This window comes from Talpa occidentalis, unplaced genomic scaffold, assembly GCF_014898055.3.
Source record: "Talpa occidentalis isolate TD23 unplaced genomic scaffold, MPIMG_talOcc4v2.1 talOcc4.5, whole genome shotgun sequence".
NCBI lineage: Eukaryota > Metazoa > Chordata > Mammalia > Eulipotyphla > Talpidae > Talpa > Talpa occidentalis.
In genome coordinates, this window is record NW_023604861.1 from 70005204 (window position 1) to 70149382 (window position 144179).

The 144179-nt window shown below is 37.5% G+C and overlaps 1 protein-coding gene, 1 non-coding gene and 1 pseudogene across 3 annotated transcripts; 1 reads left to right on the forward strand and 2 right to left on the reverse strand.

Annotated features, from left to right (window-relative positions):
• The window catches only part of LOC119259824 (60S ribosomal protein L36a-like), a 339-nt pseudogene extending 310 nt beyond the window's left edge, over nucleotides 1–29 (forward strand).
• A 10362-nt stretch (nucleotides 30–10391) lies between these two features.
• EFEMP1 (EGF containing fibulin extracellular matrix protein 1) lies at nucleotides 10392–73391 on the reverse strand. 2 transcript variants are annotated; one of them, XM_037527428.2, is made up of 11 exons: nucleotides 73334–73391; nucleotides 71932–72019; nucleotides 68235–68283; nucleotides 67655–68068; nucleotides 25231–25353; nucleotides 23406–23525; nucleotides 22313–22432; nucleotides 20952–21071; nucleotides 15032–15155; nucleotides 14757–14952; nucleotides 10392–11021 (listed from the first exon to the last, which is right to left on the reverse strand). In XM_037527428.2, exons 2-11 carry the CDS (start codon nucleotides 72010–72012, stop codon nucleotides 10860–10862), a joined length of 1509 nt encoding a protein of 502 aa, XP_037383325.1. In that variant the 5' UTR covers nucleotides 72013–72019; nucleotides 73334–73391; the 3' UTR covers nucleotides 10392–10859. The 2 variants fall into 2 exon arrangements, with proteins under 2 accessions (XP_037383325.1, XP_054557567.1); XM_054701592.1 differs by lacking the exons at nucleotides 20952–21071; nucleotides 22313–22432.
• Nucleotides 73392–77085: 3694 nt separating this feature from the next.
• On the reverse strand, nucleotides 77086–77249 carry LOC119260038 (U1 spliceosomal RNA). Its single transcript, XR_005128678.1, has one exon. It is a non-coding gene; the product is annotated as a U1 spliceosomal RNA (small nuclear RNA).
• Nucleotides 77250–144179: the final 66930 nt, after the last annotated feature.

The window sequence follows — 144179 nt, forward strand, 5'->3', positions numbered from 1 at the left end:
CCAGGTGATCCAGTTCTAAGCTTCATCTTTTATTATAAATAAAATCTTGAGAATTACATTTACTTAAAAAAAAAATAAAGATTCATTCTCATTCTTCCATTTGTTGATTATGTTTCTCATAATTCTGTTCCTTTTCTGCTTCTTTTAGTTTTTTAATTAAGGTGATTCTGAATTCTTTGTTTGTTAGGCAGAGAAATTCTTTATGTCAGTGTCATTAGGTTCCAGAAGCTGATTTTCTTTCTGTGGTGTATTGTTCCCAGTATGGCTTGCTTGGCCATTTGCATTTTTCATTCTTCACATCATTTGCTTTCAGGTTGGTTGTATGCATTGGGCCACTATTCCAATTGTGCTGGCAGGCGTAACTTCTGGGTGCTCTTACTGGGGTGTGGATGTATCTTCCTTGTGCCTGGGCTGCTGTGGTGGGGCATGTGGCTTCTGGATGTCTGGTGCTAATGGGAGAGGTTTCAGGTGCTCCTGATGGTGCTGGAGATTGCCACTGCTGGCAGTGCTTGAGTGTGAGGGTTTTGCTCCTCTCCACCCTGGACATAGCTTCCTCATGGCTGGAGTCGAAGGGCAGGGTTTCCCAGTACTCCTGGTAAGTACTGGAGGTTGCCCCTACAGAGGGTTTGGGCACAGGGATTTCACTCTTCCCCCACCTGGTCTCAGAGCTTTGAGGTGGCTGGGGATGCAGGGCAGGGCTCACAGGTCACTGGTGATTCCTTTCTAAACCTAAAACAACTCCTCGCTGTATTTGCACATGGGCTAATACTTCATGGGACAAGTCTCTGGGCCTCAGCTTTCTTACCTCGAAGCCAAGTAGTAGTGCTGCTGAGTCTGTGGCAAGAGTGGCACAAAGCAGGTGATGACTCTGATTTTATGTTCTTTTGTGTTTTCTTTCTATATAGAAGATCTTTCAACAGTTCTTTTTGGGTAGTTCTAGTGGTGGTAAAATTGATTAGCTTTTGTTTGTTTGGAAAAAACCTATTTCTTTATCATATTTGAATGATTATTTTACAGAATAGAATATTCTTGACTGACAATTTTTATCTTTTGGGATTGTGAATATGTCAATCTATTCTCTTTTAGCCTTGATGCATCTGTTAAAAAATATGCTGAGAGTGTAATTGAGGTGTCTTTACATATTATTCTTTTTTCCTAATGGAATTTAATATTTTTCTTTACCATTTACTTTTGAAAATTTAACACTCATGTTTCTTGGTGAAGATGGTCTTGCATTTAGAAATTAAGGTGTTCTTCTGGCTTCATGAACACCTGTGTTTCTTTCTTTCTTAAGATTTAGGAAGTTCTCAGCTATTATTTTTTGAATCGGGTTTCTGCTCTCTTTCCTTACTTCACCTTCCAGAATACCCATTATTCTTATTTTTCCTCTCTTAATGGAGTCTGATATTTCTCATTGAGTTTCTTCATTTTCCCTAATTATTATTTCTCTCTCTTCTTTCACTTGGGTTATTTGTACATTTGTATCTTCAGTTTCTGAAATTTTCTATTCTCTCAGGTTAAGTGTACTTAAATATGTTTCCTATAGTTTCCTTCAATTCATTTAGCATCTCTGCTTGTGTTTTTAAAATATTTTCAATCTATTATTCATTCCTGGATCTCTTTTCTATGATTCTGTACCTGCCTTTGTATATTTTAATTGCTATGTCATGCTGAGTTTCTACAAAATTATTTTCTGGCTTTTATATATGTATATATATTTATTACCTCATCCTTCATTTTTGTACAATGTATGATTTCCCCATGAAATTCCCACCATCAATTCATCTGTGCACCATTACCATAGTCCCTTGTGCTTTTCCCACTCCTGATCCTTCTCCCTTCTCATCCCCTACAGAATGTCTCCCTTCTCATCCCCTACAGAATTTCTATGGTTGCCTGTTGATTTTGATTTTTACTTTATTATAGTTAATTTTTCCTGATGCCTTATTTGGTTCCTCTACATTCCTCTTACAAGTGAAACCATCCTATATTTTTCTTTTTCTTTTTCTTTCTGGCTTATTTCGCTGAGCACAATCCCTTCCAACTCCAGCCATGTTGCTGCAAATGGCATGAGTTTATCCTTTTTGATTGTTGAGTAATATTCCATTGTATGTATATATACCACATTGTCTTGATCCAGTCATCTATTCTTGGGCATTTAGGTTGTTTCCATAGCTTACCTATTGTAAATAGTACTGCAATAAACATAGGAGTGCAGGTGTCCTTTTGAAGTAATGTTTTTGTGTCCTTTGGATAGATACCTACGAGTGGAATTGCTGGATAATATGGATTTAGTAGACTGAGGAACAGATAGACAGCTTTCCATAGTGGTTACACCAGTTTGCATTTCCACCAGCAGTTTAGGAGAGTTCCTTTTTCTCCACATCCTCACCAACATTTGTTGGTGCTAGTTTTTTGATATATGCTACTCTCATTGGTGTAAAATTGTGTAAAATGGTGTCTAATTGTGGTTTTTATTTGCATTTCCCTGATTATGAGAGATGTTGAACATTTTTTTCATATGCCTGTTGGCCATTTGCATTTCCTCTTTGGAGAAGTGTTTTTTTAGCTTTTCTGCCCATTTTTTGACTGGGTTGTTTACTTTGTTTTTGTTGAGTTTCCTCAGCTCTTTGTAGATCTTTGTGATCAGCCCCTTATCATTAGTATTGTGTGCAAAATTTTTCTCACAATCAGTGGGGTGTCTCTTTGTTTTGATTAATGTCTCTTTTGCTGTACAGAAGCTCTTTAATTTGATGCAGTCCCAGCTGCTTATCCTTTCCTTCACTGCCTTTGCTTTGGGTGATGTGTCTCTAAAGATGTTATTGAGGTATATGTCATGTTGTTTCTATAAAATTTTTCAAAAATCTTTGTCTATTCAGTCCTCAAAGTCTGTGTCCTTTATATACATCTCTGGAGTTCTATTCTCCTTTTACAACTTTTCTACCTTGTGTTCAGATGCCCTTGTCTCCTAGGCATGTGTGTTACCTTATTTGCATTTTCAATTGGGAAACTGTGTCTTTAATTAAGTTTGCTTATCTTCTTTGTTTAACTCTGAAACAGATGAGGAAGTGGGGGATGCTAGAGCCCAAAGACTTGGTTTCAGTCTTGGTGGAAAGGGAGGGTTATTTCAGGCAGAGAAATTATCATTTTCTCTTTCCCCCTTGCTCTGAAGAACAAAAATTCTAGGACCCCACCTTCTTGCTGCTCCTCTCTGTGGCACAGGGCATGGAGAATGAGACAGTTCTGTCTCTGAGATATCCCAGTGGGGAAGGGGATAGGATCTTCACTTCCATACTGCCTCCAGCCAGTTTCTCCATGACTGGATCAACAATTGTTCCAGTGCCCCTATGCAGTAGGTCTGTATACCCCACTCCTGGAAAAACATTCCCTGAGCACAATCTGTTTGCCCACACTTTCTGTGTCCATTCATTAGGTTGTTTGGTTGACTGTTGTGGCTGCTGCCTGGCCACAACTCCCTGACCATCTCCTTGTTCTGACCCTACAACAAGCTAACAACCTCAGAGCAAGATATCTGTGGCTCAGTCTCCCATTGCTGGTTGTGAACTCATGAAATATCCAGAGAGTAAAGTATAATTTTTTAAATTTGCATTTTAAGGAAAGGTTTATCAGAACCTCCCTGTTCTGCCGTGCTGTGGTGGAGTGTCCAGAATATTTTTGGTGTTGTTACAATTCACTTCTCAGGGGCCTCCCTGGTGGCACAAGGGGTTAAGCACAGCACTATTAAGCAATTGCAGCCTCTACACATGAGTTTGATCCCCAGCCAAGCAGGGAGCAACCCACATGGTGCAGCAGATCTCTTCTGCTTCGCCCGCTGCTCCCCTTTGCAGTGTATGTCACCCAGTCTGCCTGTTATGTACCCCACTCTGTCTCTGGTGAATCCTCTCACCCCCCCACACCTCTGGCCTGTACCCCAGCTCTTGTATGCATAAATAAATAAATCTTTAGGATAAAAAAAATTCACTTTTCATTGTCAGAGTAATTTCTGCTGAGTTACATAAAAACATATGAAAATATTTTCATGGTATGGCTAATTTATAGTTGTATATGCATATATTATTTATATGCATAAATAAGCATAATCCTTTATAGGTATTGATTAAAAACCAAATCTTAGTATTTTATATCGCTGGTGAATTGAAGATTTTCAATTGATTAGCTTCTGGCAGTGCATATTAGAAAGCTTGGTACTGGATGCTGTAGGACTAATAGGACATATTATATTGGAAAGGACCCCTGGACTTGAACATTTTTTCATGATCTCAGATGAAGTCAACACAGAGAGTGGTAGGAATATTTATGGGAGTTATTCCTACACCAGTCAGGAATTGAAATTAGTTACATGTAGAAGTAACTGTTATCTATAGAAATATGTTCCACTAAATTCAAACTTAATATACCCTCCTAACTCAATTTCCATGGGTTGTATTAAAAAAAAAAGTTTATAACTCTAGTATCATAGTGTGACTATGGGTATATCTAAGAGGAATGAGCAATCTTAATTAAAATAGTATGAAATACATTACTTTTGCAAATTTTACAAATAACTTTACAAAAATAAACATGATTATGTAAACACATTGCTAGTGTTTTCAGCACCTTAAAAAAGAATTATGCAAGGGGAGGGCTCAGAAGCTCTAGCTCCACTAGCTTTGAAAATTCACTTTTGAAAAGCAACTAATTTTATATGGTACTTGCTAGCTGGTCTTGTGATATGCTCTAAAATCAGATGTGCTCTGAAATCAGATAGGCATGTAATAACTTATGTGTCTTTGCATGTAATTCAGTACCATGTGTTTTGGACATGACTTGTGCCTAACTTGCTGAGTGGGCAAAACTCATAGGAAAAGTAAACTAGAGTAGAAGTAAGAATGAAGAAGTGAGAAAAAAGATAGAGAACCAACAGGAGAAAGGTCAAGGAAGAGGTTCATGTGCTTCATTCTTCAGACTTACCTAGCATTTCACTGACCATAATAGATGTTGATGCTGTTCTATATCCCCTCAGCCACATGAGTTTGTTGGGGGCTACAGTAGAATTTCTGGGTAACTGACAGCATCCCATGTTAAGCCTCTGCCTGAAGAATTTTCCAGTGCAGGGAAACTTGACCTGCTGGCAGAGTAAGTGGGTGTGGTACTAGTACTCTTGGGGACAGTCCTCAGCATTGGGGTGGGTGTGGTCTCAGCCTAGGCATCTTTTCATGGGGTGCTTTTGTGTTAGTTCTACACAGTTTCTCAGAGGATCCCCGGGAAAACTGAGTGTCATTCGCCCACAGTGAGTGATCCACTCATTAACTCACTCATTTATTGGTCTTTCCCTATTTTGACTCAATTTCCTTGCTTCCTTGCCTGTGTTTTCTCAGTCCATCTCTCTAACTACTGACTCTCAATTCTTGTGTTAGGGTCTCTTTTGGGGTAACATAAGCCAGGACATCTAGTTGAAGTCAAATGAAAGTAACTGTACCATTTAAAGAAGTAAAATCTAAATATTAAAATAGAAAAACATGGGACAGTTTTTAAAGGAAATAAATAATTTGGACATCCCAAACAACTCAACAAAATTATTTACTTGTGTTACATGTGACTGTTTAAAAATAATGCTGATTCTGTAGAAACTAATTTAGTTTCTATGGGCAGATAAAAAAGAACCGAAATATTGTATTCAGGTCCTTAAAATTCCCTTGCATTTATATTCCATCTCTGGCTTATTAAATGGGTCTGTGCTCTGTTAACATACACATGCACTCACAATATAAACAGCTTAACTAGACATCTGTGTTGACTATATATAAAAGGAAGTTAACATTTTTTTGCCTTGTTTCTGTTAAAAAATCTTGGTATTTTAGTCTGCTGGCCAGATGAAAGGAGATTGGATTTTTGGTACCAGATGTGTCACAGTTTGCATTTGTATTTTGCAGGTGCTCCCCCCAGCTGGGAAAATGGAAACTTGCCATCTTTCTGAGATGATGATTCAGGATAGAAATATAGTGTGTTAAAAATAATTCGACATATTAATGGAGGGTTTTGTCCCTTGTGGGCTTTTTATGCATAACATATGAACAGACCAGCAGCTGTTCTGTATTTTTAAAGAGTTTGAAAGTTAGAAGCATACATGACTTCTTAAGACATAAGCAACTGCTTAGAGTCACCATTTGTGAAAATCTCAAAAAATAATCCCACTGGGATGTGTTCAGGTGGTTTTAGGGTATTGAACAATGTTTCAATTTCCATCATTTGGATTTCCCTGTAGAGGCAGAATGGTATATATGAATACACTTGTTACATATGGGAATTGGTTTTCTAGCTGATAGCCAATATGTATATTTCTAAATCACAATAAAAAAAACTCCTACTTATTGGCTTATCTTCACTTAAACACATTATGAAAGAACTGAAAGTCCCATGAAGGGCTAAATTCTTAATAAGATATAGTATTTTATCTTATTTAAGACCACTAATATGAGATTTATTTAGGCGATAATGTTCATTGTTTGCCCCTTCAAAATCACCTAGTGATTACTAGCCAATGCCAAGGAATGGCAGTAATCTCTACATTAACCCCTCACCTTACACCAAGGACTCTCTAAGCCAGTTTCTGCACCAGGAGTGTTAGCCCCATTCCATTGTTATCACTGTTGCTCTTACAATATATTTTTTCACTGCTTTAGCTAGGTTTAACTTACATACAGAAAGCTGCACATGCTTGCTTTATACAATTTAGTGAGCTTGGACATATGCATACATCAGTGATACTATCACCACAATCGAGGTTATAAACATGTCCATCATCTCCAAAAATTGCTTCCTTGTGTTTCTTTTTTTTTTTTGATATTGTTATGGTAAGAACATATAACATGAGACCTACCTTCTTTTTTAAGTTAAATAATAGTTTATTCTTTTAATTGTGATAACATTGGGATTTGCTCTGTCAGTTATTGCCACAGCAGGGTACCCACCACCAAATCACCCACAGTCCACCATAGTAGTCCATTGTGCTTCCTTCCCTCTTTGTTCTTATTCCTTCCCTACTCCCTCCCCCTTTGGATACTTCAGTTCTATAGTCGGTTTTCAAGGGTTAGTTTTTAAGGTGAAATCTAGCCTCTTAACAATATTTATGTATTTTTAAATTTATTTATATATATATATATATATTTTACACCATTGCTCATTTTTATACAATGTTTGCTTTCTCCTCTCAGGTGTAGTCCCCATGAAATTCCCACCACAGTTCACCTGTGCATCATCACCATAGACCCTTGTGCTCTTCCCTCCCCTGTGCCTCTTAACAATTTTTATGTGTACAGTTTTAATTTAAGCGATAGCTATGTTGTACAGTAAGCAGATCTCTAGAATTCATTCATCGTATATAATTCTAACATTTTGCCCTTTGAACATATCCTTATTTTTAATCTCTATGATATTTTTCCCCAGGTTTAACCATAAAAGTGATATAACATAGCTCTCTATTTGTGGGTTTATTCATTCTATAAAATTCCACTTATCCTCATTATTTTGTTGATACTATTTTATTGCTATTCTTGTATGTTATACATTTCAAGTGCTATAAATCTATTTTCTGAGTTGTTTCTTGGAATCTCAGTGAAATCCACATAGGCAGGTACCATTATTCTTATTTTGTCCCCCTATAGAGATTTCCATTTGGATATTTAGTAATAGACTTTTTTATTTTGGAATTTGCTGTCCTTTCAAGTTTGGTAAAATCTTTGTGATTGGTTGGTCCTTGATTTCCAGCTTCTATCGTTCAGGGGTATTTTATGTAGCACAATTATTACTTGACTCTCTGATATTTTTTAAAGTGAACAAATCAGCTAAAGCTTTAAAGGGTAAATCAGAATCAGTGTATATCTGTTATTTCAGTGTGACTCCATGAGGTGCCAACTGGCTGTGGTAAGTAGCAAGGTTGGTTGACTATGTGGTGTGGGTATTTTGTAGGAAGCAGCTAGAGAGGACAGAGATTGCTTGTTGGTGATGAAATTTGGAGTAAAGCCAATGAAAAGAGCCTTGGTCTAAGTCATAAGACCTGCACTCTAGGCACAGAGCTCTTGCTTAACAAACAGCGATCTTGAGCAAGCCTTAAAAATAAGATGGTTTGACTAGGTGGCATCTAAATTTAGAATCCTATTATATTTAATAGAAGATTTTATGTTTGGAGAGGATGGAGATTACAAGTTCAAAAAGAAACCAAGTTAAGAGGAAAACTTGGCGGTTTAAGGGAAGTTGTTCTCCTTTTGCGAAGTCGTAATAATCAAGAGGCCTTTCCTAACTACTGTCAGAAAGTAACTGTCTAGTCAGGGCCCAGTTTCAGGCATCAGAATGGTGAAATGATAGAAATGACTAATTTAGTCCTCAGTACTGATGCTTACAGAGGAAGTCATATGTATTTTCCTGGCAGCATGTTCAGAAGTGAGAGAGCCCATGACCGTACCTTTTTCACAAGTAAAACAACTTTCAGTTTAACATGAGTAATCATATTTCAATTAGTATCAGTAAAAAGGAGCAAAAAATGCATTATTTAACAAAATACTAAAAAAATTTAGCGGGTTAAGGCCTATATGTAAATATTTTAGAGCAATTCCTATTTCTTACACAATCTCCTGTGGAGTTACAGATGAGATTTGCTTTCTTATATGAGTGAGAAATCTATAGGCTTTTTTTGACTCTACCACTTCTAACTCTGACATGTGAACTGTGTCCATATGTAGAAAAAGCACCAGATTGATTAACACTAGAAAAGTTTAGGTAAAGTTTTAATTTATCAGGTCTGTGAATGATCATGTAGATGGGATGCAGGAACGCACTCAAGTATACTGGTATTGTGGCTGGTTGTGTGCTCTGCTTTTTTTTCTGGCCCTGTCATCACTGTCTATATTCCTTTTTAACTTTTAAAAAGTCCATCATCTGTTCTATTTACACAAGAAGTTTGTATTTTGTTCATTGTTTCTCTTGGTGAACTTTGTGATAATTACTGCATATTTATTCAACTCTCTGAGAAATGTTTGTTCAGTGTGAAGGCTCCCTGATACGAGGTTATTCATATATGCTTTGAAATTGGATGTAAGAGAAAACTGACTGCATCCTTTTTTTTTTTTGGTGGCATGATTTTATGTCTTTTTGTTTTTTGTCTCCAAGATTACCTTTTAAAAAAATCAAATGGCTGCTTATGCTCTGTTATTTCAGTGTGACTCCATGAGGTGCCAACTGGCTGTGGTAAGTAACCTGTAATTAAGGTTTTCTTAGATGCAAAAATTGTATTGGCTGTCACTGGCTACATTAAAAACCAAACTCTTAATATTGAGTGATCCTCTAAAGAAATTATTTTAAAAAAATACATCAAAGTGAAGCAGTTACATTTTAAACAAATAAGAGCACATAAAACCTTTTCATGGAATTTGGAGGGAGAGTGATTTGCTTTAGTTCACTGTCCCTCTGGATGCCAGGAAGAAGAACCAGCACAATTTCTTTCTCTGTGAATATTGATTACAAATATAAGAAATTTAGTTACAAGTTAGTAAAGTTTTTTAAATTTTATTGAGAAGTTAAAATTTCCTTAGTAAAATACGCTTTCTTCATTTTGTTCCACATCTTGTGGAAGTCCTGAACTGAGGGATACTATCACATTTACTGAATATTATGAAATTCTTATATTGCAATCCTAACTCCCAGTGTGATGGTAGAGCTGGCTCTCACCAGAACCTGGCCATCCTGGCACCCTAATCTTAGATTGCCAGTCTCTAAATTAGTCAATCTAAAGTATTTGTTTTAGCAGCTCAAACTGACTAAGACACTGAGTTTGCAATTTGGTTCAACTCCAGTGTGGTTTAGAAAGAATTTGTTTTCTCATCTCTTCCCTGTAGGTTTCAGAATATAATAATTTCCAAGGGGATAGCTTATTCATTTTGGGAATTTCTCTTTTTTTTTTAATAATAAATTTTAGTTTTATATTCCCCATACAATTTCAACCCCCCCATTTTGACCCCAATCCCTCCCCTCCCTCCACTCCCCCCCAAAAGTGTCTCTGGTTCATAGATTTTTGTTGATTTTGATTTTCACTTTCTTATAGTTATTCATTTTCCTGGTCCCTTATTTAAGTTTTCTAGATTCCTGCTATGAGTGAGACCATCCGGTATTTTTCTTTTTCTTTCTGGCTTATTTTGCTGAGCATGATCCCTTCCAGCGCCATCCATGTTGCTGCAAATTGCATGTGTTTCTTAACTGTTCTTACATGACAATGAAAATTTCTGACAAAGCTGAAAATATCCTACAGAAACCAGTGTATTATAAAATGATTTATTACTATGTAATAAACAACCACATTTAGATTGCGCATTAAAATAAAAACCAACACAAATATGGGAGCTCCTCATTTTCTAAGAAATATATATTTATTGACTTTTTCCATTTTCTTACAAAGCACTTAAAAAACACTTTTATGAAACTTGCATGCTATTCAATACTATAATCACTGACTCATGACACTTTCAGTGGAGCTGCAGTAAGTTTCCTTAAGCGCCACAGAAGTAATCATTGCTTGGTCCCACTTTTACAGAAAAGAATCCAAGTTCCACCAGACAGAGTATGCTTAACTCTCTTGAAGAAGACCAGTTTAGTGTATTAATGTCTAAATTTACATATGGTTAGAAAGAAAAACTTTGAATCTTTACAGATTAAATACCCACTGTATACTGTGGTGTAAATGTTTGATTAATTGGTGAGTGTACAGTATATAGATGTAGATGTACTAGATATATCTATAAATAAAATAGTAGTTTAAGGTAACAATATTCTTTGGCTGATTTAAATGCCTGTAGTGGACTCTTAAAAGACTAAAATGAGAATGGTCCCACTATTATTGTCAATCTTAACACTGAGCTTGTGCGGAAGGTCCCTATGCTGTTGACTGTTAACATCTCCAGGTCCACGATGTATTCTCTTGGTCCTGTTAGTGACTTCACCAGCACAAGCATTGCACTTACAGGACTTGTTTGCTAAAATAAAAGGAAAAAGAAGAAGAAAATAATTTTTCTTGGATGAGAGTTTTTATTATATGTGAATACACTTTCTGTATTTTGTGGGTGGGCTAGCAGTCACTAGTTAGTCCATTCTTGGCTTCAACACTTTTTGGGTCTTATTCCTTGTTCACACATAGTTATTAATTGCAACTTACAAGAACCTGTTTTTTTTTTTTTTTAATAATTCTTTGCTTTCTCTCTGTTAATATTTCCCTTTTACTGTTATGGAGTATTTCCAATCTTTATAGAAACTGTAGTTCATGTGAGATAACTTTTGAATTGGTAAACAGTTGTCACCTTTCACTTTTCAATATTGTACATATGTTCGCATTCTCTAGTAGGTGAAGATACTTGTAAATAATAATAATACTTGTAAATAATACTTGTAATAAATAGTAGTTCTTCCTGAACTACTAACCAGTCTTTTCATTTCCATTCTTGCTCATCCCAATCCAGGCTCTATTGTGTACCCTTTCATCTATTTAACATGAAAATCTGTTAGCAACTCCTTCTACTTGAAACCTTAATAAGGTTTGTGAGGTACTGCATGATCTAGGCATGGCAGTTTCTCTCAAGGCACTTCACCGCTAGCATTTAGAATTTGAGAACAATTTATTTGCTTTATTTTCCTTCCATTTGCTATTCTGTGGTTTGTCCTTTGGTTTAAATCCACTTCTTCCAGGAGGCTTCCAGATCACGCCTGTCTTACTTAGGTTAACTTGTTATGCATTCATGAGCAACTTGCCATGCTCGGTGGTAATGCTCAGCATTCTTGTGAGAACTTATTCAATGACTTGATTATAAGCTTCACTGGGGCTGGGATTAATAATTGTTGTATCTCTGGGCTCTAATATGGTGCTTGTCCCATTAGCAATGGTTGTAGGTAACAGTAATACCTTGAAGGCACTGAATAAATAAATTAATTCATTCAAAATATTCTTTGAACATCTGCTTGTGTCAGGTACCATTTGATGGTTGTGGATAGAACAGACAGGTAAAGCATCTGCTCTTATTACACTTATGGTCCAGTGGGCAACACAGACCAGAGAAATCTATGCAAGGTGAAGCTAAGGACTGTGAAGAAAAATAAGACTCAGTAATGGAGGCTAGATCCTGGAAGGGGAATAGGAGCATGGTATTCTACCTTCAATTTCAGGTACTACTTCTTTACAATAAGTTCCCTTTTCTTTTTTTTTTTTTTTAAAGATTTATTTATTTATGCATACAAGAACTGGGGTACAGGCCAGAGTTGTGGGGGCAAAGGTGAGAGGATTCACCAGAGACAGAGCGGGGAACAGAACAGGCAGACTGACTGAAATACACTGCTGAGGGGAACAGCGGGCGAGACAGTAGAGGTCTGCTGCACCATGTGGGTCACCTCCCTGGCTGGGGATTGAACTTGTGCTGCAGTGGCTGCAGATAGCTTCATAGTGCTGTGTCTTAACCCCTTGTGCCACCAGGGCGGCCCCATGTTCCCTTTTCTAAGGAAGATGATTTTCTCAGTCTTCTCCCAAAAGGAAAATAAATAGAATCCTATATTCCACAGATCTTTTGAAAAATCAGGCTCAGTCTCATGGCCACCAAGAAACAATCCTTACTATTTCAGTCCACATTAATTCTTTGATCTCTTGGATCATGAAATTAAACACAAAATAATCTTTCTTATTTTTTCATAAATGTTAACTTCTGTCACATAGTAATATTTAAAACTTCTTGAAATAAGGAGCTGTGCATTACATACACTTAGAAAAGAGCTAAGCATATTGTAAGTGCTTAATTAAGAACTGCTGTTTGATTCTTTTGCCTTAAATGACATCTGCACAATTGGAATTTCAGTGAAGAAATGTAGGTTTTATCCTACTGTTTTTGAGTTATGAGATAAGACATAGTTAAAATATCTACTCATTTTAAATAGTTTTGTTTTAAATAATTTAATATTTAACTTTGGGATTATCAAAAATCAATAATTTTTAAATATAATTCATGATAAAAGAATATTTCATTTGAGAAAAATACTGTATTTATATATGAAAATATCAAGTTAATAAAATTGCACTGATATGAATCATGAAACTTTTAATGTGTCATGTTTATTAGAAAGAAAAAAACATTCTGGAGTTTTGTTTAACTATTTGTGAAATTCTGCTGGAAAATTTTATTTTCTTAAGGATTCAAAATGGAAATTATTTTTAAAGAAGATTTTGAGGTGAACTTAGTTTATTGCCATGGATTACAAATAATGTTTGGGATAGAATTACTACATTGGTATTATCGGAATGGTGTGAGCGAACTTCTGACAAGAATCTAGTACACCTCAAATTTAAAGTATCAAATGTTAAAGAAGTTTATTCTTAGTTATTAGAAAAAAGAGTGGTAGTAGATTTTATTTTGGGTTGGGTTCCTCTCTTTAGAAGTTGGTCATGAGAAATTAATCATTTCTAATTTACTGGCAAAGAAACAGCATCACATAACTCTGGAGTTGGAATGGAACTTAATCTATCAAAGAACAGAATAAATGTGTAAACATTAAAGATCTGTAAACTTTACCACAGGATGAATTTCCCAATTTACTTTTCATATTTCTCAAAATGAAATATTGACTTTAAAATCTGATTAAAAGTGAAGAGTGCCCAAAGGAGTTTTGAGAAAACTGTAACTGGATGAATAACATCCTTAGTGTGAAACAGTTACCGTAACCCTGCAAAATGTTTGGTGGAGTGCCATCACTTTCACATGAAGTGGTGAGCCGTATTTAAAATATGTTAGAATTTTAACCTAAAATGACCTTTCTGAGATTTTGCAAGGAGGGACTGGAAGGCTGTAGTCAGGGATATTTGCTTAGAAGCTCTGAAGGAACAAGGAAGGTGCTAAGAACCAGTTTAAAAGTGAGGCAGGGGCATGAGGAAGCAAAAAGAACTCAGGAGACACTGTGAAGAAACAAAACCAGAGGAAGGTTTCATAAAGCCATTGAAAGCAAGGGAAAACACACCCAAAAGTGACCTTACATTATTTAGAAGTTTGCAAGAATGGCACTATTATTGACAAATGGTACAGGGGATTGGGATCATGGCTCATGGACTTCCAGGTTTCAGTTTTGGTGTGAATGTAACCAATCTTGTGAATGTAGCAATAAGGAATTCACAGTAACTTGAAAATTTTTCCAGTAATTATCTTTTAAAATTTTTTTTAAATTGAAGTAACACTGCATCATAACATAAATTTCAGGTGTGCATTGAGATCAGCATGTGTATTTATTACATTATGTTCACTGCTAATCTTTCCTATGTACAATGAAATAACTTACTGATTTGTAGTATCTATTTGGGGTGTGTGTGTGTGTGTGTGCACGCGCACATGTGCACAGGCAGGTGTGAACACATATAGGTTTGTGTTTTGATGGTCACATACAACACTGTAACTCTGTAACCTAGTATCTGAGTGACTTTAGAGACTTAATCTGCATCTCTTCCATAAAAATGTATATAATAATATTATCTATCGGATAGTGTTACCAAGAGGATTAAATGACAAGATGCATACACTGTCTACACATAAAAACTCTTTGAATATTAGCTTTCCCATTCCCATTGCTTCTTAGCCTTTTGGCCAAGATCAAGTGTAAATATAGCTTTCCATATGAATACTACCGAATATCAACAATAACCAGCTTGTATCTTTCTCGACAGCTAAGGCTGCTCTAAGGATACTTACTCTTAGGTAGAACTCTCCATTTTCATTTCCAGACTTAATCCGAAAAGTATTGATAGTGTTGGCATAAATGGTTGTGGCCTGTATCTGGAAGATGTCTGATGGCACTGACCTATCAGATCGGATGCTCATGTACTTGTACACTATGGACTGGGGAAGTTCTCGGCACACAGCATTTGAGACTGGGCAAACACATCGGCTGCAGAAACAAAAGTATTCACCAGTTTAGTTTGGCAAGACCAAAAATTTCTCATTTTCAAAAGTTCTGGTTTCCTTACTTCTCTGATGTTAGGACGTAGGGCTCTTGACAAGGATTTCTTGGATAGCAACGGAAGCCGCCATGGTAATTCCAACACATTTCATCATCTCGGCATTCATTTGTGGTCTCACATTCATTTATGTCTGTAAAGATGTATGGGTGAAGAGTTTACTGATCTAAGTAAATTGTGAAAGTGGCAGATTCAGGTTGGCAAGGAAGGAGGTGCATGGGAATCTGGAGTATTCAATTTGCCTTTAGATACAAGACTGGGTGGGACCTGAGTTCACTGCATTTAATTCAGTACAGATGTAGCTGAGCTATTCTAGAAAGATTAATATGTGCCATTTCATATTTAATTAAGCATATATTGTTCATGTGTTGAATTCAAAACCAAATGCTAGCCACTGAACCTGCCTATATAAACCACTTCTTGTCTCCAGGGAGAATATAATTTAGTTAGGAATATAGATATGATAATCAATAATTATAAAACAAAATGGATTTCAAAAAGAGATAGATTAGTGGACTGTAACATTAGAAGTAGGACTGATTAATTATGCTAGGGCGATTAGGAAAGGCTGAAGGAAGGAAAGGAGGCATCACAAATTGACCTTGAAGGTGATGGTTAGATGGGGTTTTTTTCTTGGTTGGGATAAGGAGGGCCTTCCAGGCTGAGAAAGCAGCAGAAAAACTATGGAGAGGGTAGTTTATTGCCTTGCTCAGGAGCTTGGGAGATATGTAAAGTTCAGAAGTGATTTCAATAAGCAGTAGCTTGTTGGTGGATAGTTGATACTCTGGGATTGGCTTATACTCTCCAGAGGAAACACAAGACAAGAGGTGAAGTTATAAAGCATTCAACCTTGTAACATATAGTTATTTAAAGACTGTGGAAGAAGCACACTTAAGGAAGGAGCTGTCAGTGGTGAGAAGTAATCCAGGAAAAGACAGAACAAGGAAGTCAAAGGAGGAGAGCGTCTCAAGAAAAGAGGACTGTTGATTAACCAGGCTAGACAAAGGCTGATTTTAGACTTGAAAACTAGGAGCTCCAAGATGACATCTGATAGAACAGCTTCACTAAAGCCATTGCATTTACAATAACAATAACAAAATTTATGTTAATATCCAGATCCCTATCTATGTGTAGCTTCCGCATTTGAATAGTGATTTAGATTTTATTTAATATAGGCCTTTTCTCAATAGTTCTATTTCCCAACACAAATCTGATCTTTTCATTCATTAATTTACTCATTCCATAAGTAATTTATTGAATCCTTGCTACAAGTCAGGCATGATCTAGTTGGGATATAATCTTTCCCACTGAATTCTCATATCTCACGCTCCTCTTCTTGGGCCTTTATTACTTTCTGCTTTGCTTTATTGAAATCTCTGTGTCTTTATTCTTCTATTAGCTTAAAGACTCCTTGGGGCAAAGACTAGAATACCCATCTTTTTTTTTAATCTCTTCACCACCTACCATTAATGCACTGGGGGCACCTGGCCTTTAAGAAATGTTAAATTGAACTAAGTTCTTCCTTACACAAACCATGTAGAGGTAGGTGAGAAAGATCTTATCTCTATTTGACTTGGATGAAAAGCAAACAAAGGTTAAGTAGCCGGCCCAAGTTCATATAGTTAATGATAGGCATCTTTCCACTTCAAGGTACTACATCCTCTCAGTGAAGTAATTTCAGGCCTTGTATTTGGAGGGAAAAAAAAATTCTCTTAGCTTCTAACCTGATTAAAGCTATCTGTAACTCAAGAGGAGACTAGAAAATATCTAGTTTCCAAGACACAAGAAGAGTCTTCTTTTGGACTGATTATAATTCAAGAAAGAGCTTAAGAATCTTCAGAAGAGTCACAACTGACTTATGCTTTCAATATTTTCACTTTTTTTTTTTTTAAATAAAGATGCTATTTAGTTTCAAGGAAAAATAAGATTGGCTTGTTATATGCAGGCTAACAGCAGCAAAAAGAAATTTTATATAATAATTTAATTTTTTACTTTCAATAATTTCAAGCCTAGCAAAATCAGCATCATAATCATTCTGGAAGGTTTTACAGAAATTAATAGTTTTAAAATATCTCATGATTTAGTGTATATTCTCTGACTCTGTTTCTTACCCCCAGAATTTTAATTTTTTAGAACTGTGGAAATGAGAATGGTTATTTCATCCCCAAAATAAGCTTTTTGGAGGAATGCAAGAATCCAAACTGTTTTTTTTTTTAAAGATTTATTTATTTATTTATACAAGCACTGGGTACAGTCAGAAGTGTGGGAGGGTGAGAGAATTCACCAGAGCCAGAGCAGGGAGCAGAGCAGGCAGAAGGACCGAAGTACACTGCTGAGGGGAGCAGTGGGCGGCAGGAGAAGTCTGTGCACCATGCGGGACCCTCCTCTGGTGGCCGGGGAGCAGCCGGGGATTGAACTGGTGCCGCAGAGGCTGTGGGCAGCTTCGCAACCCAGCGCTCAACTGCTGCGACACCAGGGAGGCCCAAGAGTCCAAACTCTTTTGGGTTTATTTTAGCTTATAGACAAGGTTGGGAGGGATGATTTATATGGGAGAAACCAATTTCTTTGTGCCTTAAAAGAATGTTTCTTTCACAGAAAAGTTTTGACTTAAAGAGCCATTCTGAAGTTGTGTTATATTTATGAATCACCTATTTACAATTCCAATGCATTTCTACCTTTAATTATAACAGATATAGTTGCTTCTAGATATAAAGACTAGGCAGATAAGATGCCACTGTTTGTTAATTTGCTTCTGTCTTTTGACAAATATCAAATTAATTTATGATAAGAAATGCATAGACTATTTTCTTTCTTTTTTTTTTTAAGACTTCAGGGAAACTTGTTAAGATATCCCCTTGGCTAACATTTTCCTACATGTAATGTTCATGTTGAAAGTCTCAATTAGGGTTCAGAGTAAAACCATTGGAATGTAGTGCTTTTCAGCAATTAACATTACAGAGTCTCTAGTAACCTTGAAAGGGGTATCAAGATTGAGCATAAACATTCTGATTATGTTCATTTTTGTGACTGCAGTCTAGTTAAATGATCACATGCATACTATAAATCCTAGGTCACGGATGATCCTCTGAGTTAATATTTTCCCATAAAATCATTAGCCTGAGAATCCCCAATGTTGCCTTTCCTTGCTCCTTTCTTTTCTTAATAGACTTTTACTGTCTATTCTATTAATTGTCTTTTCTCAATGCTTATTCATAAGGACTCTTACAGAAGATTTGCTACTCATCATTTACATTGCTAGGCATATTCCATAAAAAATCTTGAACTGTACAGGTTTTATAGTTTACAAGTCATTATGGGGTATATTATTTTATTCCCATAATTCCCTTTTCTAAGTGCTAAGTCTCAGATAAGTTTGATAATTAGTCAAGATTGTACATTTAAAATACTGCATAAAACTTCAAACTATATTACAAAGCCATAATAATCAAAACTGCATGGTATTATAACAAGAACAGACACATGGACCAATGGAACCAAATAGAAAATCCAGAAGTAAACCCTCAGATTTATGGTCAACTACTCTTTAACAAAGGAGTAAAGAATATGCAATGGAGCAAAGAAAGTTTGTTCAGTAAATGGTTCTGGGAACACTGGGTCACTACATGCAAAAGAATAAAACTTGAGTATCACCTCACACCATGCACAAAAAACAACTCAAAATGGATTAAAGAACTAGACATAAGACCTGAAACCATAAAATATATAGAAGAAAATATAGGCAAAACACTACATGACATACACCTTAGTAACATCTTTTTTTTTTTTAAAGATTTATTTTATTTATACAAGAGCCAGGGTACAGGCCAGATGTGCGGGAGGGTGAGTGGATTTACCAGAGACAGAGCAGGAATTGGAACAGGCAGAATGACGAAATACACTTTGAGGGGAGCAGTGGGTGAGACAGGAGAGGTCTGCTCACCATGTGGGTTGCTCCGAGGCCAGCAGGGATCGAACCAGCACTGCAGAGGCTGCAGACAGCCTCTGCAGTGCTGTGCTCAACCACCTGCGCCACCAGGGAGGCCCTCAGTAATATCTTTTAAGACACATCACCCAAAGCAGTGAGAGTGAAGGCAAAGATAAACAGCTGGGACTACATCAAATTAAAGCGCTTCTGTACAGCAAAAGAGACAATAACAAAACAAAGAGAAACCCTACCAACTGGGAGAAAATTTTTGCACACAACACTAATGATAAAGGACTGATCACAAAAATTTACAAAGCACTGACAAGACCAACAAAAACAAATAACCCAGTCAAAAAATGGGCAGGAGAGCTAAAAGGAAACTTCTCCAAAGAGGAAATGCAAATGGCCAACAGGCATATCAAAAAATGTTCAACATCACTTGTAATCAGAGAAATGTAACTCAAAACTACAATGAGATACCATCTTACACCAGTGAGAATGGTACATGTTAAAACAGCTAGCAACAACAAATGTTGTCGAGGATGTGGAGAAAAAGGAACTATCCTGTACTGCTGGTGGGAGTGCAAACTGGTCCAACCACTATGGAAAGCTGTGTGGAGATTCCTCAACCTGTTAAAGATGGAGCTTCCATATGATCCAGCAATTCCACTCCTAGGTATTTACCCAAAGGACACAGAAATTAATTCAAAAGGGCACCTGCAACCTTATGTTCATAGAAGCACTATTTACAATAGTTAAGCTATGGAAACAACCCAAATGCCCAAAAATAGATGACTGGATCAAGACGATGTGGTATATATACACAATGGAATATTACTCAGCAATCAAAAAAGATAAACTCATGCAATTTGCAGCAACATGGATGGAGCTGGAAGAGATCATGCTCAGCGAAATAAGCCAGAAAGAAAAAGAAAAATACCAGATTGTCTCACTCATAGCAGGAATTTAGAAGACCTAAATAAGGGACCAGGAAAAAGACTAATTATAATAAAGTAAAAATCAAAAGCAACAAGCAACGATAAACCAGAGACACACTACAGGGAGGGGGAGAGAAGGGAGTAGGATCAAAACAAAGGGGTGGGAATTGTATGGGGACTATAACCAAGATGAAAATGCATACATTGTGCAAAAATGAAAAATGATGTAAAAAATATATAAATTTAAAAAATTAAAAAAAATAGAATACAGCATATTTAGGACTCGAACAGAGTCGCTATTGTCAAGTTCAGTGATTTTTTTTCATTCTCTCACTGATTTATGTAAATGAAAATGTTTGTACAATTTTTCCAGGATTACCTACATTTTTTTTTTGTTTTAACAAAGCACTCTTTTTCTTGTTAAAGAAATTTTAAGTTACATGCAGGGAAGAGAGAGTACATGTTTTCAAATCTTTGGACAGACTCTGTAACCATACATACCATGTGGAGAGCTGCTTCATCAACCTATGTAGAGGTGTGAAGATCACCTGAATGTTGTTTTTAAAACTGGACCCAAGGACAGCTATTTTTGGGTTGATACTTTGGTCAGATTTTCTCAGCACCTAAGTTATTATTCACCTTAAAATTTTGGTATTTTAGAGAATTAAGATTGGTTAAAAATAGGTCTAACTTACATATTAAACTATGGTCCACACCTAAACACATAGTGAAATATTTTAATAACTGAATCTTTTCTAGTAGATGATTAAAAATTATATTTTTATAAAGATTATTTTGACTATATAGAAGAGATATCAATATTTTATTAAAGTGACACTTATATTTTAAGAAAGAAAAATCATTTTTTTAAATATAAAGGAAAGTCACTGTTTGAAAATACCTTCTTATGAGATGAGCACATCTCATGAAGAACAGGAAAAATAGAGCTCACTTTACATATTTCAGGTGGAAAACTGAAAGTCTGTGGTAGAAAGTTCTATAATTTCCTCCTTGCTCTTCCTGGTTAAAATGGAACACTTAACAGGTAAGAAAACAACAAACTTACCCTGACATGTTCTACTTCTCACCACTTGATATCCTTGCGGGCACACACATGAGAATTTCCCAGGTTCATTGACACATTGATATTGACAAAGGTAGCTAGAGGTTCTGCATTCATCAATATCTGTTGAATCAGACAAGGACACAGAGGTGAAAAACTTGTATATCACTGCTCTGGTAATGTTATTTTGGAGGAGAGAGAGTAAAAACACTTCAAACTCTGAAGCAGAAATACAGTACTTTATAAGAATCTCAGGGCAAACCTTTATAGTATCAGTTTACTTTTTCTAGAACTTCATAGCACAAAGAGTTTTTCTTGCCATCAGCTTTACTCAATTATTGCTGACCGTTTGGCAAATCCTGAGCCTAATCACACAAGCTGAGCAGGCAGAATGAATTGGTTTGTGGTTGATGCTCTTCACACTGGGATCTGCAAACCCACCCATGATGAAGATTCATATTTGCCTCTTCATAAATTGGGTGGCTGTTACCAAATTCACCCAATTTTGAACTCCAAGTTCCATGATGTGCTAGCTTCCAGAGGTAGTATCCTGGCAAAGTCTGACTTTCAGATGAAAACTTCTCTGCTCAGAAGGACAGAAGCAGCTGTCCAGAGTCAGCCCCATTTGGTTCTGAGCTGAGTGTCATGATGTCAGGCTGCTCTGGGTAGGGTATAAGCTTTGAAGCTCCAGGTATTAGCCGGGAGGACCCAGGAGGAAGAAAGGGACTTTGGTGTCAGTGGTGTCCTCCTTGGGATGTTTTTTGTAGTTTTAATTAACACAGTGGAATGTGTACATGGAATGGACTCTGAAGATCATCCCTCCAGTTAAACGACCCTCTTTTTATTTATGTGGAAAGTGAAACTGAGGCAACTTAAGAAATGTACCAAAGTCAAACGTGGCGTGAACAAAGTTAGGGACCAGCTTTCTTAGGTTCTGTTCTAATGTTTTGACATGCAATCACCTCTTTTTAATTTGAATGTACATGCCAGTCAATGGACTTCTCGTTAGATGCAGAACCTGACTCAGTAGATCTGGACTGGGGACTGAGGTTCTGCATTTCTCACAAACCTCCAGGAGGTGCCCATGCTATTGGCCATTGAATATAATGATAAGCAAGACACCAGAGCACCCTTTCTAATAATTAGAGCCAGACTTTATCTAACACTTCAGTTATTTTGTTTCCTGACCTTTCTCTTGATAATACACTAAAAAGTCATTTTTTACCACTGAACTAAATTAACTGAATTTCAGAACAGAATTTCTATATATGAAAATTTATTTTATAAACAGCTAAATAATCAGATAAAGCAGCAGAAATCATGTGAATTGGCTCTTATTACAAACTAATTGGAAAATATTTTACCTTCACAATTGATCCTGTCACTGCTTAGCTCATATCCTTGATTACACTGACAGATGAATGAACCAAGAATGTTGTAGCATTGCTGAGCACATTGATTGCTGGCATCACATTCATTTATGTCTAAAAAGAAAGGTTATATACATTTATATCTATATCTTTAAAATATCCTTACTCTTTTCTAACTATGTCATCTGATGATATGTGAGTAATTCCTTAGCTGGATACTTTGCTCTGCAGAAGCTCTTTGGAGACCATCCATTCAGGTTTCATATTTGTTGGAAGAACTTCAAATGTTTGCCATATACTTCTTTTTAAAATACCAAAATTTTTTTTCCTGTGAGTTATGGTTAGTTTGGTGTTTGGTGAATCTCTCTAAAAGAATTTAATGGTTTTAATAAATACACAACTCGATATCTGTTTCTTTTGTTGTCACTCAGATGCAAAATGCCAAGTCTATAAATAATTGATATGAGATACTCATACTGATATGGTCTCTCAGCATGCTGTAACAAAGATTTATCTGTGCTATTTATTACTTTTTAAATGGGTTCTGTTAAATTCCATTACAATTATAACATAAGCCTTTGAGACCCATACAGAGTTTTGCAATGCTCTAAGGCACTGAAAATATTGTATAAAGGTATTTTCCTTGCACTAGATTCTTTCCATGTTATGCCAATCTTACAATTGTGTACCATGACATCGTAGTCTGAAAGAGGAGAAACAGCATGTAAAAATCAGATGCGCTTTCAGTGGAAAGTTTATGTATTTGAACATGCAGTAACCCTTTTGGCACCTTCAGCATTTATATCACACACTGTTGACTAACTGGTTCAGTTGATCTATAGTTTTTAAATTTTTGATATGCCACAGAGGAGAACTATAACCACAGTTTAAAAAGTTTTCCATTCACATCTTGATATATTTTAAGAAACAGATTGGTTATTGTCTTTTCAGTTTTATACGGGAAGTTAATGGAAACCAGTTCACTCAAGAACCTAGAAAACGAGATACTGTACCATGGCTTGGAGTTTGCTTTTTTTTTTTAAAGACAGAAATCAGTAGCCAGAATGGCAGTTCACAAAAGGCTTACCTACACAGGTATAGTTGTTTGCTGCCAACTGAAACCCAGGACTGCACTGGCAATAAAACGATCCTTGTGTGTTCACACATCTTTGGTGACAATATGGAGGCACGGTGCATTCATCTATATCTGGGTTATCAGGCAGACACACAAAGAGAATCAAATTATTGAATCTTTTCACAACTGTTTGCTCTCAATTTTCAGCAGAGCATTAGTAAAAACCTATCTGGAGAAAAACTGATTTTAAAAGTAGTTTTTTAAAAATTAAAATGAAGGTTTATATGTTTTAAATTTACTTTGATCTGCATGCTACAGTTAACTGAGATGTTAAGAATCAAGACATCATAAATCTGGTTGGTGAGTTGAGATTTAAAGAGAGAAAAGTATTTAAGCCTATTTCGCATATAAATGAGAATGTCAAGTCTTTTTGGTAATGACAGAAGTGGGAGAATTGAGTGGTGCAATATAAAACGAAGAGAAAGGAGGAGTGGACTGCTGCTCAGCTGGTGGCCTTAGTGAAGTCCCTCACACATTCAGTATCATTTTTTCTTCAGTAAAATATGGATAATAATGTTGCTATGCATATCTTAGGGAGTTTCTGTGAGAATTAAATGAGAGAAAGCTATGGAGGGAGTAGGATGCTGAACAAATTACCTCTAGGGAGTGTTCTTCTGACCCACTGATGAAGTATTCCAACCTGTCTTACTCATATTAATATTCCCACCTATGAAATGCTCAACTGAGAACTTTTAGAAACATAATACAATTAATTCACGAGTCTGTGCTTTGTGACAGCTCCACCATGGCATGTGTACTGCAAACAATTATGCATGTTATGCGCTAACATGTCATAGTGACACTATCTTATGGTATAAAACCAAACCAAACCAACTTATGCTGAGCTCTCCTGGTACTTTACTAACTAAAAGTGTGGGAGGCAGTGTGTTTCATGGGAATCTGAGAGTGACTCTTCCTTCTGGCAATTACTAATGTGGTCTTAACCTCGTGAGCTTCCATTTCATCTTTTATAAGTAATAACGTAGCAATGGGGTAGAATTTTCAGGCAGATCACATATAAGAAAACTTCTTCACGCAAAATTGGTTACAAATAAATGAGTTACTATTAATAAGCTGCAACATATATTTGATTTAATTTGAATATTGAAATGATTGATAATGATAATAATTGTTAATGATATTCACATGGCTTACCCCCTCATTATTTAGGTGGTTTGCTCAAATGTCATCTACACTACACCCACTTGAACACAAAGAATGTTCGGTGTAAGTCTGTTAACTCATTGTGTAACAAGAACATACAACTGTTCAGCCCAAGATCAGGACTGTTTCTCCCACACATGCACTCCCGAAGCGGCAGTGAGTATTAAGGGAAAGAGTGAGATGCAGAGAATGTAACCTTCCCAAGGCCTCCAGGTACACCAGGGGCGGAACTGGGATTTGAACCTCACATCTGCCTTATAAGTTATGCTATCCAATGAACCAGTGAATGAACCTCATACTCAATGTTTTACTTCTATGACCCTCAAAGAACTAATCAAAAATTATTTTCTTGGTTGTATTTGTGGCCACATTTATACACCAAATTTCTGCATCTGCTTCACCTAACATGTAAATAATACTTGGGTATCCAGACTGTGCTCAACCTTTAAGGTTCATTATTTCTTATTCATTTGGAAAACAAACTGGTAGTCTGTAAGAATAAGCAGTTGCTGGCAATTATTTTCCAAATAAATGAGTGCTTTGTTTTGAATGCGTGAAGCTTAAACATTAAAATGCTCAAAAGAAGTTCTCACTCACTACTTGCTGTACTTACCCACACACTGCTCTCCTCTCTTCTGATACCCGGGAGGGCACTGACAAGTGAAGGAGCCCCGTAAATTGATGCACACTTGATCGGCTCTGCAGTTGTGTGTCCCCGCAGTGCACTCATCGATGTCTGTAAGAAACATGCCAGGTAGAGTTTGAGTTTGTTGTGAAGATGTTTTTCCACTATTTTGTCGTCATACTTTCCTGAAAGAAACTAAGTTTCCATTTTATCCTTACAACATTAAAATACTGTTATATTATAAATGTTTTTATTTCAAATTTCAGAAAATAACTATAGATTCCAGTGCGTACCACTTAGGTTTAACAAATGCTGCCATTTTGTCATCCTCGCTCAGCTATCTTTATCTTGTTAAGCAATGGAACATTTCAGATATAGCTCAGGCCTCATTTTATCATCATCCCTGCCCTAGCAGTCATGAATCCTTCCCTGAGTATTGTAAATAAAATGTAAATAAATTGTATGATACTTCTTTTTTCCACCTGATGTATTATATTTGAGATAATTTCTATTTACAAATCTCTGAAAGTCTGTCCAAAACACAATATGAATCAGACCTTAGTATATTATGCATTCCACTATAGGGTAACATGAATGTATAAACCTGTCACTGAAAATTTCAAAGCACAATGGCTTCAATGTGATTCGATTTTTCTAGGAGAGATAGGCTGGTTCAAAATGTAAATAAGGGACCAGGAAAAAGACTAATTGCAATAAAGTAAAAGACTAATTGCAATAAAGTAAAAAATCAAAATCAACAAGCAACTATAGTCTACTGTGGGGGGCCGGGGGAGGAGAAGAGGGATTAGGGTCAGAATAAGGGGGTGGGAATTTGTATGAGGAATATAACCAAAATGAAAATGCATACATTATGCAAAAATGAAAAATGATGTAAGAATTAATAAATGATGTAAGAATAAAAATAAATGCAAAAAAAAAAACCCAAAAAAAAAAGTAGTTCAAAATACAAGTTTTTCTAAAGCATTTCTCTTCTGGAGTTAATTTACTAAATGTGCCTTAAGGAGTTTGAAGATTATATTGTAGTTCTAGAAAAGTAAAAATGTTATGATAATATAGTGAACTTGTTACAAAGAATTCAGTTGGAACCCAAATGTGAAATGTAATGTCATCATGTATATGTGCATATTACAGTATTTATAAATGAAATTTTACTTTGTTTTGACTATATTATTTTTGCCTTTATTCAAATCATTCATCTAATAAGTTAGATAACACAGATGAAAACGTTAGGCAATTTTGACATTCTTCAACGACTTGTTCTGAACTTCATTAAAAAATATGATACTCCTAATTCCTAGATGACAATTTTGTATAAAAATAGAGACAAGCTTTGAAGGTCTGAGATCATCTGTGCAATTTACAGGGTGGTGCTTTGGAATACACAGAGGGCTAAGAATCAATTAAAAAAAAGATAGAGCCACCAGTAATTAGAATTTATTCCTCAAATCTTGCTTTCCCTTGTAAGAAGCTTGGAGAGTGGTCTCTAGTGTATTACTTTTCATCTTTCCATATTTCCAAGGAGAACTGCTATACTTTCTCTACACAGTGTAATAATTTAGGAAGTTCAGGTTACAAGAGGATTGTCCTCAGATATCAGCTTTGATTAGCTGGGTGTGGAAATGATAAGATTCTTTCCAAAAGAAAGAGGGAGTGGTGATGAAAAATACTCAAGGGATATAAGGCTGTTTATTGGGTAATAACCTATAAAAGCATCTACTTACATAATTCTTTGAACCTGCTTTTATGTTTTGGCAAATACATTTTTGTTCTTGATTTTTAAACATTAAATTAAAATTTGAAATCATGTTTATAGAGGTAACACTGACTTACAATAGCATATATGTTTTAGGGGTATAGGTTCACACATCTACAAAGGTATATTATCACACTGAGCCTTTCATCAAAGCCCCAATAATCTACCACTTTGGTCCACTGGGTTCCCTCCCCCACTGCTCTCACCTCTTCACTCTCCCCTACTGGTGGCCTGACTTCTATAGTTGGATTTCAAGGGTTTTTATTTGTTTGTTTGATCTGTTCCTTGTTTTGTTTCTTAGTATTCTACATATGAGTAAAATCATTTCTCTTCCTGACTTATTACCCTTAGCATAATGCCTCCAGTTCCATCCATGTTGTCACAAATGGTAAGATTTCATCTTTTTTTTTTTTTATTTTGATAGCTGAATAGTATTTCACTGTATGTATGCCACATCTGCTTAATCTATTCATCTGTCCTTGGGCACTTACATTGTTTCCATAGGTTAACCATTGTAAATACTGCTGAAATGAACATAGGAGTGCATATCTTCCTTCTCATTACTGCTTTTGTATTCTTCTGGTAGATACATATGAGAGGAATACAGCAGTGGATCCATTTTTAATGTTTTGAGAAACCTTTGTACTGTTTTCCATAAAGACAGGGCTACTCTACATTTCCACTAATATCAATGGGGATTCATTTTTCCTACACTCTTGCCAATGATTTTTGTTCCTGGTCTTTTTGATATGGACCATTCTCACAGGCATGAGGTGGTATCTCATTGTGGTTCTGTTTTGCATTTCCCTGATAATAAGTAATGATGAGCATTTTTCATGTTGGTCAGCTGTATGTATTTTTTTGGAGAAGTGTCTTAAATACTCTTCAGTCCATTTTTTAATGTTTTTTTTAAAATTCTTTTTTAAATTTTATTTTATATAATTTTTACATCATTTTTCATTTTTGCACAATGCATGCATTTTCATCTTGGTTATATTCCCTATACAATTCCCACCCCCCCCCTTATTTTGACCCTAATGCCTCCCTGCCGCGCCCGTAGTGTATCTCTAGTTTATAGTTGCTTGTTGATTTTGCTTTTTACTTTATTATAATTAGTCTTTTTCCTGGTCCCTTATTTAGGTTTTCTAAATTCCTGCTATGAGTGAGACCATCCAGTATTTTTCTTTTTCTTTCTGGCTTATTTCACTGAGCATGGAGCTTCCATATGATTCAGCAATTCCACTCCTAGGTATTTACCCAAAGGTCACAGAAACATTAATTCAAAAGGGCACCTGCACCCCTATGTTCATAGCAGCACTATTTACAATAGCTAAGCTTTGGAAACAACCCAAATGCCCAAAAATAGATGACTGGATCAAGAAGATGTGGTACATATACACAATGGAATATTACTCAGCAATCAAAAAAGATAAATTCATGCAACTTGCAGCAACATGGATGGAGCTGGAAGGGATCATTATTTGATTGGGTTGTTTTCTTTGTTTTGAATTTTTGTTTTGAAATTTACTACTAATACTGCCACCATGGTCCTTACTACTATCACTACTGCTGCTACTACTATTTTCAAATCACTGATTACAGCTCTTTCATTTTTAGGTAATATGAATATGGGCATGAATCTTGCTTTGAAATTATCTGCTCTTTATTGTGTCTTATTTTCTCATATGCACTTTATGAAAACACATCTACTAGGGTCTCTTTACAGCTTTCTGACTCGCTAATGCAGAAATGACAGCAGAATTCCTATTGTTTTATGTCAGGAACATTTGCCAGCATTTGCAGTGATAACAGCCCTGAGAGATACAGCAATCTGAGAGTCAGATGTGGCAAGTTTCCTTAGTACATGTTGGCAGAAGATCAAGGACTTGAGCTGGCTGCTACATTTTCTAAAGGAGGCCTCACCAGTGACTGCAGCTTTTCTTTCTGAGATATCTCTTATGAAAACCACCCCCACCCTACTACATTCCTGATCTCCTGCAATTCCCTTGCTACCTTCTTGTCGTTCAGTTCTAATTCTCTTTGATAAATAGGATCACATTTTTAGTGGAATTAATATCATATTAAATAGGTTTTAAGTGAAAAAACATGCTAACTGGACCTATTCTTAAGAACCAGGTACTTTTGAGAAAAATTATTTTAATGAAAATACTAGGTGAGTTGAAATTATTTCATTAAAAAAAAGCAAATAAATATCACCACCTTCATTACCACTCTATATTTTTTTCTGTCTCTATCAAAAAACAAACAAAACTGTAATAGAACTCACCTTACCTAGGATTAATTGATTTTTAATACATGTTCTACTTATCTGGACTTAATTTATTTTTAATTCTTTCCAATGAGAAGTTTTCCACAACTCAATAAAATGCACTTTTATGAAATCTCCATCAAGAAATTATCTCAAAGTATTACCTTGAGCTGGATTTGTTAGTAAATTAACTGATTTATAGCTTTTCTAACTTGAGATTAGACTAGACTCTTCTGTACTCTGAGTAGGTTATCTAAAGCTGAAGGGTTTATGGACAGACTGGATTTCCTGGAACTATCTTCATTTTTACCATAAAATTGTAAGCTTATTTAAAGTGCATAATTTTATTATTTTGCAAGTTGTACTGTGAGATCCTGTTACTGTGTATATTGAGGCAAAATATAAAGTCATATAAGAATTGCTAAATTCTTCTATGCTTGTCTTTTCTTTCTTTCTTTTTTAAAGATTTATTTATTTATTTATACAAGTACTGAGGTGTAAGCCAAAAGTGTGAGGAGGTGAAAGGATTCACCAGAGAGACTAGGGAGCAGAACAGTAGGATCTTCTGAAATACACTGCTGAGGGGAGAAGCAGGTGGGTCAGGAGGGGTCTGCTGCACCGTGTGGGTAGCTTCCTGGCCAGGGATTGAACTCATGCTGCAGTGGCTGGCAATAGTTTGATAGTGCTGTCTTTAACCCCTGCGCCACCAGGGAGAAAAGACCTGTGCTGGTCTTTTCTTTTCTTTTTTTATATTTTATTTTATATAATTCTTTCATCATTTTTCTTTTTTGCACAATGTATGCATTTTCATCTTGGTATTATTCCCCATACAATTCCCATCCCCCCTTATTTTGTCCCTCATCCCTTCTTTCTTCCCTCCTACACTGTAGTGTCTCTGGTTTATAGTTACTTGTTGATTTTGATTTTTTCTTTATTGTAATTAGTCTTTTTCCTGGTCCCTTATTTAGTTTAGGTTTTCTAAATTCCTGCTATGAGTGAGACCATCTGGTATTTTTCTTTTTCTTTCTGGCTTATTTCACTGTGCATGATCCCTTCCAGCTCCATCCATGTTGCTGCAAATTGCACGAGTTTATCTTTTTTGATTGCTGAGTAATAGTCCATTGTGTATATGTACCAAATTAAAGAGCTTTTGTACAGCAAAAAAGACAATAACCAAAACAAACAGAAACCCCACCAACTGGGAGAAAATTTTTTCACACAACACTAATGATAAAGGACTGATCACAAAAATCTACAAAGAGCTGATAAGACTCAACAAAAACAAAGTAAATAATCCAGTCAAAAAATGGGCAGAAGAGCTAAAAAGAAACTTCTCCAAAGAGGAATTGCAAATGGCCAAGAGGCATATCAAAAAATGTTCAATATCACTTGTAATCAGGGAACTGCAAATCAAAACTACAATGAGATACCATCTCACATCAGTGAGAATGGGACATATTAAAACAACTAGCTACAACAAATATTGGCAAGGATATGGAGAAAAAGGAACTCTCCTGTACTGCTGATGGGAGTGCAAACTGGTCCAACCACTATGGAAAGCTGTGTGGAGATTCCTCAACCTGCTAAAGATGCAGCTTCCATATGATCCAGCAATTCCACTTCTAGGTATTTACCCAAAGGATACAGAATCATTAACACAAAAGGGCACCTGCACCCCTATGTTTATAGCAGCACTGTTTACAATAGGTAAGCTATGGAAACAACCCAAATGACCAAAAATAGATGACTAGATCAAGGCAATATGGTACATATACACAATGGAATATTACTCAGCTTGTCTTTTCTATGTGCATTCATTTCTATTTAACTTAAATATCAGAAAGTTAAATGACTTTCTGTCAAGAAAGTGACTAGAAAATTGCTAAAATTTATAACTATATCAGACTATCCCAGGTGTATTTATGAGAACTCTCTGTGGTCAGACTATAAAAAAAGCAATGTTTTTTTTTTTTTTTTTTTTTTTTGGTGGGACCCTCGCCAGTGGCCGGGGATCAAACTGGCGCTGCAGAGGCTGCGGGCAGCCTCGCAACGCAGCGCTCAACGGCTGCGCCACCAGGGGAGGCCCAAAGCAATGCTTTTTTAATGAAAATTATTCAGGTCAACCATGAAATTCCTGATAATCTAGGAAAAGGTACTCTGGGGAGAAGAGTTTTGTTTTATTTTTCAACTATCTATCATTCGTCCTTGATATTTTTGTTATTATTATTAATTTTATTTTTTTTAACATTTATTTTTTTCATTTTTTTAAACAATATTTGCTTCCCCCCACCCCCTCATATTGAGTCCCCATAGAATTCCCTTCCCCAACGCACCCGTGCACCATCACCACAGTCCCCTGTGCTCCTCCCTTCCTCCCTCTCTTCCCTCTCCCTCCTCCTCCCCTGCAGTATGTCTCTGACTTATAATTGTCCAATTTTGCTTTGTTGTGTTTTGTACTGTTACTATTTTTTTTTACACTGATGTCTTATTTGGTTCCCCTATATTCCTGTTATAAGTGAAACCATCCAATATTTTTCTTTTTCCTTCTGGCTTATTTCACTGAGCATAATTCCTACTAGCTCCATCCACGTTGCTGCGAATGGCATGAGTTTATCTTTTTTGATTGGTGAATAATATTCCATTGTGTATATATACCACATCTTCTTGATCCAGTCATCAATTTTTGGGCATTTGGGTTGTTTCCAGATTTTACTTATTGTAAATAGTGCTGCAATAAACATAGGTGTACAGATGCTCTTTTGAATCACTGTTTTTGTTTCCTTTGGGTAGATCCCTAGTAGTGGAATTGCCAGATCTTATGGTAGCTTCATTTTTAGTAGACTGAGAAAACCCTAGACAGCTTTCCACAGTGATTGGACCAGTTTTCACTCCCACCAGCAATGCAGGAGAGTTCATTCGTCCTTGATATTAAGCTCACTGGGTTCTTAGGCAGCCACTTAACACATTCCCTGGGCCCTGGACCCAAGTTCTTTGAGAATCAAAACTAACAAGATGTCAGCAAATGAAAATTGGACATAAAGCAAGAGTTGAGGAATGCAGAAACTATGAGGAAGAGGCAGCATGCTAGCTGCATTTTGCAGAAGGTGAGGTACGGATTTGATGGAAAAAGGAGGGTGTTTCTACACTGAAGCTATTACATAAGAAAACACTGATAAGACAAAAGTGGTTTGCATGGAGAGCATGGCAGAGAGAGAATCAGCATGGCTGGAGGGATTGTTTGTGAGGAACCTGGTGCAGTTACTGGTTGAAGGCAATCATAAAATGGTAGCTTAAACCATGAGCAAATTTAAGGCCTTAAAGGTAGGACTGGAGTTTGAAATGAACATCACAGGAGCAACTCCGTAGGCTATGTAGACATAGCCTCATGTAAACATCACCAAAGAACAAAATAATAGAAAATGCTCCCTAAAATATCACAACCCATAAATCACTCATATTTCATTACTCTAGTGCATTAAGAATAGCTAATGGCAATACTTGGTGATTCCCTCATTTTTTAAAAATGTAACCAGGCTTTTCCTCCTAGTGGTTTGTACTATTGTAGGGCCCTCTCCTGCTGACTTTGGCAATATCAGTGCTTTAAATAATCCAGTCTGATCTTTCCTCAGGTCTCACTCCAAGCCTTTATCACACTGACCTCTCTCCAGTCTATGGGCGTACATATTTAGTTTTCTCTCAAAGTTAATGGAGGCAACTGTGTCCACATCTTTGTAGTACCCGTTAAGTCTATGCTTAGGCCGTCCTCTATGTTTTTGACTCTTTTCCTTTATTCTGACTCATATTTCCCAAACCCCTGACTCATGCTGCTTTTTCTCTCTTATGCAACAGCTTAATCTCAGCAATGTTCTTTCCATAATTTGATAACTTACCACTGCATGGAGTCACTTCAGTGTTTTTTCATGGGCAAAAATGTTCTGTATTTTAGACAACTATTTAGACTTTTTCTAAATTTCTCTGCTTTATACTTAAAGAAAAATGCAGAACTACTTGGAATAAGCCACTGTTGACCGGTGATAATGAATGCATGGAAATAGGTGGGAGGGGGGTTGAAATACTTTTATTTTGTTACTGCCTATGTGATAAAATGCCGTGGCATCAATTCCTTACTGCTCTATTTCTCCATCTGAATATCCTTAATGGTAATACACAGACTAATGTATCTTTTTTTTGTTGTTGTTGCCAGATCATACACCCTTATAATAAAATAACTGTATTTACCAGTTCTTTGGGGGATACTTGCGCATGCCTTGTAAAGTGCTATCCTTTGAACATTATTTTTTGGATTTAAACAGTATCATTTCTTCCCCAACCATACTGATCTAATTTCATAGAGTAAAATAGGGGGGGAACCCAAAGGATTCATGTTTGCTGTAAGGAAGAGCTACTTTATTCCTTATTTATTTCTTTTTAATATTCATAGCAATTTAAAAAGATAAGCATTGGCTGAGAATGATTGATCTTTTTGGTAACAGGATAATAAGTTAGTTACCAGCAAGTACTCTTCCTATACACTCTATAAAATTTTTAAATAAAGGGAGTCACTTGCTAAAGATCCTATAGTTATTTTGGTTACTTATCTTATTTTTAATATAACCTTGGAAGGTAGGAACTACCTTAGCAAGAGCTGAGGGCATTGCTACTTTATAATGACTCATCCATTAATGGCTATTGATAATGATAACCTGAGTAATCAATTCTTAAAATTATGTTGATTGAAATTTAACTAAGAAGGCATATAATATTCATGTAATTTCATATACTAATTTGTTAAAATTCTACAATTAATTGGTGTAAAATATGTAAATGCTTAGCAATGTTTAAGAATGCACTATTTATCTGATTATGAAATAATCAAATTATAGTCCTGTGGTATATAAGTGGACATATTATCTACAGTTTCTGGATGAGACAAGAGGATGTGACAGAAATGAAGACTGGTGCAGTAACTTGCCCAGACCATACAGAGCAGAAATTCAAATCAAAGATTTCCCTTTTGCCTCTGTATACAGGTCTCCAGAAAGACTTGTTTCTTGAGAATCCTGGGTAGCAGTTTTATTGTGTTTGTGTTATTTATATTTTATTTTTCATGGAATTAGAGAGGTTATTAATATGTAGTGCCTAATTCCTCCCTTGTAACTTATATTAGAATAACATTCATAGCTCTCCAACTCTTCTCTTTTTCTCTCCAGTCCTTAGCCAATTATCAACAATTTTTGTCAAAGACTTTCTATTTCCCTTGTTGCTTCCTTCATAGTACTGGAATCAGATTTATCTGGGCCAAATGCCCAGTTCCAGTTAGCTTTTTACCCTTCTGAATTTATCAGCTAGAAATCACACAAGCTAAGCAGTTCTATTGAAGAAAGTAAATACTGATTTTAAATAACAAAAGAGGACTGTCTTCATTGATGGCCAGCAGTAGATTTATAGTTTTAGATTCTTACCTTTTCTGGAAAAACAGATTGTTAGTAATTTGGTGTACTTTAAATGATAAACAAACCAAAAAAAACCACCAAAATCAACAAATGTCAGTCTCCCTGATAGCTCATTTCTTTGTTTTAGAGAGTGGTAAGTTAAGTCTCCTGGAAATCCTTGGCATTGCATTGTGTTCTATCAGAACCTTGAAATATGCTGTTCCCCTGTGGAAAAATCACGTACTTGGAGTTTCTTTTTTTTTATTTAAATTTTATTTTTATATTCCCCATACAATTACAACCCCCATATTTTGACCCCAATCCCTCCTTTCCCCGCCCCCCACCCCCAATGGAGTGTCTCTGGTTCATAGTTGTTTGTTGATTTTGATATTTTCTTTCTTATAGTTATTCTTTTTCCTGGTCCCCTTATTTAAGTTTTCTAGATTCCTGCTATGAGTGAGACCATCCGGTATTTTTCTTTTTCTTTCTGGCTTATTTCACTGAGCATGATCCCTTCCAGCTCCATCCATGTTGCTGCAAGTTGCATGTGTTTATCTTTTTTGAATGCTGAGTAATATTCCATGGTGTATATGTACCACATCTTCTTAATCCAGTCATCTATTTTTGGGCATTTGGGTTGTTTCCAAAGCTTAGCTATTGTAAACAGTGCTGCTATAAACATAAGCGTGCAGGTGCTCTTTGGAATTTATGTTTCTGTGTCCTTGGAGTTTCTATTTCAGCAATGATGATGGATTTACATTGCAAATTGACACTCTCTCACCTAATCTCCTCTGTGGTGCTTGTTCATCCGCAAGATTATTTGGTGCGGTTAGACATACAGTTCATTAACATGGGGAAACCAAATGGTTCATGTGAATGATCAACCCATGAACCATCTATACAAACAAACCAATTGAACCAATTGGTTATAGGCTGAAACAGAAGAACCAGCAAAGAAACAAAGGTCTTAATTCTCTCTCAACTCCTTTTGATAAATGGAAAAGTAAAGTTTATTACTTTCGGAAACTTAGAGAGACAACATTTGCAACTATTAAATGATTGCTAATTGTCATGGTTGTTCTCTGGCATTTCTGTGAGTATGTCATAGCCAGCCAAACTATTTTCTTCTTAAACTTATTTATACACTTTTTATCCAGTAAAAGAAAAGTTTGGAAAAAGATGACCCTAATATTTGGGATGATATTACAACCAATTATTAACCTACACTATGTGGAAATAAAACTGTATTTTGAAATAAGTAGTACCATTATTCCAGGGTGGTTCAGTATCAGGAATAAAAGACCCTCTGTGTGAAAGTCCAAGCCCTTTCTACAAAATCTGGGGGGACCTGCTTCAAACTGGATAGCTTTTGGAGGAATTATGATCCCATTACTTTGCACTGACATTTCATTTATGCTTTTCTGATGTCCGAATGCTTCACTTTGCCCTTCCAACCCCTTACTTTCTCATCCCCAGACCCTTGAGATCAAACCCTTGGGGAGTGATGAACTGAATGAAGACAGTCTATATTCAACTGAGTCTAGCATACTCTGCCTGAGCACTGTGATTTGACTCCTGGCCTCTGTCCCTGAGGTCTTAGAACCAGATTAGTTAGTCTCCCTAGCCCCCCACACACTGCAGCCTTATTTCTCCGGCCAATCATGTCTTGAGGTCACATAAGTCCCTTGCTATAGTAATGCCAATTATAATAAGCATGACTTGGTGACCTCCTAATTGCATGATATGAATTATATTGTACTTGTTTATTCTACAATAAATAGCTTTTGTGTCCACTAAATGGAGTCATATTACTAAATTGACTGATTATAGCTCAGTAATACTTTTCCAAATCATTAACTGCCTAAGGCATTTTAAATAAAGGCTATCTTTGTGCTTCTTGCCTTCAGAGTATGCTACCTTCATGAGTATATTTTCCTACCCATTTCACTATATCATATTTATGATATTTTTTTTGCAGTGTTTCCTCATATACCTCAAGGTCCTTATGTCTTTCTGAATTCCAAATGGAACAGAGTGGTAGGATGAAGAATTGGTGGTGATTCACCAAATTTCTACTAAAAGCCTTTTTATTTCTCTTTTTGATTCAAAATTTCTAGTAAAATAAAAAGCAACAAAGGATAGATATGTGGGTGAATCTAAATGAGTATCTGAATATTTATTCCATAGAACAATAATAGTAGAAGGTTTTTGTGATTTATAAAATATTTAGAATGAAAAGTAAAATACAAAATAAGTAAAATACAAAATAAGTAAAATACAAAAGCAAGAATGATGATAACAAAGCTAGAAAAGTCCCTTTTTTTGGGAAAAGAAGACATACACTTTAAAACAACTCTTGGTTTAAAGAAGATCACAGAATTGAAATTTGAGACTACTTCAAGCTGAATGAAAAAGAAAATATTAGCATATCAAAACTTGTGGGGAAATAATTGCCATAATAATTCCCTCTCCTTCTCTGCTTATTCCTATATTTTTTCCCATGCACTCAGTTTACAAGAGAAGAAAATATAGTAGAGTTTTGTACATGAAATAGTATGTTAGGAAATTGAACTAAAGGTTTGGAAGGGTTGCTTAGAGAAGAAGAAACATCTTGGCCATGACTTTCCAAGGGCAGACCTAGAATAAATGGGTCGAAATTCAAAGACAGCAGATTTTAATTCCGTGTAAGCCAAAATTGCTGTAGTCATTAGCTGTTTTGACATATTAAGAATTATGAAGTTTCTAGCACTGTAAATTTGCAACTATTGCAACATGGATCCCAGCAGTGGATGGGGATCTGTCATCTGTGTTTAAAAGTGTTGTTAATAAAAACCAATTCAAAATGGATAAAAGACTTGAATGTAAGACCTGCAAACATAAAATACATAGAAGAAAACATATGCACAACATCTCAATAACATATAAGAGGACTTACCCCCAGAAGCAAAGAAAATGAAGGAAAAGATAAACAGCTGGGACTACATCAAACTAAAAAGCCTCTGTACAGCAAAAGAGACAATAACCAGTACACAGAGACACCCTACTGATTGAGAGAAAATATTTGCATTCCATACAACCAATAAGGGACCAATATCAAAGATCGACAGTGAGCTCATACAACTCAACAAAAACACAGCAAACAGCCCAGTCAAAAAATGGGCAGAAGAATTAAAAAGACACTTCTCCAAAGAAGAAATGCAAATGGCCAACAGGCATATGAAAAAATGCTCAACATCACTTATGATGAGAGGAATGCAAGTCAAAACCACAATGAGATACCACTTCACACCAGTGAGTATGGCCCATATTAAAAAAAAAAAATGGCAACAACAAATGCTGGTGAGGATACAGAGAAAAAGGAACTTTCTTACACTGCTGGTGGGAATGCAAACTGGCCACACCACTATGGAAAGTTGTGTGGAGGTTCTTCAAATTACTAAAAATGGAGATACCACATGACCCAGCAATTCTACTCCTAGGAATCTACCCAAAGGACACAAAAACATTAAAGGAAACCTGCACTCCTATTTACAATAGTTAAGATTTACAATAGTTAAGATATGAAAACAACCTAAATGCCCCAAAATAGATGACTGGATCAAGAAGATATGGTATATATCTGGAATGGAATACGATTCAGCATTCAAAAAGATAAATTCATGCCCTTTATAGTAAAATGGATGGAACTGGAAGGGATTATGCTCAGTGAAGTAAGAAAGAAGAAAAAAAGAAAAATATCAGATGGTTTCACCCATAGGAGGAACACAGGGAAACAGAACAAAGGGTCAAAAAAAAAAAAAAGACAAAACTTGCAGGCAACTATAGATCTGAGGCAAATAGTAAGGGAGGGGGATGAAGAAAGATGAAAAGAGGGGAGGGAAGAGCACAAGGGACTATGGTGGTAGTTCACAGGTGACTTGGCGGTGGGAAATGTTCGGGACTACACCAGAGGGGAGAAATAAAATGTTGTAGAGAAATGAGCAACACAGTAAGAAAAAATAAAAAGAATGAGAAAACAAATCTAATAACCATTTTAATATACTGAGAAAAAAATGGTGTTAAGGTGCTGCATGCAAAAGTGGAAGAATGTTAACAATTATAAAAACTGGATGGTGGATATTCAGTGTTTTTTGTATCATATGTTAAACTTTAAGTTTGAAAATGTTGATTAAAACAATTGAAAAATAGATGCAGCATCTATCCTAATATAGAAAGTGAGGATTTAGCAGAATTGAGTATCTGTACTTTTTCTCATTTGACACATGTTGTACATATCTACATCGCTGGTTGTGAAGTTTACATTTTTGCTTTTATAATCTATCCTCCAATATAACGACAAACTTGTTTGACCAATAAAGTATAGCAAGGAAAGAGCTCATCGTAAGTGGTCATTTATTCCCTCTCTCTTCCTTGAGCAAATAAGAAGTTAAGAAATCCTAGACTTATTCTTCCTCATCTTGTATTAGGGATTTTTCAGGAAGAAAGACTCTTTCGCAGTCTTCATCATATTAAGGTATAAGATTATTCAGTAAACAAATGTTGAATGCGAACCACCATCAGCTTGTGCCCAAATCTTTAATACACCACTAGGCCAAATGAGATTTGACATCTTGGTTTTTTTCCTACTTGATGGTATAGACCATTTTCCCCAAGTTATTTATGAGTTATCATGCATACTTGTATTTATTTATTTATTTTGTTGGTAAATTGTGTTTGACATGCATAGGCTACAGGAGTCCCCCCTCTCCCATGTTAAAACACTTTCAGTATTTTGAAGCCACAGCATTCAAATTCATTCAAGAAGTACCTAGAGGAAATAGGTAACAAAAGAAAATACTATTCAATAAAACTGCTGGCACTGTGAGTGCTTCAATTCTAAATGTTTCTCAAGCAAACAGATTTTAAAGAGTTTGGGGGCATTTTACCTCACATTTCCACTTGAGGTAAAAATATATATATGGGCTATATATCATCTGAGATCTCTTTCAGTTTTAAAAGTCTAAAATTAAAGCCCTCTCTGTTAAATTCCTGAATGCTGCTGTATTAATTTTCCAGCTCTTATGTCTTTTGTCCTTTCTAACTTGACTTCTTTCTCTTTGTAATCTACAGATTAGAATCAAAGGAAGGTCTTAAAATGGACTCATATTTCTGAACAGGATTAAATGGTTCTATTAGCTGAATGGAATGAATAGAAAGTTCTCTTCAATGTATAAGTGCACTACTTCATACCTGTAAAGTTACATACTTCTCAAGAATTTAGAGTAGCTTCATGCTTGTTTGGTAGTATAGAGTGAAAAAAACCTCATGGGGAAACATGCCCTGTACACAGTTTATCTGTAGAGTACAAAGGGAGGTGGGTCAGCGCCAGTTTTGCTGTTGATGTGCTAAAGGTAAGCACCAAACTCAGTCAGTTTTAAATAGAATTTCTTGTCATAAATAAACACAGAGGAAAAAACAGAAGGCCTATGCTCTTATATCTGTTACATATACTTGAAGTAGTTACTGCATGGGGCAATCAGTGGAGTCTACCATATTCCAAGGTTTCATTTGGGAAGAAAATGGGAAAAATTGAGCAATTTATATTGTTAATTTTAAAATTAGCCTAGAATAATTTTCCCCTAGAAATGTAATAATTTGTTTATGGAGCCCCTTAAATGAAAACCTCTAGCTTCAGGCACATATGTGGTTAATGTGGATAACCGTGAGCTTGCCAGGGAGGTGTAAGGAGGTCCCTTCAACCACAGATCTCTTTTCATGGTTTTCAGAATTAGAACAATCACACTATTTTCTCACTGCATAGTGTATTAAAGTTCTATTAAAAATTTTTAGATTGTATTTTTCTTAGGTGCTTATACCAGCTTTTTTTCCAGTGTTCTTATATCTACAATTTATTGTGAGTTTGAGTTTAAAGGAGGACTTGATCTTTTCACAAAGTCTGAGAACCACAGAAGAAATTTTTTCTTATGCAACTCAATCACAAAAAAGAGAAGAAATATGACTGAGACAGAAGAGTTGGTAAGATCATGGGTTTTACAGTCAAATAGATAATCAGCATTTGAGCATCGCCATGTTTTGATTATGGTCTGGGGAAAGTTACTTAACCTTTTAAGTCTCACCGCCAAAATGCTATTGCGAGGACTAACTGAAAAGCTACGTTCCTCTAGTAGACATTAAGTACTCACTAGATTGTATTTAACTGTGAAATGTCTACAAATTGTTGTGTTTCACTTTGGAACCTCTATTGTGTACAGATGGAAGGAAGAAAACTATAAAAGTCAGGGCACTTGATATAACTTCCTATATACTTTCATATAATTACACATTCTATCTTTTGTTTCCTTGTTCAGTGTCATGTTTTGAATGTGGCCCATCATGACTAAAATCATCCTATCAAGAGGACACCCTTAGCACCAAACTTCCTTGTGTTTGGCATATTCCAGATGAATGGATGCAAGAACAAGCAAAGTCAGCATTTTTTTTTCTAAAAGTTATTTCTCTTTAAGGAAATTGCAAACATTCAAACAGAAGAGGTCTGGTAAAATGAAACAAATCCAGCATCTTTTGCATTTCATATTATTTGATCTGAAAGGAGAGTTGAGGGCTGTGAGACCCCCTACATGGCAAGGGGGAGTCATGTTCATAGACTACTTAGCAAATGCACTTTTAACTGAAGCTTGAATTAGAACTATATATAACTCAGAGAGAGAATTTTTGGGTGAACATGGACTAGCTATGAAAAAAACCATGAAAGTATAAATTTTAAGAGCAACTTTAATTTATCATATTGGCCACATCAAGGGCATTATGGCCATCATGTTTCAGGGCAATGATGAAATTTTAAATAATAACTAGAGAACAGATGGGTATTTACAAATTTCAAATATAATGGAAATAACTTCAGGTAAACTCAGGACAAGTATTTCTGGTTATTTGTTCATGAGGGTAAGGCTCAGAGTTACTTTAAGATGAAAACAAAGGATACTTCTCAAATGAGCAGGTCTGAGGAATCTCTACAAAACAGAATGATGGTTAATGAAGCATTCATTCAGTCACATCACACAGGAGAGTTTGATTTGGAGCCAATTTTTGGTTTTTTAAATGCAATGCTAGTAATATGGTAAAACAATGACATGTAGAAAAATACTCTTGAAAAATTAAATTTGGTTTCTTTGAACACCAACTGATCTCCTCCAAATGCTTTCATTATAGCCACAGGTAAATTATATGTGTGTAAATGACAGCCTCTTGTTCCTGTATTAAGGATGTAACAGAGAAAATGAACAGGAAGAATAAAAGAATTTAAAGCCTGAGGAAAAACACTATGTTTATAGTGACAGTGTGATAAATCAGCAGGAGTGAGTCTGATTTCTTTCTCTGTTGTCTTCCTATCCTACCTTCTCTATCCATATTTCTTACTCCCTCCAATTTAAATATTCAGTTTTGCATTTGCCCTTTCTCACTTCACACTGATCAGACAGACTCTTCTTTTTCCTTTAGAAATCTTACTGCTACAGGGCCTCCCCTGGTGGCGCAGCGGTTGAGCGCTAGGCTGCCAGGCTGCCCGCAGCCTCTGCGGTAACGGTTCATTCCCCCGCCATCGGCGAGGGTCCCACAAAAAAAAAAAAAAGAAAAGAAAAGAAAAGAAATCTTACTGCTACACATCAAGGTAGTGTGAAGATTATTACTAGTCCAAAGGCCTTGGGTACTGCTTCAGTGCTGGTTTGTGAGTACTGTTTTCCTGGCTCAGTGCTTAGGCCTTCCAGTTTACCCTTCAGGAGTGCTGGACACCCCCTGACATCTTCATCTCCTCAGTGAGGATCTTCATCTCCTCAGTGAGGCTGGGCTGCTGCCTAGGCCCCCAGAGCTTGATTACCTGCCTGCTAATCTCATGACTATGCACACAGATTTTGACAGAATACAAATAGTCCTGTATGATAGCTTTGAACCATTTTGCAAATTACGGGTGGTTCTATGTAAAAACTAGTTTTTTCCAGTCCCAACTAATCATTGTCATCTCACATGACCCTTACATGTGCCACGTGTAACACACGTTTCCACCTGTCTGCCTTTGTCAGTGAGTCTTTCTCCAACCTATATTTCACCCAACTTCAATAGGGTGAGTTCCTTTTAATGTCTATCTCATGCCCACCTTCTTTATGACTCTTCCCCAGGTTCCTCTGGCCAATGTGAGATCACTCTATAGCTTGTCTGTCTGACCTTTGGGACTGATGTATCCACAATTATCCTTGTTAAACAAAGGGAGTAGCAGCAAACTTACTATCTCTGGAAAGTCAACTGCCTTGGAGACGTCTTAAATGGCTGTTTCCTACCTCGGATCAATACTTAGCTAGAGCTGTCTTGAGGAGGAACAGCTACCCCCCCATAATTTTTTTTCTGGTTCAGAGTCCTAAATAAGTTTATATCTGATTACTGGATTCTGGCATTGTCCATTAGGAAATTAGCTGGATAACCCTCGGCACACATCAGTGACCTATAAAATTTTATGGGTTGGAGGTACCAGTTGAGTTCCCATTAGATATCACACATATATTCTAGCACTTTTTCCTATACATTAGCAAAACACTTAAGATAAATAACATTCAGTGCTTTAATAGTACATATGTAATTTTCATTTTTTTTAAAGATTTATTAATTTATTTATTCAAGCACTGGGTACAGTCAGAAGCGCAGGAGGGTGAGAGAATTCACCAGAGCCAGAGCGGGGAGCAGAGCAGGCAGAAGGACCGAAGTACACTGCTGAGGGGAGCAGCGGGCGGCAGGAGAGGTCTGCGCGCCATGTGGGACCCTCCTTCGGTGGCCAGGGAGCAGCCGGGGAGCAGCCGGGGATAGAACCAGCGCTGCAGAGGCTACTGGCAGCTTTGCAACCTAGCGCTCAACCGCTGTGCCACTGGGGAGGCCCCCATATGTAAATATTTTGTCAATACTACAGGTGCTGTTGTTTTGTTTTGAAATAGGGGATGCTGTACCAAAATAAGGTGACTATGTTGAACCTCTTGAAGTTTCTGCAAAAAACTGAGTTACAGTTTTACTTTTAAACTAGTCTTATAAGTTTTAAGACAAAATTTAAGATGGAATAACCCCAAGTAGTAAAACTCCTCTAAGAGTTAGTTGTTTTTCCTCTATGATAAAATTTTAATTTCAGGCCATTTTTATAATGGCCTGAAACAATGTACTAAATGCTGAGTGACTTTTTAAGTGTGGATTTGAGTTTTTAAGTTTTTCTTTGAGCTAAAGTATTTTCACTACCATACTATATTTGGTAAAAATTTAAGCTTGTGAACAGAGCTGTGCTATTTTTAGAATGAAATCTTACTTTACTTTTGTAGCACTGCTATAGAGAATAGAATGGGACCTAATTAGTTAATAAAAATATCTAACTGGGTTAATAAATTTAGATTTCTGAAATAAGTTTCAAATTGGTACAAGGCATCTTTGACTTACCGCAGAGGAAAGCTGATTATGTTACCTCCCACTATATTTAGGAGGAAATTCAAACTTTTAAAAATGACACTCACAGCCCTTCTTGCCTTACCTCATGCACTGCACACTGAATTACACAGAATAAGCAACCTTAGCAAATGCTGATCCCTCTGCATAGAATGTTTTTCCTCCTTCTCTTGTCCCAACTCAATAAAGGCTGACTTCCACAACTTCCTTAAGATTGAGGCCTGGTATAACCTTTTTTGTGAAGCGTCTAAAATAGAACTCAAAATGCCACCGTGTAGTTACTATCTACTTCTTCATAGACTGTGAGCTTCTTGAGGGCAGGCACTATTAGCTTTATCGTGTTTTTTTTTTTTTTTTACTATTTATATATTTTTTACATCGTTGTTCATTCTCCTCTCAGGTATAATCTCCATAAAATTACCACCACAAAGACATCTGCGAACTGTCTAGAATCTACCCAAAGGTCACAAAAACATTAACTCAAAAGAAAACCTGTACTTTTATGTTTATTGAAGCACTATTTACAATAGTTGAGATATGGAAACAACCTAAATGCCCAAAAACAGGTGACTGGATCAAGAAGATGTGGTATAGATACACAATGGAATACTATTCAGCAATCAAAAAAGATAGATCCATGCCATTCACAGCAACATGGATGGAGCTGGAAGGGATTATGCTCAGTGAAATAAGTCAGAAAGAAAGAGTAAAATACCAGATGGTTTCACTTGAACAAAGGGAAACCAATCAAGGGATCAGAAAAAAAAAAAGACAAAACAGACAGGCAAACTATAAATCATAGCTTTATCTTTGTATACTCATCAGCTACTATGGTTTGCATACAGTAGTTACTCAACTCAGGCTTGTTGTATAATGTCATACTATGAAATTACACTTAAGGATCTAGCTACACGATACCTAGTCTGTAATCTTATGCCATCCTCCAAACTGTAAGTAACAAAGCAAATGTGGAAATTTCTTTCCCCATTTTATTATTCCCCAATCCAGTATCAAATTAAAAAAAAAAAAAAGGAAATACAGACAATTAACACATCATTTCCAGCAGACCCCCACACTTGAGAAGAAAAAAATACAGGCATTACTATTATTTATAAAGGTGTTCCAGGATGGAAACTTAAATATATACATCAATAAATGAATAAACCTGGTGTTTTTATCATTGCAAAATGGTAGCTGCGATTAGTTCTTCTAAAAATAAAATAAACCCAAGTGTCAACATTTAGTGAAATGAGCTCTAAATCCAATTAAAATTCCTGTAGATTTGTCTATAAATTTAAATATATATTTTTACAGTCTTATATTCTCATTTTATCAGATTAACAGTACAGCCTCCCCCTTACTCTCAAGCTGCTATTTCACAGTTTGCACCCCATTTAAATTCTCATTTTTGAACAAAGATAATTTTTAAGTGGAAAATGCTCTTTCCGAGATATATCGGGAGAACTTGTGCTCTCTTCTATATCTGACCAGATTAGTGCTTAGTTCGTGCTTTTTTCAAAACAGATGGTAGGGCACTTACAAGGGAAAATGGGCCTGCTGATAACTGCCTCGTCATAATTTCCTGTAAGTGCAAAAACCTTGCTATAATCAGGGCATGACTGCTTAGATTGTGTTCATTCCATTTTGCAGCATCACAGCCTTAAAAATATTAAAATAAGAGTAACTGCTGTTAAAGGTCTATGTTTAGACATAGTTTGTGGTTAGAGACTTGCTACATATTCCTTCAGCCATATATTATAATTAATGAACATTCTACAGTTTAATGGATGTAGGCACAGGCATTAGAAAGGTTGATTGTTCAGGAGATCATTATGTGCTTATTTAACTCCTAATTGGTTATTTCACGGAGTGTGGGAGCTAAAATCTTATTAATTTGCAATTTGATGTTGTGATACCTATGAATAAATGTCATGCTAAACAATATTATAAATCCTACATGGATTAGAACTTATTTAAAATCACATTTTTGTCTCAGGAAAAGCACTTGCATGCAAAAATGAATGTGTCTGTGAGAAAGTTTTTTTTTTTAAATGCGGTTATGTTGGTTTACATTGTTTGTATTTTGGGAGAATAGGACCTTCTCCTTCAAGTGTTATTACCATAGTGTACCCCGCCTCCAAAGCACCCATAGTCTACCACCTCATTTCATGGTGTGAGAAATAGGAAATAATTAACAAATCATTATGATCTTGTAAATAGTTCTTGTGGATCAAATTCCCTTTTTATGTCTCTTAAAGCATTGTTACTGTACACATAGTAATTGAAAGCAAAACAATTCTTGAGAAATTCACTTTTCAATAAATCAGACTGATATATGCCCTTTCTACCCCATTCCTTGCCCTACTCCTATTAGGATGATTTAAAACACTTGACCACAAAAATAATACTTCTTTTTCCTCTTCACACTACAACTATCTGGAGGTAGTGTTTTCATTATGTTACTCCTTGCTCAAAATCTTTCACTAGTTATGACAGTACTAAATCTAAATGACTTACCCAAGAATTCTGGGTTCTACAAAAACTATCTTCCAATGACTTTTACCATATTGTTTCCTCTTGCTCCCACAGTGAACCCACCTTTCCCTTATTCCAAACAGTGACACAATACTGTCACAATTATTCTGAATACAGGTGTCCACTCAGCAAAGGCTGCCCTTGCTCTTCTCAGGTTTATTCACATTCGGTGCATCTTTCATGACCCACGTCATCCCCTCACTCACAAGTTCTAACTGACCCCTGGTTGTATTGATCAGTCCCTCTTCTGGACTTGTCAGTGCTTTTTGGTAACCACCACTTGCCATTGACTATACGGGGACTGAGGCTTTCAACTGGGTTTTTTTGGACTTGAACTATTGAGCTAAATTATTTGGATCATTTATTTTTAGATCTCTGCTCTTATCCTACCTCTTCAGATAGACTTAAAAGTTCTTGCAAGAAAGGTGGTGTGTCTAGACACTTACTGCATCTTGAACACATATTAACTGAACATATTAATGAATAAATGACTAAAATGAACAAATGAATGCATGGTTTTGAAGATTTAAGGGTACACATGAAAAAAATGTATCCAAATTTTGGGGTCTAGGTAGGGAAAGAAAGACAGACCTCTCAAAAGTCAAGGTTCTTAATATTTAAATTACCTTTTACTTCCTATAGCTGCACAAAAAGTAATGGGTCCAGCAAACATGGCCCAGAAACAGCCTTTTTGATTCCGTGATCCTTCAGTTGAAAATGTTTGAGAATTTAAGATTAGCATAATGTTCTGGTGACAATCCGGTCACACAATGTCCCCCTTGCTTTCTTCCCAAGGAGGGATCATGCCATTATTCTCTGAGAGATAGACTCTTCTCCCAAAGCACTCAAGGACTTGCTCTCTGAAGGATTAAATGAGATGGTTGCAGGATACAACCACTCTTAGAGAACATGCATGAGCAGTGGGGGGAAAAAATCATTGCTGAATTTTATACTTTTTTTTTCTTCTGAAGCTTTGAAAAGATCTGCTCTGTTTTCAGTTTTAATTTTCTTTTTTTCTCAAAAGAAACCTACATGGCCACTTCTTCAAATTCGTTCCAGATGGATTTAGTCATAGAATGATTGATTATCCACTCAGTTGTGAGCTATGTGGCTAAGCTCAGAAACCTATAACAAACTGGTTTGGAACTGTGTTTCATGGTAAATGGCAGAAAGGATAATCCTTAAACTGTCACTTTAAGAGTTAGTGATGAGGAAAGAGGAATTTAGTGGGGCTACTTATGTCAAGAGAATGTATTAGCAAATGGATGGCTGAATATGAGGAAACCTTATGAGCATAATTTTTTTTCCTCTCTGGATTTCATGGGAAAGGGAACTAGATCTGACTGGTGCCCCGCCCCCGCCCACCCCGCAAGGGCTGCCTCAGCTCTCCCTCTCTCTCATGTGGATCAGATCAGCCTCCCAGGGATGCTCCAGGCCCGAGGCCAGAGGCTAACCTTTACCTGGCTATCAAGACACCCATTTATCCTACTATCCACTCAAAAAGGCCCACAGGGGTTTTTATGCATCAGAGACACCTTGAGCAAATCTGGAAAATAATTCTGAGGGAGACTGAACTAAGGAGAAAAGTACTGCACTACACACATACAGCAATTTAAGAACATTTGGTCCTTTTCCATTTTCTTTAAGGAAAAAAAAACCTGTCTTTGGATTTTAGTTACTTCTTTTAGTAGTCACATTTGCTTTTTCTCTATTTTTTTTTTTTTTCCTTCCTGGTTAATTTGTAATCTGGCTACTAGGATATTTCTACAGGGGACACTGGATGTGGCTGGTGACTTTCCCTATTTGATTTTATAGGTCCTCCTATCCTATTCATTGTTTAATTTCTTGGTTTTCACCTTCACTGATTATTCTGTTTTTGCTCACCAATCTTCCTCTTTTCTCTTCCCATTAGAGTGCTACACTACTTCATCACTGGCTTATTACTGAAAAAAAATAAGCTACTATTCTGCATTTTATCAAGATATTTACTCCTTAGAATCCCAAAAAAAGTTCATATTGGATTTTATGCTCTTTTTTTTTTTTTTTACTCTTACTCAACCTATTTATTGTAACCTTAGGTTGTGCTCTACACATCTCCTACTAGACATTTGTGGCAAAAAAAAAAGAAGATATAAACATATATAAACATGAAAACGATGACTCTAGAAGCAGGTTTTTAAATAAGCTGTAGGAAGAAAAATGTAACCAAAACAGACAGAGGTTTCTATGGTAGAGAAGAACATTTTCCATGATTCCCTAACAAACAACAAACAACAATGACTCCGACAAAAGTTAACAGGAAGTAAAAGAGTGTTTATTAAATTTCTTTTATGTAACAGGCATGTGGGTACCTGTTAATTTGAGAAATTAAAGGGAATTTTTGTGTTTGCTCACAAAGTTTATGTTCATGGATTTGGTTTATTTGTAGAGTGGAGTAAAGGAGGATTCTAATTTTAAAAAGTTTAAAAATCAAAGCACATTGTCATAATGATTTAGGGCTGGTTTTGGAGAAGATTGATAGCATTTTAGAAGTCTCAAGTTCATGACAAAGAGAGGAGTATATTCACTTAAAAGGCGACTTCTTGTTGCCTAAAGTAAGTTTTAGAAGCAGTGAGGTTCTTCTTTTGTATAGTACTTTGCCTATTTCAACCACACCCAGCAGGCACATAGCTGAATGAGTCATCCAGTCTCCTGCACTACTGGGGAAGTGAGTGCATTTTGTCTTTAACTCCTATTTTGTTTTTAAAAACCATTTAAAATTTTAGATTATACTCTAAAAGTTTGGTTGGAGCCAATTCAGAGAGAATTTTAATTACAGATGTGGTAAGCAGTTTCTGACACAGCTCCGTATGATCCCAGACTTCTGGCACTTATGCCTTTCAGTGTGGGTTGGGCCTAGGGACTTTTCCTAATGAATATAGAAGGGAAAAGGGATGAGGTGTTTCTTGGGTTATTTAGTTACAAAGGATTGTGACTTCAAGCTTGTCAGCATTTTCTTTCACTGACACCCTCTCTTGCTCCTTCACTTGCTTATGCTGATAAAAACTATCCAATTGTAATATGTTCTATATAGAGGTGTATATGGCAAGGAATTGAAGGAGGAAGAACTCACAAGGAATGAGGCAGGAAGTAAATCCTGCCAGAAAACACTGCTGAGTGAACTAGGTAGATCCTTCTCAGTCCAGCCTGGAGGTGGCTAAGCCCCAGAACCCAGCTACCCCCAACCTTGATTTCTAACCCAGAGGAAGATGAGATAATAAATGTTTGTTATTTTAAGACCCCTAAATTTGGGGGTAATTTGCTACATAGCAACAGATTACTAGCACAGAGATGTCCTTTGGTTTTTGTGTGATGGGTAGTAATACATAAACTCAGGCAAGACTGATTACTTTGGTTGTAAGCCTGATTTGAGTATGAGGCTAAAAATTTCTCCAAATGTGAAATGAATAAACTTGTAGGATTTAAACAGATTGCTGTTTGCTGAAAGGTACTCATGTCCCCCAGAAAGGCAGGATTCTTAATTCAAAACAGTGACATTTACTGTTGGCACCCTTACACTTTAAAGGAGTTTATATTAATGCATGAAGAAGTTGTATTTACTGTGTACCAAACTGAAAATCTCTCCTTTCCAAGCTAGATTGAAATGGAATCTTGAACTGTGGCATGAACCACACTAATTACCCATGTCAGTGCCTGGGGAAAAGACTGTAGTGATCTAGCTTTGAAAGCTTCAGTGACTTAGTCCAGACTTAACAAACAGCCAGTACTAGGTGTGAACTGTTTTGTCAATAAAGCTTCAGGTCATTAGAACTGTCTGGTTTTTTGTTTCTGAGTCATTAATGCTTTTATAATCATAGAAAGCACCTGCATACTTTCAGGGGCAGATTTTAACTTGCTCTGGTATGTTTTCCTGATGAAAATGCCATCTTAAAGGCAAAGAAGTCCTATCAATAGAAATAGTTTAAATGCCAGGCATATATCAATCAAAATCATGTAATTACCACAACTTCAAGGCTTGTAATCTACACAAAATGAACTACTTCTGCCTCTCTCTTTCTCTTTCATTCTTTAAAATTATTTTAAATAAGAGTTAGAAAGGACAATCGTTAATTTTAGCAGCTCAGAAAAAGAGGCGCAGAGAAGTTACATGATTTAATACAGTCATTTAGGGGAAGACCCAAATGGGAACCTTTGTCTCCTCCTTAGTTTCATGAGGTTTATAGTACATTTTTGCTACTAAGGACTAGTTTCTGGGATCCTCTGGGGCATTCCAGCATAAAAACACTTACTAAGGACAAAGTTCTATTAATTAATAAGCCAGGGAAATATCTGTGTTTTATAGCTGTAGCTGTTACAATGGGATTTACATTGGAGCATCTGACTAACTAGAGGATAGAAATATCTTGTTAAAAAAGTACTTTATTGAAGTAACACTGTATTTATAACATTATATATGTTACAGGTGTGTGTCATTATAAATCACCTTCTGTATATACTACTTCAAGTTCACCACTGAAAACCTAATTCTGTCCTTCATCAAAAAATACATTTTTAAAAATATCCAGCACATATTACCTGATTCTAGCCAAACTGTGTCCCATTTTTCTGACAGCAGAAAATGGAGAATGAAGAATACTCAACATTATCAGCTTCTTGCTAGGAAGCACAAATCATCAGCTACTGGAAGACAGGCTCTATATACATCAACAAAATCTGGTAGCTTACTAGGAATGTGAAATCTCTAGTCTGACCCAGTTGACTGAATCAGAATCTTCATTTTAATATGAATCATGAGTAATTTGTATGTTCATTAAGATTAAGAAGCACCGGTTTATTACACATAGCATTTAGGAGATTCCCAAAAATAGATTAGATAAGTAAATCCCAAACTTCAGCCTCCCTTAGCCAATTTTATAAAAACAACAAGACTGATTTATTTAGGTACCATCGTTTCTTTTTCTCTTCATTAGTCTTTTCAGGAAAAAATGCATTAATCCATATCTGTAGGTGGAAAGTGGGTGAATATAATGCTATACTATCTTGCTGTTTTTATCTCCCTCCCATTCCATTCCATATTTCTTTCTTTCTGCATCTCATTCCTCTTTCTTTCTGCATCTCATTCCTCATTCCTCTGCATCTCATTCCTCTTGTTGCCCAGGGTATAACCAGATTTTCCAACAATTTTTAAACCTCACTATTAGAACCCTAACACTGTTTGTAGCTGGGTTTTATAATGACTACTAGATAGCCCAAGTTCTTTTTCTAATTGAGTGATATTCTGATAGTCTATTTGGGGCATTAACCATCTGTGATAGTTTATTGAAAAATATTGCTCTGGCATGCTTACACAATCCAATTTTCTGTTTAAATTGAAAAATCAATGAAAAGTCTTTTTTAGTTACTTAAGAGTTGAATCTAATTTTTAATGGTTTTGCTATTTAACATATTTTTGAATGAGCTATCATTTAACAATCGTTCCTAGTTTTTCAGAACTATCATTAGCGACTTAAATTGCACCACAATTAAATTTCCTCTTGTTATTTACCTTCTTTATATTACTAGCTTATTTTTTTTATTCACTAAATAAAGCAGGCCATACAACAAAAGTTCAGAACAAAGCCCTGCATCTTAACTAGCTTGTGTGGGAGGACTTTTTTCCTTTGGCTACCTCCCCAGATTAGGGTTCTTCAGATTAACCAGGTCATGAACTATTTTTCAAAAAGGGCCTACAGCTCTTACTGGGAAGTTTAATTAATCATGAATGATTGGAATTTTATGCCTGTTTGTTGAGTCGAGTTTTATTCCAGGATACCTCTGAAGTATGAAAGATCTTGGGAATTCAATGTCAGTCCCAGTTGTTATTTTTATTTTTTTTTATTTTTAATTTTTTTAAAGATTTATTTATTTATACAAGAACTGGGGTACAGGCCAGATGTGCTGGAGGGTGAGAGGATTCACCAGAGACAGAGCAGGGAACAGTACAGGCAACCAACAAAATACACTGCTGAGGGGAGCAGTGGGCGAGACAGAAGAGGTCTGCCGTGCCATGTGGGATTCTCACCTGCCAGCCAGGATCGAACCCACACTGCAGAGGCTATGGACAGCCTCACAGTGCGGTTCTCAACCACCTGCACCACCAGGGAGACCCAGTTGTTATTTTTTAAATCCAGTCTATGCTGGCCTATCTAAAAAGTTAATTTTTTTAAAACTTTGAATTGCTCACTATATACTGCAAAGGTGGGTCAGCATGGAATCCAGGTAAAGCATAAAAATAAAACAAAAAAAATTTAAAAAAAAGAAAAGAAATTATCAGGATGCTGCAGAAGTGCAAGAAAACATAGCTTTCAGAGGTTCTACCTTCACATTTTTGATCAGTTTTGTTGACCTTTCGTATACTCCATCTAACAAAATTCCTTGTTGATTCAATTGTATAGTAGCTGTCCAAGGTGCCCTATTTTCTTGTGATATATAAACGCATGCATTTTTAGAAAGCAGTTTTCCAACGATGATTTTATGGGAGTAATGAGAGAGAACTATGTTCTGAGTAACTTAGCTCTGATCAGCTGTGATCATTTTGATTTAGGCCCATGTTACTTTCCTACCAAATATAATGGTGTAATTCATGTATATGTTTGTGTATGTGGGTATGCAAGGGCATGAACTGGAGTGGCTGTGTGCATGTGTGTTCATGTGTGAGTGGAATATACTAAGCCTAGACAAGAAAGTGGACATTTAATCTGCATAGTAGGTTTCTAAGATATTGTTTAACAATTTCTGTTGGAATACTCTTTTCTTTTTTAAATGAGCCATCTTCTTTCATCACTATCTACTCAGGAAAGATCATGGATAAGGCAGGGAAAAATCATCTTACACAACAATATCTCTTTAGGCCTCAAATTATAAAATGTACTGATTAGAAAAAAGTTCATTGGTGGGTTTTACAAAATTCAATGATATCAGCTACCTACTATGTTCACATATTTTAGGAGAATGATTAAAGTTGCACTATTTCTCTAAGAAACCTCTTCAATAACAGTTTGAAGGATTCAACAGCAGACTCTGATAAACAGACTAATACTGTTCATCGCAATTTTGGTATATTAAAAAATTTCGGAATATTTAAATTTTTTAGTGAGTAGTAAGAATGTCAAGGACAATTTAATGGCATATTCCTTTTGTGAATGTATGCATGAGAGAAGGACATTGCTACAAACTACTTTACAAATGAAATCTAGCAAGTTACCATAAAAAAAAACCTCTTCCCTAATCTAGGTTGTAATAGACCTGGTCTCCACTATGGGCACTGAATATAACCTCCCACTGCCATGTGGGATTGTGTTCAATACCTCCACTTGGGAGAATAGGATTAAATTCCTTGTATCACACATAGCTGTTTAGCATGCAAAACTTATTTCATCACAGTCCCTGGAGCTTCTTGAGGCTCAATTGTATGTTCAAAGGTCGTTCCAATTCCTGTTATGATTCTTACTTTACCCGGGAACACAGAAAGCTACACAAAGCTTTCATGGTAGTTTCTAGCTCCATTTCCTAAGCAACTCTTATTTCACTTGCACTTCAATTGTCAAGAGATCTTCAGTCTGCTGGATTCTTTCTTCCTGGGCCCCTAGGATCCACAAATTTCCTTCTTCCCAGCATTTTAGTTCTTCTAGTTTGGGACCAGATCTGAACTGAGATTCTTCAAAGTCACTTCCACCCAGCTAAATGGATTTTACTCTTGAACAAAGAGTAGATTCCTGGATTCTACTCTTGAGCAAAGTAGATTTAAAAAGGATAACACTGACCTCATTCCAGAGAAGTAATCTATCCAAGATAGATTGCTCTGAATCTTTTTTCCCATATATATGCTACATAGTGCACACTTTTATTAATTAAAGGTACAAATGAAATCACTCCTTTACTTCTTACTCCTCTTTCTAGAGCTGCAATAAATTTGTTGAGCTGCTTCTCAATATCAGAGAGCTCATATACTTTTCAGCCATATGATAATCTCACTTCAAATATTGTTAAGTATTAACATTTCCTCAGCTCACCTGTATTTTCATTATTCACCATTGGGTTTCTGAGTAAGAATATAGTTTCTTAATAGTTTACCATCATTTAAATAACTACATAATTTCAAGAGTACAGTTTCACACTTCAACATGTGCACATGCTTCACTCACCACAAAGCCCCAGTGCACACACTGTCATATTGTTCCCTCCGTCTCTGCTTCTCGCCACCTTCCCCTATATCTCTGGTAACCCCGAGGAGGGATATATTTGATAAAATGGTGCATTAACTGGTTAAATGTCTTTCTAGAAAGTAAAAAGAATTTTAGTATTTCCAGTTACTAGTCTTGCTCTAGGAATAACAGCATATATTTATTCATCAATATTTATTAAAAGACAACAATCCAGGATATATAGAATAAATTTTTAGCTCCTCTCACAGCTTAAACTTAAATGGGAAGAAGGTATCTAAGATCTCCATTATTAATGAAATGGAACAGCCTCTTTTGATACCATTCAAGGACCACACTGAAATTTGATTAAAAATATAGTTGGGAAATATCCCTTAAACACAGATAGTGCTCAATTCTCTTTTTCAAGAATAGTTTTAGGGGCCTCCCCCGTGGCACAGCAGTTGAGCGCTGGGCTGCGAGGCTGCCCGCAGCCTCTGCAGCGCAGGTTCGATCCCCAGCCACCGGGCGAGGGTCCCACACTGCGCGCAGACCTCTCCTGCCACCCACTGCTCCCCTCAGCAGTGTACTTCGTCAGTCTGCCTGTTCTGCTCTCTGCTCTGTCTCTGGTGAATTCTTTCGCCCTCCCGTGCTTCTGACTGTACCCAGTGCTTGTATAAATAAATAAATAAATCTTTAAAAAAAAAAAAAAGAATAGTTTTAGACCTCAGAGTAAACTTTAAGCCTGAGTTCCTGAATAATTAAAAAACATTCATTTATTCAAACACACACACACGTAATTTGCTTAGCACCTATTTAATAATAAGTAAAACAAGGCACAGTTTGGGGAGATACTTAGGCAGAGCTAGAGGGAAGACATTAGTATTTTGCTGGGAGAGTTACTGAGGATGGAATCAATAATATGTATTTGCTGTGCATTGATGCAGCTTCACATATGCTTTCTGATTTGGTTTTCCTCTGCTGCTGCTTCCCTTCCTCCCCCATTAGCATTCCTCCCAGCAGCATACTACTTCACTGCTTCTGGGAAACCACACTAGACAGAAAGAGCATGGTTGCAATGCTGCTTCTTGCTCATTCTCCTTGGCAAATGGTAAGGAAACTGGTATCATGCACTGATTTTATTTCTATTTTTGACAATTTGTCATGTTCTTCTTGTGATGTCTCATGTTTTACTTTACTGAACTGTTACTTTCTTCTTTAATTTGCTAACTCACAGGTCAATGATGCCACATTCTGTAAAGACGTGATGACTCCTTTCTTCTGTTTTGATTCTTTCAGTGTCATATCAATACAATGGAAAGTGGTTCTCAAACTTGACTGAATTTATTGAACACAAACCAAATGGCTTTGCCATCTCTTTGATCAGTTTCACTTGTGATAACACTGGTTATTATACTATTATAGTTGTACACTTATTTGAACATTGAGACCAGTTCTCAAGTTTGTTAGTCTATTTAGTGCACATTTACATAAGATAGACTCATTGTCTCTGCTTTTAATCTGTGATCGGAAGAAATTGAAGAGCAAATGAGCTCTTCCTGCTGCTGCTAGAATCATGGCATTCAGCCCTGTTTTCATGTCATTTCTCCACTTCATCTTTATTAAGTATTTACAAATTGTTTGTATTCAAGCTACAAGGCTGCAATTGTGGCAAACTGCTTGCAATGACAGCTGTTTTCTTCTGCCAATACTTGAATACAGTTTACTTGATCAATTGTTTTTTTTTAATTTTTAAAGATTTATTTATTTATGCATACAAGAGCTGGGGTGTAGGTCAGAGGTTCATGGGGTGAGAGGATTCACCAGAGACAGAGTGGGGAACAGAACAGGAAGACTGACTGAAAAGCTGAGGGGAGCAGCAGTCGAGACAGGGGAGGTCTGCTGCGCCTTGATCAGTTTTATTTTTGAGTGTACAGTTTGTAGTTACATCTTGGAGAAAGAAACATGATAATGCATTTCAGATGTGCATGAATTACTTATTTGTACATTCATGCAAAATCAAACACATTTGGGCTAAAGTTTGTTTACTCTTTGGTTTCAAAGAAAAATGTTGTGCCAGTAATTCAACAAGTGCAAAGGCAATCCTTACAAATGGGGCAACTTGTTTTCAAAGAATATAGTTTGGGACTTTCTGATGTAGAAAGAAATGATGCAGTGCACATTCCTAAAGTTACCCAGGTTTGCAATTCTACCCTAATCTGCTTCTTTTTGCTTCTACAGGGCAAGGAAAATTCATTCCACAGATTGTGTTAACTAGTTTTAACAAGAATTCTCTTGTCTGTGATGGGATGTAAATCTTTGATCAGGCTTAAATTGAGCATAAGACAACTTAAGTGAATGCTTTTTTAATATCTGATGATATTCAGAGTCTAAATAGAATGAAGTGTCAGCTGTGCATCTGGGTATTGGAAGGCTCTCCTCTCACTTTGGAATTGAAAAGATGCTTTAAGGCCATATTCAGAGCCAACCTTCTTCTCCTTCATGACTCTACATGATCTGAACGTCCAAAGAACATTGTCTCATCTGACAAATTTGTGCTATGAGAGTAAGGGGGATGCCCACAGAAGATATGGGTATCAATTGTTACCATGAGCAAAACTTAACTTAGGGCTTCACTTCTGACAATTTTAGAGCAGCTAGAATATTTTCACATAGTTTTATAGAGAGATGCAAGATCTTTTTCTCTTGTTAAGATACCCCCTTTTCCTCTAAATGGTAAATATAATGTCTTTGGTTCAGAGATATAGTCCCATGACCTCAGGACTCAGAACCATTCATGTTTAGGGCTTGGAATACTGGTGATGACAGTAACAAAAGACAAAGAAGTAAAACAAATATTATTTTATCCCAGAAGCAGGTGCACATTTTTGATGTTTTCCCTTCACTGCTTCCTATGTAAAGTATTGTGGTCCTGTTGCTGATTTTTGTAGCCTAAGGCAGCTTCCTGAAATTAAGGTTAAATTAGGACATTGGTTCTCAAATCTAAGCAGCAGTTTAAATTATGGAGTTATGAAAACACAGATTTCTGGGCCCCTCTCCAAAATGTTTTATTTAGTGAATCTGATAGTGGTCAGGGATTTACATTTCTACATTGCTGGAAGATGCTACTGTTTCTGGACTAAGACCACCTTGATCATCACTGAATCAGGGGGTTTACAGCATAGTCCTTTGTTGCAAAAGTGAGCACATGTACCTCTTTCATCCTTCCACATCAGATAGTTATTATTTTTTTTTTATGAAGGAATTTTAAAGATACCTCTGCCTATACATTAATGAACAACCCATATGTACAGTTTATAAATATATGTTAAAATTAGTCTTACATAAATTAGAAATTCTGTGACTACAGTATTTGGAAAAATGAATTATGAAACACAGTTAGATTTTTTCAGGGAAAAAAATCAATCACTCTTTTACACTGCCTTAACTTATTTTAAAGGTAATAAAGTTTTCTGATAAACTCAAATTTTCAGATTCTCAAAGGTAATTAACAACTGGAAATAATGAACAGAAAATAGGCTAAATACCCATTTTACTTTCTGCTTGAAGTATTTATTCCTTTTCTGTTAACATCATAATTTACTCAATTGTCATATTCCTTTGATAAAATATGTATTTTCTGAGATCAAAGCTTGTCACTAGATTATGTAATTATATAGAACAAAAATCAGGTATTTGCTCACAAAAATCACCGAAGCAACCAGAGACCCTAATGACTTTCGTGAAGATCATCAAAAGGGTAGTGTTTGAAAATTGTTTAGTAATGACAATGCCAGGTATGCTGAGCCACTTGATTACACTATAATTTATAAATCCTCTTTGGCTATGAGATTATTTAAGTTTTTAATGAAAGAAATCAAAGAAAGACATCCCTTGCATCTGAGAAGGAGACATGTTAGTTCAAGTTTCTTTTTTTTTTAAAGTAGATGTATAGATAATAACTCCTTTCCTTTTCAAAATAATATTTTGGTTGTTGTTACATTTATAAAGAAATGTACAGAAGATAATAGACTATCTTCCAAGAGTAGAGCTTTTGAACCCTGAGGTTAATTTGTTTTTTCCTTTTGGCTTTATAAGAGGTGTTTTTGTTTTTTTGTTTTTAGCTTTTTAGTTACTCTTGTGTCACAGGTAGTACTGACAAAAATAAAATAAAGTGATTGAAAATACAACTGAATATTTAAAAAATAAAACTTTTGGCAAACAACATGTATAGTTGAAACATAGTATTTAATTTGAATATTTGGTAACATTTCCTCCAGCACAAATTGGAAAGGTGAGCTACCTGTGGTATGACATGTATCTAAGTATGTAGGTGCTCATGTTTAAGTATTCTATACCTGCAAAATCTAGAACATGGGAACCAGCTCATTGACAAACTTACAAGTGAGAACCTGACAATCGCATAGAAAGGCTCTGTCCAGATATTTAAAAATGAATGCAGTTCAGTTTTTAGAATTTTAAAACAAATTGAAAAGAATAGTTTCACTGGACAAAAATCTGTAAAAATAATCTTAATATTGAAAAATGGTTCCAATGTTGGGACTTTCTCACTCCTGGCTGTGAAGCGCGGGATTGGATGAGGAAGGTGTACTAGGGTGACCAGCCATCCCATTTGTTCAGGAACTGAGGTATTTTTCAGAGATGTGAGACTTGCAAATGAGGGAAGTCTCAGGTAGACAAGCCAGTTGGACGCCCTACTGTATGGTCACCCTTCTCTCGGTTATACCTTATATGAGCAAATAGGCACAACATAATCCACTTCATTTGGTATTTGTATTGGGTTCGTAGTTTCTTTAGCAAATTAGCAATGATACCTGTAAATCCTGACTGAGTTTAGTGATGACTTTAACAGCTATACAAATATTCTTATGTTTAACTTTAAAAAAAAAATTCATCAAAGTGAACAAATTCCCTAAAATTGGGCAAATGATTCTTTTTCTTACTGGTTAGTTCCCAATTAACTTTTTTCCTATAAGAATGGGGATCTTAGAAAGTTATCTATAATAAAAAAAAATCTTTTTCAACTTGCACTTTCTCAACCCCATCTCCTTTGAGGAGTATTACACACAGGTTATGTAATAAAGATGTAGAAAAATAAAATGAATCATCAATGGATTATAATATACTCCCCATTCATCCAACTTCCTTTTGGAGCAGATGAATTATCTGTTTTCTTTGAGGTAGATGCTATGATATGGAGAAACAATTTCTAAAACTTTATACATGACTCCAGGTACATTACACTGAAATTATTTTCATGTGGTTTTATAGCTGCCAGGGTGGCACCAGTCACTTGAAATTCTTAGTGCAAATGTCTTCCTAAGTATCTCCTTTAGCTGGCTAAATTTACCTGAAGAAACCCTCTTACTGTGGATTATATGGATGTTGCATTTTAAACCTTTCATTTTTGCACGAAATTGAAAAACTCTGGACAAATCCATGAGAAGTACAAGACCATGTTTTACTAAATGTCAAAACACAGACAACTAGTTAAAAATATATTTATAAAGTAGAATACAGTTAAGGTATCTAATGGTATTTAAATTAGTAGGCACCATCTGCAGTTGGTAATAGTGCATTAAAAAAGCACAACTGACTTTAACAACTGAAATATAGTACAGATTTCAATCATTACATAAAAATGTCCTTTGCTTTAGGTTATATAATAATAAATGGTACCTGTTGAAAAATGTATGTGGAAAAAAGAAATAATTTTAATACAAATATGACTCATCTGTAGGCATTCATTTATCCCAATCCAGAGACCATGGTAAATGTGTTTGGATTGCTGGGCATAAGTATGAAACATTTAAAAGGGAGTGGAGATCTTTATTAAAACAGAAGGCTCCTCAAACTCCACAATGATGTCAGTAATATAGGTCCTTGGAGCACATTATTGTTTTAAGCAGAGGTCCCCACACTTTCACATTGGTTATAAAACATTATTTTGTGCTGCTGGTGGAATGAGACTGTCATACATCTGCAGACAATTAGAAGAAGCTGGACTGTATGTTTGATTAGCTCAATAATAAACGGGCAAAAGTGTGACTCGACGTATCTTAGTCAGATTCCCTAGACAGATTATCTTGTTATTATCATATGAAATAAGCCCCCTTTTATCAACAATTAAGTAAATCCACATTTATAGGCACTTTGCAAAATTGTGAGGTGGGAAGAAATCCAACTTAAGCCTTAAGTCATCCAAAAAACTTTTAACCATGCTTGCAATGACACAGACCCCAACTCCAAGTTTTAGAAATTGGTTGAATTATGTAGAATAACTCAAGTTGAAAGTACCCTGTGTGTACACAAGCAATAAGAATAAGTATGTATTTAGCATCTATTATAAACAAGGTATTTAATAGTTTTAATGTATAACTAAAAAAAATTTCCCCGGGCCTCCCCGGTGGCGCAGCGGTTGAGTGCTGGGTTGCGAAGCTGCCCGCGGCCTCTGCGGCGCCGGTTCTATCCCCGGCTGCTACCCGGCCACCGGAGGAGGGTCCCACATGGCTCGCAGACCTCTCCTGCCACCCGCTGCTCCCCTCAGCAGTGTACTTCGGTCCTTCTGCCTGCTCTGCTCCCCCCTCTGGCTCTGGTGAATTCTCTCACCCTCCCGCGCTTCTGACTGTACCCAGTGCATGTATAAACGAAACAAACAAACAAATAAATAAAAAAAAAAGCCTCTATTAAAAAAAAAAATTCCCCAAGAAGTATTATAAATACTTTGATATGTGAAAAATAACGTACTTTGTAAAACAGCCTAAATATTTTTTTAAAAATTAAACGGGATTTCATTTTTATTATTCACATTTTCTTGCACAGCTTCGACTGCAGCCAATGCATGTTGTAAAACCTAAATATGTTTTATTCTAACATATTCACGCATTCTAGGCATTTTCTTGAATTTGACCACAACCATCAATGATGAACTATAAAATATTTTGAGAAATGATGCATACATTTATATTTTTCTTATCCTAAGTACACTAAAACATACATTGGAAGTGTGAAGAGTAATTCATTATATGAAAGTAAATAATTTAAAAAATTTCAGCAAAACTTTCAGTTACACAATAATTAACACCAAACTTTCCAATCTAATTATATATTTAAATAACACAATGAAACTTAATGTCTTAAATAAAGTCAAGGTACTTTTTATCAATTGCCACTCATACACACATACACATAAACACACATATACATGTACATATATATATATATACACACGCATACACATATATATGTGAAATACCCTTATGAGGTTATCTCCTTGACATAATCCTCAAATTAAACATCAGAATATCAAGCAGATGCTGAAGCATTCATCATCTATATTGGAATTCTGACTCATGACAGTAACACGAAACAGATGTTAATACAATGCACCCTCTGAAAAGTGACACCATCACAGCATGAGTTAGCTCTTGATGTGGGGTACTTATATTTTGAACACAAAATATAAAATAATAAAAGCCAGAACATGATAGATTTCATTACTTCATTTATAAGTCATTTAAAAATCTACTATCTTTACACAGAAGATAAAACTCAATACTGGAGGATAAGGGTCAATTATGCAGGGGTTCAGAAGATGCTTTTTTTACTTAATGCAGTAGTTAGGTGTTAGTTGAACCCCTCAGTGTTGAGGGAGTAAGATGGTCTCTTCCTCACTCATGAGCAGGTGAAAGGTAAGAATTCCTGAGCCCTTTCCATTAGCCAATCAATGTACACCAGGCACTTATGGCATAAGATGGGATCTACCCAGTCAGCCCCTGGCAGTGAAAAAGGAGTCTGGGGCTCCTGTGACCCTCTCAGTAACACTCCACACCAGGAAGATCTGAAAGGGTTTGCTAAACAGGAAAAGGGAAACAAAACCCCTGAGCACAGAGCAGCTAGCTACTATCCTACCTGTCTTCAAAGCTCAAGATTCTTATTGCTTTGCTAGCATGACTCTAGAGCTATTTCTAGAATACACAGCAATGTGTACTCTGAAAATAAACAGCAAAACCTAGGCAGGCAGTACCATGGTGCATGTGACATAGTGAAATGTGCTCAAATGAGAGTTTTTTTTTTTTAAGATTTATTTATTTATTTATCTATTTATTTATTTATTTATTTATACAAGCACTGGGTATAGTCAGAAACGCGGAGGGTGAGAGAATTCACCAGAGTCAGAGCAGGGAGCAGAGCAGGCAGAAGGACCGAAGTACACTGCTGAGGGGAGCAGCGGGCGGCAGGAGAGGTCTGCACGCCATGTGGGACCTTCCTCCGGTGGCCAGGGAGCAGCCAGGGATTGAACGGGTGCTGCAGAGGCTGCTGGCAGCTTCGCAACCCGGCGCTCAACTGCTGCGCCACCGGGGAGGTCCTCAAATGAGAGTTTTAAAGAGAGAGAAATGTCAATGAGAGATAGTTCTTCAAAGGTAATAATAAGCCCCTTTATTTATTCTTCAAAGAGGCAAATAAATCAGTGGCAAGTTCAATAAGAAAACTTTAGAAACCAAAGGGCAATATGCTTAGAGTAGCTTACCAAGCAATTTCAAATTCCAAATGAATAACTCAACTACTGCTTCTGATAGCTAGGATTCTGGCTCTGCCCACCTGGGTTTGAAAGCTGACTGCACTTACCACCTGTGTGCTCCTGGGTTCTCAAACTTGACAGCACACTGAATGACATGAGGAGCTTTAAAAAGGTACTGAGCCTGGAAGTCACTCCTAGAGACTGCTTTTTAATTGGACTGGGGTGTGACTCAGACATTGACAAGTTTTAAAGTCTCCCAAATGACTCTAAATATGGGTAGTTATAACACTCATCAACATATATTCACCAAATGAAGGGGCACCAAAGTATATTAGACAATTATTATCAGCTCTGAAATGATATTAAAGAAAATACACATATAGTGGGAGACTTCAACACCCCACTCTCACCAATGGACAGATCAACGAGACAAAAAATAAAGACACTAGCACCCTAAATAAAGACATAGAACTCATGGACTTAACAGACATCTATAGGACAGTGCACCCCAAAAAAGCCGAGTACACATTTTTCTCAAGTGCACATGGATCATTCTCCAGAATTAATGACATACTGGGCCACAAGACAAACATCAACAGATACATGAAGATCAAAATCATTCCGACTATCTTCTCCAATCATAAAAGCATCAAGCTAGAAATAAATCATGAAAAGAAAACAAGGAACCCTCCCACTTCATGGAGATTGAAATCCACACTACTAGAAGACCACCAGACCAATGAGGAGATCAAAAAAGAAATTAAAAAATACTATGAGTTGAACGACAAGGAGGACACTACTTTCCAGAATGTGTGGGATCCAGCAAAAGCAAAATAAGAGGAAAATATATAGCAATATAGGCTCACATTAACAAATAAGAAAGAACTCAAAGAAACAACATAATCTCACATCTCAAAGAATGAGAAAAAGAACAACAACAAAAAAACCCTAAAGTCAGTAGAGGAAAGGAAATAATAAAAATCAAAGCAGAAATAAACTAATTGGAAATTAAAAGAAAATCCAAAAGATCAATGAAACCAAAAGTTGGTTTTTGAAAAAATAAACAAAATAGACAAACCCCTAGCAAGGCTCACAAAGAAAAAATGGGAGAAAACAAATATAAATAGGATTATAAATGAAAGAGGAGAAATCACAACAGACTCAGTAGAAATCAAAAGAATAATCAGAGATTACTATGAACACTTATATGCAAACAAATTCAACAACCTAGAACAGATGGACTAATTCCTAGAATGATATAATCATCCAAAGCTGGACAAAGAAGAAATAGAACAACTAAACTGACCAATTACAAGCTTCGAAATTGAGGCAGTAATCAAAGCACTCCCCCAAAACAAAAGTCCAGGACCAGACAGCTTCACAAATGAATTCTACCAAATGTTCAGCAGTGAATTAGTGCCTATCCTACACAAACTCTTTCAAAAAACTGAAAAAGAAGGAATACTACCAAATACGTTCTATGAAGCCAACATTACACTAATACCAAAACCAAACAAAGACAGCACAAAAAAAGGAAAATACAAGCCAATCTCCCTAATGAACACTGATGCAAAAATCCTCAACAAAATCCTTGCCAACAGAATCCAACAATGCATCCATAAGATAATTCACCATGACCAAATAGGATTTAGTCCAGGAACACAAGGATGATCCAACATCTGAAAATCAATCAATGTAATCCAACACATCAACAAAAAGAAACATAAAAACCATATGATAATATCCATAGATGCTGAGAAAGCATTCAACAAAGTACAATGCCCATTTATGATAAAGGCCCTTGAAATTCTCAGGATACAAGGAACATACCTCAACATCATAATGGCCATATATGACAAGCCCACAGCCAATATCATTCTCAATGATGAAAAGCTGAAATCATTCCCATTAAGATCTGGAACAAGACAAGGATATCCACTCTCACCACTGCTTTTCAAAATAATATTGGAAGTCCTAGCCAGAGCAATAAGACAAGCGAAAGACATACAAGGAATACAAATAGGGAAGAAAGAAGTCAAACTATCACAATTCGTGGATAATATGATAATATACATAGAGAACCCCAAAAACTCCACAGAAAAACTAATTCAACTCATCAATCAGTTTAGTAAAGTAGCAGGATACAAAATCAACACACAAAAATCAGTAGCCTTCTTATACACAAACAATAAATCTGAAGAAGAAATCAACAAAACCATCCCTTTTATTATTGAAACAAAAAAATCAAATACTTGGGAATAAACCTAACAAAAGAGATAAAGGACCTATACAAAGAAAACTATAAAACACTGTTAAAAGAAATAGAAGAAGACACAAAGAAATGGAAAGACATCCCCTGCTCATGGATCGGAAGAATTAACATTATGAAAATGGCCATCCTACCAAAAGCAATTTACAGATTCAGTGCTATTCCAATTAAAATTTCAATGACATTCTTCAAAGAAATAGAAAAAATATTGATGAAGTTCTTATGGAGCCACCAAAAACCTCGAATAGCCAAAACCCTCCTGAAAAAAAAAAAAAAGAAGGGAATGGAAGCATCACTTGCCTAGATTCCAATATTACAAAGCCATAATAATCAAAACTGCATGGTATTGGAACAAGAACAGACATACAGACCAATGGAACCAAATAGAAAACCCAGAAATAAATCCACATATTTATGGTCAACTAATCTTTGACAAAGGAGCAAAGAATATGTGCCGTAGCAAAGAAAGTTTGTTCAATAAAAGGTGCTGAGAAAACTAGGTCGCTACATGCAAAAGAATGAAGGTTAAGTACTACTTCACACCATGCACAAAAACCAACTCAAAATGGATTAAAGAACTAGACATAAGACCTGAAACCATAAAATATATAGAAGGAAATATGGGCGAAACACTACATGACATGCACCTCAAAGACATCTTTGAGACACATCACCCAAAGCAGTGATAGTGAAGGCAAAGATAAACAGCTGGGACTACATCAAATTAAAGAGCTTCTGCACAGCAAAAGAGACAATAACAAAAACAAAGAGAAACCCCACTGACTGGGAGAACATTTTTGCACACAACACTAATGATAAAGGACTGATCACAAAAATCTACAAAGAACTGATGAGACTCAACAAAAACAGAAAATAATCCAGTCAAAAAATGGGCAAAAGAGCTAAAAAGAAACTTCTCCAATGAGGAAATGCAAATGGCCAACAGGCATATGAAAAAATGTTCAACATCACTTGTAATAAGGGAAATGCTAATCAAAATTACAATGAGATACCATCTTACACCAGTGAGAATGGCATATATTAAAAAAGCTAGCAAGAACAAATGTTGGTGAGGATGTGGAGAAAAAGGAACTCTCCTGCACTGTTGGTGGGAATGCAAACTGGTGCAATCACTATGGAAAGCTGTGTGGAGATTCCTCAATCTGCTAAAGATGGAGCTTCCATATGATCCAGCAATTCCACTCCTAGGTATTTACCCAAAGGACACAGAAACATTAATTCCAAAGGGCACCTGCACCCCTATGCTTATAGGAGCACAATTTACAATGGCTAAGCTTTGGAAACAACCCAAATGCCCAAAAATAGATGACTGGATCAAGACAATGTGGTATGGAATATTACTCAGCAATCAAAAAAGTAAAATCATGCAATTTGCAGCAACATGGATGGAGCTGGAAGGGATCATGCTTAGTGAAATAAACCAGAAAGAAAAAGAAAAATACCGGATGGTCTCACTCATAGCAGGAATCTAGAAAACCTAAATAAGGGACCAGGAAAAAGAATAACTATAAGAAAGAAAAAATCAAAATCAACAAACAACTATAAACCAGAGACACACTATGGGGTGGGGGGCGGGGAAAGGAGGGAAGGGTGTCAAAATAAGGAGGGTGCAATTGCATGGGGAATATAAAAATTAAAAAAAATTAAATAAAATAAATCTTTAAAAAAAATATGGGTAGCTAATGTTGAGAACCACTGATGAACTCTCTGAGCCAGTTTCTTGATTTGTAACATGATGACTATAATGGCAGTAACAACCTTTTAAAGATTATTGCCATGATTAAGTATGATAATCTAGGCAAAGCACTAAGCACAACATCTGGTGTCGGGGAAACTCTCAATAAATGTGCACTGTTATCATCTTCACCATGAAGTGCAGTTGGGCAAAAAACTTTCTGATTAGCATAATAAGTCATGCTTACCTTGGCACACATTATGCTCACTCTGCTCGTAGCCTGTTGCACACTGGATCCGGTGAGAAGGGTTGGAAGGAATATGCTGAGGGTCAGCTGGGTTCCTCCTGATGACAAAGTTATTTCGGCCAGTCTGCACTTCAGGGCCTGCAACTGCAGCAGCACTGGCAACAAAACCGCCCCCAGGCATCACACCACTGGCTGCCATGCCACTGGCTGCTACGCCCCCAGGGGTTGCACCTGAGGTTGCAGCTGCATTTGCAGCTGCACCTACAGTTTCGGCTGCTGGTGTTTCTTGCTGAGGTTGTTCATTATTGACAATAATCTGGGCAGTTTTAGGAAGGCAGAGGTATCCTCCATAGTGGTTGACGCATTTCATCCCACCTTTGCAAGCGTCTGGGACAATGTCACATTCATCAATATCTATAGTCAGTAACAAAAGAAGTCAGAAGTCTTTTAGAGGGAAAGCAAAATAGGTAAATATATGCTCATGCCTTTTTGGTATAATACAAAACAGGACAGAAAGAGTAACATATGAAGTAGAGACAGAGAGCTATGTTCAGATGGGAAATCTTTGAAATTGGCTTACCTTTGCACTGCTGTCTTACAGGATCCCACTCATAGCCATCTGTGCATTGCTGTGAAAAAACATCAAAGACGAGGCTAGGAGTCAGTTAATTGGTATAGCTATTCCTTAATAAGTCACTCTAAAATCTTCATTATTTTAAAGATTTATTTATTTATGCATACAAGAACTGGAGGACAGGCCAGATGTGCGGGGAGGGTGAGAGGATTCACCACAGACAGAGCAGGGAACAGAACAGGTGGACTGACTGAAATAACTGCTGAGGGGAGCAGCGGCTGGGACAGGAGACATCTGCTGCGCCATGTGGGATTCTCGCCCACCAGCCGGGATCGAACCCACACTGCAGAGGCTGCGGACAGCTTCACAGCGCTGCACTCAACCCGCTGCGCCACCAGGGAGGCCCTGATTGCTCTTTTTTTTTGTTTTATTTGCTGCTTCTTCCGCATTGTAAATTATATCAAAAACAATCAATTGAGGGTTTTTTTTTTTTTTTTTGGTTCTTGACTCTTCCCTTTCTTTTTAATTCCTCTTAGAGCATTTCAGCACCTAACTTCCTTATCATTCCCTCATAAACCCCATGCCTCCCGCTACACCCTGGCATGCTTCTTCACTTCAGTTGGTCTTGCATCCACTCACTGAACAAACCATCTATTGAGTACTTTCTCACACCACGCACCACCCTAGTCCCAGCGCATGCAAAAATCAAGAAGACCTGGTTCCTATCCTCAAGCAGCTCACAGACTAGAAGAGGAGACTGAGCCAGGTACACAAGTTGGAGCAAGATGTCAGGTGCCATGACACAAGCATGGATATGGAAGGAGCCAGTCTTTGCCTGGGCCTGTGGGATGGACATGGCAGGGTGGAAGGGAAGGTTTTTGGGGGGAGACCACACAGGAACTGAGTTTTATAGGATGAGCAGGTTTTTCCATGGCGATGCAAAAAATCTAGGAGGAGGGGACCATGTGTGCAAAGGTGTAAAACTATTAAAGAGAGAAGGAGCTGCGAGGAGTCCTGGGTGGGTAGAGATGAGGTAGAGAGGTAGCAGGGCCAAAACTGGGAAGCCTGTGTTTGGGACCGGTAGGAATTGAATTCTATCTTGAAGGTCAGTGAATCTTAAGTTTTATTTTGCTCAAGAATTACCCAGAGTTCTTATAAAATGTAGACATCTGGGTCTGCCCAAATGATCAGGCATCTGGGTCTGATGCTGTAGTCTGTCTGATCTTATTACTTCCTGGATTCGACTTCATCCTGTTCACATCTTTGATTATGCCACTTTCTCTGATACAGGTACCTTTTCAATCTTCCTAGATTTATCTAAATTCATTATCATTTCCCTCAAGAATCAGCACAGAGTCCTGCCTCCTCCATTATGCTATTACTGACATTAATTACCTCCTTGCTTTTCTATTTATTTAGCAAGTTGCCTTATCTGTGTAGTAATATTATTCGTACTTGCTTAGAAACTTTAGTTTTCAACAGCATTTTTCCAAGGTGAATTCGCTGAGGTTAAAGTCTGATTTTTCTTAGTAAACAAATTCTTTTGATAGTGGTTAGAACTGCTTATGCATACAGTAGATACCTGACAAGTAAATAGATGAATGAACTTAATCTCTAACATGAAAGTGGAATATTAAGACTATCTTGTGGATATGAGCCCATCCTTCTGAAAGCATCTTTCAAGTCAGGCAAATTGACAGCTCACTAGAACAATCTTTTTGCTAGAGAAAGCAAACTTGCCATTTGTTTTGGTATTTAGTTCTAGTACATTTAATCTACTATTAAACAAGACTAGACTGATTTAGCTTTACTCCTTGCTGACTGTGTAGACTTAAATCAGCAGAAGGAAGATGATGCCACTTACTTCATATTTTCCTGTGAAAATAAAAGAATTTCCACCGTGAAATACTCAAAAAATTGTTACATCTTGTCTTTAAACCATGAATTATAAACCTATAATCTATGGAAAACAGACCTTGTCTTAGAATAAAAAGGTGTTACACATGGGAAATCTGTTTTAAAAAATCCCTAAAATTATAGTTTTTATTACATAGGGATTTTTTTCTGTAAAAGATGAGTAAGATTTAGGTGATTAATAAAGGGGGTATCAGGATAGGCACTTATGAAAGCAATAAAATCTTTTATTATATGTAATATGAAAGTGGGTAGCTAATTTAGTCTTGGTTTCCTAAGAAGGTAATAAGTTTAGCTTGAATAACAAAACATTTTAATTTGAAGATAAACAACACATGCATTCATTTTTCTTGCTTTATTTATCATCACCAGAGGAAGCAACTACGTTTACCATTAAGTGAACAAAATATTTATATTAAAAGCTATTTGATTTATAGTGTATCTGAACAACCACTAGGTCATTTGCCAGATGAAGGCAAACACTCTGGGGATAATCTGATACCAAAAAGTGAGATAGTATTTATTAACAGCAATTGACATTAGGACCTCCCTGGTGGTGCAAGGGGTTAAGACACAACCTATGAAGCTGTCTGCAGCCTCTGCAGCAAGAGTTCATTCCCTCGGCCAGCCAGGGAGCTACCCACATGGCGCAGCACATCTCTCCTGACTTGCCTGCTGCTCTCCTCAGCAGTGTACTTCGGTCAATCTGCCTGTTCTGTTCCCCACACTCTGTCTCTGGTGAATCCTCTCACGCCCCCCCCCCCCCTCCCCGCCAACTCAGGCCTGTACTCCAGCTCTTGTATGGATAAATAAATAAATCTTTGAAGAAAAAAACAGTAACTGACATTAGCTCACATCTAAGAGTTTTATTTTCCATTTTTTTCACACTATTTTGAGTAGGATTACTTAATTTCGAATTTGGAGCAAGTAGAAAAATATGTTTTTCATATTCTGATTCAGGACAAATGTCATTTGCCTCACAGCACTGATTAAACACTAGAAAACACAACGAAGGTGTAAAGAAACTCACCCGAAGTGAAGTCAGTACTGTTCTCTGTTCTCACCAATCTATTCCTGGCAGTAGGGGATGGGGTTGTCAGATTATAGTTTGAATATTTTATAAAACATTGGTTATGCCCATGCAATTAACTAATTAAACAACTATTATTTGGAAATATCAGATATACTAATTAGAACGTGCAAAACCAAATATTACACACTGCATTTAAAAGCCACTTGGAAAATACCACATGCTGATAACACGTAAAGTCTATCGGAGAGGTATGCATATGAACTGTCAATTATACTATAAATGAATATATAGACTTTATAAATTCCATAAAGACTACTTAGGTCAGCATATAAGCACATGCACAAATGAGGTGATGTTTAACATTCTTATCTGACTTGAGCCTTTTTCTCTGCAAGTTTTGGTTTATACGCATATATATAGGAATCCAGGCTTTCCAATTCCTTACACCCATTAATTTACTGGATGTGTTAAAAATATGTTACTTATTTTGTTTTTTGTTTTAAAAGGGTTCCCCTTTTGAAACCTTGAGCAAATCATTACATTTTGGTGTCCATCTCAATTGACCATCTAAATGAACTTTTGAAAGAATCACGGGCAATTTACAATTAATCTGAAAAGTGATACATACTAAAGTATTGTTTAATGTATTGTCCTCCACAGACTATAGTCCACATACACAGGCAGGAGAAGTTAAAGTCTCCCTGGAGTCACAAAATCCCGCTGAAGCATATTATCTCAAATTCCATCACCCCTTACCGTGTATGTGATGGTTTCTTCCGTGTCCTGTGACTTGACCAGCGCCAGAGTCAGCATTGTTAGGAAAATGGCTCTTAACATTGTGAATCTCAAAGAAAACATAGGGCAAATGGAAGCTTAGTATCTGCTGGGGGTCAACAGCTTAGTATCTGCTGGGGGTCAACAGCTTAGTATCTGCTGGAGGCAGGGATACAAGTTCTTAGCTATAACATAATGCAAGAAACGAAGGGCAGGGAGCCTAAGACTCCACCATACCCAACTTCCAATCTACTTTCTCGCCTCCCTTCCACCTCAGCTTTTCACTTGGGCGAAGGAGGCACCAAAGCCCATAAAAGGGCTGCAGAACGGTGTTTCACTTCACCCATTCAGTTGCACTGAATGCATGCAATGGACATTCAGCATGCACTTCATACTGCACCTACACAACAGGCTCCAGAAAGGGCAAGCTCCAAGAGTAGTTCATTTCAAAGGAGATGGTGCTTATGCTCCTTTTTGTAAGGGTGTAAGTGGGCAGCAACCTTCATATTCCCCTGAAGATTAAGGTTTTCCCTACAAGCTCACCTCCAGTTAGTTAAGGTCCTCGCACTGCTGAGCAGAATACCTGAGAACCAATATGAATCACTTTGGCCTCAAACTTTTTTTTTTTTTTTTGAAACAAAACACCAAAACAGAAACTAGGGGAGCAATCACCTCCAGTTATCATAGAATACCTGCTCCTCACGGTTCCTCCTCACCTCCCCCAGCACAAACTCTGAAAGTGCTATTTCCACGCTGTTCTCCGCACGCAGCTTTGTTTAAAAATTCCAGGTTGTGTGAAGGAGCAGCCAAAAGTGTTCGGTTCCCCTATCAATTCCCCTGTCTTCCGCATGCTACCTTCACAATCCTGGCTGCTAGGGCCAGAATCCGGGCACCACAGGGCAACCCCAGGTATTACTCCGGTAGCCACAGGGCTGGCCAAGGACCCCCAGGAAGGTGAGACTGTTATAGGACAGGGAGAGGGGCAGGACCACCCTGTTACAAGACCCTTTTTCTTAACCATAAACCAACAGGCGCGGTGCCCGGAAGCCGCACCGCGCTCCAATTTCTAACCAGCTCCTGCGGAGTCCAGGTGCGTCTCGGCTCTCGCACATGCCGCCCCGAGACAGCCCGCCGGGCGCTCGCGGCTGGGTCTCGCGGGCCGCTCGCCGGCGCGCACATGCCCCCCCCGGAGATTACACCCGGGAGATGCCACCCCGGCACCGCACGCGCTGGCGTCGCGCACCTTCGCCGCACTCTGTGCCCGAGATGCTGCACATTCCCTGGGAGCTCCTGGGGACACCCCTCAGGTCGCCCCACTTAGCACCCCGGAGCGCTGCCGGATGACCCCGGCGAGCCGGCGCGACCCCGCGTCTGCGGTTCCTACCTGCGCGGCGGCGCCGCAGCCACCGGCCCGGCAGCGAGAGGAGCGCGGGGAGGGCAGCCCGGCGGGTCTGCACTGGCGAGGTCTGGCAGCGGCGGCTGGAGCGGGAGGGGGGGGAGGGGGAGGGGGAGGGGGAGGGGAGGGAGGAGGAGGAGGAGGAGAAGGGGGCGGGAGGGGCAGGGAGGGGAGCGCGAGGGAGGCGCCGTGGGCTGAGCCCGACGCCTCCCGCCGCGGCGGGAGAGCAAATTGCAGCGTTAGGTCTGGGCCCCTCCAGCTCCCTCCTGCGCGCCCCTGATTCCCGGGGCGCCTGGAGCCGGAGGCCGTGGACGGCGCGGTGGGCGACCGTCGGGTGTTCGCCCAGCCTCGGTGAGCTCCCGCCTCCGGGCCAGCTGTCCTTGCCCCGCAGAGTCGAAGACATCGCTCCTGAGTTTCTGAGGGTCCTGAGAAATTGCTTAAGTTTTTTCCCCCCAAGAAGTGAACTCTTAGGAGAGTAAATTAACCCCTATAATAGAAATGGTTCCTTGGCTTTTTTTTTCTGGAGCCTTTTTTTTGGGGCGGGGGGTGGGGGAGAGGAGGAGGAGGAGGAAGTCTGCTTGCAAAACGTGTGGAGAAAAGAGCCTTCATTCAACTAAGTGTGACCCTCTGTGTGCCAGGAGCTGGAGATGGGCAAAGTCAAATTCACACTCGCGAAATTAAGAGGTTAGGTTTGTTCTGTCTCTCAAACCTCTCTCTCTTCGGCCCCCCCCCTTTTCTCATCTACTGCTTTTTTCCTCTCTACTTGTCCACTTGCTGGAATTCCCAATCCTTGCCTTTCAAAGTTGGACATTTCACTCTCACCTTTTATTCTAATGCGGAATTTCAAGAATCCGGGGAGAGAAAAATTTTCTTCCAGTCATACCACACAATTTGCTAACTTTATCGTTGAAGGCTCCAGCTCTCTTAGATGAATAGTTTGCTTCCAAGGAAGTCATGTGTTCTAAGAAACAAACTTCCAAATACAATTCCATGAATGAGACAATGTGCAATTGACGGTATTAAGGACTTTGACCCAAACTGGGAGGCAGAAGAGCAGCAGCCTTCTCTTCCCTGTGGACCACAGCCCTGGGCCGTGAGTTGGTAGAGTGTACAAGAGAAAGAGGCTGTCAGGTCAAAGCCTCTTTCCTTATCTATGGGGCATGCCTTGGATTACCTAGAACTTGACAGTTTGGTAGCAAGTCACACAATATCAGACAAAATCAGAGGAGCTTCATGATCCTGCACTTTCCTCAAATATATGCTGTTTTGCTAGTAGTATTGGAGATTTTTGCTACCAAAAAATTCAAACTAATCTGCTTTGCCAGCTATTACTGACATCCAAACTTAAAAAAAAAAAAAAAGCATCTTTCCTGCTTTTCTTTTTGAACTCATTCTACCTCAGCCTTTCCCCCCAGAAAAATGGGTAAAAAAATCCCAAATTCCTATCTCAGCCCGGAAATCTTCCTGTGTTTCCAACTGCTGTCTTGTTATTTTCATCTGAACACTTGTGCAGCTATGGGAATGAATGTTTCCCCAAATTGAGGAGGTAGTTTGAATACAAAGAACAAAGAAGACATGTCCGTTAATAACAAATGATGTTTATTAAGAGCAACTTATATACAGGGATCCTCAGCCCAGCAGCTGTGGACAGGATTTCCAGTCGAGGCAGGATCCATACCATCCACCCAGACAGAGGTCTTCTTATACCCTGCTTAGTACATGAGTACATGTGATCATTCCCGTGTAAGACTGATGATGGCAAATGTGGGGGGGGGGAGAGGGAGATGTCACACTCATTGTTGTGCTACTATGATTAATAGAATTATGTGTGATAGTGAGTATAGGTTAACACATGTGACGGAAACAGTGGGGACATTGGCTGTCTTCTCAGGATAGGGCAATTACTGGTCATGGGCCTAATGTGGGATCCATTTGATGCAGTCACTTTGGTTTTCCTACAGCACCTTATGGACATTTCAAGCTAAACGTGTCTGTTCATTCTCACTTTTTCCCCCAACCTACTCCATTCAGCTGCTTTCAACTGCATTCACCATCTAAATAGCAATTTCATCATTGTATTTGCTCACGTCCAAGATCATAGAGTTGTTGTTTTTCTTTTACATACAACATTCTTTTATCTGGAAATCCCTCTTGACTTCATTTTCAAAATACATCCAGAGTCAGACCACTTCTCATCTTTTCTTTTGGTCTAAGCCACTGCAACAGTACACCCTTACTTCTCTGTAGACTCTTTTCAGCAGACATTCATATAAATGGAACCCTAGAGTACGTGTACTTTCTTGTCTGTTTTCTTTCACTCAGTAAACTTTTGAAATGCATCCTTGTTAAGCGTAACATAAGTTCATTTCTTTTCATTGCCGAGTTGTACTCCCTTGTATGGATATACCTTGATTTGTTTATCTGTTCATCTTTGATGGATAATCAGCTGGAAGGAGAAAGATAAATACCAGATGGTATCACTTATAAATGGAATATAGAGAAACCAAACAAAGAGTCTGACAAAGACAAACTTAAAAACCAGGCCTTGAAAGCTAACCAAAGATCTGTGACTTTCAAAGGGGAAGGGAGAGGGGGGAGAAAGATAAAGGGGCCTTGGGGGGAGAGCACAGTGGATTATGGTAGAGGACAACAGGTGCTTTGGTGGTGGGAATTATATGGTGACTACGCCTGAGGGGGGAAATCCTGTACTGTCAAAACACAAGCAAAGATATAAAACAGTGGTAATTCAATAGCAATTAAAAATAAGTAAGAAATGACTTGTTTATAAATAAAGTTGTAAAGGGCATTAATGTAGAAATCATTGTTTGGACATATGTTTTCCTTTCTTTTAGGTAAATACTTAGTAATGGAACCACTGAGTCATATGTTAGGGCTATATTTCACTTAATAAGAAAATCCCAAGTTGTTTCCCAAAGTTACTGTATCATTTTACAGTCCTACCAGTATTATGTGAGATTCCATTTGCTCCACATCCTTGCCAACACCTGGTATTGCCAGTCACTTATGATGCTAGCTACTATGGACAATGTATAAGTGGTATCTCATTGTAGTTTTATATTTCTTTGCTGTCTTGTGATGTTGAGTATACTTATTATCCATTAAAATATCATCTTTCTTTTTTTTAAATTTTATATATTTTTTACCTCATTTTACATTTTTGCACAAAGTATGCATTTTCATCTTGGTTATAGTTCCCATACAATTCCCACCCCCCTTGTTTTGATCCTTTTCCCTCCACCCTCCCCCCCCCCCCAGTATGTCTCTGGTTTATAGTTGCGTGTTGATTTTGATTTTTACTTTATTATAATTAGTCTTTTTCCTGGTCCCTTATTTAGGTTTTCTAAATTCCTGCTATGAGTGAGACCTATGTTTATAGCAGCATATTTACACTAGCTAAACAATGGAAACAACCCAAATGGCCAAAAATAGATGACTGGATCAAGAAGATGTGGTATATATACACAATGGAATATTAATTACTCAGCAATCAAAAAAGATAAACTCATGCAATTTGCAGCAAGTACTTTGTCAGATATACATGTATATTAAAATGTTTTATCACAATATTTGCCTTGCCTTTTCATTGTATTAATACCATTTTTTTTTTCAATCTACCATCATCCCTTATGCCCTTTTGTCTACTACTCCTTCCTCTCTCCCTCAACCTTGAAAAGCTCACTTGGTTTAATATAACCTGCTAGTTTTTTTCCCCCCCTTTTTAGGGGAGAGTGTGAATGCAGTCCTCCAATACCACAAATTATGCAGTCGAGTTTCCCACATTTGGGGAAATCAAAGGAGTCAGCACATCCGGAGTGCAATGGATAAGCCTCGCCCTGGGAAAACCACCTTTGGGATCATGGCAGCTCCCCTGCCAGGTAAGTACATAACCTGCTAGTTTTTATAAGTATCTTGCTTTGTTGAATTGAATACTATGTAAATGTCCAATGTTTGTCCTTGTCATTCTGACTTGCTTCATTACACATGATTCCTTTGAAGTCCTTCCATTTTTCTGTAAATGGTAATATTTCATATTTCCTTATGACTGAATAGTACACCATTGTGTGAATATACTACTTCTCCTTGGTCCAGTCCTCTGTTAGTGGGCATATAGGTTGTTTCTTTGTAGAGCTATTGTAAATAATGCTGCAATAAATATTTTAGGGCATGTAATTTTTTGAGTTGACAGTTTCATGTTCTTTTGATAGATTAGAATTTTGGGGTCATATAGTATTTCCATTTTCGATTTTTTTTTTAAGATTGATTTATTTATTTATACCAGCACTGGGTACGGTCAGAAGCACGGGAGGGTGAGAGAATTCACCAGAGCCAGAGCAGGTTGCAGAACAGGCAGAAGGACCAAGGTACACTGCTGAGGGGAGCAGCGGGCGGCAGGAGAGGTCTGCGCGCCATGTGGGACCGTCACCCAGCGGCCGGGGATCGGACCAGCGCTGCAGACGCTGCGGGCAGCTTCGCAACCCAGCGCTCAACCGCTGCACCGGGGAGGCCCTGCATTTCTGATTTCTTAAGGTAAATAGAGATTGCTTTCCAAAATGGTTGCATCATTATTCATATGCCCATCAACATTTAATGAAGAGATTCCTTTTTCTCTGTGTTCTCTTCAGCATTTGTTGTTGGAGGTCTTTTTAATATGTGCCATTTTCATAGAGGTTTTTGATCTACATCTAACTTATTAAAAGTGATGATGAACATTTTTCCATATGTCTACTGGCCTTCTGGATATCCTCTCTGCTGAATTGTCCATTCAAATTTGCTGCCCATTTATTAACTGGGTTGTTTATTTATTGTTAAATTGCATAAATTTAAAAAATATTCATTGCATATTAACCGCTTATAAGTTGTGTGATATGTAAATATCTTCTCCCATTCAGTGGGATGCCTTTTCAATTTACTTATATTTTCTTTTGTTATGTAAAAGCTTTTTAATTTGAGGAATCCCAATTGTTTATTTTTGCTTTTATTTCCCTTGCCTTACTGGCTGTGTCTAAAAAATCTTTATCATTGATGTCATGAAAAGTATCACCAATGTTTTCTTCTATATATTTTTGTTGTTGCATATATTATATATGTCTTTAATTCATTTTGAATTTACTTTTGTACATGGAGTGAGAGAATTATCCAATTTCATTCTTTTACATGTGGCCATCTGGTTTTCCTAGCACCATTTGTTAAGGAAACTCTCCCCATTGTATAGTCATGACTCCTTTACCATGAATTACATATTGATATGTATGTAAATTACTTCTTAACTTTTGATTCTGTTACAGTGATCCACATGTCTGTTTTTATGCCAATACTATATTGTTTTCATTGCTGCTGCTTTATAGTATAACATCAGTTAATGTGCTGCCTGTTTCTCTCCTTTTTTCCTCAGAATTATTTTTACTATCAGAGATCTTCTATGTTTTCACATAAATTAAATTTTTTTTTTGTCCAGTGCTTTTGAAGAATGCAGTAGGCATTTTGTTGGGGATTGGGTAAAATTTATATTTTGCTTTTGGCAGAATAATCATTTTGACTATATTGTTTCTCATTTTTGAGCATGGAATGTCTTTCTATTTCCTTATGTCATAATCTAAATACTTTAGTTACTTCTTATAGTTTTCATTATATAAATCCTTTACCTCCTTGAGTAAGTCCATTCTGAGGTGTATGATTCTTTATGAAGTGATCATGAATGGAATTATTTTCCTTTCCTGGCTGATTCTTACTGTCCTTGAATCTAGAGTCATAGTTTAGCATACATCATTTCTAGCCCATACCACTTGCATGGAACTTGTATTTTCTCTCACTCTGTGGAAGAACATGTGACTTAGATTCTGCCAGTCAAAACATTAGATCTCCTATAGTTACAGTGATGGGTTCAGAAATGATAGATATACTCAACGAAAACCCCCAGTGAGGGGATAGTGGAGTGTAGAACTTGGATCAAGAGAGTTTGGGTATTAATCCTGACAGTACCACTCACTGATTATGTGAACTTGGGAAGGTTATTTTTTTTCTTTAGGTCTCAGTTTCTCATATGTAAAATGGTGAGATTAGTAATTCTTATTTCTTAGAACTTTTAATGGGTATTAAATAAAAAAAAATTAGCATCCCATACTTCTATCACTGTGGTTCAGTTCTAAGAAGTGATTGATTAAGGTGTAGGCTAGCTGAATTCCAATATTAACCCACAATGAGTATTTCTGGCCTTCTAAATATTAAGAAATGAATAACAGAATTAGCCTACTTTTTCAGTCCATGTAGTCAAACCAGGCAATATATATTCCCTTATGAAGCTATTGAAGGAGAAGTCAGTACTGGAGCAAAATTGACTGTATAAAGTCTCTGCCTTTCATAGAATGAGTTCTTCTGTTAAATACTAATATTTTTAGTGACATGATCAAAACTGATCACTGACTACTGATAGCCTGACAACATACTTCTGTGAGAATAATGTTGATTCAATCATTTATTTTCTTGGACTGTTTTCTTATTAATGCTTAAAAGTTCAATATTTTTGAATAGTTAAGTTTAACATTATTGTCCATGAAAATATTGTCATGGTGTATATACACATATGGGTTTCTGATTTACTTACCACTGTTGAAACAAATCCTTCTTCCAGAGACAGCCTCTAATAGTGTTTTTGTGCTAAAATTCTTTGATTCTGTCTCATTTTTGTCACCAAATTGGAGTCAACAATGCACCAAGAGAAAAGGGGTGAACCTTCAGCAGATCCTAAGTCTATTCTGGTAGATGCATATGCATGCATGCACATGTATACATACACACATATATATATGATTGAAAATTTGTATGCAGAAGATAATGTGTATTTATTAGGTTGATTGTTAAAATACCCCCAAACATTAACCCATGGCCTGTGTTTTAGAAAAGTTGTCAGTGAAATACATGGAGGTTGGAATGCAGCTTTGACCATAAAGAACACTGGCAAATTTGCATTTATGTGACATTAATTTGCCTCAAGTATGTCATTGATGAGTTCCTTGTTTTAGTGAGTGCCAGATGTACTCTTAAGAATATATTTGGTGAAGCTCTTTTTCTGAATGCCAAACAGACATGAGAAAACTTTCAGTCATCTGGAGCTTGTAAATTGTTCTGAAATTTTTGGAATTTTATTGATGGCTTGACTTCATCACAGAACAGAAAATACCTTGGATGAATAAAAAGCACATCAATATGAAATGATTGGAGCCAGTAATTAGAATTTCCCTGGAAAGAAAATGTATGATGTAAATCCATTGCCTTGCAAAAAAAGATTGCTTTCTAACAAGTTATCAGATCTTGCAGAGCAACTTCAGATGTAGACACAGATGTGAAACTATATTGTGTTTTGGGTTACAAGTCTGGATCCCCCCCCCGCCTCCCCCCGCTTCAAACTTAGTTTTTCTGGAAATTTCATTTGGCTAATGAAGGCTGATGGATTTTCAAGACAATTGTATTATGAAACATGAAATTAGAAATAATACCCCCTCAAAATTAGTAATTTTATTTCAATATGTAATTTAAAGTAATGGATCATTGCTTTCCCACTTTTGCTAGTTTGGAATCATTCCATAATATTTTGTTGACTTTTAGAATTTTCTATGTTCTATTTTCCACTTTGTTTTACCTTACTTAAATTACTTTTTCCCCTTCATTTTTTGATTTTTATAAAATAGAAAATCCTCCTCATCTTTTGTGAGTACTTAATGTTATATCTTGAAATTGATTGTAGATAACAAAATGGGTTTTAAAATCTCTGAAAATATTTAGATTAACTTACTTTAGCAAACAATGGTTCAAGCACAATTATAGAGACCTTAAATATGTTGAAATTTAGAAATGAGAAATGTGTAATAGCATTAGTAAGACCTTATCTCCCCTTAGTGCTTTATATCCTTCACAAATGTTGAGACCGAAGTCTAAAATGGAATGGATGTTATTAATTTTTCTCTGTTCTTAGAAGAATTTTAAGGCATAAACTACTCATTTTGATAAACTAACTTTAACTTCTTTTTTCAGTAGAATGTAAAAAGACTGAACAAGAAAAATGCAACTCCTTTCAACTTGGAATTTACAATACGTTGCTAAGTGAAAAACTATACAGAGTGACATATCTGACTTTTATTGCTGATTGAATAGAACAAGTGCAGAAACGCTATTCAAGGTAAAAGGTTAAAAGTTTACATATCCACAAGGGAGATATTGCAAGGATATTGCTTAGATTTAAGTGCGTGTGTTTATTTTCTTTTAAAAATGGCTCTGTTCAAGTAGATGCCTCAATTGTAATTCATTTTTTAAAGGGTCAGGAATTATAAAACACTGTTGAATTTGTTCAGTTCAGTTGGAAGAATAATAAGGTCAGAAAAGAGTTTCCAATCTCATTTAGGAATGAATGAATGAACTTTACAATGAAAAGGAAAAAGGAAGAAAGGGTGGATCTTAGCAACCATTTGCCACTTATGAAACCCAGAGCTTAGGTGACTTGTCCACATTAACTCTAGTTAGTGGCACAGCTAAGGACTAGATCCAGGTGTCTTTTAATTTTTTTCTTTTTCATTTTATTTTATTTATATATTTTTATATCATTGTTCATTTTTGTACAATGTTTGATTTCTTCTCTCAGGTGTTGTCCCCATAAAATTACCACCACTGTGAAAGGTCACCGGTGACTCTTGTGTAGAATCAGGTGTCTTGATTCCATGAGTCTGGATCTCTTTACTTCCTTGTCCTATCTCTTTGTCTATGGCTTCCTTTGTCTATTTGATATAATAGACAAAGTCTATTATCTATTATCTACCTATACAACACAAATTGAACAATTGACTAGGCATGTTTCCAGGCTTAGGGAGTTCTTGAGTGGAGCCAACATATACAGAATGAACTGGGTATTATCTCTCTTTTCTGCTAATTTGTGATCTTCTTGAAGGCAGGGACTGGGTTTGTCCACCTCGATTTCATGCTTTAGGGAGCTTTATGCAAAGTACACTTTGCCTCAGAAAATGTCTCCACCTCTCTCTAATTCTCTCTTCTGTTTTGATCTGTGTTTCATTGCCGCCTGCTAAGTGTCCTTATCTCAGCCAGCATCCTTGGGGCTGACAATTCACTTGGTCAGTCTGACTTTGATTTTGTCTTTTTCCCAGAGATGATATCTTATATTATTTTTGTTTAATACTATACTGGCAAACCTTGGGCAAGTCACTCCTTATGTGTCCCTGTGGCAAATGCCTAGGGCACTGCCTCCAGCCCATACTAATGCACCAGCCCTACCTGTCCAGGAGCTGAAAGTGATGGTCTTTGCATTGCTGATGAAACATAGATAATCTGGCACTTGGTAGATAGTCAACATATATTTGTTGAACAAATAGTAAGGCCACTTCATAGTGTCTCCTTTATCAATATTCTCATCTTTTTATTGAACACTTTAGCTTGGAGAGATGGTGTTAAGCACTGTGTGTGACATAAAATGGCTCATGGTTCAATTGATCACTCTCAGACACATAAATAAAACCTGTTCTTAATCTTGAATCTGTAGATAGCTGGCTTAACTACTGAAAAATTCTGGTTATTTTTTGCCTCCTCTAATATTGTGAAGACTTAGTGTGGATATGTTTGTGCTAGATTACTTTCTCTTCTCAGGAGCAAGCTAAGCAGTGAAGAAAGTAGGATTGTCTTTTATACACATGCTGAGTTTCTATCACTTACTCTTTCAGACACTTTCAGAAGCTCTAAGCTGGAACCACTAATTGAAAACTAGTAATTTGAAAATAATGTATGAGTCATCTGTATTTTAGACAAAATAGTACTTATGTTTATATACCAGAAGCGTATTAAAGGAGTACAGCAATAGGCTTAAAATCACAATCTTGATTAGAACTTATTTTCAGTGATTTTCTAACATTTTAAAGTGAACTTGTTCTTAAATATTCTGTGGTTTCCTTCTTCCTTATGACTCTTTTGGGCAACAGCATTTGTTTATTTTTCTAACTCTAAAGTAATGTATACTCAATGTAAACATATTAAAGTACTAGCGACTCAAAATAAGAAAATTTAAACCTGTAAATTTGAAATCATCCAAAATGAGAGTGACTTAAATATTGTTACTCTGAGGTTACCATTTGGTTGTATTTCTTTCCAGATTTGACTATATGCTCTCGCACTCTCTTCCCCCATATTTATTCTAAATATAGATGCAAACATAGATAATGTTGTTACTTTGAAGCATATACTTTACACATGTGTATAAGACCTCGTATATTGTTTTATTCTTTCTTCGATATTATTATATTTTAAATATGTCCCCATTTTGTGTAATATTTTTTCAACTTCTCTTTGCTTTTCTCTATAAACCACCTTTAACCTTGGATTTTGGTAATTACTGAATTAGATTGCTATAATTTCATGAATAATAATCATGATCACTTTAGTTAATTGAAAATGTTTTCATGGAAATATTATCCATTACTCTATATGACCCTTACAGATTGAGTTAAACACCTGTTTACACTGTAACAGCACATTGTGAATTTTCCTTCTCATTACTTTGGCCTGCAGTCTATAATTTCCATTTCTATGTGCCTCTCTCTTCCCTATGGGGCTGAAAGACCTTTGAAAGATCAGGGTATATTAATCTTGATATCCTCAGGACTCAATGGAGTGACTCTAGTTGGTCCTACACATATGTATATTAAAGAAAAATGAAGAAATATAGGTCCAGAGACATTGATTAAGCTTTCCCAGAGAGCAGGATTAATCTAGGCCTATTTGTTAGAGGGCAGGGTTAGTCTCCTTAGTTTTCTTGTTACTGAAGTTAATGTGGGCCACAGCAGGGCCACATTAAGAAGATTCTGCTTTCTGATCTTTGTGTCTTTTTTTTTTTTATTGAAGTGACATTGCATCATAACATTATATATGTTTTAAGGGTATATCATGAAAAATCAACAGGTGTATATACCACTTTAAGTTCAACAGTGAAATCTAATTCTACCCTTTGCCATGCAATTGACAGCTTTTACCCAAATTTGTATGTTTTTTTAACTGCAGGGCCTCCTGGGTGGGTCAGGCCTGAGGGGTCCCACATGGGCCCATGAATGCTGCCTTTTCACTTCTGCTGACAGCTGAGGGCTACAGAGCCTGCGAGATGGTATGACTCTCCTGTGGGATGCCCTCTGAGGTAATCCACTGGAAACTGTCACTCCCATGGCTGGAGCCTCCAATGCTCTGTAACCACCCTGGACCCATGCCGAAATGAAGGCAATGTCTCGTCCCTCTCTATTCCCCAGCTGCAATTTGTCACATGGACATCAAAGTGCCATTGCACTGAACATCAGTATTTACAAAGTCAATAGCTGAAACAGTTTCTTGAGTCTATTCTTTCTAGGACTCAGAATACAAGACTTTGGACAATGGGACAAAGCTGAGCGACAATACTACCCTTGGGTCATTTTGCTACTCTTTTCTCTTTCTTTCCAACAATGGTGTCTTTGTTACTGAATCAAGCTTGTGTTCTCCTTAGGAGGGTCCTCAGTCTCCCACCAGCTCACCTTCCAGCAGGCCGACTTGACCAACTGACCAGAAAAACTCATATGTCTGCACTTCAGTGGAGAACACAGCATGTGTATCTCTATATCAAATTATACTTTAGTCTGCATGGGTGATCTGTTGGTTGGTAGTGAAAATAAAAAGTGTTTTTGGGCCTCCCTGATGGCACAGCGGGTTGAGCTCTGGGCTGTAAAGCTAACTGCAGTCTCTGCAGCATGGGTTCAATTCCTAGCCGGCAAAGGAGATACCCACATGGCGCGGCAGACCTCTCCTGCCTCATCCTCTGCTCCCCTTAGCAGTGTCTTTGGTCTGTCTGCCTGTTCTGCTCCCAGCTCTGAATAACTGAGATTGAGAATTGAGATTGAGATTTGGAATTGAGAATTCTCTGGTGAATTCTCTCATCCTCCTGTGCCTCTGGCCTATAACCCAGTTCTTGTATAAATAAATAAAAAAATCTTTTAAAATAAAAGTGTTTTGAACTTCCACCACAAAGTGAAGAATCTTTGAATATTTGTTAATTCTAAACTTCCTTTTGGGTTTTCCCTGGAGGTTTTTTATTCTTCCTACATGCTGGCTTATATTTGCTATGCCCAATTATTATGACCTTTCTTTTCCTCCCCCATAGCATCTGCAGTGTGTCTTTCTTCCCTTACAGATTTTAGCCCCTCATTTATTTTTCTATTAGTCACTGAAGAAAACCAGATTTCTTAAACCAACATCATCGTGTTGACATGGGTTAGGTAATAACTGAGTCATAGAAAATAAGGGGACCCTTGTCCCTTTCTTACTTTTTTTTTCTATCAGTAACCTTGAAACAGGAGTTGAACAAGGCGTAACTCAGGCATTTCAGAATCGTGTAAAAGGAAATGGACTCCTGTCTTCTATATTTCAATTCGAGGTTCATTGCTCAGACCCTTTTTATTTGATATTCTCATGTTTATCAAAGATCCTGCACATTAAACTGAAACTAGAGCTTTAATTCTTTGACCTTCTAATCTATTCATATTTTTTATGTGATTAGACTTCAGACTTGGAGGTTTAATCCCACTCTTCTACTGTATAGAGGAAGAAATTTATTTGAAAACGGACATGCACACTCCTTTAATAGCAGAGCTGGTTTTGAAATCTTACGTTCTTGATTCTTAGCCTGTATCCTGTATTCATTCCTTCATTCCTTCTTAAAGAAATTTTGATTGCTTGCTATGTACCAGGCTTTGGGTTAGGTGTCAGGGATACAAAGAAAAAGTCCAGTTGTCAAGTTTCTGACTTACTCTTATTTAGTAGAGGAAAGAGATTATGCTTAATCTTTTGTGGAAGAGTCAAAAGTATTTTTTTTTTTGAGACACATAATACATGTTTATAAGATAATTATCCAGGTCTGGGAATTTAAAGGTTTGTACTGGAATAGAAGTTGAGGGATTCAATTTCTTTTTTTTTTTTGAAGTAATAAGCTGTTGTCAGACATTCATTACATGTGAATCTAAGCTCCATGAGGGCAGGAACTATTTTTGCCTATCCACATATGGGTCAATCCTTGCCATGGAATATGTTCTTAATAAAAATGTATTGAATTTGAATTAATAGTTTTCTCTTGGAAGCTGTGATTTAGTTGAAGAATATCACAGAACATCATGGGGTAATCAAGAATACGATTTCTACCCTGCTAAAGAATGGTTGGCTTCAACAAATGTTTATCAACTTGCCTTTATGATTGATGACCATTTTCTTTGGAATATTGAAACATCTAAAGAAAGTGCTTGCTTAATGAACTTGGCATTATAGAATTAATAATTTATGTATATTTTAGTCTTTCCAACTAGATTCTTAAAGTGCAGATTTGTAAAAGTTCATGTTTTGTCTTTAATTCACTATTTTATTTTGACAATAGTGAGATTTTAAAATACTTAGAATGTCTAAGATACACCTGAACTTAAAAGTCCTTTGTAAATATAGTGAATATGTATTTCCATTATTTGTAGGAAGTAGTACATTAAGTATAACTAATTTCTAATTTTTGGAAATAAAATTTGCATGAGAAAGCACTTCATCATCAATTTGAAATTGATTAATAGACTGCTCCTAAATTATTAAATCACTAGAAAGCCTGTGACTGTATGATCTTCAAGTAGCCTGTTCAGTCAGTAAATTCTGTGAAGAATAACTTAATAATCAAACTATTTCTAAGCAATAATATTAATCAAAAATAAATTACTGGGCCTCCCCGGTGGCGCAGCGGTTGAGCGCTGGGTTGCGAAGCTGCCCATGGCCTCTGCGGCACCGGTTCGATCCCCGGCTGCTCCCTGGCCACCAGAGGAGGGTCCCACATGGCGCGCAGACCTCTCCTGCCGCCTGCTGCTCCCCTCAGCAGTGTACTTCTGTCCTTCTGCCTGCTCTGCTCCCTACTCTGGCTCTGGTGAATTCTCTCACCCTCCTGCGCTTCTGACTGTACCCAGTGCTTGTATAAACAAACAAACAAATAAATTAATAAATAAATAAATCATGCCTCTATTAAAAAAAAAATAAATTACTGGTTTTACTACCATACAGAGATACCACCTTTTCATTTGGTTATTAGAGTTAATTAGATGATTATGTGCTGACTGATTGGTAATGCATTCTATTTGAAATTTATTAAATATATTTGGTTGTTATAATTGAATCTTATAGAAAGTAAAGCAGCCAAATGTCTATGTAAACTCATCTGAATGGTTTGCCTGCATGGATGTGTGCTATTTATTTTTAAAATAGTTTGTTTTTTAAATTTGTATTGGTCCCTCAGCTTTTCTACAGATATTTGTAAAATACACAGTATGTGCTAAGCACTGGGTTTACCACTTTGCCCCTAAAGATATTATATTCTGGAAAGATGTTAAACATCCAAGCAGGCAACTGTAACAAAATATGATGGGGCAGCACAGCTTTCCGGGAAGAGAAATCAATCCTACTTTGACGGAAGGCTATCTAAGGTCTGGAGGGTAAGTCCAGTTTGCTAGGGTAAGGGAGGAAATAGCCCTTTACAAAGGCTCAGAGAGCCTCCAGGAGAGCTGTAGTCAGTTTATTATAAGTGGAGGAGAGACATCAAGGATAAAAAAAAAGGGAGTTGAGGCTGGAAAGGGATTTGGCTGTGGGCTCTTGTTTATCAGACTATTTGAAATTTGGGTTGCATGTTGCTGTGTAAAGTGAGTTTCAAGTATGTTTGTCTTGAATTGAAAAGCATTAACTGGATTTGGAAACAGAGGTCATATTTGACTTCAAAAAGAGCAGTTTAATGGGACAGGTGGGAGTTAAAACCAGACTACAGCAGGTCTGAAGAGTTCATAAAAAAAGACGGAGGGCCTCCCGGTGGCGCAGCGGTTTAGCACTGGGCTGTGAAGCTGCCTGCAGCCTTTGCAGTGACTGTTCGATCCCCAGCCGGCTGGCGAGGGTCCCACATGGTGCGCAGACTTTCCTGCCATGCCCGCTGTTCCCCTCAGCAGTGTATTTCGTCAGTCTGCCTGTTCTGCTGCCTGCTCTGGCTCTGGTGAATTCTCTCACCCTCCTGTGCTTCTGACTGTACCCAGTGCTTGTATAAATAAATAAATAAATCTTAAAAAAAAGATGGAGTAGAGACAGTGGTTGCTGTCTATCAAGAAGTTAATTTGATTTGTGAAACAACAGCAACAATAACAATAACAGGTTTACCATCACATGCCTCCTAAAGAGTATCGTGAAAAAAACAATGTTAGACAATTAAAACCTTTCCTCCAAAAAGAAGTAGCTTTTTATGATTAAAGTTAAATGTCTTCTACTTAAGAATTATGGTGCAGACTACCTGAAACTAAAAAGCTTCTGTACAATGAAAGGCAATAATCAAAACAAAGAGACATACTACTAAATGGGAGAAAATATTCACATACCATGCAAGAGATATAGTACTGATATCAAAGATCTACCAAGAACTTACACAACTCAACAAAAACAAAGCAAACCACCCAGTCAAAAAATGGGCAAAAGAATTAAAAAGAAACTTCTCCAATGAAGAAATTCAAATGGCCAGTAAACATATGAAAAAAATGTTCAACATCAGTAGTTATCAGGGAAATGCAAATTATTATTTTTTTGGGAAATGCAAATTAAACCTGCAATGAGATACTACGTCACCCTAGTAAGAATAGCCCACATTAAAAAACAAAATAAAACACCAAAAACAACAAATGCTGGAGAGGATGTGGAGATAAAGGAACACTCTTACACTGCTGGTGGGAATGTAAACTGGTCCAGCCACTATGGAAATGTGTGTGGAGTTTCCTCAGAACACTGAAAATGGATCTACCATATGATCCAGCAATTCCACTTTTAGGAATCTACCCAAAGGACACAAAAACACTAATTTGAAAAGAAACCTGCATTCCTGTGTTTATTGCTGCCCTATTTATAATAGCTGAGATGTGGAAACAACCCAAATGTCCCAAAATAGATGAATGGATCAAAAATTGTGGTATATTTGTACAATGGAATATTATTCAGTGATCAAAAAGGACAAATTCATGCCATTTGTGACAACATGGATGTAGCTGGAAAGAATTATGCTAGCTGGAATTAGAAGGAAAAAGATAAATACTGGATGTTCTCACTTATATGTGGAATATAGAGAAACCAAACAAAAGCTCAAGAAAAAATCAAAACTAGCAGCTGACCCTGGAACTGAGGCATACAGCAAAGAAGAGGGCAGGAGGGGGTGGAAAAGGGAGGGAGGAACACAAGGTGATGATTCATGGGTGGTAGGGTGGTACAAGAACTATGGGGACTGCACTGATGTGAAAAGGAAAAAAAAGAATGATGGTTCATCTGAGCTTTAATAAATTTCTACAAAGTTCTATGTCATAGTGACTAACTGAACTTAAAAGTAGGTACTGTATAAACAAAGAAGATCCTAAGAATCTAATTTTTGAAAAAAGCTTTTACATTTCATGCAATCATTTTTTGAGGTAAATTGGTTTACAACACAACATCTATTTTAGGAGCATAGGTTTATTCTTCATATGTATGTTACTGCACCAAAATAACAATAACCTTCCACCACAGCCAGTAGTGCCCCTTCCATTCTTTGCTCCAATTACCCTTCCACCTCTGGTAGTGTCGGTTCTGCAATCAGAATGCAAGAGTTTGGCTAGGTTTGGTTGTGTCTGTTCCTTTGTTCTGTTTCTCTATATTCCACCTATGAGTGAAATCATCTGGTATTTGTCTTTCTGCTTCTCACGTATTTTGCTTACATAATCCCATCCAGAATAATCCATATTGTCGCAAATGGCAAGAATTCAATTTTTTTTGTATAGATTAGTTTTCCATTCATATAAGAATTCTTGACATTAAAAAAAAAAACTGCCTATAGGATTCCTTTGGCACTTCTATACATGTAAAAATATTTAACAAGAATCTGCTTTCATAATCTTATACAAAACAGTCAACCTCTACTGTAAGCACCATGTTGCCTACTTTTGTGTACCATTTTTTTCAGACTATAGAGATTAAAATTGAAACTATTATGTGATATTTCTAATTTTAAAATTGCTATTGGTGATAGATTTGCCATTAAGTCAATGAAACCTTAGATATTCCTTACTAGTACAGTCTTCTACTTAATTTTGTATCAGATTTTCCTTTATGGTCCCTTTGATTGTTGGTTTAACTTCTGACATCCTTTCCCTTGACCTCTTCAACTCAATATTAGATTTATTTATTCGCTCAACTAACATCTACTGTGTATGTTGCGTATTTATTTCAGCAAAAGAAAAAAGGAAGAATATATATGGGAATTTTTTATATCTTTGTGTAATTTTAAAAAACACAGTGGGATTAGGTGTGTGTGTTTTTTACTTAATTAGAATATTTCCAGTGTTTTTATGAATTCATCTATATAGGTATGTATATATGTGTATTTTTACTCCCTTTTTTAAACTTTGTACCACTTTTATATTCATAATTTCATATTCCTAAAAAGCATCATCAAATTGTATAAATTTCAAATCATCGAAAATATGGGTCTGCCCTGAACTCTATAATAGATAATCCCTAGATAACAATTTCAATATAAATATTGAAAACTACCATTTTGAACTTTATCAAGTAAACTGGAGAAACAGACCACTGTCAGGAGAAATATGCACACTTCAATTTTGAACAGTTGTTAATAAGTACAAAATATTCCTGAGAACCGACAAAGCAAAAAATTCCTACAATTAAATACTTTCATTTCTACTTGTGGCTTTGTTAGATAGCAAGATTTCACAATTTTTGAGGCTTACTGTGAGATAGGCTTAAATTAATCTTCACAGTAATGCTATAACATAGGGCCCATTATACAGCAGAGGAAACTGAGACCTAGAAGCTAAGACACTGATGTGGGACTAATGCATTGTTAAGGATTCATTTAATTTTTCCATATATTGTCAAATGGTCAGCATGTACTGTTAAAATGGTTGGGTTTGTCTGCTTGATACCTGAACAAATTTAATTATTTTCAGAGAAATACATCTAAAAGCATATGCCCTTAGTTATATGGGAATTATTAGAGGCCATAACTGGGTCTATGCATCTTCATAACCACACAGAAGAGAAGCTCTAAGCATATGTGCCTTCAAGAGTGAGTCTGTCTGTGGCATCAATGGCATATACAAGTGATGGTTTATTATTTTGGCTTATTTTTAGATAACTGTTCTAAATAAGGTATTCTATTGCTTTTCCACCCCAGCAGTACTCCAAGATTACTGACTGTCCTTTGAGTGGCTATCTGGACATTGACTTTGTAAGAAAGGAGTGGTAAATATATATATTCTGACAAAATAAAATGAAAGAGATGGGCCTAAATTAGCTATAGTCATAGGGAAAAAGAAGCATTTAATATAGGGGCTCTGGTGGCACAAGGGGTTAAGTCTCAGCACTATGAAGCTATCAGCAGCTACTGCAGTATGAGTTCAATCCCCAGCCAGGGAGCTAACCCACGCGGCGCAGCAGCCCTCTCCTGCCTCGCCTGCTGCTCGCCTCAGCAGTGTATTTCAGTAGATCTGCCTGTCGTGCTCCCTACTCTGTTTCTGGTGAATCTTCTTGCCCCCACATGTCTGGCCTGTACTCCAGTTCTTGTATGCATAGATAAATAAATCTTTTTTTAAAAATTTAATTAAAAAACCTCTTACATCATTTCTTATATGACCCAGATAGCTGTAGTCACACAAGTAGCCTATTTATTTTGTCACTAAAATACTCAGTGTGCATGGGCTTGTGGTATCAACAATCAGGAATCTCATTTATCTTAAGTCATCCAGTAGCTGAAGAACAGATCACCCCATTTTTTTTCCTGTCCAGTTGGCAAAGTATTTAAATTATCCAAGTAGAGCCATGTCATTCCGTATATCTAACACTGTGTTTAATTGGATTGTTCTGTGGTAATTGTGTTTTTCGGTTGGTTCCTCATCTTCAGTTATTCTCTGGAAGCCTGAAAAGTGTTTAGTTGTTTATTACAGGCATTTTCCAGACTAGTAAAACCTCCCTTACTACCCTCCCACCCTTGCTTCTAGTAATATTTTATTTTTAAAGAGTATCTAGTACTCTGAGCATGGTTTATTTTCACCTTTCAAACCTAAAATCTTGGTTTTTTTGGGGGGAAAAAACTATAACAGTTGGGATAGGATAAAATCTACTTAGTTTTGGAAACATTTTTCTTTTAAGTAGTTTTAGATAATCTTGTCTTTTTCCTTATTCTTTTCTGATTATAAAATTTTCTTTGGAAGTTTGAAAGGAAAGGGGGCTGAAATTCACTACAAGTGAGTCTTTGAGGGCTCTTAATCACTCTACAGTGTGACTATATCACACTTTTTATGGTCTCTGTATTTGGGAAGTCACACACAAAAAAGCTCCTGTTAGAGAAATACCAGATTAGTATATACTTGAAAGAGCTGCTTCTGAAGGTTATATTTAACTTAAATAGCTGACAGATTTATCCTTCCAATAACCTCCTACCTCTGCCCCTCTAACCCCCTATCTATTAATTTTGTCTTATTTAGTCATGAATAAATAACATTTATGATTATAGTTTGTGATGGCTCTTGGGAACTGTGAGATGCTCTCAATTGGAATTTAAATTTCTACAAGCAATAATCCAATTTGTCAGATTTTGGGATCTTAGCCATGTATACTTAGCATTATTCACTCACCAGAGTCATCTCTCTAGGGAAGAATGGGTTTTGCCACATAAATTCAGTCTCTGAATGGAAGCCAGTATGAGTCAAACATACAACTAATGGGTCTTCCCTATAAAGAACTTAAAGAACAATTGTTAGCAAGTTGTGGCACAGTTGTTCATTCAATGATAGAAAACTATTAGGAAAATGCTTTGCTTTGAAAATATAAAATATTTGAGTAGGGAATACTTATTGGGAGGCGTGCATTGGAAGTTTAAGCCATGCATTTAAATGTAACAGAAATCTTGGACTTTTGATGTGAGAGTATAAATTTAAAATATTTTGGACTGATCAAATCTGTCTTCTAATTAAGTCTGATTTACTATGTTAAATGAAAACTTACAAGCACTTGTGTGAAAGTTCGAGCTGGATGATTTTACTGGCAATTTAAGCCACCTTTATCCTGAATTTTTCACTCTCTCATTTCCTCTTCTCATACATGCATGGCTATTTAAAGAACGGTTAAAAATCAGGGTTGATCTTTAATTTTTACAGTGTTTATGGGGTCATAGAAATACCACCTCGGTGGGAAGCTCTTCAGATTGAATGTTTTTTCTCCAAGAAAGGGGGACCATGCATCCATTGGGAATAAAGTGTAGGTTATAATTCTTAGTCATTTGTTGATATAGGCTAAATTCCAGACAATGAACCAGAGGTGAAAGTCCCTAGGTCCTATTACTAATCCCCATAGCCTCTTAGGTTCCTTTTGTTTTTCTTCTCATTACTTTATTAACTGTATAATGTCAGGAGATACATCAAACTCTCACAATAAAAGCAGAAAGTATAAACAATTTATAACTTAGAAAATTCCTCATCCTAAGTGTAGGATTCTCATATTTAATGTATTCATCTTTGAACTCTAGCTAACATTTAAAAATTTGTGAAATCTCTGTAGATTTTTAAATTTCTTCTGTTACTGGATTTTAGTTTTTATGACTACCTTACTCTGTTATATTACTTTGTGGCCACATTACAATAGGGTATTTAGAAATCCTTGCAGTAGTGACTTAAGTTCTGTAGCTGAATAATCTCATGCTGGATTCCAGAGTACTTCTTGAACATCAGCATCTTTCCCTTGAAGTGATTGAATTTATCATAAAGGAGAAGGTGTAATCTTAAAAGTCGTAATAGTATTATCTCTGGCACCATTGACACATAAGATTTTCTAAGTAGTAATTTATTATAGTTTAAAATTAGTAAGTACTAATAATAAATATGAAATAATTATTTATTTTAAAAATTCATTATACATGTCATTATTGTAAAAAATGACAAGCAGAAAACCCAGTCACTTCAAATCTTGTCATCCAAGAAGTAGCAAGTGTTAACATTTTCATTTTGATATATATATTTAATATTTCATTTGATGTATAGACTTTAATTTGATATACAGATATATACATATATATTAAATGAAGTTATACCATGCCTATTTATATTAAAGCTTTTATTCATTTAATATTATCAATGCATTTTCTTATCCATAATTAAATAATCATATTATCAACTGGTAGCTGTTTAATGTGATGTTGTATAAATTGCTATAATTTCTTTCTTTAGCTAGTTCCTAGTTATTGGACATTTAAATTGTTTCCAAGTGTATGTTGTTATCAAGTATTTTCCAATTAGATAAATCTTGTACATTTGACTGACTACTTTCTTAGGATGAATTTCTAAAATTGTACTTCTAGGCTAAAGGGTAAGTACATATAAAGACTTTGATATCTGTTGCCAAATTGTTTCCTGAAATACTACATCAATATGTAACCTTTCCTATTGAGTATGATTAATCTTTTATTACATACTATCACTCTCTTTTTAAACTTTGGCATTCTCATAGTAGAAAATGGCATTACTTACATGGTTATTCTCATTTGTTTCATTAATTGCTAGTGAGGTTGAATGTCATTTTATATATTTACATGTACATCTCTAATGTTTTTAATGGATTGTCTGCTTCAGTGTTTAAACTATTTTTCTATTAAATCTATTTGTTAGATCTGGGGTACAGGCCAGATGTGCGGAAGGGTGAGAGGATTCACGAGAGACAGAGTGGGGAGCAGAACAGGCAGATCTACTGAAATACATTGTTGAAGGGAGCAGCAGGTGCAACAGGAGAGGTCTGTCGCGCCATGTGGGATTCTCGCCTGCAGGCAGGGATCGAACCCGCACTGCAGAGGCTGTGGACAGCTTCACAGCGTTGCACTCAACCGCCTGCACCACCAGGGGAGCCCTATTTGTTAGATTTAAAAAATGCAATAACTAAGTTTATTAGACAAGATAATTTTGTCATTTACATTTTAATGTTTATGATATTTTTGATATAGTTTAAACCTTTGACTTTTGTTTTAAAAATTAAATATATTATTTGTACAAATGAGCATATAAATACTATAAATATACTGTTTAATAAAAATAACAACTGAGTAACCCTGTACTTTAATCCAAAACTTTAAAGATTGAGCTCATATATTGTATTTCCTCTTCTCTCCACAGGTTAGCAGTTTCCTTCAATTTAATTCTTATTTTTGTCATAGTTTTATCACAAATGGACAATTCCTAAACAACATGTTATTTAAAATTTTGCACATTTTGGAACAATGTATAGCAAGAATCAGACTAAATTCTTTTGTGCCTTCCTTTTTTTTTTCTTTTTTTATATTAACTTTTTTATTTTTTTACATCACTGTTCATTTTTAAACAATATTTGCTTTTCCTCACCCCCTCAGGTATAGTCCCCATAGCGTTTCCTTCACCAGTGCATCCATGTACCATCACCTCAGTCCCTTATGCTCCTCCCTCCGTCCCTCTGATCTCTCTCCTTCCACCTCCCCTGCAGTATGTCTCTGATTTATAATTGTCCGTTTTTGCTTTGTTGTGTTTTGTACTGTTATTATTTTTTTAAACTGATGTCTTATTTGATTCCCCATAAGTGAAACCATCCAATATTTTCCTTTTTCCTTCTGTGTGCCTTCTTTTTTTAAAAACTAAACATTATCCATGGAGAATCATTCATGCTGATACTTCTTTTAATGTATGAATAGTATTTCACTACATAGCCATATCATAATTTATTTATTCAGTCTTTTGTTGGCTCTAGGTTTTTACTATTACTATAAACGTTCTTATGCATATCTCTGACTACTTATGTGCAAAAAATGTATTCGTGGTATTGGAATCTCTGGGCCATAGGCTAGGCATATCTTCTGCTTTAAAAAAAGTCAGTTTGTTTTCCAAAGACTTACTATTTTGTACTCCACCACTGGTATTTAAGAGCATCTATTGTGCCACATTGTTCTTTTCTTTTTTAAAGATGTATTTATTTATGCATAGAAGAACTGGGGTGGTATAGGCCAGAGGTGTGGGAGTAAGAGGTTTCACCAGACACAGAGTGGGAAGCAGAACAGGCAGATCTACTGAAATACATTGCTGAGGGGAGCAGCAAGCTAGACAGGAGAGGTCTGCTGCACCAGGTGGGTTAGATCCCTGGGTGGGGATGGAACTCATGTTGCAGTGGCTGGCAGCAACTTGACAGCTCTGTGTCTTTAACCCCTGTGCCACCAGGGAGGCCCAATTGTGCCACATTGTTTTTAACATTTTATATTACCAGATTTTAAAATCACTTTTGGTTGTAGAATGCTATCTTTTGTGGTTTTATTTTACATTTCTCTGATTGTTAACGAGGTAAGCATTTTTTTTCATATATTTATTGGTCATTTATGGATACTCTTCGAGCAAGGTCTTTATAAGTCTTTTGACCATTTTTCTATTGGATTGTCTTCCTCCCTTCATCTATTCCAAGGTATTCCTTATTTATTCTGGATACTGATCTTAGTTTTACGTGTGAAATGTCTTCTCTCAGTTTGCGACTTTTTTTTCACTGCCTTTTATAGTAACATCTGAAATTGATTTTTGTGAATCACATGCTGTGGTAGGTTGCATTATTGGTCCTAATTCTTCACCATTCCCTGGATGCCTGCCCTTTGCTATGTGGTTTCAAGTTCTTCCCACAAAATAGGATAGTATTTCCTCAGATCTTGATTTTTGGATCAGTTATGGGGCTTGTTTTGGCCAAAACAATGAGTGGAGGAGACATCATTTTCAAGCCTAGGCCTTAAGAGGTCAGTGGGTTTCTTCCTCTTCCATTTGTATATGAAAAACATTTCCTGATAGTCCCATAGACCCCAGAGGAGGACAGTTATTCCAGCCAAGCAGCCTGAGCTAAGTCCAGTTGATTTCAACTGAATCCCAGTGACTCAAAGACTGTCAGTGGTAACAAAACCATTGCTGCTTTGAACCACTGAGTTTCAGGTGTTTAGTTCCATAATAATAGCTAACTGATACATGTGCTGATCCAATTTTATTCTATTTTTTTTCTGTATGAAAGCAATAATCTCTGTTAGCATTGTAAGTAATGTCTCTAGTTTTTTTTTTTTATTGTCTTATGTTAGTTTTTGCCTAATATGCTCTTTTCCCATCATTTTATTTTCAATTGTGTGGTTCTTATCTTTTATTTTTAAATTCCAGCCCAACAATTTGTTCTTTGAAAGAGTTTGGACATTTTCACTGACAGTGATTATTGTTACTTTTGAATTCATATTTACCATCTTAACTTTCATTTTCTTTTTGTCTTACTTTTTCTATATTCTTTTTTCTTCACTCTTGACTTGTAATTATACTTTTTTCCTCAATGTACTTTTTTTCTAGTGTTTAGTTACGTGTGTTTCTATAACTTTATGCATACTATTAAAATTATAGTATTTCTATTACTTGTCATCTTAAAACTTTTAGTATGGGTATTACACTTAAAAATGTTGAAAGGTGAGCCTCCCCGGTGGCACAAGGAGTTAAGCACAGCACTGTGAAGCTATCCACAGCCTCTGCAGCATGAGTTCCATCCCCTACAGGCCAGGGGGCTACCCACATTGTGCAGCAGATCTCTCCTGCCTCTTCTACTGCTCCCCTCAGCAGTGTATTTCCGTAGATCTGGCTGTTCTGCTCTCCACTCTGTCTCTGGTGAATCCTTTCACCCTATCACACCTCCAGCCGGGTATCCCAGTTCTTATATGCGTAAATAAATCTTTGAAAAAAATGTTAAAAAGTAATCACTGTCTTTACTTTGTACAATATAAGCTCCTTGGAACACTTTAATTTTGACAGCCATAGGATTTCCTTTTATTTTTATCTTTTTAAAAATTACACAAATTAGACATTACTGTCAACCACAGTCAATGTTTATTAAATTTGTCAACATGTTTAGTATATTTTCTCCCAGTATTTCAGATTTTCTAAAAATCTTTGTTCTAAAGTGTTTTCTTTATTAGTTCTTTTAGTGAGCATCCATTGGTGGTAAACTCTCTTCATTTTTGTTTATCTGAAAATGTCTTCATCATATTGAACTTGAGAGATGCCTTTGCAGGTATACAATTTGAGACTGAGAATTATTATTATTTTTCATATTAGACATGTAAAAGTTATTATTCCATATCTTCTAGCTTTTATGGTTGCTCTCAAGATGTCAGCATTCTTTTAATTGTTAATTTGTAGATAATCTCTCTTCTCCCTGGCTTCTGTTAAGGCCATTGTGAATAGGTATGCTGCAGTTTCTCATGATATGTCTAGGTCAGGACTTATTTTCATCTGTCCTTGGCATGTTGTATTCTTGAATCTGAGGCTTTATGCCTTTCCACAATTCTAACAATTTTCTTCTATCTCCTCGATTTCTTTATTATTGTCCTTGGATCATCCTATTATCCTATTAAGACATATCACTATCTTCTCTCTCCTCCAAGTTTTTTTTTTTTTTTTGTTGCCTCCTTTTTACATGTCAGTTTTTTATCTTCTTTGCTGCAGATGGGTAATCAGGTTTATTTTCTGATTCACTGATTTTCTCTTCAGCTCTGTGCAATCTGATGATTAACCTGAAAATTAAATTTCTAATCTTAGTTATTAGAGATTTCATTCATAGAAGTAACTTTTTTTTCAAGCTTGTCCTTTTTTATAGTCTTTTCATAATTTATATTCTCCTTGTAATTTTCAAGGTGTCTTTTCTTTAAACACATTAAACTAATATTTTAAAAATTTAATATCTGTACATTCCAATAACCAACAAATTTTAGTCTGATTGATTTGCTTGGTTGTTCTGCTGACTCTTGTTCATGGTGGTTTGATTCAATATTCATTTTATGAAATTTATTCGTGAGCTCACAACTGTTGGAACTCTGTTTGTGAGACCAGGATTATTTTTACATTTGCTTCTCAAAGCAACTTGGGGCACTATAAAATCAAGAATCACTTTAGCCTACTTTTGTCTTTAAATTATTTTCAGACTGCATAGATAAGTTCTGTTACAAAGCCAAGTGAAAGTTAACTTGGGTTTATGATTTTTAAAGATTCTCTTCTTTCCTCTCCTTTATGTGGAATTTCAGAATCAGAGGCCTCTCTCTGTGGGGTGAGGGGCAAGTTTTATTTTGTTTGCTTTTTTCAGTTTTCCTTTTTCACTGAGACTCTCTCCTCTCATAATTTCAGCTTTGTGGAAATGTCTTAATCTTAATTTCTGACTTAACTTAACCCTGTCTCCTTTCTTCATTAAAATTGAAACCTTTAATTACAAAGGCCACATATGCTAAACCCATAGCCAATGTCATACTTAATGGGGAATAAGTTGAAGGCTTTTCCTCTAAAATCAGGAACAAGACAGGGATGCTTCCTCCCACCACCATCATTTAGCATAGTATTGGAAGTCCAGCAGAACAATTAAGCAAGAAAAGGACCCAAAAGGTATCTAGATTGAGAAGGAATAGGTAAAATTTTATGCAGATGACATGTTATACACAGGAACACCTAAAGATTCCACCCCCCAAAAAAAACCTATAAGAAACAATAAACAAATACAGTAAAGTTAAGGGCTATAAAATCAATATACAAAAAAATCTGTTGTGTTTCCATATGTAAACAACAGAAATGAAAAAAATAAAAAGTATAAAATAGCTAGGAATAAATTGAACCAAGGAAGAATGCATACACTATAAAATACTTTTGGAAAAAATTGAAGAAGACACAAAGAAATGGAAAGACATTACATGCTTATGAATTGGAAGAATCAATATTGCCCAAATTGCAAATCTACCTAATACAATATACAGATTCAGTGCAATCTCTATTAAGTTCCCAATGGCATTCTTCACAACAATAGAACAAAACAAGTCCTAAAATTTGTAGAGATCTATAAAATACCTTGAACAGCCAAATTAATCCTGAAAAAAGAACAAAAATTGAAGGTAGCATACTCCCTGATTTCAAAATATACTGCAAAGCTACCATAATCATAGTAGTATTATATTGGAATAAAAAGAGACACTGTTTTAATGATTACTAAAATAGAACTGAGAGTCCAAAAATAAAACCACATATATGGGCAACTAATTTATGAAAAAGAAGCCAAGTGCATACTATGGAGAAAGAAAAATCTCATCAATAAATGGTGCTGGAAAAAAAACTGACAGCCACATGCAAAAGAATGAAAGTAGTCACTATCTTATACCATATACTAAAATCAAATCAGAATGGATTAAAGGGCCTCCCCTGGTGGCGTAGCAGTTGCGAGCTGGGCTGCAAAGCTGCCCGCAGCCTCCGCAGCACTGGTTCGATCCCCGGCCAATGTCGAGGATCCCACAAGGCGCACAGACCTCTCCTGGCATGCCTGCTGCTCCCTTCAGCAGTGTCCTCCGTCTGTCTGCCTGTTCTGCTCCCCGCTCTGGCTCTGGTGAATTCTCTCACCCTCCCATGCTTCTGACTGTACCCAGTGCTTGTATAAATAAATAAATAAATCTTTAAAAAAAAGAATGGATTAAAAACGACTATAAAATTAATGATTTGAACATAAGAAACCATGAAACACATAGAAGAAGGCATAGGTAAAAAGCTGTCTGACATTCGTGTTAGTGATGTCTTTGTGGATTTGTCTCCAACAGCAAGAAAAATAAAAGAGAATATAAATAATATATTTATATTTTGGTTAACATCCAAAATATGTAAATAATTCAAACAACTCAACAATAACAAAAAGTATAGCCTGACTAACAAATGGGCAGAGGATTTAAATAGCCATTTCATCAAAAGAAGCTATATAGATAGCCAACAGACACAGGAAAATGTATTCTACATTTTCACCTCATCCTGGTTAGAATGATTTTTATCAAAAAGTCAAGAAATAATAAATGTTGGTAAGGATGTGGAGAAAAAGAAACCCTTGTCCACCTTGGTAGGAATTTAACTTGGTGTGGCCATTATGAAAACAATGTGGACATTCCTCAGAATATTGAAAATAGAACCACCATATGATCCAGTAATTCTACTTCTGTGTATTTACCCAAAGAATATGAAAACACTAACTTGAAGAGACATAGGTACCTCTATGTTCATTGTAACACTATTTACAAAAGCCAAACTATTGAAACAACCCAAGTGCCCAATGATGGGTGAAAAGATAAAGATGTGGTATGTCTACTCAAACACAAACAAAATGATGAAATCTTGCATCTGCGACAAGATGGATGGACTGTGAGGGGTTTGTGCTAAGTAAACTATGACAGAAAGAGAAAGACAAATACTGTATGATCTGTTTGCGGAATATAAAGGGAAAAAAACCTCAAAAACAAACCCTTAGACTCTTGACGGCAGCATGATGGTTCCTAGAGGGAAGAAGGGGGAGAAGCTGGGTAAAAGTGCCAGTTGGTTGGTGGTGAATGGTGAATGGACATTTGGTGGTGGGTGTGGTGAGAAAAAGGAATTTTTTTTTTTTTTAAGATTTATTTATTCAAGCACTGGGTACAGTCAGAAGTGTGGGAGGGTGAGAGAATTCACCAGAACCAGAGCCAGAGCAGGGAACAGTACAGGCGGAAGGACTGAAGTACACTGCTGAGGGGAGCAGCAGGCGGCAGGAGAGGTCTGCGCACCATGTGGGCCTCTCCCGGTGGCCGGGGATCCAACCGGCACTGCAGAGGCTGCGGGCAGCTTTGCAGCCCAGCTCGCAACTGCTGCGCCACCAGGGGAGGCCCAGAAAAAGGAATCTTGAAACCTATACAGTGTTGTAAACTAATGTTACCTTAAAAACAAACAAATAAATAGAAATCTTCAACTACCAGAGATTAAAAAATATCAAATGTTCCAGGTAACTTCACTTTAGTGAATGATTAATTTTCTAGATTCTATCTTTTAAGTCATTTTTGCTTCTGAAGAATTACCTTATTTTCTTGCCATTGAAGCTATGTTTTTAAATGTATCTTAAATTGTTTTCTTCAGAATTTTTAGGTATTTTGTATAGAAACAGTACTTGGTATATTTTGGGAATATAAACCGAGAAATTAAAAAATTTGATGTAACCAAATATCAATGTTTCCTTTATGGATTGTTCTTGGTGTTATTTTTGTTTTGCAATTTTTTGTTTTAGTTAATTCATTTTGAATTTATCGTGATGAAATATGAGAATTAGAAATTTTATTTTTTCTCTTATAATTAACTTGTCCCGGCATCTAGGAATTTATTAAAAAATAAAAATATGAAAGAATAAATGTTGAAGTTATTATCACTAATTAAAAGGGTTTCATTTGAATAAAAGTTATAAGCATACTTATTAGTTGCTTGATATGAACAATCTATTATGAAAACAAGTAGTTTTGTGTTTTTAAAACTAACTTAATTTCCTTTTTATTTTTGGAAAAAGGATGAGCTTTTAATTCCTTGGTTTTATTTGAAGTTACTACTTCAAAAATTCCCAGGGCATTCTAAGGTATTATTCTAAGATATTCTAAGGGCATTAAAACAGGAAACCCTGGGGAGCTAAACATTTTGCTGACTTCATGGATATATTCTGTTTTTCTAAAGTCAGAATCTTTCATATATTGAATTTCTCCATTGTGACACAATTGTTGGTGGTCTAGTAGAGAATGAGAAACAGAAACTCATTGATTTGGGAGGGAAAAATGGAACTTTCTTATATCTCCAGGGATGTAAACCTGAGGATTGAGAGAGAACGGGTGCAAAATCTCTATAGAAGAGTTTTAGGCTCTTCTTCATAGACTAATTGTGCTTTCTAGTAAAGTGTCCCTGTATCCTTAGAATCACTTCCCTGAAAACTAGAAATTCCGTATCCTGAGAAGTAAAATTAGACCTTTAGTTGCAACTTGTAGCTCACATGTTCCCAGACTTGTATGGGAATAACATGAGATTTGCATTATGTACAAACTCAATCATTCAGCAATTATTTGTTAACCTTTTGACAGCCCATGCTGGGTCTAGTATAGGATAAGAAAATGCTTCAGTTATTTATAATGTGGGAAAATAGATTCTTTTTATTAATAGAACATATAAATCATTAGTCATATTTTTAAAAAGTCAAATAATAGAAATACATTTGAAACTAAAAGCAGATGAAAGATACTTGACGATGTTTCCAGGTTTAGTGCTTTCCAGTTCCTTTCAGTGCATTGGCTTTACCCCCGTGGTTAGAGGTGAACAAAGCAGTTAGAGATTGAACCAGGGTGATTTCTCTCTCTCTCTCTCTTTTTTTAATTCAAAATAGTTTTTTAAAATAAATTTTATTTTTATATTCTCCATACAATTGCATCCCCCATATTTTGACCCCAATCCCTCCCCTCCCCGCCCCCCACCCCCCATGGAGTGTCTCTGGTTCATAGTTGTTTGTTGATTTTGATTTTCACTTTCTTATAGTTATTCCTTTTCCTGGTCCCTTATTTAAGTTTTCTAGATTCCTGCTATGAGTGAGACCATCCGGTATTTTTCTTTTTCTTTCTGGCTTATTTCGCTGAGCATGATCCCTTCCAGTGCCATCCATGTTGCTGCAAATTGCATGTGTTTAACTTTTTTGAATGCTGAGTAGTATTCCATGGTGTATATGTACCACATCTTCTTGATCCAGTCATCCATTTTTGGGCATTTGGGTTGTTTCCAAAGCTTAGCTATTGTAAATAGTGCTGCTATAAACATAGGGGTGCAGGTGCTCTTTGGAATTGATGTTTCTGTGTCCTTTGGGGAAATACCTAGGAGTGGAATTGCTGGATCATATGGAAGCTCTATGTTTAGTAGGTCCAGAAATCTCCACACAGCTCTCCATAGTGGTTGGACCAGTTTGCACTCCCACCAACAGTGCAGGAGTGTTCCTATTTCTCCACAACCTCGCCAACATTTGCTGTTGCTGGTTTTTTTTAATATGTGCCATTCTCACTGGTGTAAGAGGGTATCTCATTGTAGTTTTCATTTGCATTTCCCTGATTGCTAGTGATGTTGAATATTTTTTCATATGCTGTTGGCCATTTGCATTTCCTCTTCAGAGAAGTTTCTTTTTAGCTCTTCTGCTCATTTTTTGACAGGATTGTTTTCTTTGTTGTTGTTGAGTCTCATCAGCTCTTTGTAGATTTTTGTGATCAGTTCTTTATCATTAGTGTTGTGTGCAAAAATGTTCTCCCAGTCGGTGGGGTTTCTCTTTGTTTTGGTTATTGTCTCTTTTGCTGTGCAGAAGCTCTTTAATTTGATGTAGTCCCAGCTGTTTATCTTTGCCTTCACTATCACTGCTTTGGGTGATGTGTCTGTAAAGATGTCTTTGTTGTGCATATCACGTAGTGTTTCGCCTATATTTCTTTCTATGTATTTTATGGTTTCAGGTCTTATGTCTAGTTCTTTCATCCATTTTGAGTTGGTTTTGTGTATGGTGTGAGTTAGTAGTCCAGCTTCATTCTTTTGCATGTAGCAAACCAGTTTTCCCAGCACCATTTATTGAACAAACTTTCTTTGCTTCAATGCATATTCTTTGCTCCTTTGTCAAAGATTAGTTGACCATAAATCTGTGAGTTTATTTCTGGATTTTCTATTCAATTCTATTGGTCTGTGTGTCTGTTCTTGGTCCAATACCACACAGTTTTGATGATTATGGCTTTGTAGTATAGTTTGAAGTCTGGGAGTGTGATGCTTCCATTCCCTTCTTTTTTTTCAGGAGAGCTTTGGCTATTTGGGGTTTTTGGTGATTCCATATGAATTTCATCAATAATTGTTCTATTTCTTTGAAGAATGACATTGAAATTTTTATTGGAATGGCATTGAATCTGTATATTGCTTTTGGTAGGATGGCCATTTTAATGATGTTTATTCTTCCAATCCATGAGCAGGGGATGTCTTTCCATTTCTTTGTGTCTTCTATTTCTTTCAACAGTGTTTTATAGTTTTCTTTGTATAGGTCCTTTACCTCTTTTGTTAGATTTATTCCCAAGTATTTGACTTTTTTTGTTTCAATAATAAAAGGGATGGTTTTTTTGATTTCTTCTTCTTCAGATTTATTGTTTGTATATAGGAAGGCTGCTGACTTTTGCATGTTGATTTTGTATCCTGCCACTTTACTGAACTGATTGATGAGTTGAATTAGTTTTTCTGTGGAGTTTTTGGGGTTCTCTATGTATATTATCATATCATCTGCAAATAGTGATAGTTTGACTTCTTCTTTTTCTATTTGGATTCCTTGTATGTCTTTCTCTTGTCTTATTGGTCTGGCTAGGACTTCCAGTATTATATTGAAAAGCAGTGGTGAGAGTGGACATCCTTGTCTCGTTCCAGATCTTAATGGAAATGCTTTAAGCTTTTCGCCATTGAGAATGATACTGGCTGTTGGCTTGTCATATATGGCCTTTATGATGTTGAGGTATGTTCCTTGTATTCCAAAAATTTCAAGGGATTTTATCATGAATGGGTGAACCAGGATGATTTTTGATTGTGGAAACTGCTTTGTGGACAACATTTTTTACTTGCTTTTTTTTTCCTCGTAAAAGATAATGTATACAATTCTAAGCAATATTTGTCACATATTTCATATGCCCACATCATCTAACATAAAGTTAGGAACATAGTAGTGTTATAGGACAGGGAGAGGGGCAGCCCAAGCCCCGCAAACCTGCCTACTCTAAATGGGTTCTGCCATCCGCCGCATCAACACAAAACATATGACACTTTAATGGGAAGGAACTTTAATAAAAACTAAAAAACAATACAGGTAAGGCAAAGAGTCTAGTTTCTAAATGAAGCACCCAAAGTTACCCGTCCCCTCGTGGGTAAAACTCCATCCATATGGGGTCGGCCCAGAGCAAGGCCCCAAAGCCTGCCACAAGTCTAAAACATCTTCCAGTGGGGACCCACAGAAAAGGGTCACAAACAACCAGACAAGCCCGGAAGGAAAAGAGCAAAATCAACATCAAGATAAAAGCTGCCATTGTCACCTCCCCATGGGTCTCACCCACATCTGTGTCACCCCGTCCACGACCAAAAGACAAGCGCAGCTTCTTCACGTGTCTCTAGGCTCCATGTGCCTCCTCCAGGTCTCCTGGCTCCATCCTGCTTCCTTCCTCCGTCTCTTCTTGCAGCTTCTTCTCTTGCTGCTCAGCTCCACCCTCCCTTGGGTGGGGCAGGGAACCTCCCCCTTTCCTGGGGACCACCCTGTTGCAATCCCCCCTTTTAATTTTTATTCCACCATATCTATGGTGGCACAAATGTTAGGGTGTAGTCTTAGGAGACAGTCTTTTTTCAGGGTTCCAATGTGTGTAAGAGAAGCAACAATTAGTCAGCAGCATTGTCCATGAATGTCCAGTATGACAGTTTCATTACTTAAAAATAGTCCATTATCCAAGCCAAAAGAAAAAATTTGGAGCATTGGCTAAAACAAGATAGCAAATATATCAAAATCACAGGGAAAAAATGTTAAAATGGTTCAACTGATGTAAAAAACCACAAATTTTCTCAACCTTGATTCCAAACTTTTAACAGCAAAGCAAAAGTTTGCAAACTAGATTTACTTTTAAACCATTTTTCTATGTTTGCATAAAATCTGTTATAGGACAGGGAGAGGGGCAGCCCAAGCCCCGCAAACCTGCCTACTCTAAATGGGTTCTGCCATCCGCCGCATCAACACAAAACATATGACACTTTAATGGAAAGGAACTTTAATAAAAACTAAAAAACAATACAGGTAAGGCAAAAAGTCTAGTTTCTAAATGAAGCACCCAAAGTTACCCGTCCCCTCGTGGGTAAAACTCCATCCATATGGGGTCGGCCCAGAGCAAGGCCCCAAAGCCTGCCACAAGTCTAAAACATCTTCCAGTGGGGACCCACAGAAAAGGGTCACAAACAACCAGACAAGCCCGGAAGGAAAAGAGCAAAATCAACATCAAGATAAAAGCTGCCATTGTCACCTCCCCATGGGTCTCACCCACATCTGTGTCACCCCGTCCACGACCAAAAGACAAGCGCAGCTTCTTCACGTGTCTCTAGGCTCCATGTGCCTCCTCCAGGTCTCCTGGCTCCATCCTGCTTCCTTCCTCCGTCTCTTCTTGCAGCTTCTTCTCTTGCTGCTCAGCTCCACCCTCCCTTGGGTGGGGCAGGGAACCTCCCCCTTTCCTGGGGACCACCCTGTTGCAGTAGGCCTTCAATAAACACCTATAATTACTGAAATGGGTGCATAGAAAAACATCACCATATTTATTTCAACTTTCTGCTTGATTGCATTCTAGATAAATGACAGTTTATTGCAGAGAGAAAAACAGGACCTGATGGAATCTAGGAAAGATGTGGAAAGAGAAGGTTGGCCAGCAAGTCAGGGAATGTGAACCCGTTGTCAAGAATTCTGAATGTTTTGCCTGTTCTATGTTGTGAGGTGCTTACCCATCATTAGTTTTAGTTTGTTTTTATGTGAGCTTAAGCTTTGGGTGATTTCTTGACTAGCACTTTTTAATGTAACATCAGGGGTTTTCTTTTAATGATTTGCATTTCGTTTCACAAGTTTCCCAAAATATCCTTGCAAAAGGAATGCTGTGTTCACCTTCAATACTTAAAAATCACTTGGAGGGAGTTCAATTGAGCATGAGTGTGTTTACAAGAAAGTAAAACATAACCAAAATGAGTAACCTCTGTTCTCTGAGGCTTATTGCATATCATTTATGCTTGAAAAAACAGAGTGAATTTATTTGTTTTTATGTCCCAAAACTTTGACCCAAGAGTTAAAAAGGAGCTCACTGACCAACACAGTAAAAATAGCAGCAAACTTACTTTTTAACTGGGATGATATTTAACCTTACATCTCTTTATTACAGAACATGTTGAAAACAGTCTGAAATAATTTTCTAGTGTCAGAAGCACATTTAGAATGTCTACTCTGGTAACATCAAGTGTAGGTCAGCCAAATTATCTGAATAACTCAGGTCCCAAAACCCACCCTGGAAATAAACAAGAGTTATTTTTTTAGTTTAAATTATCCAAATAGCTTATCTTTATAATCCCATGACACTCAGTAATTGCTCAATCTTCACCAGATCCCTGCTGCCTTGTGGACAGAGTTATATTAATAAAATGAAAGGACTTAAGAAAAGACTGTATCAAGAATCAGCCACAAAAGGCTCATTTTACTTTAAAAATGTTGTTTTAAAATTAGAGATGACACATGATAATTTAGTTCAACCCGAAGAATTTCTGATTAATCTCCTCACATATCCATATTTTGTTGATTAACCCTGGGAGATTTTTTTCTGTTGTTTTCTATTTTCCCTAAATGAGTCGGTGAGTCTTTACTTGATTTGATGGTCCTTCCCAAGCCACTAATAAAGGCAGGCCTCTTTCCCAAATGATTTTTTTATGATCTTTCTAGAAAAATGCTGATGAAAATGTCTTTTTTTATTACCCTTTATACTGAGCTTGGAAACAGTCAATTATTTAATATTTAATGAATAATTTTGGGTCAAACAAAGGCCTTTACTCTCCCGGCAGTCATTTTACAGCCATAAGTATATCACAGAAAGCACAATAAAGAATAGGAAACTCTCACCTTTCTTTCTTTTTTTATTATTATTTATATATTTTTTACATCATTGTTCATTTTTAAACAATGTTTGCTTCCCCACTCCTCCCACTCCTCCCCATAGAATTTCCTTCACCAATGCACCTGTGCACCATCACCTCAGTCCCCTGTGCTCCTCCCTCCCTCCCTCCCTCTGATCCCTCTCTCTCCTCCTTTCCTGCAGGATGTCTCTGATTTATAATTGTCTGTTATTGTTTTGTTCTGTTTTGTATTGTTATTATTTCCCCTCCGATGTCTTATTTGCTTCCCCTATATTCCTCCTATAAGTGAAACCATCCAATAATTTTCTTTTTCCTTCTGACTTATTTCACTGAGCATAATTCCTTCTAGCTCCATCCATGTTGCTGTGAATGGCATGAGCTTATCTTTTTTTTTTTTTAAAGATTTATTTATTTATTTATACAAGCACTGGGTACAGTCAGAAGCGCGGGAGGGCGAGAGAATTCACCAGAGCCAGAGCAGGGAGCAGAGCAGGCAGAAAGACCGAAGTACACTGCTGAGGGGAGCAGCGGGCGGCAGGAGAGGTCTGCGCGCCATGTGGGGCCCTAACCCGGTGGCCGGGGAGTGAACCGGCGCTGCAGAGGCTGCGGGCAGCTTCGCAACCCAGCACTCAATCGCTGCGCCACCTGGGAGGCCCGAGCTTATCTTTTATGATTGCTGAATAGTATTCTATTGTGTATATATACCACATCTTCTTGATCTAGTCATCTATTTTTGGGCATTTGGGTAGATTTCTTTTAAACTCTGAGTTTGATTATAGGGAAAATGACATTGATAAAATGACCTTCAATAATTAAACATTTTCCTTTGCCATGTTATTCTGCCACATATATTGTGGTATAAAAACTTAAGATATGATTACTGTCACCAACTTACAGTCTAGTTGAGGTGATCATATTTATATCAGAACATATGGCATTTAAATAGTGGATTAACACTGCATACCACTGTCAAAATAAGTAGTATTGTCAGCAAATATTCTAAGGACATTGGACAGTAAGGGCATTAGACTTAACCAGTAAGTCATATCTACTTTGGGGCTAGGTGCTTAAGTCAATATACAATATAAAAATGATGTGAAGTCAATATCCTGAAAAGTGTTTTTTCTTCACTGTATAAAGAAAAAGAAACTGACTTAATCCTCACACAGGAAGATCAGCCTCAGCATCATGAGTTGCTTATATTGCAAGGGGTGCATGGGGAGCAGACCTGTGGCACTAGTTATTCTTTACTCCTTTAATGGAATAGTGAACAGAACTGTCCACATGTCACAGTTCTTTCTGTCTCAGCTTCTCCTTTCTATGAAGTTTCTAGAGGGGACATTACTTAAGTTAAAATGTGATGTGTTCCTTTGTATATAAGTTATATATACTCTTGCCATATCTCTATCTGTAAATGGTAAATTCTGATTTGTTTTTATATGAGTAAATTTAACTTCTGTGTGGGACACTTAGCTTAATACATTATTTTCCCATGACTTTCTATTTAATAAATTTGACACATTACATTTCATAAATTTAAGGTTTATGGTATATTACTTTGATACATTTATATTAAAATGATTCCAATTGAAACAATATTTATTACATCATTATAGTATAAGATTATAGTATTTATTATCCTGTACATTAGATCTTTGGGTTTATTTACTACTTGTTACTAGTTTGTACTCTAAAACACCATCCATCATCTGGATCCACTGCTTGACTCTCTCTCTTTCTTTTAATAGTTTTTTTTTTTTTTTAGAGTCCACTTTCAAGTGATATCATGCAATACTTGTATTTTTCTCTCTGACTTATCTCACATACATAGCATGATGTGCTCAAGGTCGAGCTATGTTTTTCTAAGATTGACGCTCTCTTAGGACCTTTGTATTCTTCTCTAGCATTTTCCTAAATAATCCTTCCCATCCTTGTAGTTTAGTGGGAGGAAATATACCCTATCTTCCTACAGCTAAAACTATCATGTTGCCTGAGTTCAATTCCTTTTCATTTTCTCCAGGATCCATCCTCTAAAAGTTTTCCCAATTAGTAAATACAAGGAACACCTACGATGGTACAAAATATTAGTCTGAATTTTGGAAAAGAAGCTTTGAAATGAATCAGAAAGGAAAACACCCTGTTGTAAATGCCAAGCTGGTGATCTAGAAGGTAAGTGCCATGAATATGGCAGAGGAAGGAGACATTCATGGCCTAAAGTAAGGTGCCTGAATAAAATCTAAGGTGAAATTAGAATTGAGTTAAGCCCTGAACCTTGGGTGGTTGGGGAGTGTATTTATAATCATATCTATTCAGGCTGAGAGAAATGAGTACTATCTGGTACTAGTCCTCTGCGAGTTACAGCTTAGTGATGGACACAGAAAAGTAAAAGGTAAATTTTAACATGATGTGGTAAATGTGCTTGTGTAGAAATTGAAACAAAAAACCTGTGCAGGCAGAGGGACTCTGTTGGGTTCTGATTGGAGATAAGGAAGGAGAGCTCATTTGAAACTGCACTTTAAAGATAGGTAGAGGCTTACCAGACACAGAATGGAGAAAATCACATTAAAGAAAACATTCTAGGCATAGCTCTGGAAAGATCTAAAAGCCCACCATGGAAGAAAGAAAATGCTGGAGGTAAGGGTGGGGGGGGCACATATGGAAGCAGTTTGTCAAAGGTCTCTTGTAATTAGGGGTGAATTTACATTTCATCTTGTAGAAGAAAGGGTGTCAAAAAAGAGTTGTAAGCCACAGGGTGAAATTATCAGGTTTTTTTTTTTTAAATAAAAATACATTAAGGGAGAATAGCAAAAACAATGAAGACTAGAGAAGGGCAAGATTGTGTTTTACTTCTCTTGGTGTGCCATGTACTATCACTTGGGAGGTGTTTGATAATGTTTTACTCAATTGAGCCTTTTTATTGCCTGAGAAGTCTAAAGACGGTTGAGAACCCAGACTTAAATCTTAGCAGTGGAAGTTGAAATGGAATCCCTATGTCTACTATCTGATAAAGTGTGTTGGGAGTTGATAGAAAGAAGAAAACTTTGATGACAATGGCAAAGCTTTTCACTTGGGAGATCATGGATTTACCATGAATTAAAATAGAAACTTCAGGAAGTATTGTAGAATTTAGGCTCTCTTTTAGGAGTGGACACTAATGGATTTCCTGTTCAACTGTGTTCAATGGACAATGAGAAATTTGGCACTGGAGTCTAAGGTTGAGATTGAGTCTGGAGATGAATATGAGTCATGAACAGGGAGTAAATGGACTGGGAGTAGATGAGACCATACTGGAATGACCACTCTTTAGGGAATGAAGGAGGATTGTACTGCATTGAATAGTGGCCAAACATAATTTGTGTCAACCCGAACTTCACCTTACGTGAACATAGGGTGTTTGGAGATTTAGTGAGTTAACACTAGGTATTACTGGAGTAGAGTGGGTCCTAATCCAATGACTAGTGTCCTTACTAGAAGGGAAGAAAGGAAAACAGAGACAGTGAAGAAGACCATATTAAGCAGAGGCAGAGTCATGCCCATGTAAACCAAGGAACACCAATGATTGCCAGGGGCTGTGGAAAGTTGTAAAGAGATAAGGAAGGAGCCTTCTGTAGACTTGTCAGAGAGAACATGACTCCATCAACATCTTGATTTCCAGACTTTTGACCTTTGGAATTGTGAGATAATATGTTTAGTTGCTTTAAACCATCCAGTTTCTGATAGTATATGATGGCAGTTTTAGGAGACAGATACAGGGACAACAGATGGACCATCAAACCTAACATTTCAAGGTAACAGCTTCAAGGCATGAAAGAAGCAAGGAAGGATATTCTTTGAGGGAGGGAAGAGTTATGTGAGCACAGGTGTAGATAGTATATGCACATTTAATCAAATGTAGAAGAGACAATTTATATCAAAGAATAGCGTAGTGGCAGAAAGGGCACAGGGCAGGATCTATGTTCTCAGCAGACCAGCCTGGTAAAGGAGAGTCCTGGAGCCCTTTCTCAGGCTTTTGTCGAGCTTTTGCATGTAGCGCAGCAACCAGGTACACGGCAGGCAGGGGTGCTGTGGGGGCAGGAGACCGGCAGGCCTCCAAGCGCCTGCCAAGTCTTCACTGGGCTTCTCTGGCATTCTTTCTCCCCTTCTCTCTCTTGCCTCTCTCTTGCTTCTGCTTCTTTTAGTGAATATCTCAATCCTGCTGCCACCACCCAGAGAAGTAAACAACATAATTTACAACAATATAACAAAATACAGGTGCCCCATCAGGCAGAACAAGATTAATGGCTGAGGGCAGAAAACCCTGAAAACCATTTACCCTACAAATGGTTTAGAGGTAGGATTTCAAAGGTATATAGACTAAGTTTGAGGTGTGCTTCTGTGCCAGATGCAGATATTTGGCGGGCAGCCTCTGACTGTTGGGCCTGGTTAAGGGGCCGGATTGTTCTGGGCTATTTCCATATCTTGAATCTTATGTCTCTTACAGTTGCCTTCACTCAGTGGTTTACTGTTTTGTAAAGGACAAAAAGGCTATGTTATTAATCTATTATTAATGACCCTGCTGCCTTTTTTCATTTCCCTTTGCAACAATCACCTCCATTTCCTTGCCACTAAGCCGCTGAGCTTTGATTTCTCTTTAATTAGTCTTTAATTTGTTAAGTCTGGTGTCCTCTCCCCATTTTCCTTGACCTCACTGCATCTTTGCCTCATTAACATTTCTAACCTTCTTTGCCTTGTTGAAAGTTGCTCTACCTATGAATTTTCTGCTGCTGTATTTTTCCAGTTCTTAAATGATATGTCTCCCAAGGTTCATTCTTCCTGCTTGCTGTTACAGAATATAGACTAAATGATGCTCTGGTTTGATCTGCGTTCTATGATTTCCTTCCTCCTTCAGGAGTAAATTTATAGAACTATTAATTACTGAATTAATTATGAATTAATTAAATACAGTTTAATGCCACCAAAATCCCTTCCTGCGATCTGACTTTCCTCAGGCCTAATCTAATTTTGGTCAGGAATACTGAGCATCAATTTTAATGTGGGTCTATTTAGAAGTCCCCCTTTTTTTTCCTTTTGATATATAAGGTTTCCTAAAGGGGCTCCTTGAAGAAAAGTTAGAAAATACAGAAAAGATGAAAAAAGAAAAAACCCAATATTTTCTTTGTCTTTGACTTGTAAAGATTTATTATTTATTTGTACAAGCATAGTTAAAGGCAAATATTTTATATGTGTGTATCTGCCATATGTAATGTGCTTGTCCTCTGCTTTTTAATTTGATATTATAAGCATTTTCATATTATTACCAATATTCATAATTATTTCTCATGGCTGCATAGTATTCTGTTGAGAGGCTATGTTATTAATTTTTCTTTCACCTATGTTCAATATATATATTGTTTCTATGTTTTTCTATTATAAATAATGCTGCAGTATCTTTGTGCACAAATCTTTTTAAGTTTAGATTTTTAAAAATAAGTCTCCCTCCTGCCCCATAACTTTTTTATAATTAGGGTTTAAACATTTAAAACCTTAACATATATTGACAAGTTATTTGTAACCATCCTATCAACTTGTAGTCGGCAATTTATAAATACTCACTTATCACAGCCTTGCTAAAATATTTACTGAAAATTTCCACTCTTTAAATACTTTATTTTTTCCCTTCCATGAATACTGATGGTGTGTCTTAATGAATAAACCTACAACTCAGATTTTTTTTTTGATACATGCATATAAGGGCTGATAGTAGAAATTTCTTCCTCCACAAAAATAAGTAATGACAAGAGTTTGTCTTTTACTAACAAAAGCATGTTTACTCGGAAAGTAAAATCTCAGGAAAGGAAAGATCTGATGTAGTTTTAGAGGCAATTTGATGTAGTTTTAAAGGCAATCTCTTTGAATCTGTGGGATTCAAATTTTGGCTTGAATTTCTCTGTAGTTCTCCTGCAGAATACGAAAATATTCTTAACTTTAAGCAGAAAAACAATTCCAACAGAGAGGAAACAACTTTGTAAATAAGAGATTTGTGCATTTTTATAGAAAATGCCTTCCCAAAGGCAGGTGCAGATGGAGCATTTTTTGATGTGCTTATCTGCTCATCAAGTGAAGTGATTGTTTAGCAAAGCTTATATGAGAGGAGCATGCATTACCCTAATGTACAGGTATGTGCAAGTTGTGGTATGCAGGGTGCACTAGTACATTTATTAATTCTCCCTGCTGTTTATACAGAACGTACTGTCTGTTTATAGAAGAGATGTTTATGTGTTTGTAGAGTCCTTTCAAAAACTCTGTGATCTGATATTTTACAGAAAATAATCCATGTCTTACCAAATCTGATTTCTGAAGTCACTTTCTCATAACTCCCTGGGTTTTGGGCTCATGATATGAAAGTCAGAGAAGATATAGGTGCAACATGTTGTTGGTATGTTCTGTTTTCCAGCTTATGGAAAAATCAGAACAAAATTAATATGCTAAAAGCTAAATTTTGCAGAATATTAACATTTATGAAAGGAATGATGAAAGAAAGGGTAGGTCTCCTGCCAGCATTGCGGTCAGCAGCAGTACGCTGGCCTGATTACTTAAGCTGATGTTTTTCCTAAATCAGTCATGAATTAGTAATTATCAGGTTTTGCAATACTGGAAGATTCTCTTGAGAATAGCAAATGATTTGTAATATTAAGTTGATAGCTTTTTTTTTTTAAAGAAATAATTTGACTTCTCTTGATGGGGTTCCCTGGGCACTGGGCAGAACCCCTACTGAAGTAATGGGGCTTTGTCTGTAGAAGCTTTGTAGATTTTGCAGATTGATTTCTCCTACATGATCAAATACTTTCTCTCCTCACAAAAACAAGAATGTTACTGGTGTGTCGCATATTGGTTTCACTTCCATTCATTTAGCTTAACTATGTAAGCCATCATTTAGTTCAAAAAAAAAAAAAAAAAAGGGAAGAAAGTCTTAGATGAAAATTCAGGAATCAAGGTTTTTCTGTTTCTTCCCACATGTATCAGGATGACCTGTTTTATAATTGTCTTCTTTTGTTATAAAATGCTCTCTTTTATGCAGGGGGCTTATAGATCTTAGAGTTGGAAGGGACTTTGTTGCAGATTTCTAATTCAGCCTCCTGTTTTCCCAAGCTCCTAAGAGTTAAAGTGTCTCAGTTACAAAGCCTGGAAGTGGTTAAATAGAAATGCAAATGTAGGCACTTTGTCTTACTTGATAGTACATTAGTCAACACATCTGTACTGACACAATGACTTTGTTTTAGATACAAGAAGCCTGGAGCTCAGTGAATTATAGCCTTTGCAATTTGTTCTGATGTGCCACATGAGAACAAGATTTTAAAAAACTTGTTCCTTGGTTGTTCAGTACCCCAGGCTGTTGTCTTTTTTTTTACAATCACCATCCTGTGATAACATATTTTACTCAGGAGCCTTTGCTTTTTCTATGTCTGCTGTTTCACTTTAGAGATGTTCTCTTCTTGGACACATCTGAACAGTACATTTACTTGGCACTTCCTAAAAATCAATGTCTTAACCTCCATGTGGTCCCTTCAGTGTGAGACCAGAGATCAAGCATTTGATGAGATTTTCAAAATACTTTAGAATCCTATATATTTCTTCTTCAGGGGCTATCCTTTTATGTCTGTAGTTAGTCTTTGTCATGGATTGCTAAAAGCCACGATCCCCTTTGAGTAGTAATGAGTGTTGGCGTCTGAAGCTTTCCTCAAACACTCTGACCCCAGAAGTTTGGTCAGGTTCCTGGTAAAAGTTACACATTCTCATTTCTCCCTTTCGTCTCCACTGCTCTGATTGGGTTCTGTACCCTGAATGAGCCTAACTCATGGCTAATCTTCAACATTGTTCTGCAATGTGGGTTCCCAGATTCATCCATTGTGCTATCAAGGGGGAGCTACAGAATTTCATACAATCACAGGCTTGGAAGGGAGCCCACTGGTCATTGAATGCTTGAGTCACCCCCTACAAAATCACTGCCAAATAATTATCTAGCCTGACGGGAAACTCATTGCCTCCCAAGGCAGTTCATTCTAATTTGGACAGTTCTGACTGGTAGGAAACCTTTTTCATACCTTCAGTGTTGTTTCATCAAAGTATGTTTCCCATATTGAGCAAAACAGAATTCCTATTAATTAGACTCCCCCAGAGTCTTTCCAGAGTTGACTTTGGGAAGAAAATTTATTTGTATTTACAGAACTTGGTGGATACTTCCTTGTGAAATTCAGAATGCAGCCTTACATCATCAACAGACCTATCGTGGGCATTTAATATAAAACATTTGTTGAACTAAACTGAATTATTCTCTGAAAAAAAAAAAAGCAGCAGTGGCTATAGTACTAATAACATGTGTCATTCTTTGGCTTCTTTGTTATTTTATATGCACAAATCTTGCCTATACAGATAGTTGTTAAACCCCTTGGGGTGTGGACCTGTGTAGTATATTAAGTCTATAATAAGCCTTACACATGACTTTGTATTTACAGGATCAGCTAGAGTTTTGCAAGACACAGAAACCTTGAATTGCTCCTCCTGTCACTGAATTGCTTTTCTTTTTTGCCCAGAGGATTAGTGGTAGTGTTGGTGTTGGTGTCAGTGGTATGATGGTGGAATGTGTGTGTGTGTGTTTGTGTGTGTGTGTGTGTGTGTGTGTGTGCATGTGTTGGCATAAGCCCAGGGCAAACTCTTCTTGATGATTTCAATTTTCAACAGAAACAAGTTTTCCCAGGTCGGCCTACAAAAATCTATTTCTTTCTGTCTACAGCAGTGCTGCAACACTGGCAGGACTACCTTAGGTGTTAAATTGATGCTTGGGTGTTGATCTGGCAGGCTGCCAAGCACATACCAGAAACACCCTTCTCCATTCATCTGCCTAATGTACACTTCCTCATTCTTCAGACCTCAGCAGGAGTTTCTCTTTAAAACCTCCTGATCTGCCCAGGCAAAGGAATCACCACTGTTTCCTTACTCTACTGTGGATCATTATCTACTTTACACAGCCTGTTTTATATATATTATATAAGTTGCTTTGCCACCATTTTCTTTGTTGTTTCATAACCACTGGAGGAAAGGAACCGAATCTCAGTTCTTTGTTTCCCTTGGGCCAAGATTAGTGACTAGTACAAAGTAGGGAGATAACGCAATGAATACTTTTTTAAGGAATGAAAATGGATGAGTTGTTTGGGATGGCTCAGGAAATGCGTTCTCAAGTGCTAGAAAACCTATTTACAAACAAACTTTTCAAACATAACATTTTTTTGAAGTTGAGTATTGCTTGCACTGTTTTGTATGCTAACAGAACTCATGACTAAACAGCATCTTTTCATTTAATTACAATAAGGATCCCATGGTCTGGGTTAAACCATGAGTTGGAACTGGAACAAAGTAAGCAAGGCCTTTAGGATACAAACCCACTTTAGATGTTCTGAGCAAGCAGAGTGGCAAGTGGAACATGGGATTCACTGGACATGGCAACTGAGAACAGATCAGGCAAGCAGTTGGTTTTACAAAGTCTAATAGAATAAGTGAGAAGCCCCAAAGATGGTTGAATATAGTGGTAGGAATTGAGAAAAAGTTGCTCCTCAGAGGCGTAGACTACTGATTGGTAAGCCAGCATCAGGGAATCTATCATAAGGTAAGAGGTGTCTGTGTAAAGGATAATACTGTCAAGGGCCTGGCAGAGCTCCAAACATAGGGGACACTGGCATAAAGATATTTATCATTTATTCATTCAGCAAATATTTTACTGAATATTGTTATAAACAGAATACTTGTGTCCCCCCAAATTCATATGTTGAAACTTAACTCCCCCCTCTCCTTTTCCCCATGGCCGAGGTAGTATTTGGAAGTAGAGTCTTCGGGGAAGTACTTAGGTCATGAATGGGATTATTATCCTTACACAAGAGACTATGTGAGGACACAATCACCTATAAACTAGGAAGTAGGTTCTCAACCAGATACTAAATCTGCCAGCAATTTGATTGTACTTTGCAGCTTTCAGAACTATGAGAAGTAAACTTCTGTTGTGTATTAGTCCCCCCCAATAAAAGTATTTTGTTATAGCATCCTGATGGACTGAGACAAATACCTCTGTGAGAATGCTTCCAGGAGGAAGTGAAAACAAGGAAGACACTTAGTTATCAGCTTTGGGACAGCTGATCATGGCTGAACTAACTGCTGGACATTATATGAACTTCAGTTATGGGGCAAGAACTCCTTTAAATGCCTTCTCTTTCCAATTGGGATTTGTCTTAGAGACAGGATGGGGCAGAGCTTCCAGGGTGAAATAAATTCAGCTGTGGTGGGAATACCATGGGGGGCCCAAAAACCTGATAGAACTTCATTGGACTCACACTGGTGGCATTACATAACAGAAAACAAGAAACACTGTCTTTAATAAAACTTGAAAAATACTCCATACTTATAAAAACACTCACCTTTTACTCTTTCTTGGAAGACCAAAATTGTTTAATATAGACAAGGATGGTGTTATACCCACTCTTTTTATTTTTTTAAGTAAATTAAGACTTTCACAGTAAGTAGGTAATCTCACTCTTGATAAGCTAGTGGCAGTGGGAGAACTAGAACTGTAAGCTCCTTGCTCTCCTTGCTGCTAAGTCACTGCTTTTTCTTCTAGGTCACTGTTTTGCTCTTTGGATACTATGACAACTCTTGTTCACTAAGAATTCAGTCCAGGTTTGATTGATTCCTGGGAAATAGGAACCAGCTGGGTCTGAACAGTCAAAAGGAAGCTCTCAGCAATAATCATGAGTACAAGTATTATTTAAAATATTTGTTTTAGGAAATATTTACCTCTCTGATTGAGTGGCTTATTATCTATTTTAAGGAGGTCTCCTTGGATATGCTTAAGTAGCAATACAGTAACAGAGATTTTAAAATATGAGTTCTAGTAAAAATGCTCCAGGGCCTCCCCTGGTGGCGCAGCGGTTGAGCGCTGGGCTGGTTCGTTCCCTGGCCGCCGGTGAGGGTCCCACCAAAAAAAAAAAAAGCTCCAATTTTTGTGATTGGACCCTGTTGCTGAATTGAGTACCTACAATTTGTTCAACACTATTTGGACTTTGAGAATGTGGCAAAAACCAAAACAAAGAAAATTTCCTTTGTCATAGGGCTTTTGCTCCAGTTGGGGGAGTATTTTGGAAGAGACTAACAGAAACCGAGTAAAATATAAAGTATGAGGTGATTGATAAGTGCTATTGAGAAAAATGCAGTGGGGGGTAGTGACAGGGTAAGTGGGGGTGAAGAGGAGTTGCAAGTTTAAAAGGATTATTGGGGGAAGACTTCATGAAAAACTCAAAGAAAATATATTTCTATGCAATCTTCAAAAACTGCAAAAAAAATTAGTAAATATCCAAACTATCAATGGCAATAAGTTAGTACACACACACACCACACCTGATATTTACTTTTTAAATTAACTCCCAATTCTATTCACCTAGAAGAAAATGAAAGAAATTTTATGTTTTTATAGAACTGAGGATATGGAATATAGGTATCATTAATCTTTGTTTTTCTGTTTGCAGACCTCCCACTATTTAACTCAGTGATAAAATTCCATAATAAATTTTGACTTGAAAGATTTCAGGATATCACAAAAATGGGAATGACGAAGAAGGCTATGAGATGAGGCAAATATTTGGCAAATCCTATGAAGCACTTAGAACAAAGTTTATTAAATGTGGCGGAATCAGATGATCATTACTGTTTTTATTTTTATATGGGGTCAAACATAATTAAAACATTTTCTGTGGGTTTCCAAATTAGCTTAATGATTTATTGGTCTCCAAAGATATTTGTAGATGGTTATCTTGGCATAGAGTTCTAAAAGAGGCCTTTAGATCTGGAACAAAGTTGGAAAATAATTTGTTTGAAAACAAAACAAAAAATGTCCCAAGAAACACCAAGAAAGAATGTTTGTGACATATTGAGAATTCAGATGAAAGGTGTTATCAGTGATTCTGTGGCAGAGTTAGTCCTGAAATGCCCAGCTTAACAGTTTAGAATTGCAAAGATCAAGGAGGAAATGTTGTAGCTGCCCTCTTGTGGCCAAACCAGAGTTTTGGCCTTTCTGTTGCAACACTAGCAGTAGACAGTAACACACAGACACACACACAACACCACCACCACTACCCCTCTCCCCCAAACCGGCTATTCATGAAATAATGTAAGAGTAATAAAACATTTCAAGTATTGAGATGGGCTCAAAAGATCATCACCCAAACAAGATCCTGCAGGTCATTCAACACAAACTTTTTAGTTAAGGAAAACCTCTGGTTATTGGTAGATTACCAATAAAATTAGATTTTTGGGAGGATTTTCAAGATGAAATCTTCAAGCCTACAAATACTTTATGAGGGGGTTGAAGCAGTGGGAGTTAAGTGTAGAGATAGGTAGAGGAAGTAACAGAAAGGGCTCTGGCACCACCACTCAGCTAGATAATCAAGGCCATGTCACTAAATCTGAGAGCTTCAACTTCAGTTTCCTCATATGTGAAATGGCAGAGTTTATTTTATTTATTTATTTTTTTAAAGATTTATTTATTCATTTATACAAGAACCGGGGTTCAGGCCAGATGTGCGGGAGGGTGAGAAGGTTCACCAGAGACAGAGCTGGGAGCAGAACAGGCAGACTGATGAAATACACTGCTGAGGGGAGCAGCGGGCGAGGCAGGAGAGGTCTGCCGTGCCATGTGGGACCCTCGCTGGCGGCCGGGGATCCAACCAGTGCTGCAGAGGCCGTGGGCAGCTTTGTAGCCCAATGCTCAACTGCTGCGCCACCAGGGAGGCCCATTACTTAAAATTTTTTTTGATTCAATTTTATGTGACTTTCCCATCTAGTCCATATTTCCCATTTCCCATCTTGTCCATATTTAGGAATTTTAAAATTTTTTTACATAATTTTTCATTTTTGCAAAATGTTATAATAAAGGGAAAATCAAAATCAACAAGCAATTATAAGCCAGAAACTCACTAGGTGGGGAGGAGAGGCGTGATTAGGGTCAAAATAAGGGGGGTTGGAATTTATGGGGAATATAACTAAGGTGATCCATTTTTTTAGCATAAAAAATCCTAGTAGGTGCTATGTCTTTTGGAAAATGTCCTTTCTGTGTTATGTTTTTGCATTCATACCTTGCTATAAAATGGTTAATTCAAAAATACTGTTTTAAGTAACTTATACTTATTAATTTTTTTTATTTTATTAGGCTAATATTTTCATTGTTTTGTTTTCTCCTTACATACCTATGCATGCTCTGATGTCTAAAATAGAAAAAAAAATCATAAATTTTGAAATACTAATTGTTCTGGTTGTAGAAATCTTAAGCTATCCATTACTATAATGAAAGTTGACTTATGTTATTAGTTATATGGTTATACACATGTGTGCTATGATCAGGTTATAGGAATTTGATATAAATGATTATTCTTGATTTAAAAAGTTCTGGGAGGACTTCTTGATGACATAGTTTTTTCTGTTGCCTTGGTATTTTCGGAATATCTTACACATCATCTACTATATGTGTCACTCTTGTAGATTAGAGTTTGGTTAAATAGAACATTTGAACTCTATTCAACTTGGCAGTATGAAGAGCCCGGAGTCCAATGATTTGTCGTTAGGGCAGTATTTGGGGAATAACAAAATATTTCAGAATCATTAAGGGTATTACAAGAGGGAATTTGGGAGTGGCTGAAATGCTTTTGTGTACTTCTAAGAAGGCAAAATGGGAGAGATTAGAGAAGGAAAATGATTTCAAATTTTCACATAGAGATTCATAAATACAACAAGCATTGCTGCAGGTTCATAATAAAAATAAAATAATAATAAACTGGTAAATAGATTATGCTCTTTCTGATCTCAGTTTAATAAAACTAAGTAAACAAAATGAGAAGGCAAAACAAACAAAAAAAGATTCACATGTTACAAATGCAGGGCCATTTATGAGTATATTAGTGCTCTTTCCTGGCCAAATATAACTATCTATCTCTCTATCTATCTATCTATCAATCAGCTCCCTACTTACCTACTATACAGGTGTGCATTATCATTTTGGTAAAAATGATAATACCGTAGATGACTTCTTTAAACTTGATTTTCTAGTAGATAAACAGATAAAGTTTGCGTGAAGTTGTGGATCTCTGTAATCTTGGATAACTTTTTAGCTTCAGTTTCTTTGCTTATAAATTGAGCTGACTCCTTTTCTTTCATTGGTTTATAAAAGAGGGGTGGATGCCTTTTCCTCCCCTACACTTTGCAGTTTCTAGGAGAGTTCTGCTAATATATCAGTTTGTTCTTCAAGGTCATGCCAATCAGTAAGGCATAGAGAACTAAAAGATGAAAAAAAAGATGGTTTAGATGGTTTTGCACATGAAAATTTAAACTATGTTTTCTATTTCTGTCAAATAGAGAAGAATGTTTTTAATGTTGAAGGCAAATGGGTCTTAGCCTAATGGTCTATAAAGTAACCTGCATTTTTGGCTTTGTGTTTAGGTTGTGGGTTGTGTGGAGAGGAACAGCAGGGGCTTACAATTCTGCACATGTGACTCGAAGGCTTACACAAGCATGCAAGTGGTTGTGAGTTGAACCTGATCACTTATTTATTTTTATTTTTTTAATTTTATATTTTTTTACAGCATTTTTCATTTTTACACAATGTATGCATTTTCATCTTGGTTATAGTCCCCATACAATTCCCACCACCCCTTGCTTTGATACCAATCCCTCCTTCCCTTCCTACAGTGCTTTCCTACATTTATATGCTCTTTTATGCCCTTCATTTCAAACACTATGTGCACATTATTAAGCATAGGTTTTTTGTGTCTATGGATAAGACTATATTCAGAACATTGCCTATTTCTTTATCAATGTGTGCGAGTCAGACATGAAGCAGGCCCTTCTTAATGCAACTATAAATACTGGCAACTCTGAGAGATAGGAGAACATGTGCTCAGTCCAGCAAGTAGCTGCCAGTCAGCAGTTTGTTGCCATACCAGGATATGGGCTGCATATTGCCAAATTAACAACATTTTCTGGAGATAAGTCAAAAATATAGGCTTTACTGTGAATTTTCTTGATTTTCAAATCACAGTACAAACACAACAGAACCCAACATCTGAGGACTTCCCATTTGGATACTTCAATTCCATCTGGGTTAGCTCTCCTCCCATGACCTGCACCTTTATAGTCTGGCATTAAGAACTAGATAACTCATATATTAGCAATGTACCTTGGTAAATTCCTTGCCATCTCTGTGCCTTAATTCCTTATCTATGAAATGGAGATGATAATAGTAGCTCTCATCTGATAGGGTTTTAGGACGACAGAGAAGGAAAATAAACCTTCCTATGCACCAGGAATTATGCCAGGTGCTTTGTATGACATTTTCTCATTAAATTCTCAGGCCAAACTCTTGAAGTTTCATTTCCACTTTACACTAGTAAGAACTGATTCACTGAGATTCAGTAACTTGTCAAGGCAGAGTTGGGATTTTGATTTAAGTGAATCTGTTTTCAAGACCCCATCCTCTTACTAGAAAATTTATAACCCCTGACCAATGGAAATTTGTGAATTTGATGCCTGAAAAGACCCCTTCAAAAGGGATTTAAGAGGCACTGCCTTCTAAGTGAATCAATTTGGGTCTAGATTAATTAGGGAGAATTTTGTTATTCATAAACCTACTGCTCCCTCCCACTCCCCACCCCCAGGCAAGCATGAGCTCCTTGAGGGCAGGGACTGTTTTTTTGATCTATTTAAAGCTCCCAGAATATTCAGTGAACTCAAATGCTTACAAAGAAATGAAGGAAGGACACAAAATAACAGGCTCTCAATCTACACAGTTCTGAAGAGTCAAAACACAACATGTGATGACAAGTCTAGCCCGGCAGGGTTTAACAGGCCCTTACTACTGCAATAAAATCTTCCCATATGTTATAAAACCTTAGCTTCCTTTCCTAACAGTGTTCCTTAGGGGGGTCAATGAATAGAATCAGAGTGGATGAGAGAAGTGGAGGCAGGTGTGAGGGGAAGGAAGGAATAAGAGAGAAAAGAATGAAAGTGGGAAATCTGTCTGTGGAGATAAAGAGGGGGTGGAGGTAAAAGGCAAAAGCCATTGAGCAAACTTCCTGACAACTGCACAAAATGAGCTTCCCAAATCAGGACAGAAAAATCACACACCACAATTTCTTTGAAAAGCTCTTTCACCTCAACATGCTGTACTGAAAACAGCTTTTGTTTTTGGTAGATGGAATGAAAGAGAATAAAAAGTTTACTTAAAAGGGTATCTGTCATTATAAATCACATGAAGTCTTTCCCAATTAGGACTTAAGTCACATCCATCTACAACTCTGAAGCAGAAAAATACGATACTCTTTCTGCTGACTGGTGATATATTTATAAAGGATTTTAATTCCTCTTCTATGAGAAGCTTGACTACCCATAGATCTTGCTAATCCTTGCGTCACATGTGTTAGTGAAATGACCAAAACCACAAACTACATGATTAATAGGTCTGTTTTTAAGAATCAAGTGGAAAACAAATAGGCAAATAAAACTATAGCTCCCACTCTGTCCTTGTATCACTTCGATCTCTGCCTCGCATGAGGTGGAGGGCTCTGTCAGGTCTGCTGTGTCATCACTGCTGCTGTTCTGTCCCAGTAGAGCGCCAATGCTATGAGTCTGAGACTGTGCCGCCCCGCCCAGGGCTCAGGCTGGCTCGCAGATGGACCGTTGGGACTAATCCAGGTGCCGAGCAACGCTGAGCCCATCCATTCAGAGCTAAGGTCTGAGTCCAGCCGAGTGAATGTTTATTGATTTTGAATAGGCTTAGCCTAGTGTCCAGAAGTAGTTCTGGCCAAGTTACTTCACATCAGTGAGTCTTAGTGTATTTCCTCTGTGAAATGGGAATAACCCTGGAACCTACACCATGTTTGTGATGATTGTGTTTTACTGCATGTAGAATATTTAGCGTAGTAACCAGCACCTGTTCATTAATATTGTTAATAACGATAAAATATTTTAGATGTGTGAGCAAGTGATCATATTTGCCTGGGAAATAACCTCTTTTCAAGTGTTTTGGCTTTGTTAAAAGGACTTTAGTTGGAAACTAAGTACCTTTATTTACCCCAGAAAATTAGCCATTTCTTTTATAGACAGACTTCTATTCTTCTCTGTGAATTATCTAAACTTCCAAAATGAAATGTGGTATACTATGTTTTTTTTTTTTTCCTCAAAGGGGAACATGGTGTACCTTAAATGTAGATAAAAATAAATCAAAAGTGTGTGTGTGTGTGTGTGTGTGTGTGTGAAATTGGAGTTGTTTAAAGAAGTAACTTTGTTCTATGCTTACAGTTTCCTTAGACTAGGTTATTTCTCATTTTCACTAAATAGGGTGCAAAATTGTCAAATGCAAATGAAAATTTCACAAAGCTTGAATTTCTTGGTTTTATCACAAGGTGTTTTTTGATAGGTGGAAAGTACCATTTTCAAGTCTCAGGGACTGTCCTTTGGACATTTCTCTGTAGCACATTATCGTAGGTAGGCGAACTGATCAGGATTACAGAGGAGAAGCAGAATTCAAAATTGTGCTCTCTCTTATCACACTTCCTTCAAAATAGATTCCACCCCCAGGGCTGCCCCTTGGTAAAGTTGGGTTGGGGCAGGATAGTGCAGCAATAGTGACAGGGCCACAGGATTTGGAAGCAGTCTGTATTTGAATCATGGATATATCGCTTATTCAGGTTTGAATATATAAATGGCTTCAATAAATTTATAGAATAAATCATTCTTAAATTTAGCACAGATCATAATTACCTCTAGACATGTTAAAACACGCCTGGGGGATACAACTTTAGAATTTCTGATTCAGTAAGTCTGCTGTTTGGCCCAAAAATCTACATTTCTTTGAACGTTAACAAGTTTCCAAATTTAGATGGTGACGATGCTGTTTATACTTTAGAACAACTAGCATACATTATATGCAATAAAATAGGTTCAGATGGTAAGTTGTGAACAGCTACTGAATATGAGGCTAGAATTTTCACATCTACAAGTGGGGAAAATACTGACTTGAAAGATTTTCTGTGAATATTAGAAATATTGTGTAGATGAATCTGGCACATACCAGGCAGTCAATAAATGGGAGCTATTATTCTCTAGTATAAGACAACCCTGAAATCAGGTTTAAGTTCTAAGGTTTGCTGAATGAATGACACATTGTAAACTCTATAATCTCTTAAAACATTTATTTCTAAAGTAGATGCTTGTAGGGTAAAGAAAATGTCAGGCTTTTCTGCCCTCCCGCCATCAGGATAGATGATGGATCCTTGTCCTGAATGCATGCCTGATGGCGGGCACCTGGAGTAGGGTGTGGGCATAGGTAGATGGGATTCACCTGGGCTAAGACTGTGCTTTTAAGGGCAGCGTCACGGGGATGACAGCAGAAGCCAAGAAGCCGAGAAGCAGCAGAACAAACAGAAGAGCAGAGAAGTGGAGAGAATGCCAGAGAGCCCAGATAGAGTGAGGATTTGCTGGGGGCTGGGAGGCCTGCCAGCCTCCCGGCCCCCCAGCACCCCTGCCTGCTATATGCCTGGTAAACCCCAATAAAAAGCTTCAAAACCACTGAGGACTCTGACTCCTCCTTTACCTGGTCTGCATGGGATCAAAGAAAACCTTCACTGTGCCCATTCCTGTCCTTACAATGCTATAGATTGAATTGTGTCCCTCAAATTCCTATATTAAATACCTCCCCTTTTCCCACCCCGGTCTGTGATAGTATTTGGAGATGGAGCTTTTGGGAGGTAGTTAGGTTGAAGGGTGGTACAGGGTAAGCAAAAAAGTATCAGGCTTTTCTGCCCTCCCGCCATTAGATTAAATGCATGCCTGATGGCAGGCACCTGGAGTAGGGCGTGGGCATGCATAGGTGTGTACACCTGGGTTTATAAGGGTGGCATCACAGGGATGCCAGCAGAGCAAAGGAGACCGGAAGAGAACCAGCAGAGAAGCAGAGGCCACGAGAGAACGCCATAGAGCCCAGGAAAAGTGAAGACTTGCCAGGCGCTGGGAGGCCTGCCAGCCTCCCCGCACCCCTCTCCCCATCCTGCCGTGTACCTGGTGTAGGGTAAGGAAAAAGTATCAGGCTTTTCTGCCCTCCCGTCATTAGGATAGATGAGGGAACCCTCCTGGCCCCCCAGCACCCCTGCTTGTTGTTGAGTAAGGGTGAGGATCTGAGACCAGACAGCCTACCGTCTCCCCCTCATGCCCCACCCCACTTTCTCCACCATGTGAGGACATGGCAAGAAGGTGGTCATTGGCAAGTTAAAACGAAAACCCTTATCAGCTGGCACCTTTATCTCATTCTTTCCAGAAATATGAGAAATAAATTTCTGTTGTTTAAGCCACCCAGCCTCTGTATTTTGTTATTGTAGGGTAAGGTAAAAGTATCAGCGAAAAGCCTGATACATTTTTGCTTACCCTGTACCACCCTTCAATCTCCCTCCCTCCCAAAAGCTCCATCTCTAACTCCTCCTTTACCTGGTCTGCTGGATCAGAAAACCTGCACTGTGTCCATTCCTGCCTCTACACTGGTAATCCCAATAAAAGCGTGCAAAAGTCACCCAGGACTGAGGCCTCCCTGCTGGTGCAAGGGATTAAGCACCGCATTGTAAAGCAATCCACAGCCTTTGCAGCATGAGTTCGAGCCCTGGCCGCCCAGGGAGAAACCCACATGGGGCAGCAGACCTCTCCTGTCTTGCCCCCTGCTCCCCTCAGCAGTGTATTTCAGTCTGCCTGTTCTGTTTCTCCACTCTGTCTCTGGTGGATCCTCTCACCCCCCACATCTCTGGCCTGTACTCCAGCTCTTGTGTGCATAAATAAATAAATCTTAAAAAAAAAAAAGTCACCAGGACTCCAGGACTCCTCTTTCACCTGTCTGCTCCAATCATAAAAGATCCTGCCCTGTGTTCTTCCTGCCTCTATAGGGAGGGACTAGTCTCACTATGGGACTAGTGTCCTTATTAGAGACCAGACAGCCTATCGTCTCCCCCTCATGCCCCACCCCACTTTCTCCACCATGTGAGGACATGGCAAGAAGGTGGTCATTGGCGAGTTAAAACGAAAACCCTTATCACCTGGCACCTTGATCTCATTCTTTTCCAGAAATATGAGAAATAAATTTCTGTTGTTTAAGCCACCCAGCCTATGTATTTTGTTATTGTAGGATAAGGTAAAAGTATCAGGCTTTTCTGCCCTCCCGCCATTAGGATAGATGAGGGAACCCTGTGGTCCTGAATGCATGCCTGATGGCGGGCCCCTGAAGCCCTCACCTGGGCTGAGAGACTGAGTTTATAAGGGCGGCATCACGGGGACGCCAGCAGAAGCCAAGAACGAACGGAAGCCGAGAGAAGAAGAGAAGCAGAGAAAACGCCAGAGAGCCCAGAGAGAGTGAGGATTTGCTGGGGGCTGGGAGGACTGTTAGCCTCCGGCCCCCCAGTACTCCTGCCTGCGATATGCCTGGTAAAGCTAAATAAAAGACCTGCAAAAGCCGCTGAGGACTCTGACTCCTCCTTTACCCGGTCTGCTGGATCAGAAAACCTGCTCTGTGGTCTTCCTGCCGTACAGTTATGCCAGTCTGAACTAATACACGGGAGAGAATCCCTACCCCTGAAATCAAGGCTCTAATAAGATATTGTGTGCATGGCACTCAACAGTGCTGGTTACCGATAGTAAGAGGCAGCTAATGAGAGTGTTATTATTTAAGAGACAGGCAACACTATGCCATTTCTTCCACATTTGCTGAAGCGTTTTCACTCATGTTAACTATGCTAAGAACTCACCAAGTCTGATTGTAAATTGATAGCAGGCATGTGGATGAGATGATAAGAATAAGATGATAAGTAATGGCTTTCAGTTTTGTTGCTACAGGTTAATTTCTGTTTCAGCATCTCATCGTTGGATCAGTACAATCACATACAAACTAAAGATCCCATCAGTCCATCAGTCCCCTTTCTGGGTTTATCCTGTGTAAGAGTCACTATAGGGTAAATGGTTTTCAGGCTTTTCTGCCCTCCTGCCATTAGGCTTGCCAGTGCCTGAGAGGGTACCTGTATCTGTTACATTGTTATAAGTTATGTTGTTTACTTCTGTGGGCCGTGGCCATAGTAGTGAGATATTCCCCAAGAGAGAGGCAGAACAGGAGAGAGAGAAGGGGAGAAAGAAACCCAGAGTGAAGACTTCCTGGGGGCTTGGAGGCCTCTGGCCTCCTGGCCCCCTCCCTCTGCCCCCTGCACCCCTGCCTGCCATGTACCTGGTTGCTACACTATATGTAAAAGCTCAGTAGAAGCCTGAGAAAGCCACGGAGGGCTCCAGGACGCTCCTTTACCTGCCCGTTCCAATCATAGAAAACCTGCTCTGTGGCCATCCTGCCACTACAGTGACATCTCATGTGGCTTGTTTCCTGGTGATATCTAATATATTGCCCAGAGCACACTGGTGAGTTGTCTTCTGGGTGGTATCTTGCTCATGTGTTTCCCATTAAAGTACTGAAGAGTACTGAAGAGTGGCAATTGTGAGTGTATTCTGGCTGGTGCTTATGTTCCATTTTCTTCTGTAATTAGTCTGGGTTGGACCTTTTCAGAGGGCAGGAGGGGTAGGTTTATTTATGAATTTAAAATTGAACTTGATGCACATCCCCTGGGTTAAAATGCTCAAACTTCGCTATGATGAAAACTTTTGTGTGCTTCTGCCTCTCATTACAGCTTCCTTTTTTATAAATAGATCCCTCAGGCTTTATGTTTCTATATTATCAAGCATCTCATTTTGTTTTTAAAATCATGTTAAAATATTAAAGATTTCATTGAGCTTTTGAAAGTAAAAAAAATTGAAAAGTTTCCAATTATTTTAGGGATTATTTTATTATGGGTGAATAGCATTATTGGAATTATTTTAATATGAGTGAACACACTGTTGGTGAACAGTTTTTATTTTTTTATTTATGAGAAAGATATTATGTACAGCCACTCTGAAAAAACTTTGGCAATTTCTGATAAAGTTAAACATACATGTACCATGTGACCCATTAATCCCATTTCCAGGTATTTGCCCAAGAGGAATGAAGACTCAAACTCACAATAAAATGTGTGCGCAAATGTTTGCAGCAACTCTTCTCATAATTGATCCAAAATGGAAATAACTCAAGCATCCTTCAGTGGGTGAGAGCATAAACTATGATCTGTCCCGACAATGGAATACTACCCAGTTGAAAGGAACAAACTATTAAGACATGCAATGATTTAGATTAATCTCAAAGGAATTTTGCTGTGTGAAAAGTTACATGGTAAAGATTCTGTAACATTCTTGAAAAGATAAAACCACAGTAATAGAGCAGCCTAGAGGCTTGCTTGCCTGTGCTGAAAGGTAGGTGGGGGATTATAAAGAGCCAAAGAATTTTCAGGGCGATAGAACTATTTTGTATCCTGATTGCAGTGATGGTTCTATGTAGTAAAAGACATAAAACCATCGCAGAAGAAAGTCAATTTTACCATGTGTAGGGTAAATGGTTTTCCAGGCTTTTCTGCCCTCCCCCCATTAGGATTGCCTTGCTTGTTGGGGCACCCACAGTTGTTATATTGTTGCAAACTGTCTTATTTACTTCTGTGGGCCATGGGAGGAGTTTTGAAATAGTCATGGAGAGAAGCAGAAGCAGGAGAGAGGCAGGAGAGAGAAGGGGAAAAAGAATGAGAAGCCCAGAGTGAAGACTTGCTGGGGGCCCGGAGGCCTCCTGCCCCCCCGGCAGCCCTGCCTGCCATGTACCTTTTTGTCACACTACATGTAAAGCTCAATAAAAGCCTGAGAAAGCCACCGAGGGCTCCAAGACTCTCCTTTACCCGGTCTGCCGGATCATAGACATCCTGCTCGGTCCCATCCTGCCCCTACAATTGGTGTAAGTCGGCAGGATGATCAGATGCAGATGGGTATGGAGTCCTCCAAAGATCTCCAGGAGGGACTGAGGAGTAGCGGACTGAGGAGTAGCAGACTGTGTTTGCCTGGGACAATGCTGGACAGGCCATGGCAGCACACGTGGTGACCAGAGTCCAGGAGCTGTGGAAAGAGCTGAAGATGCTACAGGAGCACAGGAGGTGGACAAGGTCCTGGAGCTGTGGGAGGAGACCTCAAGTGGAGGAGGAAATGGCCGGAGAGGACTAGCCCATGATCCCTAAGGCAGCAGGGATCTCCCTGGGGGAAGAAAGGACTATAATTCGGTGCTCGCCCAGTGCTGATGCAGGAAAAGACTGATGGACTTGGACTGACAATCGCGTCAGAAGGTGGAGGAACTTTGGCAGGGTAATGTTATGTTTCGAGGACCCTGGGGGAGGATGGTATTGTTTGTACACCCCAGGAGAAGGGAATCTGGAGGTGGCCAGTGGGCCTCGGTGTCAAAAAGCAGCCTGTGTACTGCCCAGCAGCTAGGCAGAGGAAAAAAAGCCCACTTAGAAAGGCAAAGCTGGTGCTGAGATTGGGAAGCCCTGAACGGCTGTCAAGCAGCATAAGTATGCTAAAGAAGGCCAGTGAGTCTCTTAAAATCACCTGTGGGTGATCCCCTGCTTACGGTTGAGTAAGGGTGAAGAGCTGAGGATCCCGTCCTTGGGGGACGGGTGGGGAACATGGCTTGGGGTGGAGCCCACAGCCAAAGGGGACCCAAGAGAGGCCGCATGTGGAGCTTGTATCCATGGATCCCTGACTCGTGCTTGTGCAATGGGTTGGCCTAAGTGCAAGGGTCTGCGTGTCTCATTGGTGGCTATGAAGGCCGAGTGTTGGAGCGAGCGCAGACAGAAACCCTGAGGATTGGGCCATTACCCCTAAAGAGTACAGAATCTCCAATCCAAGAGTAAGTGCATCCTGGGGGTGGATGCGGTGTGAGGCTTGTGGCCGAGACCATAGCCAGAGAAGGCCAGGAAGCCTGAATCCTCCTGGTGTGTGACAGCAGATGCCTGAGTGGTTCCCCCTTTGCATGAACAGTGCCTTTGGCAGCAGAAGTGGTGGTTCATCTGCTGGTGCCAATAATTGTCTTTTGCTACTAGGTTGGTGCCCTGCCTGGAATTTATGTTATATTTTATTGTTTCATGGTTATGTATTCTATTTTCTTTTGTGGGCTATGGCTCAGTGTTTATGTTTGTTAAGGGAAAATTGTATATAGGTGTATATAGATTGTATGGCAGAAAACCCTGAGGGGATGGATTGTAGGATAAATGGTTTTTCGGGCTTTCCTGCCCTCCGACCATTAGGATTGCCCTGACTGATGGGGCACCTGCAGTTGTTACATTGTTGCAAACTGCCTTATTTACTTCTGTGGGCCATGGGAGGAGTGTTGAGATATTCACAGAGAGAAGCAGGAGAAAGGCAGGAGAAGGAAGGGGAGAAAGAAGGCCGGGGAAGCACAGAGTGAAGACTTGCTGGGGGCTTGGAAGCCTTCTGGCCTCCTGGCCCCCGGGCACCCTTGCCTGCTGTGTACCTGTTTGTCACACTACTTGTAAAGGTCAATACAAGCCTGAAAAAGGCACCAAGGGCTCCAGGACTCCTTTACCGGGTCTGCTCAGATCCTAAAACCCGCCCTGTGACCATCCTGCCACTACACCATGTTAATTAATAAGAGTGGTGGTGAGGACTGGGAGACATTATATCACCTTTAGGAATATTAATGATTGTTCCAGTGTGGTATGCAGTGAGGATTTTAAATGTGTGTTGAGTTGAATCTATTATGGAATTTCAGTACAGGTAGGAAATATCAGGAAGTTTTTTTATTGTTGTGCATAATAAAGGGGAGGAGGAAGATGGGTTCAGATTTACTCTCAGTTTCACATAAAACCACCACCAAAAATCATAGAACAATATGAGTCAATAATATTCATAAGTTGCTTTTTGAAATCTCTAATTGTGTTTTCAAAAATGAATTGCATCTGGATTCTGTGTCTGAGATGCCAGAGATGGGAACTAGTTGGGTCAAGAGTGGGAGTTCACTTTCCTTTACACTGCACATCAGTTCATATTCTGCCATCTGAAACTAATCTGTAATGTGTAATTTATTCCATAAAGCTGCTAGAATAAACAATGCATGCACAGTTCCTTAGATGTGTATTCAGCAGGAACTTGCTTGCCTGTGTGTGATTTTTCAGCTCTCAGAACTTTTAAAAGTACCGTCCAGTACTTGGGTTGTCACGTGAATTCTTGGAGGGCCTATTACTTATAAACTAGGGTGCTCGTGTGTGTGGTTTGTTATCTGTGAGTGATAAGATATGGGTCATGGTCCTATTCCCAAATTGTTTCTAGGTCCAGTTCAGTGAATAAATAACAGGGAGTAGATATGCCCACTCTGTGGCAAGATTTGGACTTTTGGGTCAAATGTATGAGAACTTACAGAATTTGTGATTTGTCATTTGAAACCTTGAAAATGAGAAGTACCTCCATATGGGAGCATTTTGATGGTGGTAGTTCGCTCTGGTTATCGTTTGATTTCACTTCTCAGATGTGTATGCTAAGGCATTTGAGAAAGTCCCCCAAGCCCTTCCATCTCCCATCCTTACTGTGAGGAGCTTTGCTGGGTCATGGCATGGCACAGAGGTAGAGGACATAGTCCATCTCAAGACTTAGCAACTTTTTTTCAGAGTCCTTACAGTGCAAACCTTAATCAAACTACACATTCCAAACTGCATTTTGTCTCTTTAAAGAGGCACTATTTAGGGCCAGTACTGTCCACTTTTACTGCTCTTTCTCTCAAAAATTCATATTTTTATCTTGCCATCATAATTAAATCAAAGTACTAGGTTTTATAGATTTTCCTTCAAATTCATATATCATCATTATCACTTTAAGACAGAGAGTAAAAAATCATTACAGAATATTTTAGGATGTTCTTGTTAGTTCTAGACATAAACTTTTGAGTTCCTTTATATAGTGGAAGGAATCTTTCTTTTTTTTTTAAATAATAAATTTTATTTTTATATTCCCCATACAATTGCAACCCCCCATTCTGACCCCAATCCCTCCCCTCCCGCCCCCCACCCCCAAAAAGTGTCTCTGGTTCATAGTTTTTGGTTGATTTTGATTTTCACTTTCTTGTAGTTATTCATTTTCCTGGTCCCTTATTTAAGTTTTCTAGATTCCTGCAATGAGTGAGACCATCCGGTATTTTTCTTTTTCTTTCTGGCTTATTTCGCTGAGCATGATCCCTTCCAGCGCCATCCATGTTGCTGCAAATTGCATGTGTTTATCTTTTTTGAATGCTGAGTAATATTCCATGGTATATATGTACCACATCTTCTTGATCCAGTCATCTATTTTTGGGCATTTGGGCTGTTTCCAAAGCTTAGCTATTGTAAATAGTGCTGCTATAAACATAGGGGTGCAGGTGCTCTTTGGAATTGATGTTTCTGTGTCCTTTGGGGAAATACCTAGGAGTGGAATTGCTGGATCATATGGAAGCTCTATGTTTAGTAGGTCCAGAAATCTCCACACAGCTCTCCATAGTGGTTGGACCAGTTTGCACTCCCACCAAGAGTGCAGAGGAGTTCCTTTTTCTCCACACCCTCGCCAACACTTGTTGTTGCTAGTTTTTTTCATATGTGCCATTCTCACTGGTGTAAGATGGTATCTCATGGTAGTTTTGATTTGCATTTCCCTGATTACAAGTGATGTTGAACATTTTTTCATATGCCTGTGGGCCATTTGCATTTCCTCTTCAGAGAAGTTTCTTTTTAGCTCTTCTGCCCATTTTTTGACGGGATTGTTTTCTTTGTTGTTGTTGAGTCTCATCAGCTCTTTGCAGATTTTTGTGATCAGTCCTTTATCATTAGTGTTGTGTGCAAAAATGTTCTCCCAGTTGGTGGGGTTTCTCTTTGTTTTTGTTATTGTCTCTTTTGCTGTACAGAAGCTCTTTAATTTGATGTAGTCCCAGCTGTTTATCTTTGCCTTCACTATCACTGCTTTGGGTGATGTGTCTGTAAAGATGTCTTTGATGTGCAAATCACGTAGTGTTTCGCCTATATTTCCTCTTTATATTTTATGGTTTCAGGTCTTATGTCTAGTTCTTTAATCCATTTTGAGTTGATTTTTGTGTATGGTGTGAGGTAGTGGTCAAGCTTCATTCTTTTGCATGTAGCGACCCAGTTTTCCCAGCACCATTTATTGAACAAACTTTCCTTGCTCCAATGCATAGTCTTTGCTCCTTTGTCAAAGATTAGTTGACCATAAATGTGTGGGTTTATTTCTGGATTTTCTATTCGATTCCATTGGTCTGTGTGTCTGTTCTTGTTCCAATACCATGCAGTTTTGATGATTATGGCTTTGTAGTAGAGTTTGAAGTCTGGGAGTGTGATGCCTCCACTCCCTTCTTTTTTTTTTCAGGAGAGCTTTGGCTATTTGGGGTTTTTGGTGATTCCATATGACTTTCATCAATAATTGTTCTATTTCTTTGAGGAATGACATTGAAATTTTTATTGGAATGGCATTGAATCTGTATATTGCTTTTGGTAGGATGGCCATTGTAATAATGTTTATTCTTCCAATCCATGAGCAGGGGATGTATTTCCATTTCTTTGTGTCTTCTTCTATTTCTTTCAACAGTGTTTTATAGTTTTCTTTGTATAGGTCCTTTACCTCTTTTGTTAGATTTATTCCCAAATATTTGATTTTTTTTGTTTCGATAATAAAAGGGATGGTTTCTTGAATTCTTCTTCTTCAGATTTATTGTTTGTGTATAGGAAGGCTACTGACTTTTGCATGTTGATTTTGTATCTTAGTGGAAGGAGTCTTTCTCCAGGAATTTTTTGGCCCATTATTGAACTTTAACCCTTGGTTACCTGTGCTTTATGCCCTTGGAGTTCTTATGTTGTTCAATGGTATTTTGGGAAGTCTTACATTATTCAAAAGTATTTTGGGGGCACCTTCTAAACTGGGTATTGCTTTAGGTACTGAAGAAACATGACAAAGTTGCAGGCTTTATGGAGTGGGGAGAAAGTTGAATAAACAAGGAAATAAATAATTTCAGAGCATACAAAATGCTATGAAAAAAATAAAACATGCAATATAAATTGTGACTGTAGAGAGAATACATGACTTTAGGCAACAGGTGGTTACAGAAGACCTATATATAGGAAGTCACATTTGAACTGAAGCCAGAAAAAATTTCAGCCAGGTAAAGACTGAGGAAAGGACATTTAAGAACAGACTGTTCGTCCAACAGAAACTATGCACTTCTTGTTTGAGTTGAGGGCTAGAGGTAGGAATTGTCTCACTTTTTACATAGTAACTACTTCAGAAATTGCTTTTTGGGTTTGAAAGTCCTACTGTCCAAGAGAAAACAACTTCTACCAGGGATTTATGTTATATTTCTGTGAAATTAGATTGCTGCAGTTCTTGCTTTTGTAGCTGGTCACCAAATTGTCAGCTATCCAGTTGACAATCATGACATCAGTCCTGGGTTTCACCTAATCCATATTCCTTACTCTCTGCCAGAACCTTGGCTGGTCAGTAATTTTTACCTATTGGTGTGAATCAAATATGTATATGTCATCGCATATATATTATGTATATATATCATATACACATATATACATATATTTCATATATATGATATATCATATATATCATATATTACAGGCTTTAGTGATCTTGTCTTTAGTGGATCATCACAATTTCCACTGACCAATGTTTCTGAATTTAGGAGTACTAGTCTGTGCGCCAGTGAATCCCCTGGGTTCTAGATATAGTCTTCCTTGCCCCTACTGTGTAGCAGCAACCCAATTTCCCCTTGATAATTGAGGTCAGTCATCGTGTCTAGTACAGGAAAGCGCCTTTGGCTTAGTATACTGAGTCCCAAGGAGTCTCAGTGCTTAATTTAATGGAACTATGTTTAGATGTTGTTTCCCCTCCCACCCCCTTTTTGTTTTTTTGCTACCACATTTGAAGAGCAATGATGGTGACTAACTTTTGAAATTGGGGTGTGACTGAATTGACATCATACCCACTGTCAATACAATGATTATAGGAATTTCTGTTTTGGATATGTTGGGTATGGACATCCAGATAAAGAACAGAGAGGATGTTGAGGAACAAAAACAATGAATTGCACTGGACATTTTTCATTTGCTCCTCCATTTCTAGTTTCCATGCTGTTCTATATACCAGTAGACTCACTTCTAAGGTTGCATTACCTGGGCTCTTTTGACTTTTGGCTTCCAGATGAGTTTGACTAATGTGATACATTGGATGAAATTCCAGGAGGAGAAGAGAAAAGATGTCAGAGTATTTTTTCAGCACTTCCCACCCTATGAGGTTATGATTTGACAATGATTCTCTCACCTCCTCTCAGTGACCCCTTTTTAGGGCTCCAGTTGTGATGACCATTTTTATTTTTACTCTCTCGAGTCTATGAGTGGCATTGGTTTTCTGTTACTCCTATAGTTAAAGGTCTGTCACTCCATCAGTCTCTTGTTTTTGATCCCTTAGCCCTGGTATACACCTAATTGAAGTCTCTTTAATCATACTTTAGAGTGTCTATCAGGTCCTTGCTGGAACATTGATTAATAGAGGGAGGAAACTGTATTGTATAAAATAGGAAGGGTAGATAGTCATTAAAACATGAAATGTCATATAGGCAGCAATAACCAACTTTTATGCATTGCAAATTTAATAGAAAGTTGCAGATTTCCAGTAGGGGGATGTCATGGCTCCTCCATCCCTTGTTTAAAGATTACTCTATTTGGGGAGAGAATGTGTTGAAAAAAATAATACAATAACAATGTAATAAACCTACGCAGCATGACATGTACAACCAAAAATGCACTAATCCCTTCCCCAGAAGTAGATCCTTGAGTGATACTGTTTCCTCAATTTGATTTCCCCTTACTCAAACACTGTCATGTAAAATTAATGTGATATAGTTAATACATCTTATGTTACATATTTGATATATATACTTTTGACTTTGTCATATATCACAATTTCCACACATGATTCTAAATATATATGTATATGTATGTATATATATTTATATTCATAATAATTACAGTGCCCATTTCTGTCACTTGTCATGTGGTCATAACTGGCAATTGTAATTACCTTCTTCCACTACCTGTTCTGTGTTTTCTTTAACTTCAATAAGAACCTCAGCTGCTCATGGTTCTTTTATTTAAGTTGTATGTTTTATTGTGGTAACATTGGTACACAGCACCACTTACACTTCAGGGGTAGAGGTTTATACTCCTTCAGATATACGTTACCACACCAAACAACAAAGCACCCACAGTCCTCTTCTCATATTTCCTTAGGTCCCCTCCATACTTTGCTCCCACATCCTATACACCCTTCTGGAAGCCTCAGTTCTGCAATCAAATTTTAGAGTTTGTTTTGGTTTGGTTTTGTCTGTTTCTTTGTTTCGTTTCCCTAAGTTCCAGATATTAGTGAAATTATCTGATATTTCTCTTTCCCCTTCTGCCTTATTTCACTTAACATAATCCCTCTAGTTTAATCCATGTTGTCATAAATGGCAAAATTTCATCTTTTTCCCTCTTGAGTAGTATTCCATTGTGTATACCATATCTTCTCAATCTACTGATTTGTCATTGGGCTTTTAGGTTATTTCCATAACTTTGCTATTATAAATAGAGCTGCAGTGAACATAGGCGTACATATATCTCTTCAAATTAGTGTCTCTGCATTCTGCAGATAGATACCTAGGAGTGGGATTGCAGAATCATATGGTAGATATATTTTTTTATTTAATTTCATATATTTTTTACATCATTTTTCATTTTTACACAATGTATGCATTTTCATCTTGGTTATAGTCCCCATACAATTGCTCCCCCCTTATTTTGATCCTAATCCCTCCTTCTGCCGCACCTCCCCCCTCCCCGTAGTGTGTCTCTGGTTTATAGTTGCTTGTTGATTTTGATTTTTACTTTACTATAATTAGTCTTTTTCCTGGCTCCTTATTTAGATTTTCTAAATTCCTGCTATGAGTGAGACCATCCAGTATTTTTCTTTTTTTTTCCTGGCTTATTTCACTGAGCATGATCCCTTCCAGCTCCATCCATGTTGCTGCAAATTACATGATTTTCTCTTTTTTGATTGCTTTAATGTTCGAGCCCCTTCTAACTCCTGACTTTGCAACAATTAATGCCGAATCTCTAGTGTGTCCATATCAATAAATTTATTCTTTCATCCATTATCCCTCACTTTTACTATAAATTTCCACACACATTCCCGGGACGTCTAGCTGTATAAGCTAGAAAATGCAAGTTTTTTTTTTTTTTTTTCCGTTTGTGTTCCTTCTCATGGATCATACTTCATTCTTTTCCTCTAAGGGTATGGTGGTATTTGTGTCTATAACTAGACACAAAGACAAAGCAGGTGGTGGGAGCAGGTCCTGAGGAGACTCAGCATTTTCTTGAATAGAAACTGCTTCAGTGGAGGTCATTACCATTTCCTTAGGCAATGCAGGTTAATTCCTGAGAAGGGGCATGGACCTGGAGAGTGGTGATGGGCATGGAGGTGGGGGCAGAGAGCCCATGCCCACTGGCAAAGAAGACTCCTCAGAATTTAGGGACTTAATGACTGTTTCCAGCTTCATTAGGGTTTTCCCATATGTTCCATTTTCAATTTTTAGGATTCTATTTCAATCAGTCCAATCTAGGAATAGGATATATTGGTCAGAAACTCAGGGAATAATGAAACTTAAAGGGATGAATTGTGATTCATTAACATATATATAATATTTAGAGATAAGGGCCTCAATTCCAAAGCCCCCCAACCCTTTCAGGAGAAACAGTAGAGGAAAAAAAGGCCTGAGGCCCTAATCAGGAAGGTTTGTAAACTTTCATATTCAGTTATACACTGCATATGTATATTGCTCTGGAAAGAATTAAAATGATACTTTCCAGGCCAAGCAAGTCATTTATTCAAACAATTACTAAGAGCCTGCCATGTGCCAGGAGATCTTCTAGGTGCTAGTGATATCCCAGTAACTACTACACAGTTTCAGTCTCAAGGTACTGCAGTCTGGTAGGAAGACAAACAGAAAAGCAAACAAAACCAAGTATAAAACCCAATGTCAAGGGTCTCCCCTGGTGGTGCAGCGGTTGAGCGCTGGGCTGCAAGGCGCCCGCAGCCTCTGCAGTGCCGGTTCATTCCAGGCCACCCGCGAGGGTCCCACAAAAACAAAAACAAAAAACAGAAGTGTCAAATGCTGATAGGTACTATGGAGAAAAATAAAGTTGGGTGGGAGAGAAAGTAATGGGCTGGAATGGCTTATTTTAAGTAAGGTAGGTATTTGGGAAGGTGTAAGGCTTTACTAAGGAGGATAGGCCTGAATGAGCTAACCGTGAAACTGGAGAACTAGTTATGTACTTGAGTGAAGGGGAAGCCAGGTGCTAGGTTCTGTAGGATTGGGGTAGGGAGCACAGCAGAGGAGGAGAAAGTGGAGAAATGAGGAAGAGGCAAAGAGGAGGGAAAAGGGAAGCCAGGCCAGGCAGACCCCTGGTGCTGGGAAGCGGCCTTCTGACTCGCCATGCCATGTTAAAATAGGGATCTTTGCCTTTGCGTCCTGCACCACTGAGACTGCTTGGAACTGGGAAAGGGCTGCACCCACAGCCAGAGATGAGCTAAAAAGCCTCCACACGCCAGGCCCTGTGCCCAGAGGGGCATCCTGCCACCACTGGGGCAGACCGTGGGTGCAGGGAAGTGCCTTCTGACTCGCCATTTTAGAATAGGGATCTTTGCCTCCAAACCCACTGAGACTGTGTGGAATTGGGAAAGGGCTGCCTCCACAGCCAGAGGCAAGATGAAAGCCCTCACAAGCCAGGCCCAGCCTGGCAGGGAGTTGGAGCCCAGAGGGGGATCCAGCAGGCAATCCAGCCACCCCATCTCAAGGGCAGTCTGTGAGACCTCAAGACATGCCTTTGGAATTAAACAAATATAGAAGGAGGAGATATTCTATGACAGCGATCATTAACATATTCATAGTACCACTGCCCTACTGGACTTCTGGCATAACAGTATTTGACTCGATTGGACCATGAGTTTCCAACATCCCAGAAAGAGAACACCAAAAATATGCCGGCCAGTACCAGCGACACAGTGTCCTAACACATAGGACAAATTAGAAAACATCAGCAGGGACAAGAAAAACTACAAGCAACCAAGCAAGTCCTCAGGGAAAAGATACACCATAAAAAGAAAATCACCTACCAGAATGTAACAACAGTGACTTGGAAGAACTACTTTTTTTTTTAGGGTGTCGTAAGGTGTTTTTGTTCTATTTTTTAATTTAAATTTTATTTTTATTTTCTCCATACAATTTCAACCCCCTTATTTTGACCCCAATCCCTCCTTTCCCTGCCCCCCACCCCCCATAAAGTGTCTTTGGTTCATAGTTGTTTGTTGATTTTGATATTTTCTTTCTTATACTTTTTCCTGGTCCCTTATTTAAATTTTCTAGATTCCTCCTATGAGTGACACCATTCGGTATTTTTCTTTCTCTTTCTGGCTTATTTCGCTGAGCATGATCCCTTTCAGCTCCATCCATGTTGCTGCAAATTGCATGTGTTTATCTTTTTTGAATGCTGAGTAATAGTCCATGGTGTATATGTACCACATTTTCTTGATCCAGTCATCTATTTTTGGGCATTTGGGCTGTTTCCAAAGCTTAGCTATTATAAATAGTGCTGCTATAAACATAGGGGTGCAGGTGCCCTTTGGAATTGATGTTTCTGTGTCCTTTGGGTAAATAGCTAGGAGTGAAATTGCTGGATCATATGGAAGCTCTATGTTTAATAGGACTTCTGAGCCTACCAGAAAGAGAATTTAAAATTGCCATATTGCCGGTCCTGCCTGCAGGCCGACGGGGTTCAGGAACACGGCGGAGGGGCTGGGGATGAAAAGATGCTTCTACTCACATGGATGGCTGCAGGAACTCTCTTTATTTTAGGGGAGGGGCTATCTCTCGGAAAGCCTGCGCATGCACTTTACGTGGATTTGCAACATCCGGTTACTGTTGCATCAGCCTCCGCTTTGGGCGGAAGTGACTCATCTTTGGGCGGAAGCGACCACCACCCCAGGTCCCCCTGCTGGTGTAAGCCTGGTACTGACATCTCCCCCGTTTTTACTTTATTGATGGGGGGGGACACACACTGGGCCTGTCTTAGGTTGTGGCAGTCGTACTCACGTGCTTACCCGTCATAGCCACCCACTACCAGGATCCTAGGTAAGGTAGTGGAGCTGTCTTAGGTTGCTGCGGGTACACCACCATCTTACCCGTCATTGGCCTACAGGTGGTCAAGGGCAATGTTTATCCACACCCTGGGATTTTCAGTGGGCTGTAATGGAGAATAGCGCACGTTTTGGAGAGCTACTTGCAGATTTTTCGTCTATTCCACTGGCACCACGTCTATTCCACTGGCACCACGTCTATTCCACTGGCACCACAGGATGTAGAAAATGATTTCCAGGCAGAAGAGGATTGTACCTAGGAGTGATATTGCTTCCCCCAAGGATTTTGTACTGAAGCACGGATGTTGTTAATGGTTAGAATTTGATTAGCCAATTGTGCAGTAAAATTGAGAAAGTTTGGTTCCACGGGCCGTGCAGGTAGGCATTAAGGGTATGAACTTGAAAGGAATAGTTGAAAAGGATGGCAGTTGTAACACACATGAAGGCATAGGTAGGAATACAAGGAACATGAGCAGTTAAAGTCAGTAAGTCAATTTCTTCCTGTATTAAGGAAACTTGTGGATTCAACGGGAGTAGTCCGACTGCGAGATCGTTGTTGATGGAATTTTGTGTGAGAAAGGTGCTGGAGACTCTGGAGTAGTCCAACTGCGAGATGGTTGTTGATATCTGCATTGAGTACGAAGTTGGATAGATCTAGGCCGCCAACCACCGCGGCCGCAGCTGCCAGCGTCGAGAAGACGGAGATCAAGGCGCCAACAACCAATGCCGGACCTGCTAATCGATTTCGGATGATTACCTGAGAAGTAGACTCAGACACATTGACAGGCATAATAACGACCTTAGGGAAACGCATGACAACAAAGGAATTGCTGAGGGTTCTGGACCAACAAGAGGAAAGGTGACAGCTACAATTGAGGGAAGATTGATTG

Coding starts and splice junctions, on each gene's coding strand:
- EFEMP1 (XM_037527428.2), bottom strand. CDS start 72,012: ATGTTAAGAGCCATTTTCCTAACAATGCTGACTCTGGCGCTGGTCAAG. Junction 23,526..25,230: donor GAGAGGAGAGCAGTGTGTGG/GTAAGTACAGCA, acceptor CTGATAACCCAG/ATATAGATGAATGCACCGTG. Junction 22,433..23,405: donor AAACAACTATACCTGTGTAG/GTAAGCCTTTTG, acceptor CTTTCTTTTTAG/ACATAAATGAATGTGATGCC.